The sequence below is a fragment of the Bos indicus genome, chromosome 17, assembly GCF_029378745.1.
Source record: "Bos indicus isolate NIAB-ARS_2022 breed Sahiwal x Tharparkar chromosome 17, NIAB-ARS_B.indTharparkar_mat_pri_1.0, whole genome shotgun sequence".
Classification (NCBI taxonomy): Eukaryota; Metazoa; Chordata; class Mammalia; order Artiodactyla; family Bovidae; genus Bos; species Bos indicus.
This window is the reverse complement of record NC_091776.1, coordinates 51621709-51765887: the sequence shown is the minus strand read 5'-3', so window position 1 is coordinate 51765887 and position 144179 is coordinate 51621709. Positions and strand designations below refer to the sequence as shown.

Here is a 144179-nt window from a genome sequence, read left to right as displayed (position 1 = left end):
AACAGGGTTCTGTGCTTGACATATGGTGGTATGAATTTGGTGGGGTGTGTGTGTGTGTGTGTGTCTGTCTGTCTGTCTGTCTATGTGTGTGTACGGTGGAGTGGGCTTGTGCATTATGTCTAGGTGACCATATGATATAGTGAAGAGGTTGCTGTTAATACTCAAACACGGACAACAAGCCTAAACTGGGACCATCCCAGCAAACCAGGATGTGAGGACGCCCTGGCCCAGGGGACAAGCAGTTGACCAAGGAGTCATGAGGTCTGTGGCAGACTGGAGAAAGCCCACCCTCCTGAGAAGATGGCCTGCTCAGCGGTAGCTGTTTGTTTCCATTGTGGAAACCAGGCCTCAGGGTCCCACGTGGTCTGCTCTTTTAAGGAAAAACCAACAATCCAGATTTTTACTTAAAATTTAATTATTTTTAAAGGTTAGCAATTCACGTTTCCTGTGTGACCCATTTTGATATTTGTATTAAAGAAATGGCAACCCACTCCAGTATTCTTGCCTGAGAACTCCCATGGCCAGAGGAGCCTGGTGGGCTATACATCCACAGGGTCGCAAAGAGTTGGACATGACTGAGCGACTAAACAGTTATCTGTATGCTGCCCATAGGCTTCTATTTCACTTTGCAAGCTCTGCTGTGGCCCTTGATGGCTGTCACCCACCTCTGCTGAGGCCTGACACCTCTCAGCTAAGCAATGGTGGCCCAGACCCGAGCTACAGTCTCCAATAGAAGGTCTGGCATCCATCTGCCTCTTGGGGCGAGTCTGCTCCACTTCTGGTTGAGGCAGAAGTAATCCAGACAACCCTTTCAGTGTGAGTGGGGTGGGGCAGAGAGGTCACAATTCCATTCACGTTCACCCATTAGGTCACTCCTGTGCCTGCTGGGGGTTCAGGTATGAGAGTGAGAAGTCACGGCTCACTTCCCAGTTTCCCGATGCCTTCCCAGGGGCCTTCCAACTCTTGGTTCAGTTATTCCCCCAAATTTAAATTATTAAGCAATGTTTTCTGTACAGCCTGCTGTTATCCTCAGCAATTTGAAAATAATAAGTGAAAGCAAATATCAGAAGATAGAAAAAATACTCAACGGTGAAATCAAACCCTGAAGAGGAGGTGAGAAAGAGGTTGATACCATCACAGGGCAGGAAGCAGATTATAAGTAGGATTGCCGAGTTGGTACGTGGATTGAGATGAAGAGGGGTGGGGAAGCTGAAGGTGATAGAGCCCTTACCCTGTGACCTTGAGCTTAACTTCTCTGAACCTCAGGTTTCTCATTTGTAAAATGGTATTGAAAATAACGTAACCTGGGAGACATTTGAGAAAATAAACACATATAAAGTACTTGGGTGCTGTTGCTTCAGTCGTGTCCAACTCTGCAACCCCATGGACTGTAGCCCACCAGGCTCCTCTGTCCCTGGGATTCTCCAGGCAAGAACACTGGAGTGGGTTGCCATTTCCTTCTCCAGTGCATGAAAGTGAAAAGTGAAAGTGAAGTCACTCAGTCGTGTCCGACTCTTCACGACCCCATGGACTGCAGCCCACCAGGCTCCTCCGTCCATGGGATTTTCCAGGCAAGAGTGCTGGAGTGGGGTGCCATTGCTTTCTCTGCCTGGTGTGCATAAGGTAGAGTAAATCTGAGGTCAGAAGGACACAAAGACATTTTAAATAAATCATTCTCACCTTATATTTTAAAATATTAAGAGGCACATGAGCAAATCTGGAGATTCCCGGGCCCTGTGTTTGTTACATGTGTCAGCGGAGGTCTTGGTGGGCTGTGCCCTGTTGAACCAAAGCGCTTTCATTGTTCAGATGCAGGTATAATGTTGGAGAAGGAAATGGCAGCCCCCTCCAGTATTCCTGCCTGGAAAATCTCATGGACAGAGGAGCCCGATGGGCTATAGTCTGCAGGGTCGCAGAGTCAGACACGACTTAGTGACTAAACAGCAAACAGTTATAATAGATGCAAATAAAATACACTTTTAGAATAAGATAATAGCACATGTATGTTGCTCTTCCTGATTTTCAGGTGAATTTACACAATTTATAGCCTGTTTTGCATGTACCCCTTTGGTCCTGCTCCCCCATACTGCTTCAGAAAGTGGGTTCACCCTGACCTGGCCTCCTCCTCTGTAAAGTTGGTCTTGGCCCAGGTCTTCTCTGCATCATGAATTAGAGTTGGAGTGTCATGTTGAGTTTTTAAACCCAGGATCTATAGATGGGTCTCAAAGAGATCCAGAACCTTCTTAAACTGTATGCAGAGTTTTGTGTACCTGTGGGTATATAGGCGTTTTTCGAGGAAGGCAGTCTTTTCAATTTAGCTCGTGACTCTAATGGATAAAGAACACTGATTGAGAAGAACTTTCTGATTGAGCCACACAGTTATTTGTTGTGCAGGGACCTTGGGAAAAGGGACACCTAAGAGGTCAGAACAGCAGTGGGTCACTGGGATGAACCGAAAGCCGGGTAATAGCAAAACAAAAAAACTAACTGTGTGCTGTGTTGGGAGGCAAGAAGACACTGTTGGCATAAGGTGAAAGGTCCGTGTGTACCTGTTACAGTGGGCTCAGTGCAAGCCTGTGTTACAATACAGTGTCCTGTGCTCAGGGGAGAAGTCCTGTGAACAATGTGAGAGAGTCTGTGTAGGTGAGAACAGCTGGGTCCTTCAGAAGGACTGGCTGGACACGCGAGGAGTCAGCTCCATGCACGGAAAATGCCGGAGCCACAACTGAGTCTGGCTCTTAGTTGCAGGAGAGGCAATTCCTGGTGTAAAATTGGAGCGAGGGCCCCAGTGCTGGGGCAGGCTGTACTTAGGTTCAGATAAACCTATTCACATCACTTGGTGTCGTGTCCTTCCATGTCTCATTTCTGTGTCCCCCTTCCCTTGCTTGGTATACCAAATTAAGGAAATATCTCCCTGTTCATGGTTAAAGCAATCACCTTGAGCCTTCAGCCTGTCTGTTCCCCAAAGTGTCCTTTCTACCCTGGTGCTCCTCTGCCCTTGCACATCCCCTCCCTTTCTGAAATAAGCTCAAGATGCACAGGGACTTAGTCCAGAGGGTGAGTCCTCCTAACATGCTGTGAGGAATTAGCTGGAGATGTCAACTAGCGACCAGCAGGCCACACAGCATCACTGCTGCCAACAGTGTTTGGAGAAGAATCAGTTTCCTACGTACTGTATGCCAAGACAGCTCACTCGATCCAGTACACATCAGGAGAAGAAATCAAAAGAAAGAGAAGCATAAAATAATATGGCAAGGGACTTCCCTGGTGGTCCAGTGGTCAAGACTTCACCTTCCAGTGCAGGGGTTGCAGGTGTGATCCCTGGCTGGGGAACTAAGATCCCACATCTCAGGGCCAAAAAGTCAAAACATAGAAGCGAAATTGTGACAGATTCAGTAAGGACTTTAAAAACGGCCCACACCAAAAATCTTAAAAAACATAAGAGAGCAGGAGTAGATGTCAGCATAGTACTCATCATAGTGAGGCCCTGGTGGCTCAGGCTGTAAAGAGTCAATCTGCAATGCAGGAGATCAGGGTTCAATCCCTGGGTCAGGAATATCCTCTGGAGAAGGGAATGGCAACTCACTACATATTCTTGCTCGGAGAGTTCCATGGACAGAGGAGCTTGGTGGGCTGTATAGTCCATAGCGTCACAAAGAGTTGACTGAGCGATGAGCACTTTCCGTTTGCATTCTAATAAATATGAATGGATTAAATTCTGCTGTTTCTGGACATTTTCAAGTTGAACGGTAAACTTCACCACAAATATGTGTACAGGTTGATTATAAGAGACCATGTACAAGAAAGAAGTGACACAAAAGGCCGAAAATAAGAAAGGGAAAAAACATACCAGGAAAATATTAACAGAAAGCCAGTGGTGGCAGCCTTGCCAATAAAATGCAAGGTAAAAAGCATCCATTTATGCAGGGAATAAGTTGTCAAGATAAATAGTTATGTACCTTTGTTCAACTAAAAACATAGCTTTGAAAGAGAGAGCTTATGTGTTTAGAGGTACAGTGAGAAATTAATTCCCAACCACAACAGAACATATTAATCCTCATATCTCAGAAATCTGCAAATCAATTAGACAAAAACCAACCATCATTGTTAACAAACTTGATCTATCAGCTGTCTCTGAACTTTGTGTCAACAAACCCTCTTGGAGCATTCATAAAACTGACCATGTTTTATCCCAGAAAGAAAATCTCATCAGATTCCAAAATGCATAAATCCCACAGGCCACATCCTCTGACTGTAAAACATCTTACAAATCAAAGGTGCTGAGAAGGAGACAAAAATCCTATCCACTTGGAGATTCACAAAAAACTAGCAAAACATCCCTTCCCCTTCAGGCTGACAGCTAGCCAGGAAGTCAGTGCGTGTGCCAACTATTTAGAGATGAATGGCAGTGACAATACCATGTAACGTATCTCAGGTGTGATGGAAATGAGTAAAAGTTTTTATAGCCCTAAATTCATCTATTAGTTGAAAGTAAACTGAGCCGGGGACTTCCCTGGGGATCCAGTGGCTAAGACATCATGCTCCCAATGCAGGGGGCCCAGGTTCGATCCCTGGTCAGGGAACTAGATCTCACGTGCTGCAGTGAAGATCAAAGATTCCGCATGCCATAGCTAAGACCTAGCACAGCCAAGTAAATACATACTAAAGAAAAACCGTAAACCAAGCCTTTGAATTTAATATGCTTGATCTTTATCAAGACCATTTTTTGTTCTTGTTCCTTTCACCTATCACTGTGCTGAGTCATTCTGAAAAAATAAGGATAACCCATAACATACAACACTGTTAGGACCCCAAGGAGTTGTTGGGGGGCAGAGGAGGGGCCCCCTGGATCCCGAGGAGCCACACATAGATAAGGTTGCCTAATGAAGTGCAGAATGCCTGGTTACATTTGATTTTCAGATATTTGACCTACTGATGCTAAAACGTACTCGTCGTTTATTCATCCATCTGAGATTCACATCTAACCAAGTGCCTTCTATTTTCATTTGCCAAACCTGGCACCCCTGCCTGAAGGAAGGAGGGGAAGGGGCTCTAGTGTTCAGGGAGGAGTGTCATAGGGGAGTGAAGGAGACCCTCAGTGGGGTGAGTGGATAGCCCATTGGGCCGGACCAGAAGCAGGGAGAGCTTTCTGGTCTCTGCAGTAAAGAGAGGCTGCACACCCTGGTGACAGGGATGCTTCCCAGGCAACGGGGAGAGGGAAGGTTCTGGGTTCACAAGAATAGTCCGATCCAGGACTCCTGGGCACCTGGACCCTGGGAAAAGCCTGTGTGGGCCCAAGGACTGAGGCCGGGGCTGTTGGGGGAGAAACCTCTGGTGACGATGAGGGCGGGGATTTGGAGCACAGTGTGGAGGCAGGGATCCAGGTGGGCACATCCTCATGGCCCCCGAGAGGGTCCAAGTGGAGCTGTCTAAAGCATGGACCCCCGGGCAGGGGCTCCTGACCAGATCCAAGGGTGGTCCAGACTGACAACATGCCTACAGAGACTGAGTTTGAGATGATATCAGGCCAGACCGCCCCAGTAGAAATTTCTTAAAAAAAAAAAAAAAATGTATATTTAAATACATATGGCTTTGATATGAACCGTTTTTAAAGTCTTTATCGAATCTGTTGCAACACTGCTTCTGTTTTGTGTTTTGTTTTTTTGGCCACGGGTACCTGGGATCTTAGCTTCCCAACCAGGGATGGAACCCACACCCCCTGCCTTGGAAGGCAAAGTCTTAACCACTGGACCACCAGGGAAGTCCCCCAAATGAAATTTCTGCCCCATGTGAATACACAAAAGTAATATTTACAGAACAGTCATTCTGAGGAAAGGAAGGACGAAAAGCCGGAGTCCGTGAACTCCAGCTGTCTTTAATCACACATCCAGGGTACTCGCCAGTTGGCCATCTCAAGTCGCTTCCTAATTTCCCCTGTGTTTTGATCTCATGTTCGGCAAGGTGCAGACCTGACTCAGACCAAGCGGCAGGGAGATGTGTGAATAACTCTCTTTCCAGCGTTAAGTGTTCATCTCAACAAAAGTGCTAATCAATATCCTCAAGAGATCCTTGTACTGCAAGAAGCCTGGGAGAAAGATTGCTGTCAACCTCAGTGCTCAGTGCGGGGCCTCCTCAAAGGCTTGAGAGGCCAGTGTTGTCAGGGACCCCTGCAGGGAAGTGGCTTGTGATCCCCATCAGCTCTGAAGCATCACCTGGGGTCTCTTCTCTCTTCTTTTCTTCACTCTCAGAGAACACGCACTACATCATGCGTGTTCAAGTTTCCCGAAGTCCTCGGGCCCCTCTAATCACTGCCTTGGAATATCGACACAATTTTAGTGCAATGATAGATGGTGTGTGTGTGTGGTTTTTGTTTAGTTGCTAAGTTGTGTTTGACTCTTTGAGACCCTATGGACTGTAGCCTGCCAGGCTCCTCTGTCCATGGGATTTCCCAGGCAAGAATACTAGAGTGGATTGCCATTTCCTTCTCCAGGGAATCTTCACAGCTCAGTGATTGAACCCGTGTCTCCTGCATTGGCAGGCAGATTCTTTTACCACGGAGCCACCTGGGAAGCCCCCAACACAAGTTTAATATGCACACCAATGGGGTGAAGCAATCACTCAATAACCCCCTTGAGTATGGAACAGGAAAATAGATACATTTGCTTTAGAATTAATTATATTTCATTTGCCTTCATGATTTAGTCTTGAATAATATAATCAAATTAGCTGACAGTACTTAAGCAAACTTGAGTTATGTGAGTAATTGGGAAAGAGCCAATTATTTGATGGAAAAAAGCCAAGCTGGGATTCTTTTTTTTTTTGTCTCCTGGGTAAAGAATAGTCATCTAGAAGTTGCTGACTCACTTATGTTGTTGTAGTCGTTCAGTCACTAAGTCGTGTCTGACTCTTCAAGACCCTTGGCCTTCACTATCTCCTGGAGTTTGCTCAAACTCATGTCCTTTGAGTCTGTGACACCATCCAACCACAGTTGAATATTAATCATACACTAAAGAGTTTTATGTTCTCTGGATAGTTTGGGGTATTTGTTAAGCCCATGAAGTAGTGAGGGATGTTCATTTTCCTTTTATAAAACAAAGAATGCTCTCAGGGAACCTCCCTGGCTGTCTAGTGGCCAAGACTTCACCTTCCAATGCAGGGGGTGCGGGTTCAATTCCTGGTCTGGGAGCTAAGATCCCACATTCTTTGCTGCCAAAAAGCCAAAACATAAAACAGTAGCTGTACTGTGAAAGTGAAGTCGCTCAGTCGTGTCCGACTCTTTGCAACCCCGTGGACTCCAGCTTACCAGGCTCCTCCGTCTATGGGATTCTCCAGGCAAGAATACTTGAGTGGGTTGCTGTTTCCTTCTCCGGGGGATCTTCCCAACCCAGGGATTGAAGCTGGGTTTCCTGCATTGCAGGCAGATGCTTTACCCTCTGAGCCACCAGGGAAGGCCAGCAATACTGTAACAAATTCAATGAAGACTTTAAAAATGGTCCCTGTCAAAAAGAAGGTATCCTCAGACTGAAGAACAATTTGCTTTATTATTTACTTTTTACTAGAAATAGTGTTGCTGTTGTCTTTATTAGAGTTGATACAGCCATCCATCTATTATTGAAGTATAATTTCCCTGCAGTGTTGTGTTCTAGCTGCACAACACAGAGATTTGATATTTCTTTGCATTACAAAATGATCACTAAGCTAAGTCTAGTTACCGTCTGTCACCATACACATCTTTTAAAAATGTTATTGGCTGTATTTCCCATGTTGTCCATTTCATTCCCCATGACTTATTTATTTTGTAACTGGAAGTTGGTACCTCTCAATTGCCCTCACCTATTTCTAGAGTAGATACATTTTAGAGCAAAGCTAAAGAAAACCACCCAGATCCATTTTATTAGCATGGCAGAGTCAAATGCCAAAGTTATTCTACCTAAGGAAATAAGAGCTGTTGAGCACTGAGAACTTGACCATTCTATGTCACATGGCTAGAGAGGTCAAAAATTAAGTCTTTGGTTATTTTGGATCAAGCAAGTTAAAAATCGAATCGTGTCACTTGGAAAAATGAAGTGATGTGGCTTTAAATGCATGGATAGCCCCCTCTAGTGGTCAAAGGGGTGGGTCGGGGCTATTATACAGGTTCTTTGTTATTACCCATCTGGGTTCCCTACCTCCCTGCATGTGTGCATGCTAAGTTGCTTCCATCGCGTATGACTCTTTGGGACCTTATGGACTTGTAGCCCACCAGGCTCCTCTGTCCATGGGCTTCTCCAGGCAAGCATACCATGCCCTTCTCCATCCCTACCTCCCTACAACTTTCCAAACATTTTTTTTTCTCTCTTGGAGAGGGGGAATGCAAAAACTTCCATTCTACATCTGTTCTATGGATTACTTTAAGAATATTTCTGTTGTCTGTAAAGCATCTTTCTGGGTCCACCCACCCCAAATGCTGTGAAAGCAACTACTGTGAATGTTACTAAACTTCACAATCCCAAGTTTTCGCGCATTCTCTGTTCAATTTATGCCTTTCTTATCTAAGTTCAATGTTGCCTCTCATGCCCCTTTGTGTCATATGTTTAAGTTCTTTGTTAATTCTAAGTTTTATTAATTATATCTAGGCTAGTCCTTCAATGATCACTCATTTAAAAGATAAAAAGATATAATTAATTGGGCTTCACTGGTGGTTCAGTGCTAAATAATCTGCCTGCCAATGCAGGAGACATGGGTTCGATCCCTGGTCCGAGAAGATCCCACATGCCGAGGAGTAACTAAGCTTGTGCACCACGACTGTTAAGCCTGTTCTCCACAACCCGGGAGCTGCAGCGACTGAGCCTGTGTGCTACGTCTACTGAAGCCCGAGTACCCGAGAGCCCGTGTCCGAAACAAGAGAAGCCACCGCCATGAGGAGCCCTTATTTTGAAACTAGAGAGTAGTCCCTGCTTTCTGCAACTAGAGAAGACTTGTGCAGCAACAAAGACCCACACAGCCAAAAGTAAATTTTAAAAATTATTTAAAGATACAATTAATAATGCTAAGAAGACTTTGTGGTTTTGTTTTGTGAGAGGTGCATGCCAAGTCACTTCAGTCATGTCTGACTCTTTGCCACCCCATGGGCTGTACCTCGCCAGGCTCTTCTGTCCATGGGATTCTCCCGGCAAGAATACTGTAGTGGGTTGCCATGCCCTCTCCAGGGGATCTTCTGGACCCAGGGATCAAACCCATGTCTCTTACATCTCCTGCATTGGCAGGCAGGTTCTTTGCCACTAATGCCACCACGGGTAGTATCGTAAGAAACAGAAGCAGGATGTGATTTCATCAGGCAATGTCTTTGGGATAATATAAAATGAAAATTAAGAGACTAGCTTATAAATCATTGAGTTACAAACCATTACTTCACTTGTGCTGTGGCTTGAAAAAGCAGGTTTCCTTCCAAGAGCTCAGACCATTGCCTGTAAATCATACCACGGATGATAATGTTTTTAAAAAAGACTCTTAAACAACTGCTTGGTGAAGTGTGCCAAGTGTTTCTGATAAGACAGCCTATTGATGAAGCAGTCCTTTTTGGCTGTACATATCCCAAGCCTGTGTGTCAGCAGATTAACATTATCTTCCCTTTTCCTTTTCCTGCGGGGCTCATCAATGACCACTATCTGACCAAAGAAAGTTCCGCTAAACGTGTAAGAGTGCTCAGAAGATGGCTGAACGGCACAGCAGCCCAGTAGGGCGTATTTTAGCTTAAAGACCAGAAAAGCTTATGCGCTTATGGGTGGTTAAAAGATATTCCTTCTGCTCTGCCTCCTTTTCTCCCTCTCCGGGCAACAATACGGGGAACTTATAAACCACCTTTATTATTTTTTTATAGCTACCCCTGGTACTTTAAGACCATCATTAACTCCATCTTCTTCTACTGTATTTTATTATATTATATATATATTAAAATATATATACATACTTTAATTTTGGCTGCATTGGGTCTTCATTGCAGTGATCAGGTTTAGTTGCTCCACAGCATGTGGGACCTTGGTTCCCCAACCAGGAATCAAACATGCGTCTCCTGCACTGCAAGGTGGATTCTTAACCACTGGACCACCAGGGAAGTTCCTATAAAGCCACCTTTGTAGTTTATGGTGGGCTGCCATCTATGGGGTCGCACAGAGTCAGACACGACTGAAGTGACTTAGCGGCAGTAGCCGTAGTTTATAGAAGCTGACATCTCCGTCTTAAGATACTTATCATTGTCATGGTTATAGTAATTCAAAGGGGAAAAGATTTCCTGTTTCCGTGTTATGCACAGGACACTGGAAAAGGTGGTGGGTGATTGCAAAACTGAGGGGGCAAAGCTAACCAAGAAACCCGGTCTCCTGGAATCACCATCGGATCATGCAGTCCCACTTCTGGGTACAAACCCCAAAGATTTGAAAGCAGGGACGCCAACAGATATTTGTCTGCTTGTGTTCATAGAAGCAGCATGATTCATACTTGCCAAAAGGTGGAAACAACTCAAGTGTCCATTGATGGATGAACAAATAAGCGCAGTGGGGTCTGTCCACACAATGGGATGGTACTCAGCCTTAAATAGATAGGAAATTCCTACACATGCTGTGAATACAACATGATTGAGTTTGAGGACATTATGTTGCGTATCATACAAATATTGTATGATTCCACTTATATGAGGTACCTAAAGTGGTCAAATTTATAGGCAGAAAGTAGACGAGTGGCTGCCAGGTACTGGAGGAGGAGGAATGGGGAGTTAGTGTTTAGTGGGGACAAAATTTGTTTTGGGGAAGATGAAAAAGCTGTGGTGACAGATGGTGGGGATGTTTGCATAACATTTGAATATACCTGATGCCACTGAACCGTATACTTAAAAACAGCTAAAATGGGGACGTCCCTGGCAGTCCAGTGATTAAGACTCTGTGCTTCCAGTGCAAGGGGTGCAGCTTCAATCTCTGGTCAGGGAACTAAGATCCAACATGCCGTGTGGCGTGGTCAAGAAGAAGGAGACTAAAATGATAAATGTTATATATATGTCAACACAATGAAAAAAAAGATCCCAAAAAGGGAATGACATTTTGGAGAAATATTTAGAATGCAGAGTCGGGAAAAAAATCATAGTGGAAGCAGATTTTGAAGGACTTTTCCTGGCTTTGATTTTGGTTCCTTATTTCTTAGCTGTGTGATTTTAAGCCAATTGCTTGACCTCTCTGTGCCTCAGATTCCTCATCTGTAAGACAGGAATAAGATTTGTACCTATGGCAATTGGCTCTTGTAAAGCTGAAAGGAGATGAATACAGAACCTTGCAGATGTGGATGAGCAGTCTCTCGGTCTTGACTTTGGAGGTGGATACAAGGTGATGCCAGTGACCAAGATAAGAAGTGTGGGGAAGGGGCACATTTGCAAATATTCTGTCCAGGATTCATGGGAGCAGGTAAATGTCCTCCTTCCCACACTTACCTGTCCTCTCCCCTTTCATTACGTGCTTTCTGGTTAATTTTGTCTTTTATCTTTTCATTCACTCATCCTCTTTATATTTCCCTTCTTCGTATGTGATGCTCATCACCAGATTACACCTTATTAACAAATTTTCTTCATCCTCATATAGAACTAATTTTTAGAACAAAGAACATAAGGATGCAACTAGACAAGGAAAAACGGACAGAACTTTCACTCGATGTTGAAGTCTAAGCGCCTTGAGAGAGCATGTCTTCTTTTTATTATGAAAAATTTTAAAGAGAGAAAACAGAATAATTGACACCCCTACGTCCATTACATGGATGTAACAATTATTAACAGTTTGCAATTTTACCTTCATTTCCCTTTCGAGAGCATTTTAACTTGTTTGAGACATTATGACACTTCACCTGTAAATACTTGAATATTTGTCTTTGAAAATAAGGACATTTTCCTATGAACCACAGCAGCACCATCATTCATAAAAGAGGAGCAGAATTTATTCAGTCATCTAATGCCCAGCCTCTATTCAAATATCCCCTCAAGATTTTCAAATGTGGAAAGAATTTTGGTGATCATCCATATACATATCCAACACCGCGAGTTTTTATAATTAACATCTTGCGTTTGGCTTTGTCATGTACCTATCCACCTGTGCGTCCATTCATCCCTCTTAGTTTTTCAATGCATTTCAAAGCAATGTGCAGATCTCAGCATTCTCCTTCCCCAAAACACTTGAGCATGGGCATCACGGATAAGCCTTGGGCATCACGGATAAGCCTTCAGTTTTGTTGTTGTTTTTCTTGTTGGGGTAAAATTTACCTGTGTAATGACACACTTGTTTTAAGTGTAACATCTGATGAGTTAAGACAAACGCGTACATCTGCGTAACCCAAATCCCTATCAAGTTACGCATTATCATCACCCGAGAAAGTGCCCCCAGACCCCTTTTGCAAGCCCAACTCCCAACCACAGGCTACCCCTGTTGTAATTTTTCCTACCATCATCTCTTCTGGAACTTCATTTAAATAGAAGCATACGATGTGTACTGTTGAGTGTGAGGTTTCTCTAACGCAGGACAATGTTTAATACTCACCCACGTTGTGTGCGTCGCAATAACTTCCTCCTTTTCCTTGCCGCTTATTATCCTGTTTCTGGTTGGTGGACAGTTGGGCAGTCTCCTTTTTTTCCGTTGCTAATGAATGAAGCTGCAATGAACATTTGTGTACGGGGTTTCTTGCTGTACCAATGACTGCTGGTTTGTTTTAACCATAGTCCAATCAAGGACCGCACGTTGTATTAGTCCTTGGGCTTTTTATGTTTCTTTTCATTTTCAGGGGGAGGGATCAAATTCCCTAATGTATCCACAGCTCCTGTTACCTGGTTGGCATGAGGAGAAGCTAAATCCTCTGAGTGAGCTACTGAGTCACCTATGTGTTGACCTTAGCTTTCTTACTGGAATGGTTTCATGTGCCCCTTGCCTGTGGTCAGGAGGGGAAAAAACCTCCAGGCAAGAGATCTCAGAACTCGGGCATCGGAACGCTTTTCTGTGATGTACTGTCATCTTGAGTCCACAAGAGGGCGCCCGCTCACTTTGAATGATTTAAATTCATCAGGCCCCGCAACCAGGGCTAAAATGTTCTTCCAGAAAACAAATCTTTTAAGATTTTCCCTCCGTGTTTTCAGGTCTGTTGAATTCAATAGTGACGTCTGTTCAGTTGCTCAATGAGTATTTACTGGATACCCACCATGTCTGATCCATTGAGCTGGCACCGTGGGTGGCAAAGAAATGAAACATTTTCCTGGCTGGTGGCTCTCCCACCTACCGCAGGAAGATAAGGCAGCCACAGAACATCTCAGTGTGAACTTGACGTCAGGAGCGTCAAGCTGAGACACGCAGGCGGGTGTGAGCTGGCACTGGGCTCGTCCCATGCAGTCACGATGTCAAGAGCAATGGTGGAGGGCCCGGAAGGTTCTGGAACATTGGGTATGTGTAGGAAGGTTGGAAAGCATTGGGTGGCCCAGAGCTAGGAGGTTTGGAAGACTATTCCGAATGCCACCGGGGGAGTTGAGTGTTGGGTGGTGGTAGATTGGAGAAGGGGGGTGGGGCAATGGGGAAAATTGGGCAGAAGGATTGGTTGGTCCAGTTGGAGGTGATGGCACCTGTGTTAATGATGACGTAGGGAGAATGGCTGAGAATCACCTCTGAATTCTGTAGGCATGAACAAGACCACTGGGAAGAGTAGAGGAAGAAGGCATGTTCTCTCTTTTTTTTTTTTTTTCAAATTATTTATTTGGCTGTGTTAGGTCATAGTTATATTATGCAGGGTCTTTTGTTGGGGTGAGAGGGCTTAGTTGCCCCGGGACAAGGGGTTTCTGAGTTCCCTGACCAGGGTTCGAACTCGCATCGCCTGCATTGGAAGGTGGATTCTTAGCTATTGGACCACCAGGGAAGTCCCAGAGCACTCTTGTTTTGAATATTGGTTTGTAAAATATGGGTTTTTAATATATTGCATTATATTAATAATACTCTTTAATATATGGGTTTTTAATATATTACATTATACTGATAATGCTTTTTCACCCAGATGGTTTCAAGCGGTGAAATGCTTTTTTGCCCCCCCTCCCTTTTTTTTTTTAAGTTACTCTGAGGAGTTCCCTGGCGGTCTAGTGGTGAGGAGTTTCCTGGTGGTCTAGTGGTGAGGAGTTCCCTGAGGGTCTAGTGGTTTAGGATTTGGTGCTTTCACTGCCATGTTCCGGATCAAGGAACTAAGATCCTGCAAGCCATGCAGTGCAGCCCAAAAGAAAAGTTATTCTGACACTTGTTATAATGGTGGTACAGAAGGCTTTATTTAGGACGGTAGGTGTCAGGACTCAAGATGCAGGAGAGATCAGGCTCAACTCTGAATACAGCAAAGCCAGCTGGAGATTTATAATCAATGGTGGGGCAGATTGGTGGATGGACAGTTACCAAGAGGATACATTGAGGGTAGGGAATCTTGCTAAACTGACTTGGCAGGATTCTTGCTGAAGACAGGACAAGTGATCAGATATCAAGGGTAGGGGATCCTTTCTAAAGGGACTTAGTCACAGCCGGACCAGCTGATGGAAGTCAGTGCCCAAGGATGAGGCCTGGGGAGAAGAGAGCTCAGAGGAGCCGGACTTGGGTTTGGACAAGGAGATACTTGGTATCCTGTCTCAGGCATTAACGGATCTCTCCTGAATGCAAATTTCAATATGTAAATTGGGAAGTATTTCTAAAGCAGAAAGCCTAAATATATATTGTTTAAAGTGGGAGGTATTCGTATTATTTAAATAGGAACATGATCATGGTGAATTGGAAAAATGCATGTATCTAAAGCAAGATGAAACCTGAAATCATTTTCATACAAATATCAAGATTTTTTTTGACATTCTAAGTCAGTAGGAGAAGTCTGTTTGATTTACAAAAGTAAATGAAGCGTCAGATAAAGAAAGGATTTGTGATCTTTTGTTCATACTTTAGAAAAAGATGGTGTTAGTGAGTTAAAATAGATGTATTAAATAAAATGAAAATAGAAAATGCTTTTGGTCCATTGAAATAAGGTGGTGTGTTAGGTCATGACTAGATCCCCCGTTAATAGGCTAATTTGTACACACACACTGATTTGCATAAATATCCATCCTTCCTCCTACACACTTTACTAAGTTTAAGGCACAAAGGTTTCCTTAGCAATTTATATTTTTCTTTTTCTCCCCTCATTCTCCCTTAAACTCCCCTTCTCATCACCAAGGGGCAGCTAGATGCATGGGTTCTCGAGTTGAATGTAGCACCGCCGTCTCACCCCGTCCACGTGGCTTTAGTTTGCCCGACTATGTAATGGGGTAATAACACTGCAGCCTCTTGGGAGAGAGGCGGGGCTGCCGCAGTTCCTGGCTTCCACCCAGGCACGATCCTTGTATCTGGTTGAGACGGTCTTGGACCCGAGTTTAATGTAAGGTGGAAGTCCAGCCAATTCTCTCTGCTCTGTGAATTAAAAGGGAAAGCGCTTTTCCAACTTGCCCGTGGAGTTAGATGCTTTCCTAAACTTCTTGTGTTACGTGGTTAAGGCTGAGTTAGCAACTTGCACTTGATCCAAGAAACTTCAGTAGACCCTGTTTGATGCTTCTTTTTTTATGGAATCATCCAACTTTAAAAATCCATTTCTCTCTTATATATAAGTTTCTGTCCATGGGATTTCCCAGGCAAGAATACTGGAGTGGGTTGCCATGCCCTCCTCTGGGAGATCTTCCCGACTTTGGGATCAAACCCATGTCCCTCGCATCTCCTGCATTGCATGTGGATTTTTTACCACTGAGCCACCAGGGAAGCCCCATATATAAGCCCATGGATATTAAAAATAGAACAAGGTGTATACACCTAGGATACAAGTTCCTTCTTCAACACAACACTTGCAGAGATCAGATGAACTCAGGAAGAGGCTGGGAACTTGGTCCCAGAGCCCAGAGTCGGAAGTGATCAGTTATGGTTTGTTTCTCTGCGATGCCCACTGAGCACCCCGGGAGCTGGCCCCAGGTGGGTATGCAGTAGGGCAGAATGACCTTACCCTCTGGAAAGTATCCTCACCCATGGACTGGTTTATCAGGGAGATTGAAGCTCGGAGAGAATGAAAAAGGAAAATGGATGAAACCAACCAGATTTTGTTTGCTCCTGGTAGGGCAGGAAAAAGAAATAATAACCAAAAGTTTGTACTGTTTTTTAAAAAATTTTTTCAAAGAATTTTTTTGATGTGGACCATTTTTTAAGGCTCTTTTATTTTTTAAAGCTTTTTATTCTGTGTTGGCGTATAGCTGATTAACAATGTTATGATAGTTTCAGATGGACAACAAGGGAACTCAGCCATGGATACACATGTGGACCATTTTTAAAGTCTTTATTGAATTTGTTACACTATTGCTTCTGTTTTATATTTTTGTTTTCTGGCCAGGAGGCATGTGGGATCTTAGCTCCCCAAGCAGGGATCGAACCCACACCCCCTGCATTGGAAGGTAAAATGCCCCTGGAGCACCAGGGAAGTCCCCAAAGTTTGCATCATTTTACCTGGGCGGGCAGTCCTCTGACACTGGGCTCTGTGTCTCACCTTCAGGGTTCAAGGTCCCAAGCAGGGGTGTCTGTATTAGTGTCTGCTGTATTTCCGATAAGGTCACACTCACAGGTTCACAGTGGACATGAGTTTACGGGGACACTGTTCGCCCCAGCACATTACCCAGGTGGTCATACCTTGGCCACGTGTCTGCGCCTGGGCTACCAGGGAGCAGGAATATGGGTGCCTCGACTTTTGCTGACAAAGTGAGCTGCCTCGAAGCAAGAGCCACACGATGGGGGTTCCCTCCAAAAAGAGGGGTGTCTGGAAACTTGACAGTCAAAAAGGGGAGGCTTTTCCCAACCATATGACCTGATGGCAGTAATGAGTACGGCAGCTCTATCGGCATAAACCTAAAGTCAGCAACATCCCTAATCCTCGCCTTCTGCTTCTACTTTCGTTATCTTTTCTCTCTCTCTCTTTAGATTATTTATTGGCCTCACTGGGGTCTTCATTGAGAAGCATGAGGGCTTTCTCTAGTTGCATCGAGCGGGGGGCTGCTCTTCCTTGCAGCGTGTGGCTTCTCATCGTGGTGGTTCTCATGTTGTGGAGTGCCGGCTCTAGGGCATGGGCTCAGCGGCTGTGGTACACGGACTTAGTTACTCTGAAGTCTGTGGGATCTTCCTGCATCAGGGATCAAACCTGTGTCCCTCGAATTGCAAGGTGGATTCTTAACCACTGGACCATCAGGGAAGCCCTTGTTATCTTTTCAATCATCAATGAATACAGAGTGAATGTACAGTTGATGGATTCAAACTGAGTTGGGTCTTTCCCTATTTTCGGGCACTCAAGGCAACCCAGATAAGTCTCACTTCTCTGGTGGGGGTTCTACAGTTGTCTGATGGATATGTTCTGTCTTTGCCCTCATCGGGGGCCAAGAACACTGCACACAGAAACAGTGGTTTCCATGATGATGAACACAGGAGATAGCCCTGAGTATCAGCTCGCAGGCATTTCTTCATCCCGGGCCCATAGATTGGCAGGGGTTTCCCAAGTCCCTGAGTGTGACTGCTGGATCTGCCAAGATACCAGTTCCCTTCCATTAGCACATCCTAAATTCTCAAAGAGCAGAGACCATCTAAGTCAAGGACAAGTCAGGGACTGCCCTCTGCCTGCCTCGCCGACCTCTGCCCCACACCCTGTGTAGCTGTTCAGAGGAGTAACACGTGTAGGGCTTCCCTGGTGGTCCAGGAGTCAAAAGTCCACCTTGCACTCACTCCTAAGGACACTGGCTTGGTCCCTGGTCCGGGAAGACCCCACATGCCTTGGAATGTGGGATCTGAGTTCCCTGACCGGAACTAAGCCAGTGTACCCAGGCCACTGGGCTTACATGGGCCCTAGAGCCCATGCTCCGCAGCAAGAGAAGCCACTGCAATGCAAAGCCCTCGCATCGCAACGAGAGAAAGCCCAAACACAGCAACCAAGACCCAGCACACTCCCAAAATAAAGTAAGTAAATCAGTAAATCTTAACAAAACATAAAATAAAAAAGGAAGAGGAAGCCCACTGTACCCTGAGCAGTGATCATGGCAGGTGCTCATCTGCTGCATCACCACTGTGTGTTACATACAAGGTCCTTGACATGAAGAGTGAAAAGCCTCTTGAAACACCAGCACCCCAGTCAACTTCTCTCCAAACTTGTAGCCAGGCTCCCAAGGGATCCAGGAGGCAGCCCAGATACCTCACTGAGAGGTCACCCCCAACTTCATCATTCTGCCACGGGCCACTGTCATCTTGAAATGCCGCGGGCATGAGGGCCAACCTAAAGGCTTCATCTTCCAGTGGATGTGAGTTTTGTTCTTTGCATCATTAAGCTGAAGAATGCGATAAGACAGAAAGATAAGATACTTCCATATATTGTATTACTGGAGGCCAGGGTTTCTTGGCCTCAGCACTATTGACATTTGAGACGCGTCATTCTTTGCTGTGGGGCCATCTTGGTCCCTGCAGGATGTTGAGTGGCATCCCTGACCTCCACCCACTAGAGGCCTGAAGCATCCTCCCAGTTGTGACAATCAAAAATGTCTCCAGACACTGCCGTACTTCCCCTGCAGGGAGGAGGGCGGGCAGAATGTCCCTGGCTGAGAACTGCTGCTCTGGGCTGTGATTAGGATTCAATCCTAAAAATAGGAGAGGACAGAGTATACGTGTGCATCCAGCATTTGGAAAACTTCGGTGCTTATTTGCACAAGTCGTGATTTCTCTCCGTCTCTGCTCCCAGCTCTTTATCAAGGGACAAGAGAGGCTGATCAAATCCATGACCAAGTTGCTGTGGACGACAGCCCTGCCCCAGAAACAAAGGAACCAGATGTTCTAAAGCACAAGAGAAGAAAGAAAAAAAAAAAGCAGCTCTCCACGTTGTTTAATTCATATTTTTATTGGAGATGCCTCAGCTCCTCCATGAAACTTAAGTATTAGGGGAAGAGCAGAATTAATTCAAGCAACATTTGAAGTCAGGTTCTGCTGCAGGTTCTTTGAAAATATGAATGAACAAAGGGACACAAAAATCTGCTCTTAGACGGGCTTGTCCCCCAGCCGTGATGAGCTCGGTGTTTTGTATGATATTATAAAATTACTATTCAGCTCGCCTTCCAAGCTCTTACATCTGCCTTCTCTTTTATCTCTTTTCCTTGGCTGCACATTCTAAGTTTGCAAAGAGCAGAGAGCACATAAGTAGAGCACAGTTTTGTGCCTGTCAAACACCTGGGGAGTGCCCTGACGGCTCCTTGGTCCTGGGAGCATCCACTCCTGATGAGAAGGGGGCACTGTGCTTCTCTGTAACCACCGGAACCGGAAGTTGTGTCTGGGCTTCACTTGGAGGCTGACTGCGTGACCTTTCCCATGCCCTCCTGGAATGGATCTTGCGTTGGGGATTTTTTTCAACATGGGCGAAGGAAATAATCATGGAGGCAGATTAGAGATAGTTTTGCCAGGTATCGGTTTCTCTGATCTGAAGGATCTTGTCTCCCAGTGACTCCTTTACTCCAGGGCTCACAGAAGGACAAGATCAGCATGTAGTGAAGTTTGGCACAGACTTTGTGAGTTTATGTCATAAAAAGCAAAGTGATGGGGTTTCGATGCTGTAGCTCGAATTTTTTTTTAATTAATTAATTTATTATTGGTTGCGCTGGGTCTTTGTTGCTGGACACGGGCTTTTCGGTGAGCCAGGGATACTCTCTAGTTGCAGTGCGAGGTGAGGGCTTCTCATTGCGGTGGCTTCTCTTCAGAGCACAGGCTCCAGGTGCAAAGGCTTCAGCAATTGCGGTGCCGGGCTCAGTAGTTGTGACTTGTGGACTCTGGAGCACAGGTTCAGTAGTTGTGGTGCGCGGGCTCAGTTGCCCGGTGGCAGGTGGGGTTTTCCCTCATCAGGTACCAAACCCGTGTCCCCTGCATTGGCAGGCAGATTTTTAACCACTGGACCCACAGGGAAGTCCACAGATCCAATTTTTAACAAGCAAATGCAAAGAAAAGATAAGCCCCTCTTCTGAACTGTGTCCCTTTTCCTGCCCCTGAAGCTCACAGGGTCTGAGAAATAATCAGCAGCTAGACACTCAGGCAGGGGGAGGGAGAGGGCTGTGTGCACAGGGCTGTCTGTTTCCTAGGGTGTCACACGTGCACACACATGCCTGCATGGCCACTGTGGCAGTGCATGCTCAGATCTCCCTCCAAGAAAGATCTTGTCCCGCTGCGGGAGTCGTGATCAGACAGCTCCAGCATCTAGTCTCCATCTCTGCTTTTCAGCAGAGGCAGCCCCCAGGCAGTGCCTGAGTGTGGCGGGGGCACAGGGTCAGCCATTTCTGTCCTGTGTGGAATCCTTCATATGGGCAGTCTTTGCTCTGGAGCTCGGGGCTGGGGGTTGGCTGAGACCCTCAGATCTGCCTGCCCCAGTCCTGCTTCCTCTCCTCTTTGTCTCGGGCATCACCCCCAGTGAGGCTCTCGTCCTCCTAACTCAGTGTCCACCTCCCAGAGGACCCGACACAGTGCTCATGTTGTTGCAGGAAGTGGGGACCCCTTCCAGGGCCTGAGAGTGGGCTGTTGTCTAACACTCAGAAATGAATTGTCCGAAGAGACACACGTGCTGACAAAGCAAGAGACTTTATTGGGAAGGGGCGCCCAGGTGGCGAGCAGGAGGGTGAGGGAACCCAGGAGAACTGCTCTGCAATGTGGCTCTCGGTCTTGGGTTTTATAGTGATGGTGATATTTTCTGGGCTGTCTCTGGCCAATTGCTCTGACTCAGGGTCCTTCATGGTGGCCCACACATTGCTCAGCCAAGATGGATTCCATCTAGAAGGGTTCTGGGAGGACATGTGGGCTGGCATCTCCTCTCTCCTTTTGACCTTCCTCGAATTCTAGACAGTGGTAGCTAATTAGTTCCTCATTCCTTGCCAGGACCTCCTGTTGCATGACAACTCATGCAAGTGGCTACTGTCTTGTCTGGCCAGGGCAGGTGGTTTCAGCCAGTGTTTCCCCTAACAATGTGGTTCCCTCCTAGGAACATATGATTAATAGTACATGGGCCTCTTGTTGGAGAGGGTGCTGTCCAGGGGTTTTGAGGGGATGGAGGGCATTGAAGGGCTCCCCTGGTAGCTCAGAGGGTAAAGAATCTGCCTGCAGTGTGGGAGACGCAGGTTTGATCCCTGGGTCAGGAAGATCCCCTGGAGAAAGGAATGGCTACCCACTCCAGTATTATTGCCTGGAGAATTACATGGACTGAGGGGCTTGTGGGCTGCAGTCCATGGGGTCGCAAAGGGTCGGACACAGCTGAGCAGCTAACACAGTCACAGTCACGGGGTTGAGACCAATCCCTGGCTCAGATGGGACCTCGCTTACTCACCTCCATGTACCAGGTAGGGAGGGAGGCGATGTATTCACTCCTTTCTGGATGAAAAATCAGAGCAAGGAGTTTTCACTAACTTGGCATTTTACAGCCCAAGAGGCAGTGAGCTCGCCTCCGTATCCATGCTTGGGGAATTGAGTGAGCACAAGAGTAGGCTGGCATGTTTACAAAATGGAATTTATTTATTTATTTATTTTTTTGGTAGACTAGGATCCCCAGAACCTCAGAAGGCAGAGGGGAAAGCCTCTCTTTGCCTTTTTTATTTCCCACTGGCGGCTCCCCCTTTTTGGAGCTGCTGTGAGAATGTAAAAAGCTACTGCAAAGACTCTGTGCTTTTGCAAAAATGTCTGTCCGAAGTGCCAGCTGCCTTGGAAAAAGCCCCTGAATTGCTCTTCCTTAAAAAAAAAATCTCTGCTCTTCATCTGTTTAAGAGGTTGATATGAGGCCAGTTAAAGGGGCAGTCACACCAGACTCCCAGTCTCTTCTTTCTCAAGTTTTTGCAGTAATGCAGGAATGCAGCCCCTTCATGCTATTTGTGAACCTCTCAGGCTTTATGAGCCCTTGACCTCATCTCCTTTCATCCATGTCAGTGACTGGCCTCCTCTGAAGAACTGGAAGGTTTAGTGAAGTATCACTGCCTGACCCTGGGATGCCAGTCTGAGTCGCCCAGAAAACTGGGGGAAAACTGTCCCTAGGGTTAGTTGCACTGACGCCTAACACCATATTGTCACCTAAAACATCCCCCCTCACCGCCTCCATCCAAATCACCTTCCTAACAGCCTTCCTTCCTTGCTATGCCCAAATCCTGATTTTGTTTCGGTGGCTAGTATCTAGGAGAGTTGACTCATTGGAAAAGACTCTGATGCTGGGAGGGATTGGGGGCAGGAGGAGAAGGGGACGACAGAGGATGAGATGGCTGGATGGCATCACTGACTCGATGGACGTGAGTCTCGGTGAACTCCAGAAGTTGGTGATGGACAGGGAGGCCTGGCGTGCTGCGATTCATGGGGTTGCAAAGAGTCGGCACGACTGAGCAACTGATCTGATCTGATCTAGGAGATACTTATGACTGAGATAAGTCAGTAAGTCCATGGTGCTCCCTTTGACAGTGATTGGTCACTGGGGTGGGTGTGTGACCCAGCCCTTAGCCAGTGAGACATAAGGAAAATTCTGATGGGAGCTTATGGGAATGGTTTCCCTTCAGGACACAAGGGGAGAACAGCATCATTCTCATAACTTCAGCTACCTCTGAAGCTCTAATGAATCCCCAAACTAGGCTGAACCATATGAAACTGCTCATTTCGAGCTATACAGAAACGACAGTTTTGTACAGTCTGCTTTTTTTGTCGTTTTAGTGGCTAAGTTGTGTTCTACTGTTTATAACCCCATGGACTATAGCCCACCAGGCTCCTCTGTCCATGGGATTTTCCAGGCAAGAATACTGGAGCAGGTAACCATTTCCTTCTCCAGGGGATCATCCAGACCCAGGGATCTGCACTGGCAGAGTCTTTACCACTGAGTCCCTAGGGAAGCCCTGAGCCCCAGTTATAGATTGGAGATTCCGGTGATCCCCTCCCTGGGTTCGGGTTAGTTTGTTACAGCAACTAGCAGAACTCAGAGAAACATTTTAGCTATTAGATTACCAGTTTATTGCAAAGGACAGAATTCAGGAACAGCCATGTAGAAGAGATTGCACACAGCAAGGGCTGGGGGAAGGGCAGGGCCCTTGCCCACCCTGGGGCATGCCACTCTCCTGGCGTCTCCACACACCCTGGGAGCTCTCAGAACCCTGAACTCTGTCCTTTTGGGTTTCTTTGGAGGCTTTGCTATGTAGGCATGATGGATTAAATTACCAGCTGCTGGTGACTGATTGAACTTGTGGCCGCTCTTTCTCTCAGGATGGATGTGGGAGGCGGGTAGGACCGAAAGTTCCAACCCTCCAATCACGTGCTTGGTTCCCCTGGCAACCAGCCGCCACCCTCAGGTGCTTTCCAAAAAGTCACCTTCTTAACATAACAGAAGACACCTTCCTGGCTCTTAACACTAGGAAATTCCAAGGGTTTTAGGAGCTTTGTGCCAAGAATGGGGCTGGAGACCAAGTTTGCTTGTGTGGAAAGCTGAATCCCAGTCCTGCACTAACATGATGGACAGACTTTGGCAAATTATTTCACCTCCCATGGATTCTGTTTTGTTTTGTTTTGTTTTTTTTATCCCAAGTGAAAAAAATATTTACCCTCTGTAAGGCAAGTGCAGAGGGAAAGAGAGCAAGCCAGGCAGTCAGGCAAGGAAAAGGAAATTTATTAGAGGGAAAAGACAGGGTGACTGGCTCTTAACGAGAACCAGCGTCCTCCCTTTCTGATGGAGTCCTTCTTACAGCCCACCAATGAAAAATTCTCTGCGGGGATGGTTACATAGCCAGAGGTCTGGAACCTGGTGGTCTCGCAGCTTTGAGAAGATGGGCGCCAGTGAGAAAGCAGCGTGCCATTTGGGCAATTTGGCCAGTCTCATGGGTCACTGTGATTTTATTCTTTGTGAGGTTGACATAATGAGCCATCTGATCAGTGAGACCCCATGTGGACCCTATCACCCTCCTTTATTGGTGGAGTTGGGGGAGATGAGATGTGCAAAGAGTGTGAAATGCGTGTGAGGGCCCCTTAAGTGTCATTTCCCAATGTCTGGAGCCCAGAAGGCACCTCACTACTCCAGCGGTGCCCTTGGTCATGTAAATATTGCCACAAGCTTAGGTAACAACCTCCACACTCAGAAGTCTGTCTCTCAGGGGCTCTGGTTGGGAGACTTCTCATGAATTAGATTCTGCAGTCCTGCGTTTTAGTTGAAAATCCTTAATGGAAGGTCTGAAATATAAGAGGAGAGGAATTACAAACTATTGATTAGTCTCCTCCCAGCTCAAAAAGTCGATGTCTCTGCAACTGTAGAAGCCAGGATGGAAACAAGTCTTTGCCTTAAAGGAGAGTCCAGGGAGAGCTTAAGGGGGAGAGAGTAGAAGTGAGCAAAAAAAGCCTTCTCTCAGGAAAACAAAGGCAGGTGTCAACTACAAATTGGCGCTTGCCACCCACCTCTACAAGGATTAAATCATGTGCTGCTGCAGCTGCTGACCTCCAAAGCTCCCTGAAGGAGTTCAGGGTGGAGAGCAGAAATGAAGCACTCTGCGCTCTGGGAAAACTGGCTGGGCAGGTCTTCAGATAGATATTTTCAGGAGCCGATCTTATGAGCCCAATTCTCATTATCTCCTCATATCTAGAAAAGCACTAAAATTCTTCATAGTGACGACTGCTCTTTGTGACTAGCAGAAAGCTTCAGAAAAAAATACGTGCTTGATTGCATGCATTCCCCCTTCACCAAAGCCACGTACATGCTGGCCTCCCCCTCGCCCCTGCCTCTTTGGAGCAGTTTCTCAGAGTTATCTGAGGTGCCGTCCTCATTTTGCCCCCAGTAAAACTTAACTCGAGACTCTCACACTGTGCAATTCTCCAAAGTTGACACAGGCTATGGAGGAAGGAGAGATGGCGGGGCACCCCCCTCCCACCCTGAACAAGGAAATTCGATGGAACACGTTCCCCATGTTGTGTCCGCTGAGAATAAACTGGATCCCTTCCAGATGTCTCTTTCCTCCTCCTCCCTTTGTACATATTTCCTGTGCAGACAGCTTCAGGAGGCATTTCCTGCGAAAGTTATTTCTTCAAAGCCACCCTCCCTCCCTCTCTCTCCCTCCCTCCCTGTCTCAGCTAGAATAGGAGGCTGGGGACATTGCTACAGAGTGCGTCAGCAAGGGGGCAGCCAAGTCCAACACATACGACACAAGGACCCCGTCCATCCTCAAGCTGGCAGGACAACCACACGATCCACTTCCTTTGAAGTGTCCCTCTCTCTCTCTCTCTCTTTTTTCTATGATCAAGATGTTTCCTGCAATACACAGGCCTATTTTTAAATCTACTTTCCATTGGCTGGGAGTAAAGAGTGGAAAAATACAATGAATTGTGGAAAGAAGTGGGACATAGGTCTGTGTCAACGATGAGCTTTCAGAGGCACACAGAAACCTCCCCTTGACAAGCTATCAAGATTATTTTTAGAATTAGAATGGGTCTCAGGGTTCTCAGGTGGCTCAGCAGTAAAGAATCTGCCTGCCAATGCAGAAGACGCAGGTTCAATCCCTGGCTTGGGAAGATCTCCTGGAGAAGGAAGTGGCAACCCACTCCAGTATTCTTGCCTGGAGAATTCCATGGACAGAGGAGCCTGGCAGGCTACAGTCCATGGGGTCACAAAGAGTTGGACACAATTGAGCGACTGAGCACGTGCACGTGGGCCATCGAGGGGTTACATCCCATTAGGCAGGAGCTGATAGCCCACAAATAAAGGAAAGTTAAGCCTGTCACAGTTACCAGGAAAGTGCACACCAAGTGTTAAGAAGAAGTGACATTCTGCAGGGCAGTCAGGAGGTGCTTCACGGAGTTGATTCCGGAATGGCACTTAGCACTCCTGCATGTATTTCTTTGGCCAAAGCAGTAACTCGTGTGACCAAGGCTATTATTCATGGGGCAAGAAAGTACAATTCTCCCTCAGGGAGGGACAACAGATATTTTGGGACAATAATATAGTTTGCCACCATTGGTAGGTAGAGAGTACTGATTGTGTGATTGGAGTTTAACCTGCTGTTGGGAGGACCAGCTGATTTCCTTAAGGGGCGCTTGGGGATGTCCTGAGCAAAAACTTTGTTCCTTCTCCACCAGGAGAAAAATCAGTTATTTACCAGGTAAGCAATGGGCAGACCTAGAGAGTAACAGTGGGAACAAGAAGACATAAATGGATAGAAAAGATGTTGAAACTGAGCGGGACCCTGTGGGGACTTCCTGAGGACAGACACCCCTCCATATCCCCCTGCCCCCCCAACCCCCACCTCTTGTTTGTAGAGGAACTTTAGCCTCCTTGGCCTTCTCCAGGTTTCAAAGGGTAGATTTAATCAGAGAAGTGAGAAAATGCAGAAGCAAAGGAAAGCAGTGAAGCACGACAAAATAATAATAGTTTAGTCATGAAACAAAGTCGAGGACCCCTAGTTCCTCCTCAAGGGCTATATCCTTGAGCTGTTTTGGAGAAACCGAAGCCCCAGCAGGTGGAGGAAGTTAAGTGCACGCTGACCACCAGCATGTCTCCCCAGATGGGTTGAAACCAAAAGGTTGATGACTGAGATTCCTGAATCATCACCCTGTTACCCCAACACCAAGGAGCCTGGTGAACTACATACAGTCCATGGGGTCACAAAGAGTTGGACACGGTTGGGCACTTGCTTCTTCTCAGTATCCACAGGAGATTGGTTCTAGGACCTCCCATGGATACCCAAATCCACAGATGCTCAAGTCCCTTATATAAAATGGCATAGTTTTTGCACATAACCTGTGCACAATCTTCCATATACTTTAAATCATCTCTAGATTACTTATCATGCCTACATGTGGCAAACTCGAGTTTGACTTTTTGGGACTTTGTGGATTAAAAAATTATATTTTTTCCATCCATGTGGTTGGTTGAATCCATGGGTGCAGAGTCCACAGATGCAGATGACCAACTATAGTAGCGAATGAACAATTGAACAAACTGTCAGCCTCGGCAATAACAAGAGATGCAAATGAACAGCATCAGACCACGTGTTTTAATTTATTAAATGAACAAAGATTGAAAACGGGCAAACCTGAGACACTGTGAGGGGGAAAGGACTGTCCGGGGTTTCTGTGTTAGCATGGTCTGCAGGGAATTTGGCAGCAGGGATGCAAAGCCTCTTTGACCCAGTAATTCATTTTTAGGAACCTGTCTAGTGGGTTTCAGACAGCTTTCAGCTACTTATTCTCAGAAAATAATCAGAGCTGTGGACAAAAACCTGAGCACGAAGAGGGTTTTATGACAGCCATCACAGTGTCAAAAAATTGGGAAACAGATAAAACATCTAACACCTTGGATTTGATTAAACACATGGGGTTCCAACCAAGAATAGAACAATATGTGACACATGAAAAACGATGTCGTTGAAAAGATCTCCTGGGGGCTTCTTGTGAAGGGCCGGGAGTATGGAATGGTACCACTTGCATAGGTCCAAGATGCAAAAGGTAGTAATTTTCTGCCATCCCAGGACAGCACAAAACCTTCCCTTTCCTGTCCCCAGCCCTCCAACCTTTTCCAGAGGCAACTGACACCTCCACGTTCTTACAATCCTTCCAGAGAAATTTTGTGCAGGACTGTTAGTTGGAACGGAGAAGGCAATGGCACCCCACTCCAGTACTCTTGCCTGGAAAATCCCGTGGACGGAGGAGCCTGGTGGGCTGCAGTCCATGGGGTCGCTAGGAGTCGGATGCGACTGAGTGACTGCACTTTCACTTTTCACTTTCATGCATTGGAGAAGGAAATGGCAACCCACTCCAGTGTTCTTGCCTGGAGAATCCCAGGGACGGGAGAGCCTGGTGGGCTGCCATCTATGGGGTCTCACAGAGTCGGACACGACTGAAGCGACTTAGCAGCAGCAGCAGCAGTTAGTTGGAAAGGACGTCTGGGTAAAGAGACATGATTTCTGGTTAGAGAAGATCCGAGGATGTTCTCAGGCTGAGGAAAGAAACCTGCAGGTCAGGAGAGACTGCAAAGTAGAGAGGGACTCTGTGTGGTACCCACAGGAGAAAGGAGAGAACTGTATGGTGGTGTTGCCTACACATAGTTGAGGAGGGGCGAAGGAGAGGAGGGGTGGAGGAGAGGAGGGGGAAGGAGAAGAGGGGCGGAGAAAGTTGTGGGGAGGGATGCCAACAGGAGGTGACCCCACGGTTCAACATGTGAGCGGTTGGACCCACGGTAATAAAAAGAAGTAAACACTAGTATTCCGTTGTAAATGTACGCCACACCTTCTTTATTCATCCATCTGTCAGTGGACACTTAGCTTGCTTCCACGTCTTGGCTGTTGTAAATAGTGCTGCTGTGAACACTGGGGTGCACGCATCGTTTTGAATTAGAGTTTTCATCTTTTCCAGATGCATGCCCAGCAGTGGGATTGCTGGATCATATGGTAATTCTGTTTTTAGTTTTTTAAAGGCGTGTTCATGTAATATTGCCATTTGTAGCAACATGGATGGGCCTAGACGTTATCATACTAAGTGGAGTAAGCCAGACAGAGGAAGACAAATACCATATGTTATCACTTATATGTGGAATCTAAAAAAAAAATCACACGTTGCACAGTCATTGTATGCATGAAGCCTTATTTTATATGCTCCATCAAAATCGTGGATCGTCTTTTCTCTGTATCTTAGTATCTTCATTCCAACAGAGGCTTAATTCCATGACTTTCCTCTCCATCCCATATCCTGTGCAATTTTATCTGATCTGTATCTCTTCGTCTCAAGATCTACATTATCAAATATTTTATCTGATAAACTGATGCAAATTAGACAAATGTTTCAAGTGAAAGCTTGAATCAAAGCTTTGATACACATCTGAATCAAAATACTTCATTATAACAACTCTTGAATAAAATAATCTTAATATTAAATGATGCAAATGGACTTATTTATGAAAGAGAAACAGACTCACAGACATAGAAAACAAACTTCATGGTGACCAAAGGGGAAAAAGGAGGCTAAATTAGGAGTTTGAGGTTAGTAGATACAAACTGCTATAAATAAAATATTAATATATAAACAACAAGGACCCACTGTGTAGCAGAGAGAACTAGAGTCAATATCTTGTAATAACCTATAATGGAAAAGAATCAGAAAAAGAATATATCTGTCTATCTGTTTATCTATCTGAATTGCTTTGCTGTTCACCTGAAACTAACACAGCATTGTAAATCAACTATACTTCAATTAAAAAAATTTTTAAATAAAGAAGCAAATACTGGTGTCTGAAACATCCTGGATGAACCTCCAGAGAACTGCACTTTGTGGGAAAAAAAACAGTCCCCAAGGTTTATATACTGTATGACTCCGTTTGTATGATGTAATGGAAGTGGAAGAAATACAGAATTTAGAAAAGGGATCAGTGGTTGCCAAGGGTTAAGGAGGGTTAGGATGGAAAGGAAGAGAGGATGGTTATAGAAGGGCGATGTGCAGCATCCTGGTGATGGGCAGATTCTATGTCTCAGCTGTATCAGTGTCAGTCTCATAGTTGTAACATGATTTTGTAGGGAATTACCATAGGAGAAACCAGGTTAAGGGTACTAGGAAATCTCTGCCTTATTTCTTCTGTGTGTGGATCTACAATTATCCAATTATCTCAAAATAGAAATGTTTAGTTTAAACATTTATATGTCAAAACGAATGCCAGTTCTTATGCCAGTTTTGAAGTTGGAAGTGCATTTATTCATTTATTTTTCATCACGAGGCTGTCTCCTCTCCTTGGTTGACATTTTTCAAAGGCCTAGATTTTTTTTATCCTTCAATAGCCATGGCCCTAGAGAGATGTATGTCTGTTATTTTCTTCCATTCGCAGCAATACAGAAGCCCTGACCGTCTTGAGCAAAGACAAATAGCTCAAAATAAATGAACTCCTGCTCAGAGAGAGACTCTTCTCCCCCCACCCACCCTCATCCCCACATCATTCATCTAGTTTTTTAAGGATATTTTTGATGTGGACCATTTTTATCTTTAAAGTCTTTATTGAATTTGTTACAATATTGCTTCTGTTGTTTATGTTTTGTTTTTTACCTTGGGGCATGGGGATCTTAGCTCCCCAACCAGGGATTGAACCCACACCCCCTGCATTGGAAGGTGAAGTCTTAACCACTGGACCAGGAGGGAAGTCCCTCATCTGTTATTTTTAAACATGGATGTTGAAACGATGTAGCAGAAATAGAACATGAACTTTGGAGTCTGAGTATCTGGGTTTGATGCTGACTTGACAGGCTGAACTGTATCAACCTTGCCAAGACTTGGTTTCCTCATCTGTAAAAATGGGGATAAAAATAGCACCTCTCCATCACTGAGTGTTTAACTTAGGGGCTGACTGACGATGGTCCTGGGGCCCAAGCCTGCTCCCAGTTTTGTGAAAGCAGTTTTATTGACACACAGCCATTCATTTCAGCGTCCATTCATTTACCCAGTGTCTGCAGCACTATCACCGTCCTAGGACAGAACCGAACAATTGTGACAGAGACTGTCTGACTCACAGAACACTTACTGTCTGTCCCTCTACAGAAAGAGTTTGCCAACCCGTGACCTAAATGATATAATGTATGTATGTGAAAATGCTTAAAAATACCAAGCGTTGGTCAAAGTTTTCATTATACATCTTTAACAGATCTTCTCTTTCCCTTAAAAAGAAGTCCAGTAGGCTGACTTTTTTCATACAGGGTCAGTTTGAGCAGGCAGATTTAGAAGAGCTTGGATAACATGACTGCTGATAAGAGTCTGATGTACTCAGTTCCTCAGTCGCGTCTGACTCTTTTCAACCCTTTCAACGGTAATCCTCCAGGCTCCTTTGGCCATGGGATATTTTAGGCAAGAATACTGGAGTGGGTTGCCATTTCCTTCTTCAGGGAGTCTTCCCAACCCAGGGATCAAACTTGCGGCTTCGAAGCCCCAAGAGTCTCATAGTAGATGTTATCAATAGTTTTCCTAGCTGGAAACAGAATCTCACAAACACATACATTATCTATCTAAATATGTATGTATATATGCGTGTAAATGTTTGTGTCTACATACACAGATGTAGACACATGCATAGTTATGTATATATGTGTGTGTATGACCCTCTTATCAGGGGTCATGTTATCCAAGCCCTTCTGAAATCTGCCTGCTCAGACTGATCCTGTGTGAAAAAAGTCAGCCTATTTGACTTTTCTTAAGGGAAAGAGAAGATCTGTTGTTAAAGATGTGTGCACACACATATGCATATATATATACACATATCTATTTATCTGTGTGCTTTTAAAATTATTTTTCAGCAAGGAAAACTATTCATATATGTATACACTTACATGCATTGACATATATATATCAAATATGTATATGCACATATAAACATACAAGTATATCTAATATACATGGATATATGTGTATATACATACATACACACTGACCTGGGTTTCCCTAGTGGCTCAGCGGTAAAGAATCTGCCTGCCAGTGCAGGAGGGGCAACTCCTGGGTCAGGAAGATTCCCTGGAGAAGGAAATGGCTGACCCCTGGGGTCAGGAAGATTCCCCTGGAGAAGGAAATGGCAACTCACTCCAGTTTTCTTATCTGGAGAATTCCATGGACAGAGGAGCCTGGTGGGCTACAGTCCGTGGGGTCGCAAAAGAGTCAGTTGCAACTTCGCAGCTAAACAACAGCAACAGCAGCACACCGACCCCGGGAAATGCCTCCTGCTGCTCTAGGCCCCGCCCCCATCCATATTCTTTTTCATCCCCTAGTGTTCTGAGTTAGAAATTCATTATCATTTTTAGGATGAGGGTTTCTGTCTCCCTCCTCACTTTTGGAGGGTTTGGAGATAAATGAACTTGGGTCTGTTTGGAAAGAGAAGATACCAGGACAGGAGAGTTCGGGACTTTGCTATCTCAGCTCTCACTTCTTTTCTATCACCTGTCTGCCTTTGGTCATTGCGTTTTCTCCATTGGAAGACTCTTTGGATTCTTTTTCTATATTAATTAGGACATTCCAAGAAACCTGGAAATGCCTTCATGACATTTGTGGGTCTTGAGTGTCTAGACCCTCTGGCACATCTGTGGGTCTAGTCAACAATGGGGACCATCCAGCATTGTTTACTTGGAACCTTATAATGCATAGAATTAACATTGGGTGTTTTGAAGAAAACCTTACGATCAGATCTCTGCCCAGCATTTTGAGCACTGAGGAAAGCCGAACTTTTGACTTGATGCACTGAGCTGAAAGCCCTTGCCTTTCCTCACAGCCAATAGTAAATCTTTCCTGGTAGTCCCAGTGTGAGCTGGTTTCCAGCCATTGGAGCAATCTTAAAACAAATTGACAGGTATAACATAGAAGTAAAACGCTGCGTTTCTGGGAATGTGGGAATCACAAGGGAATGCTGCGTTGGCTGAAACAATTAAAGGGGGATGGAGAGAAAACAGAGCAGAGCTTGGACGGTGGGTCAGGCTAAGGCTGCATCTCCTTGGGAGTATTTCATTTGTCTTTATGTGAGATCACACACAGCTCAGAGAAAAAGCCGGATGAGGATGATGACGGTGACGATGGTGATGACAATGATGGTGATGATGATGGTGACGATGATGGTGACAATTGTGATGGTGATGATGATGATGGTGACAATGGTGACGACAATGATGGTGATGATGATGGTGACAATGGTGATGGTGATGATGACGGTGACGATGGTGATGACAATGATGATGGTGACGATGATGGTGACAATTGTGATGGTGATGATGATGACGGTGACAATGGTGACGACAATGATGGTGATGATGATGGTGACGATGATGGTGACAATTGTGATGGTGATGATGATGATGGTGACAATGGTGATGACAATGATGGTGACGATGATGGTGACAATGGTGATGGTGATGATGATGACGGTGACGATGGTGATGACAATGGTGATGGTGATGATGATGACGGTGATGATGGTGATGACAATGGTGATGACAATGGTGATGGTGATGATGGTGATAGTGGTGATAATAATTCTTGAGCATGCCTAGCGGTCTAAGAATCTGAAGCACTTTTACAGATTTTGTAGCAAAACCCATGTTTCTGTAACTGGTAACAAGAGACTATTCTTTATTTAAAAAAAAAAAACACCTGATTTTCTGGCATGGGCTTTCACCTCTGATGCTTCTTGATCTGTCTCCCCTTCTTAACATCTCTTAACTCAGTATCCCCTTTTCACGGTGGCCTTGCTCTACCCCATAGATTAGTGCAATTCGATCGATGACCGCTCTCAAAGCCCGCACAACCTGTGACAGGTTACAGTGAACTTTGATTCATTTCTCCCATCTGGAAGCTCTTAGGGGCACAGACACCCTGTGTCTCCATCCACCCCTGGGGCCTCCCACTCCACCTGGCAAAGAACAGGTGTGCTCCCATCAGGAATGTTTCAGTCAACGTGCAAATGCAGGAAAAGAGAAATGCACCAAGGTCTCTGTATATAAGCGAGCCAAGAGTATGGACAAGTAATTGACAAACAGAAACCATAGAAAATATGGAAAACACCTTTCATAAGGTCAATCTTCCCAGGTGGCACTCGTGGTAAAGAAACTGCCTGCCAGTGCAGGAGACATGGGAGACGTGGGTTTGATCCCTGGGTTGGGAAGATCCCCTGGAGGAGGGTGTGGCAACCCACTCCAGTATTCTTGCCTGAAAATTCCATGGACAGAGGAGCCTGGAGGGTTATGGTCCATAGGGTCACAAAGAGTAGGACAGGACTAAAGGGACTTAGAATGCAAGCACACTCACAAAGAGTAGGACAGGACTAAAGGGACTTAGAATGCAAGCACACAAATTCTATTCAAAGAAATTACATTTCCCCTGATTGAATCAGTAGAGAAGAAAATAAAATACAATGTAATACTGTTGTAGTGAATGAGATTCTAATGAAAGTGTGTTCTTTTTGATCTAAACTTTAGAAACAATCTAGCAATAAGTATCAGATCAGAGAGGAGGATAATAGTAAAAAAAGTAACAATCCCAGTCATAAGAGCTCACATTTGTTGAGGCCTACCCTGGGTGTTCTTTGGAAGGAATGATGCTGAAGCTGAAACTCCAGTACTTTGACCACCTCACGCGAAGAGTTGACTCATTGGAAAAGACTCTGATGCTGGGAGGGGTTGGGGGCAGGAGGAGAAGGGGACAACAGAGGATGAGATGGCTGGATGGCATCACTGACTCAATGGTCATGAGTCTGAGTGAATTCGGGAGTTGGTGATGGACAGGGAAGCCTGGCGTGCTGCAATTCATGGGGTCGCAAAGAGTCAGACACGACTGAGTGACTGAACTGAACTGAACTGACTCTGCTGTTTGTAGCATCTTGTGTGTATATATCATCTCATTTCATTCTCACAAGGTAACAATCCTATGGGTGGGCCTGTTACTGTCACTCCATTTTATAGCTGAGGAAATAGAGGCAGAGAGAAGTAATTTGCAAGATCACACAGCAGCTAAGGTGGGATTTGAACCCAGGCAGTAGTGCAAAATCTATATACTTCATAGGCTACCTAAAAGGTTTATCCCCTTTGGGCTTCAAATTTCACTTCTGGGAGTCTAGTTCAAGGAATTATCTTAAAGATGATTATGCACACACATGTTTGTAGAAACAATATTTATCAAGATATCTGTTCCATGGGTTACTCTGTTGTCATTTAAAAAGGTGTTTGGGACTTCCCTGGTGGGGTCCAGTGGTTGAGAATCCTCCTTCTAATGCAGGGAACATGGGTTCTAACCCTAGTCTAGGAGCTAAGATTCCACATGCCTCGGGGCAGCTAGACCCTTGTGCCACAACGAGAGAGCCCTCATGAAGCAACGAAGACCTAATGTAGCTAAATAAATAAATAAAATAAGCTGAATGCATTAAACGGTGTTTATGATGGATAGATATTATATATCACAAACATATTTCTGAAGAATTTTATGTAGGAAGAAATGCAGACTTGTGCCTTTTATGACCTCAGACTGCACACTAGCCACCCTAACCATAAAACTTAACCTCAAAGATATAATATTAAGGGACAAGAGCTGGATCCTCATAGCATGATCGTATCCATTAAAAAAAATTCCACACAGGGATCCCTACAAGAGACTGGGAGGAAATCCACCAACCTCAGAACTAACAATGATTGGACTTCAATGCTGACTAAACATGCAAGTTTCATTTCTTCTTTGCACCTTCCTGTAAGTCTCTATATTTTCTTTCATAAACACTGTGACTTCTTTAACTTAAAAAATGTCTTCAAGGGACTTCCCTCGTGGTCCAGTGGTTGAGAGCCACCTCTCGGTGTGGTTCAATCTCTGGTGAGAGAAATGGGAACCTCACACTGCTGGGAAAGATCTGCATGCTGCAACTAAGACCCGCCCGACACAGCCAAATAAATTAATTAATTAAAAAAAAAAAAAGACTCAAAGTCAAGAAGGATAAGGACTGTGGGAGGAGACAGTTGGGGGAGGCAGAAAGTAAGAATTAGATTAAACCTTAGAGGAAATGGATTTATGGATATTTCAAGGTAAGCTGAAATCAAAGAGGTTGAGGAGATGTAGATCTTGCTGGATATATGGCTCTGGGTGAGGAATGTTTGGGTCACGTCACCTGAAAGGCATTGTGTGTTGAGTGTTTCAGTTTCTGGTTGACTGATCACTGAGACGTCCCATAGGGTTACCCTTAGGAGAAATATCCTAGCTGTGAGAAATGCCAAGAAAATGCCCCACCGCTGAACAGGCGAAAAAAAGCAAACAGATCATTTTAGAAGGTGAGTCTGTTGGACACCTGCTAACCCTGTAAAAGACGGGTGCCTCCTCTGTCCCACGTGCAATTCACGACACGGCAGGGGAGACAGATAGATACAGCAAGTCCCCTACACACAGACCTTCAGGTTCTGAACTTTCAAAGATGCAAATGTGTGTTCGCATGTCCAATCACATCAGGCCTGAGTGACATTGCAGCTTCTCCTCCATCTCCTGTTGCTGACGATCTTCAGCTCTACCATCTCCCACCTCCTCTCCCTCCTCCATTAGTAACTCTTCTTGCCTCTTCATTCGATGCCAGCCCCTGTACACTGGCTGTTGTACTATACTGCTGTATTTTTCGAGGTCCTGTACTGTAAGATCAAAAATGTTTATTTTTTGCTTTGTTTTTCAATCTATTGTTTGTGTGGAAAGCATTATAAACCTGTTACAGTACAGTACTGTGTAGTCAACTGTGTTAGTTGAGTTACGTAGACTAACTTTGTTGGACTTATGAACAAAATTGGACGTAGGAATGTACTCTGGGAACAGGACTCATTTGTAGTTAGTGGACTTACTGTATTTAGAAAATTGTCATCCAGCACAGTGAGGGCCATCACAGAGATGGCACATGTAAGATGATTTTTTTTTTTTTTAATATGCAGGGTAGGGTGTTGTCATTGCCATCTTTGAGTGGTCTTAACAGATAATTGGCTCCTCTCTGTAATTTTTTCCAGAACAAACCAGGGTAGAGTTTCAACTTTTTTTTTAAGCCCATGTTATTAACTTTGGTGGGTGTTTTCTAACTGATCTGTGTGTGGATGAGGATGCAGAGTTATTTATTTATTTATTAGTTTTTTGTTTTTTTTTTAATGTGAGTGGACCATTTTTAAAGTCCTTGTGGAATTTGTTACCATATTGTTTCTCTTTCATGTTTTGGTTCTCTGGCTTGAGGCATGTGAGATCTTAGCTCCCCGAACCAGGGACCGAAACTTCACCCCCGCACTGGAAGGCAGTCTTAACCACTGGGCCACCAGGGAAGTTCCCAGAGTTATTTTCAAAGATCAACTTGGCTGTTCTCCTCTCTCATGGCTGAACTGGAATATATTGGTTCCTAGGCAGGTACCTGTCCCTGTTAAGATTCTCAAGGTCAGCCCACAATGTTGGCTCAGGCATGTGGTACATTTATAACTGTCAGCATTGAGCAGTGCAAGCCAGGTTGCTGCCAGGAGATATGGTGTTGAACTCAGGACTGCTCCATGTCTGTTGGGAACTTCACTGAGCACAGACCTTCTGGAGGACTGACTTGAAGACCATGTGGCCCTTCCATTTCCTCTAGAGCAGGGGTTGCATGGTTTTCTGTAAAGGGCCAGATGGTAATATTGTGTTTTTTGAGCCAAATGGTCTGTTGGCAACTACTCACCTCTGAAGCAGTCACAAACAATATACTAAGGAATGGGCGTGACTGTGTGACAATAAAACTTTATTTACAAAACAAGGCTGTGAGCTGGATTTGGCCCAAAGGCTGTAGTTTGCAGACTCCTGCTCTAGATAATCTGAAATCTGGGTGGATTAAGGGAACCAGCACAGGGTGCTTTCTGGGGACCGAGGGGTGCCAGCCGCTATAGAATCAATTATCTCAGATGACTGAGTGTAGGGGGTTGTTGTTCTTTAGTCACTAAGTCGTGTCCAACTCTTTTGCAACCACATGGACTGTAGCCCACCAGGCTCCTCTGTCCATGGGATTTCCCAGGCAAGAATACTGAAGTAGGTTGCCATTTCCTTTTTGAGGGAATTTTTCTAGCCCAGGGATCAAACTCTAATCCCCTGTATTGGCAGGTGGATTCTCTAACACTAAGTGACCAGGGAAACCTCTAGGGGGTTGCTGTGTATTAACCTGTGATTATTGCCTTGGCTGAATTGCAGGGAATGGCTTGCACTGAAGACAAGAGGGCTTGACTAAAAAGCTATCCAGACTTGGGATATTTGGGGGATGTCAGCCCTGATATTTTGAGTCATTTTCTTTGAGAACACCTGAGAGTACTGAGCAAAATCACCCATTCTTTTGTTAGGGACACTGAATTAGGCTGTATAATCAGATTTTTGCTTTTACTGCAGCTTCTAGAAAACTCCAGTCAAATTCATGCATCTGCTAGTTCAAGTTGGGAGGGTAATTTGGGCTACAGTCTTGAAGGAGCCTCATTCTCAGACCAGTTCTCTTTTTCATCTTCTCATAATCCACCATGATGAATTGTACAATTGCCTCGTAATCTGCCTCAAATCCCCTTTGAAACAAGCAGGAAAGAAAACAAGAGAAGGGAGTGGAGGCGGGAGGGATGTGCCTGAGCATACAGCATATGAATAGTGTATTTCTCTTTCATGCCTAGTGACCAGCTACCCAGGTGGCACTAATGGTAAAGAACCCGCCTGCCAATGCTGAAGACATAAGAGACTAGGGTTTGATCCCTGGGTGGGAAAGATCCCCTGCAGGAGGGCATGGCAACCCACTCCAGTATTCTTGCCTGGAGAATCCCATGGACAGTGGAGCCTGGTGGGTTATAGTCCATAGCGTGGAAAAGAGTCAGACACGACTGAAGCAGCTTAGCACAGCACAATCAGCTTGAGTTCCTATTCACTTCACTCAGGAAATCTGGTCTTATACTAGTTCTGCATTCTGTTTCAGGGAATTCCCAAGGAACATTAGCAGGTACCACAAATTTTCCCCTGCACACCCCGAGAGTTCTCTCCAAACTGGGACTTTGTTCTTTAACAGATTCAGTTCAGTTCTATTCAATCACTCAGCCATGTCCGACTCTGCGACCCCATGGACTACAGCATGCCAGGCCTCCCTGTCCATCACCAACTCCTGGAGTTTACCCAAATTCCAGGTGAGTTGTATAATGCCATCCAACCATCTCAGCCTCTGTCATCCCCTTCTCCTCCTGCCTTCAATCTTTCCTAGCATCAGGGTCTTTTCCAGTGAGTCAGTTCTTCACATCAGTTGGCCAGAGTATTGGAGTTTCAGCTTTAGCATCAGTCCTTCCAATGAATATTCAGGACTGATTTCCTTTAGGATTGACTGGTTTGATCTCCTTGCAATCCAAGGGACTCTCGAGAGACTTCTCCAACACCACAGTTCAAAAGCATCAATTCTTAAGTGCTCAGCTTTCTTTATAGTCCAACTCTTACATCCAGACATGACTACTGAAAAACCATAGCTTTGACTAGATGGACCTTTGTTGGCAAAGTACTGTCTCTGCTTTTTAATATGCTGTCTAGGTTGGTCATAGCTTTTCTTCCAAGAAGCAAGCATCTTTTAATGTCAAGGCTGTAGTCACCATCTGCAGTGACTTTGGAGCCCCCCAAAATAAAGTCTCTCACTGTTTCCATTGTTTCCCCATCTATTTGCCATGAAGTGATGGGGCTGAATGCCATTTATCTTAGTTTTCTGAATGTTGAGTTTTAAGCCAGCTTTTTCACTCTCTTCTTTCACTTTCAAGAGGCTTTTAGTTCTTTGCTTTCTGCCATAAGGGTGGTATCATCTGAGTATCTGAGGTTATGGATATTTCTCCCAGCAATCTTAATTCCAGCTTGTGCTTCATCCAACCCAGCATTTTGCATGATGTGCTCTGCATATAAGTTAAATAAGCAGGGTGACAATATACAGCCTTGACGTACTCCTTTTCCTATTTGGAACCAGTCTGTTGTTCTGTGTCCAGTTCTAACTGTTGCTTCTTGACCTGCCTACAGATTTCTCAGAGGGCAAGTCAGGTGGTCTGGTACTCCCATCTCTTGAATAATTTTCCACAGTTTGTTGTGAGCCACAAGTCAAAGGCTTTGGCGTAGTCAGTAAAGCAGAAGTAGATGTTTTTCTGGAACTCTCTTGCTTTTTGATGATCCAGTGGATGTTGGCAATTTGATCTCTGGTTCCTCTGCCTTTTCTAAATCCAGCTTGAACATCTGGAAGTTCATGGTTCACATACTGTTGAAGCCTGGCTTAGAGAATTTTGAGCATTACTTTACTAATGAGTGCAATCGTGCAGTAGTTTAAACATTATTTGGCATTGCCTTTCTTTGGGATTGGAATGAAGACTGACCTTTTCCAGTCCTGTGGCCACTGCTGAATTTTCCAAATTTGCTGGCATATTGAGTGTAGCACTTTCACAGCATCATGTTTTAGGATTTGAAATAGCTCAACTGGAATTCCATCACCTCCACTAGCTTTGTTTATAGCGATGCTTCCTAAGGCCCACTTGACTTTGCATTCCAGGATGTCTGGCTCTAGGTCGGTGATCACACCATAGTGGTTATCTGGGTCATGAAAATCTTTTTTGTACAGTTCTTCTGTGTATTCTTGCCACCTCTTCTTAATATCTTCTGCTTCTGTTAGGGCCATACCATTTTGTCCTTTATCGCTCTCATCTTTCCATGAAATGTTGCCTTGGGATCTCTAATTTTCTTAAAGAGATCTCTAGTCTTTCCCATTCTGTTGTTTTCCTCTATTTCTTTACATAGATCACTGAGGAAGGCTTTCTTATCTTGCTTGCTATTCTTTGGAACTCTGCATTCAGATGGGTATACCTTTCCTTTTCTCCTTTACCTTTTGCTTCTCTTGTCAGCTATTTGTGAGGCCTCCTCAGACAACCATTTTACCTGTTTGCATTTCTTTTTCTTGGGGATGGTCTTGATCACTGCCTCCTATACAATTTAACAGATTGCTTCTCACCAACTCACTCCTTGGTTGGGGTGGCTGAGTGGGGCTTATGTGGCCCCCTAGAATTCCCTAATGGTAACCTGCTTGGAAACACTTTCTGAACTGCCCTCTCTTCTCTGTCTCACTTTCTGCTCCCCATCTGATACTTTCTGGGGTTACCTCCCAAATAAACCACTTACATTCACCTTTTAGCCTCAGTGTCTCCTTCTAGGGGAGCCCACGCCAAGAGGGAGATTTTGCAGATGGTGGATGGACAAGGCTCATTGGATGGAGTGAGGGCACAGGAGAGGCTGAGGGAGGCTTGGGGTCAAGGGCACAGGTAGGCCAGTTGCTTTTGAGGAAGAACGCTTGGGTTAGAGAAAGGAATGCAAAGGTGGTTACAGGGGTAGGTAACTTGAACACCAAGAAAACAGAGATAAGAACTTCAAGGGAAAGAAATCCAGTGGAATCAATTTTTTTAAATTATTTTCTGAAAAATCTCTATCAAAGTAATATATGCACATAATTTAAAAAGTCAGAAAGTCTAGAAGACTGTTCAAGTGGTGAGTGACAGCTTCTTGCCCTGCCCCTCGCTTGGCCCTGGAACCAACCTCAACTGAACAGTTTTGGGTTTTAGTTCTAGTGGGTACCCCACGCCTCTAAATGACAGGCTTCTGTGGTTTATTTTGGGTTTATCGACTTTAGGCATTGTCTATTGACTTCCTGTTGTGCTGGATGATGTAAGATGATGGAGCAGGCAAAATTGTAAGATGGCCCCAGAATTCTGGCCCCAAGTGTACACATACCTTCTCTTAATTGTTCAAAAACTACTCTGGATGCAACTGTATAATTAAGATCCTTGATCAATTGACTTTACCATAGGGAGATAGACAGATGGGCCTGACCTAATCATAGGAGCTCTTTACCTCTGGTCTAGAAGTCAGAGTAAGTCAAAGGTTCAAAAGCTGAGGGAGATTTGATGTTGGAGAAGTACGCCTTTGCTAGAGATGGCAAAGAACTTTGAGTGGCCTCTAAGAGCTGTCACTCAGCCCTACGAGCCCAAGGCACTGAATTCTGACACAGCCACATGACCTTGGTAGAGAACCCCAAGCTTCAGATAACAGTGCAGTTTATTTTTTAAAAATGTTTATTTTATTTACTTTTGGCTGTGCTGGCTCTCAGTTGCTTCACACAGGCTTTCTCTAGTTGCAGTGAGTGGAGGCTGCTCTCTAGTTGCTGTGTGAGGGCTTTTCATTGCAATGGCTTCTCCTGTTGTGGAGCTCAGCCTCTGGGTCCCTCGGGCTTCAGCACTTGTGGCTTGTGGGCTCTAATGTGCAGACTCAGTAATTGTGGCACATGGGCTTAGTCGCTTAGCATGTGGGATCTTCCCGAACCAGGGGTTGAACCAATGTCCCTTGCACTGCAAGGCAGATTCTTAACCACTGGACCACCAGGCAAGCCGGGTAGTGCAGTTTTAAGCCAAGCAAGATGCTGAACAGAAACTCCAGACTGCCTAGCTACAGAGCTGTGGGTTGATAAACTTTGTTTGAAGCCACTGAGCTTGTGATACTTTGTTACTCAGCATAGATAGCAAATACAACCAGTTTAAGATGGTGTGAGGCTTGAGCTCTGTCCCACCACTCCTCGTCATCCCTGTGACTTTTCCCAGCCTGGCTATTGCTGCCTTAGTCCCTCTACTGGTTACTCTGCCATGTCAAACCATGACCTTCCTTGTCATTTTCTTATTCCAGCCACCACAGGGACTGTCATTTCAGCACCCCATTTTGTAAGCTGCAGACATCTTCAGTTTCACAGGCTATGTGTTTTCTGGGACACCTAAACTATGCCTGAAGAACGAGAAAGCAGGCATAGACAGTATATGAAGGAACAAGCCTGGGACTGCCCTGGTGGTCCAGTGGCCTGGACTGTGAGCTCCCGTTGCAGGGAGCCTGGGTTTGATCCCTGGTCAGGGAACTAGATCCCACATGTCACAACTAAAAAATATCCCAAGTGCCACAATGAAAATTGAAGTTCCCACGAGCTGCACTAAGACCTGATGCAGCCAAATGAAATTTTTTAAAAAAAGGAACAAGCATGAGAGCATGCATGCATGCACTGGATGCCAATAAAACTTCATTTACAAGAACAAGCTGTGGGCCATGCTGCCCTCAGACCCTGTTTCCCCTCTGGTCCTCTGTCTAATGAACTATATTACTCTGACCAGATCAAGGCTGCTGACTTTGGCATTCTTTCTGCTCCATCCTTAGGAGTCTATTTCCAACTTATAAAAAGCAGGTTTGGGGTTGATGTATCATTACAGAATGCCCTGGGAATATCGAGGCTTATCTCTGCCTGTCAGGGACTTTTGAAATGCTTTGCTTCTATTTGATTCCATTCATGTGAAAGGTAGAGGCCCCTTGGAGCGTGAAGATGGAGACACAACTCCATCCTTTATAAACAAACTCAGGTCTTGTTCAGTCTGTGCATCGCAAGGTAGGGGTCACAGCTGGAAGCATTTTTCCCAGGAAATTCAGGGTTGTCAAAGGCATTTATCCAGTATTTTATTGTAATTGGTTAATTTATGCTTTATTTACCTTGTGAATATGATCTGAAAGTTAGCACTGGGGGAAGGCTGCCTTTTTATGCTCTACATTGTCAGAAAAATATATGTCTCTTTGGCAAAAAAAAAATTTTTTTTTAAGCGAGAAACGGAGCTTTGGAATAAATTTTCCACTGCTTAGGCTGAGGCCCACTCCTACCCCCAGGCCCCCCCAGCCCCATCTCCCTGCCCCCCGTCACCATGATCTGTGTTCCTTTAAGTCAAACAAAACTAGTTTTTGCCGAGCACATTCAAATGTTTCACCTTAGACGGCAGAACTTGGAACTAACCTTCCGGGATCAGCGTTGCTGCAAATCAGGCCAAGAGCCATTGGAATAACCCACCTCGTGGTTGGAAAACGCTGATTCCTCCGAGGAAAATAACACACAGACCCAGTAGCCCGCTTGCTTTGTTGACGCAGCGAGTCTAGGCCTGCGCCTCGTCCTTCCCACACGTGGGCCCACAGATTGGAAATGCATCTCTCCCGCCTCCGTCGGGGGGCTGCCAAGGAGAATTTGCATGTTAGGCCTCTCATCATTTCCAATTGTTCTCCAAATAAAACAGGCCCTGGAGCTGAGGCGAATGCCTTCCAAGGCACTTTTCCACTGGGTATGGGTCCAGAATAAATACTAAAGAGAAATCTGCCCCTCCAAGCACTTCTCGGAGATAGTTTTTCATTCAGACCAGTCAGAAGCCAAAGAGAGCAGGGCGCGTCCAAACCAAAGGCAGCATGCTGCCCCTCCACTTCTCCCCTGGCCAGACCCCATCATCTGTTACCTGGTGATACTGGGCTGGGGCTCTCTCTGTCTTCCTACTCTTATCTCTCTCTTCCCCTCCCTTCTCTCTCCAGCCTTGCCCTCTCTCCCACCCACCCACCTTTCCTTCTCTTTCAGTGACAAGCCCATCCCCTTTTGTAAAAAAAAAAAAAAAAAAAAACCACACAAACTTTTTATCTTGCCATAATGATAGACTCTGCAGAAAGCTGCAAAAATATTAATAGTATAGACCATCCTGGGTACCTTGTATTTGGCTTTCCCCTACAGTTTCATCGTCCTTGACAGTAGTGTGAAAGTGAAAGTTGCTGTTGTGTCTGATCCTGTGCAACCTCATGGACTGTGGCCCGTTAGGCTTCTCTGTCCATGGAATTCTCCAGGCAAGAACACTGGAGTGGGTAGCCATTCCCTTCTCCAGGGCATCTTCTTGATCCAAGGAGCAAACCCGGGTCTCCTGCATTGCATGCAGATTCTTTACCATCTGAACCACCAGGGAAACCCATGACAATAGCACATTATCAAAACCAGGACATCACAGCAGCACAATGTCTACGTCTAATTCCATGTCTAAGACCTTCATTTTTTTCTTTTTTTAAAATTTTTTGGTCGACCCACATGGCATGTGGGTCTTAGTTCCCTGACCAGGAATCAAACAGGCACTCCCCTGCAGTAGAAGCATGGACTCTTAGCCACTGGACCACTGGGGAAGTCCCTAAGCCTTTCATCTTTGAATGCTCACTTTCCTGTAAGTTTGTTCCATTTTTAGGTTTTTTAAAATTATTGTTTTATTTTGCTTGCACGGGCTCAGCAGCATATAGCTTTAGTTGCTCCAAGTCATGTGAGATCTTAGTTCCCTGAACAAGGATGGAATCTGAATCCCTTACATTAGAAGGCAGATTCTTTACCACGGGCCCACCAGGGATGTCCCATTTTCAGGATTTTTAATTTACTCAAAGAACACGCATCTAATGTTTATATTCTCCTTGAGGTGGGGTGCTGTCTTTTCTCATCTGTTCACTTCCGGGGCATCCCAAGGGGCCTGGGCCCTCCTGCAAGGCAAACCCCCCAGGGGAAGAATTTGTAGCCCGAGTTCCAGATCTTGCTGGGCAGCCTTGGAAGTCCTCTCACACACTTTGTCTCTTGGTCCTCCATTTATTTTCATTTAATAAGTGAAAGGAGATGAAATTGAAACAGGTGCATGTTACTCCTGGGGAAGAGCTCTGATTGCAGATTTGATGAGAAAGCTGTTCAAACTGCGGCCTGAAATGAGTTTTGTGACCCATCTGCACGCGTCTGTCAGATGTGCAACCTCCCGTGATATGGGCGATGGTAGGCGAGCTGCACGCAAATAGGCAGAGGCTCCTGCAGGTGCTAAGGGAGAGCTCAGCCTGATCTTGGGGCCAGAAGTGGACTCCCAGTCTCCACACTCCTATGACCTGGTGTGGATGGGGCTCCCCCAACAAGGAATTCTCCAGCTCCCTGACACCAGCTAGGCATCCTGCAATTGAGCTCACCTTCCCACTCTGTCTATCAGAATACAGTGGTGGATCCCACAGGTGAAGGACGTAGTCCCATAAGACTGCCCCCACCCCAGCTTCAGATGCCAGTCACAAGTCCAGGTTGTCACCTGTGTTACCAAGTCCAAGCTAGCTCTGCTTTCCACCTGGCAGGCCAATAAATCTGAGACAAGGTGTTGAGGCAAGGAATAACGACTTTATTCAGAAAGGTGGCAGACCAAGAAAATGGCAGACTAATGTCTCAGAATAACCATCTTGTTGGGGTCTGGATGCCAGGTTCTTTTATAGAATAGGAAAGAGGAGGAGGAAAGGAAGTAAAGTAAAAAGGTCATGCTGCTAAGCTGCTAAGTCACTTCAGTCATGTCCCACTCTGTGCGACCCCAAAGACGGCAGCCCACCAGGCTCCCCCGTCCCTGATTCTCCAGGTAAGAACACTGGAGTGGGTTGCCATTTCCTTCTCCAATGCATGAAAGTGAAAAGTGAAAGTGAAGTCACTCAGTCGTGTGCGACCCTCAGCGACCCCATGGACTGCAGCCTTCCAGGCTTCTCTGTCCACGGGATTTTCCAGGCAAGACTACTGGAGTGGGGTGCCATTGCCTTCTCCTAAAAAGGTCATAAGTTTTGCAAATATCTCCTGGAATGGCCAGCCTCAGGGAGGGCATGTGTTAATTTCTTCCTTCCTATAGCCATTCACAGGTGGACAGGGTCCGGTTGACTCTGAAACAAAGGCACTTTGGTTTAATATTCAGCAGAGGGGCAGGGTTCCCTGAGGCAGGCCATTATGTACAGATAGTATCCTTTTAGTGAACACAAGCAACGTAAGGAAAGGTTAAAGTCAAAGAAACAGACCCAACATGGAGTCAGATTTTGTTCTTCCCTGTAACACCTGTGCTTCTGATTGGCTCTTTTTTTTAAAGGATTGGCTGTGCTGAGTCTTTGTTGCTGCGTGCAGGCTTTTCTCTGGAGCGGGGGCTACTCTTCGTGGCAGTGCTTGGGCTTTTCATTGCAGTAGCTTCTCACTGCTGTGGAGCACAGGCTCTAGGTTGCACGGGCTTCAGTAGTTGCAGCTTGTGGGCTCAGTAGTTTTGATTTCTGGGCTCTAGAGCATAGGTTCAGTAGTTGTGGCACGCAGGCTTAGTTGCTCCGAGGCATGTGGGATCCTCCCAGACCAGGGATCGAACCTGTGCCTCCTGCATTTGCAGGTGGATTCTTTACCACTGAGCCACGAGAGAAGCCCTCTGATTGGCTCTAAATAGAAGGTTTCTACAAACCCCTGTTGAAGTTTGATGATTGCTAGAATGACTCACAAAACTCGGAGAACTTTGTGCTTACTAGATTACTGGTTATTATAAAAGGATACAACTCGGGAACAGCTAGATGGACGGAGGCACGGGGTAAGGTCTGTGGGAGGGGACCTGGGGGCTTCCACGCCCTCCTTGGTGTGTCATCCTTCCAGTATCACCAAACCCAGAAGTTCTCTGAACCCCATCCTTTGGGGTTTTTACTGAGCCTCCATTACACAGTTATGATGGATGAAATCACTGGCCATTGGTGATATGTTCAACCTCCAGCCCTTTCCTCTCCTTGGAGGCGGGAGTTCAGGAGGTGGGGCTGAGTGGTCCAAGCCTCTAAGCACGTGGTTGGTTCCCCTGGCAACCAGCCCACATCCTGAGGGGCTTCCCAAAGTCTTCTCATTAACATAAACCATGGTCAGAAGGGGCTTGTTAAGAATAGCAAGCATAACTTTATCTCTCTTATCACTGAGGAAATTCCAAAGGTTTTAGGAGCTCTGTGCCAGGAACAGGGACAAAGATCAAATACATATTTCTTACTATAAATCACAATATCATGAGATGGAATCTAGTTTTTTTTACATTCTAGTGAATATAAAGTGGGTCTGTGAATTCTCAGGAATTTAAGCAGCTGTAGCTTCTGGCTCCTTCAATATTTAAGAGTGACCGTTATTTTTTCCCAAGTATTTCTTTTAAAAAATTATTTTATTATTCTTATTGTTATTTTATCTATTTTTATTTTTTGGCTGTGCCACTGGGCATGTAGGATCTTAGTTCCCCAACCAGGGATTGAACCCATACCCCTGCAGTGGAAGCACAGAGTCCCAACCACTGGATGGCCAGGGAAGTCCTGTGACCTTTATTTCTGAGTTAAATTTGGGGCAGTATGTAAGGAGACAGGACCAAGGACCTGACCTGACCAGTTGGGTGGATTCAGGACTGGCGCTGCGGCCACTCTTGGCTCTCTTTCCACGGGTCTCTGTGTCCTTCACCAGGAATTAGCCAGAGGCGCCTGGAGTGGGGTGTGGGGGAGCAGGGTGCATCATTCATCCATCTCTATGGGGCTCAGGGGGCTTCCGAACCTGGGGGGTAGCTGCAGAGGCCGGAGAAGCCTGCGGGTGATTTGTCCCAAATTCACCTTTCCGGAACGTTCAGCTGCAGCGGGTGAATGGATTTGAGGTTTTCTCTCTCCTCCTGAACAGTCTGTATACAAAAGCAAAGGAAACCAGGCTACTGGGGAGACAGTGCTTAATGATCTGGAAACAAGCACCGGTGTTTTTCTTGGCTAGGTGAGAATGGTTACCTTGATTGGAACTAGCCTTTCCGAAGCAAATTTCAATCAAGGCTGCCTTTGTCTGGGTGGTGTGAGGGTGAGGTGATGGACTGGATCGCCCCCTGTGTGCGCTTCGAGCACCCTGACCCGCTGTGTGCGCAGCCCATGAAGGGCATGATGTTGAATCTGAATTTTTGCGAAAGGCTCTATTTCAATGGGATAATACTTCACAGAATCCATCTTTCTTTACACTTTCTGATTTAATCCATTGGTGGGCTTCCCTGGTGGCTCAGACAGTAAAGAATCTACCTGAAATGTGGGGAACCAGGGTTCAGTCTCCGGGTCAGGAAGATCCCCTGGAGAAAGGAATAGCAACCCACTCCAGGATTCTTGCCTGGAGAATCCCATGGACAGAGGAGTCTGGTGGGCTACAGTCCATGGGGTCGCAAAGAGTTGAACATGACTGAGTGACTAACACTTTCTTTTGACTTTTCTTTTAAGTAATACAGCATAAGGCACCCAGGAAACAACAGCTATAAACAAGCCTGGGATTCAGAAGGAAAGGCTTTGGTGGTGGTGCCTCCTGAAGTCTGAGGTCACTGATTCCTCAAGAGGATGCCAGCAGTGGGAATGATGGGAGGTCAGGGTCTGAAAGATGTCAAAGCTTCAGAGTCAGGGGGAGAGTGACAGCTGTGTGACCTTGTACAAGTTACTTAACTTCTCTCTTTCCTCATCTGTAAAATGGAGTGTGAGAGGCAGAATAACGCCCCTCCCTCAAAGATGCATGCGGGCAAGCTAAGTCGCTTCAGTCGTGTGTGACTCTTTGCAACTCCATGGACTATAGCCCACAAGGTTCCTCTGTCCATGGGATTCTCCAGGCAAGAAAACTGGGGTGGGTTGTCATACCTTCCTCCGGGGGCTCTTCCCAAGCCAGGAATTGAACCTGCGTCTCCTGCGGCTCCTATACTGCAGTCAGATTCTTTACTGCTGAGCCACTGGGGAAACCCCCCTCTCCTAATATGTGGGACCCGTGATGATGTTAGATTACAAGGCAAAGGGGAATTAAGATGGCAGCTGACTTGAACATGGTGAGGTTATCCTAGATTTTCCAGGTGGAACCAACCAAAAGGGAGACAGGAGAGGAGCTTGAAGTGATGCGCTGGAGAGAAGAACCAGCTCGCCGTGGCTGGCTGGCTTTGAAGGCAGAACAAGAGGAAACATAAGCAAGCTAATGCAGGTGGCCCCTAGGAGCTGGAAAAAGCAAAGCTATGAATTCTCTCCCAGAGGCTCCCAGAAGGAAGACACCCTGCTGACACTGTTATTTCAGCCCAGTGAGACTGGGTTAAACTTCCAACTACAGAACTACAAGATAATACATTCGGCCGCTTTAAGCCACTGAGTCTGTGATCATTTGTTACAGCAGCAAAAGGAAACTCCTTTTGTTACAGCAGCAAACGGAAATTATCCCTTGATTATTATGGGGGATAACCGTAGTACTCCTCTTGGAGTAGCTATACTGGGTGAATTATTACATGGAAAGCACTTGGAACAGTGCATGGGTCAGTATCACATTGATGATGATGATGATGATGGAGAAGATTGTTACTGGCCTAAATATACTTATCTTTTTTTTTTTTTTTTAATTTATTTGGCCACGTTGGGTCTTAGTTGCAGCATTTGGGATCTTCATCCCGTCATGTGGGATCTTCTGTTGAGAGTCATGGCCCCTCTAATTGTGGTGCTCAGGCTCTGGAGCACATGGGCTCAATAGTTGTGGCTCACAGGCTTAGTTGCCCCACAGCACGTGGTTCCCTCACTGGGGATTGAACCCACACCCCTTGCGTTGCAAGGTAGATTCTTAACCCACTGGACCACCAGGGAAGTCCCTAAATATATTTATCTTGAGGGATGCCCACATTTGGAGTGTGAAGAGGAAGGGAGAGCCACAGCGGAAAGAGGGATACAAAGGAAAACCAGAAGGGTACAATGTCAGGGACATCTCAGGTGTGAGCAGGAGGTGGTGACGCCCAGTCTCGAAGTGTGGGAGGCGTGACAGCAGAGACCCCAGGGGCCTCGCCTAGCTGGGTGTGGTGGAGAAAGCACTGGACAGGACCCTGTCTGTGGAACTCTATAGCTGGGCCTTTCAATCTGGCAGGTACCCACCACATGTGGCCCCAGAGTGCCAAGGAGGGGGTTCGTCTGAATCTAGATGGGCTGCAAGTGTAAAAGGCGTACTGGATTTCAAACACCCAGGATGCGAAAAAGCATGTAGGCAATCTCATTAATAATCTATGTTGAGGGACTTCCCTGGTGGTCGGGTGGCTAAGACTCCACCCTCCCAGTGCAGGGGACCCAGGGTTCAATCCTGGTCAGGGAACTAGATCCCAGACACCGCAACTAGGAGTTCGCACACCGCAACTAAAGATCCTGCACGCGGCAACAAGGATCAAACATCCTGTGAGCCACCACCAAGACCGGGCGCAACCAAGTAAATAAAATAAATTAAAAAAAAAAATGTTGACTACATGTTGAGATGGTAAGATTTTGGAAATGTTGAGTTAGATAACACCTAGTTTTTAAATTAGTCTCACTTTGAAAAAAATGTAGCTGCTAGAAAATTAAAAACTGCCTCTGTGGTTCGCACTAACACAGGGCTAGGATAACTATGTCACCAACTAGGGGTGTAAGCTCAGGCAAGGTTTCTCTACCCTGTGGGTTCTGTCCCTTTGTTTGTAAGACCAGGTGACTCTAAGTTCTGTTTTGGGTGTCCTGGGGTTTGGTGGCCGGAAGGTCTCTGAGAAGCATAGATGGAATCACTTTGCAGAAAGGTACATTGCAAGGGATGAGGGTCAAGGAGAGGCAAAGGGAAACCGAGGCCAGGACTGCATTTCTGTGGAGGCGGATGATGTGGGCTAGGAGAGAGACAAGCTGAGAATCATCGCTCATGCTCTCGCAGAGACCTGGGTAATTTATATCCGAGGAGCGGGAACAAATGTAGGGGGAGAGATTAGATCGACAGGAGAGAGGGTGAATTGATGGAGGAGCCTCATCGAGGGATACGAGAAGAAGATTTAAGAGCTGGGCAGGAGGTAACCTTGGAGGGGGCCAGGAGAGAATAAGCGGGTGAGAAATAAATTAAACAATTAGCACGCTCATCCAAACTGTGCCTCAAAGGGCGAATGAAATAGAATTGGGTGTCTCACAGGACGAGGCAGCTAACAGGTGCTGGAGGGAGTCAGGAAGGGGAGAAAGTGCTGCGAGAAGGAAAATTAGAGTCGCCTGAGGAAAATGAATGCAGTGGAGCAGAAGGCAGACAGAGGAGTGGAGCCCGGGCTCCCGCAGAGAAGACACAGGCCTCCTGAGGCAGCATTTTGAAAGGCCCCACATGCCAAGATAAAGGTAACTGCAACCCAGACTCCAAAGGAAGGCAAAAATCGAGGACAAAAATAAGCATGTTTCACTCTCTGACCCTCATCAACCTATTTTTCCAGTGTTTGTTCCTCCTGAACCAGAAAGGACTCACAGTCTCTTAAAGTGAAGTCACTCAGTCGTGTCTGACTCTTTGAGACCCCGTGAACTGTAGCCCACCAGGCTCCTCCGTCCATGGGATTCTCCAGGCAAGAATACTGGAGTGGGTTGCCATTTCCTTCTCTTAATTCCTTAATTCCACAGTCTCTTAATTCCTCCCAAATCTTTTTGAGGCCAGAGCGTCCTTTGCAAATCATCAATTCCCGTATCAGGGCTGAGAGGTACCTCCAGAACACCATCTCCAGCCAATACTGGATTGGATTTGAAATCTTACTTCCTGCCTCATTTCTTCTTTTTTTTAAAGAATTAACTGATATTTATCTGGGCTGGGTCTTCGTTGCTGCACAGGCTCTTCTCGAGTTGCGGTGAGCGAGTCACTGCTCTTTAGTGCTTCTAACCTCGCTCCTTCCTCTTGTTGCGGAGCGCAGGCTGTAGGCCACTCGGGCTTCAGTAACTGCTGCGCCCAGGCTCAGTAGTGGCAGATCCCGGGCTCAAGAGCGCAGGCCCAATAGTTGTGCGCTCAGGCACACAGCCTTAGTTGCTCCGCAGCATGTGGGATCTTCCCAGATCAGGGATCAAACCTGTGTCTCCTGCACTGGCAGGCAGACCCTTTACCACTGAGCCACCATGGAAGCCCCTTGCCTCCGTTCTTAAGCTCGCTGTGAGAAATCATCATTTTTTTTCTCATGTTATTCTAGCTTTGGACACGAGGCTTAGTAAAATCACCACCATTGCTTTTTTTCTTTTTTGAGGGGAGGGGGTGGCCGTGCGGCAAGGCGTGTGGGATTTAGTTCCTTGACTAGGGATTGAACCTGGGCCCCCTGCATTGGAAGCGCAGAGTCAACCTCTGAACCACCAGGGAAGTCCCATTGCTTTCTTATTTTTGACCCTTCTGCTCATTCTTGGACACCCCTTGGGGAAGCACTTCATCTTTGTCTCACTTGGAAGAGAGGAGGCGCATGGTTGGTTCCACATCCTTGGGGTTATCTGGTGGGATAAATCAGAGACTGCACAACTTCCTGTGGGCATCTGTTCCATTCTATGGCTTTGGTGTGGAATCCTCTTATACTTTATTTATTTGGGGTCTAGGTCTTCCTTGCTGCGAGTGGCTTTCTGTAGTTGCAGTGAGCGAGGGCTACTGTCTAGAGGTGGTGCTTGGGCTTCTCATGGAGGTGGCTTCTCCTGGTGCAGTGATCGGGCTCTAGAGCTCAGGCTCTTTCTTGTGCTGCATGGGCTGAGTTGCCCAGTGGCATGTGGAATATTCCTAGACTAGGGATCCAGCCTGTGTCCCCTGCATTGGCAGGTGGATTCTCAACCACTGGACCACCAAGGAAGCCCCCCTTACATTTTCTTAACCAGCCATTAACACCATATAACAGTTTTCCCCAGCTGGGAACCTTTTCTTCCATCTCCAAGAAAGACAGGGAAGCCTCAGCCCTATTTCCTTTTCTCTGTACCTCAAAATCTAAACCCCATCTTTCTCCTGTTGCCACCACAGTAAGGACAGATGGTCAGTGTTTCTTTTGCTGGCTTCTGACCCATCCCTCTGGCCAAATAAGATCTTGGCATTTGGGGGCCAAACTTGGGAGGTTTCTCTTCTCCAGCCCCACACCCTGACCACTCTCTGAAGTGTTGATTTTCCTGCTATTTTTAAGTTCAATCAGATTGGATTTCGTTTCAGGAAATACCTCACTGCTTCTGTCCCTCTTTCTCCCCACTGCCCTTTCTGGTGTCACTCCCTCTGCTTTGGCTAAGGAGACCAGCTGAGGACTGAAACAATGTATCACTTGGAGCCAGGCTTGTAAAATGAGGACGCTTTTCTTTCCCAAAAAACCTTGGTGCCCCCAAATGGAAAAATCTAGCTCTCAAAACATGAGCCTGTTGGCTGCTCTGGCTGAAAGATGCTGCCCGTGAGGAAGGAATGTGCGTTATTTTGCAAAGGCCAGAGGTTCTTTCAGAGGTTTCTTCTGTCCTCTGAGGTGGGAACTGGATGCTAAAAGCCAGTGACCGTTCATAACGGCAGCACCTGCATTTGGCTCCTTGCCAAATCAGGAGAGTCTCTGACGTGTTGTTCATGGAAACACTGAGGAAACTGGACCACAGAGGGTTAAATGCCCAGTGTCACATGGCAGCTTGCCACAGTGATGGCACCAGCAGCCGGGGCTTCCGGCACCTGGGCCCACTGGCCTGGGCTCTCTGGACTCTTCCGCTGGGAGGTGGGGGAAAAGGAAGAAAGAGCTGGCTCATGGAATCTGGTCCCGATTTGCCTGGATCCCCCTGGTTTTCCACTTCTCATATTTTGGTGCTGCCTTTTTTAGAGTCAGCCCAAAAGGCAGAGGTCTCCCCAACTGGCCTTTATTCTTCTTTCTTTTTTATGGCCATGCTATGGAGCATGCGGGATCTTAGTTCCCCAACCAGGGATTGAACCCATGTCCCCTGCTTTGGAAGCATGGAATCTTAACCCCTAGACCGTCTGGGAAGTCTGATGGCCTTTCTGATGTTTGCATTACCTGCCTCTGTTGCTGGCTCTGTGAATGGGAAGGCCATCCATCTTAGATCTTGACCCTGGCTCTCTGATGTGAGGATAAATCTGGGGTCTTTGTCGCTTACCAGCCTTCCAGGACTTCACGTAGGGGTAAAGCCCTTGGAGTGTCCCATCAACTCCCTGCAATGTGCAAGTTTCTGCCCCAGGGTCCTCTGTAAGAGATGGACATGGTTCCACTCAGCCATCTGACCCACTGCTCCAAGGTCCTCATTTCTCATAAGACTGAGGCCCTTCTGCCACTTGCTTGGTTCTTGACTCAGGTGTTGTTCTTGCTGACAAGACCAGTTGTCTCATATTCTTTGGGTACCTCCCTCTCTTGGATGCTGGTCCTGGATGGATCTGGCACATGGGCTCTGCTGGTGCTCAGCCTCCTTCTGACTCACTGTCCCCCTCCTCCACCCCCAGGACCAGGACGTCTGCCCAAGACGCTGCCTGCTCTTGGCCACATGGCATTGCCTTCAGGATAAACATCTCTGGCTGACACAAGATTGATGCCTCCTTAAAAGACTTCCCGTAGCTCGCACAATGCCCCCTTTGTAGGAATTCCTGTTTTACTGCAGGGCGACGGCTTGCTGAGACTGAGCTGCTCCTTACCAAGACTGTGGCCCCTCCCTCACCCCAAAGATTTCAAGAATCTGGAATTTGGAGCAGCCATGGTGCCTGCTTCTCAGTTGGGTTTCTGCTCTGAGTCTGGACAGAGTCCAGATTGGATCCCTGAGCTGGGGTGTTCAGACCCCTTACAAAGGACTCTCCCCCAGGAAAGCCATCCAAGACACGGCTCCCAATCTCTTACTTTGGAGCTGGGAGCTCCCACCCCCATTAGCCTCAACTCTGCTCAAACCTCCAATGACACAGGCAGCTTGGACAATCCACATAAAGCAGCCTGGGCATCAATATCCAGGCAAGGAGGGGGGTCATTGCTTTTGCATTTTGCCCGGAAAGTATCTGAAAGGTACATTTCACCTTATTCTCTGGTGGCCTCCGTGAGGCAGAAGGTTGCTATGGGCAAGGGCAGGAATCTGTCACCCAGTGCTGTGACGGGTGGCAGGGAGCACATACATAAGACACAGGAGAGCAGAAAACACTCACTACATTCATCTCCTTTGTGCCCAGAGCTCCCTCGGGAGCTGGGTCGCACAGGAAAGCTGGCTCTGCTTCTACCCTCTCAAACTCCCGAATGTCTCTGCTAAAGATCAATTGCTTAGTTATCTCATAATTATAAAGCTAATGTGTGCTCACTGCAGGAAATGCAAAGGGGGTAATGGAAGGGAAGGATGACAAAAACCATCAGTCGACATCGTCTCTCTCGTATCATCTCTCCCCTTGGACATGGCCATCATTTAAATTTTTTTTTTAATGGAAGTGAAATTCACATGATGTAAAATTAACCATTTTAACGTGAGCAATTCAGGGACTTCCCTGGTGGCCCCGTGGCTAAGACTCTGAGTTCCCAGTGCAGGGGGCCCGGGTTCAATCCCTGGTCAGGGAACTAGATCTCGAATGCCCCAACGTAGATTGAAGAATCTGCATACCACAACCAAGACCAGGTGAAGCCAAACAAATAAATAGTGAGTAATTTCAGTGGCATTTACTACATCCATAATGTTTTGCGACCAACACCTCTGCTGCTGCTGCTGCTAAGTCACTGTCCCAGAGACGGCAGCCCACCAGGCTCCGCCATCCCTGGGATTCTCCAGGCAAGAACACTGGAGTGGGTTGCCATTTCCTTCTCCAAAGCATGAAAGTGAAAAGTGAAAGTGAAGTCGCTCAGTCGTGTCCGACCCTCAGCGACCCCATGGACTGCAGCCTTCCAGGCTCCTCCGTCCATGGGATTGTCCAGGCAAGAGTACTGGAGTGGGGTGCCATTGCCTTCTCCACAAACACCTCTATCTAGTTCCAAAACCTTTCTATCACCCCATGAATCATAGCCCACCAGGCTCCTTTGTCCATGGAATTTTCCAGGCAAGAATACTGGAATGGTTGCCATTTCCTTCTCCAGGGGATCTTCTTGATCCAGGGGTCAGACCTGCTTCTCCTGCATTGGCAGGAGAATGTTTTACCACTGAGCCACCTGGGAAGCCTCTAGGGGGTTACAGAATATTAACCTGTAACCGTGGGCTTCCCAGGGGCACTAGTGGTAAAGAACCCACCTGCTAATGCAGGAGATGTAGGAGACACAGGTTCAGTCCCTGAGTCGGGAAGATCTGTAATCCTCAAGAACCAAGGAGCCGGGTGGGCTACCGTCCATAGGGTTGCAGAGTCAGACATGGCTGAAGTGACTTTGCATGTACGCACAACCTGTATATTGCCTGGACTGAATTTCGGGCATATAGTATACTCCAATAAAAATTAATTTTAAAATGTATACATTAATACACATTTACATTAATTTTTTTAAAAAATGTATGTTACAAATATAACCACCTGTGTAACCTCTATCACAGTCAAGCTCTAGACTCTTTCCAGCACTCCAGAAAGGTCCTTTGAACACTTTTCCAGTTAGCCTCCCCTTTGTCCAATCCAAACAACCACTCTTCCGATTCCCACATCTTTTCTTATCTGTTCTGAAGTTGCAGTAAATGGAATTGCCCAGTGTATTTTCTTCTTTGTTTATCCATCTTGCACTCTGCACTATCTTTTTTTTGATTCGTCTATGCTGCTTCATGAATCAGCAAAGTTTTTCTTTGTTGTTGCTGAGGAAGTACAATTCAATGGTATGAATAAAAAATAGCAGCATGAATATAAAATTCTATGAGTAGATAATTTATTCATTTGTTCTCCTATTGATGGATGTCTTACTGAGTTCTATTACAAACTATCTCCGACCTCACAAGCAATTGTGAAATATGTGCAATCTAGAAAAATGGTAGAGATCAACTTACATGCAAAGCAGAAACAGAGTCACAGATGTAGAGAACATAACCTCACAAGCCATTTTCAATGTCTGCCTCATGTCACTGGTTGGTCCTAACAGTTTGCATGTGTGGGTGCTCAGTTGCTCCAGTCATGCCCAACTCTTTGTGACCCCATGGACGGTAGCCCACCAGGCTCCTCTGTTCATGGGATTCTCCAGGCAAGAATACTGGCGTGGGTTGCCATGCCCTCCTCCAGGGGATATTTCAGACCCAGGTATCAAACCTGCTTCTCCTGCATCTTCTGCATTGCAGGTGGGTTCTTTTCCACTGAGCCACCAGGGAAACTGTGTTTTATTATTTGTGGGCATTCATGTTCTTCTATTGGAATGAACATCCTTAAACACAAAGTTCTGTCCAGGATAGGTCCTTGCCACATTGAAGTTGAGAACATTTTAAAAGCCTTTGACACTTCTGTCTCAGCACCTATATCTGTTTAAAGAACCCATGTCCTAGGTGGTCACATGACTCAGTTCTGGCTAATGAGCTCCAAGGGGAAATCCAATGGAGACTTCTGAGATTGTGTTGCTTTTCTTATTAAGTACCACTCCTCTTCCTCATTATTCTTTTCACCTTGCTTCCACCAGGGACTTGAGGCTGGAGGTGGAGTAACCACTTTGAGGCCTTGAAGAAATGTTCCCCAGTAAAGAGAAGGAAACAGAAGAACATTCTATCTGAGAGGCTGGGCATCTTCCACTGGCTTCAGAGGCTGAATCTGGGACCAATAAATGGAAACTTCAATAAAGAAGGTATCATTTGTAGAAAGAAGTTATTCCAATTAGGAAGTCAGTGAGCTCCTTCCTTATCAACAGAGATATTTCCACAGGAATGGAACACCCATTTGGGGGATGGGGGAAGGGGCTTGTTGTTGTTTAGTCACTAACTCATGTCCGACTCTTTGCAACCCCATGGACCACCAGGCTCCTCTGTCCATGGGATTTTCCAGGCAAGAATACTGGAGTGGGTTGCCATTTCCTTCTCCAGGGGAACTTCCCAACCCAGGGATCAAACCCGGGTCTCCTGCGTTGGCAGGCAGATTCTTTACCAGGAAAAGGGGTACAAGCAGAAAATAGTGTGACCTCTGATGCTCCTCTTACTCTGAATTTGATGACCCAATTCTAATGGGTACATTTTCTGCCTTTGAGTCTGTCAAAGCAAAGTGGCCATAGAATGCCTCCCTTCCCTCTTTATCTTAAAAAGGACATTAGAATTCATCTTATTTCTTATAAGACTCCAGAAAGTTGATTTATCCTTTAAAATTAAGCCCAGATCCCTCTACCTCCCCCAAGTACACACTCATCAATCTCTCTTCTGTGAGGTTTTATTAGAAGGTCTTTTGTGTGTATTAAAAATGCAAAATATCTACCCAATGCCAAATTCCAGAAATGCACAAACATGAAAAGGTTTAGTTTGTAAAGGTTTCTTATGACAGCTGCCACAGTGGTCATTAGTATGTAAATTCCATTGGCTGAGAAGGTTGACTTTCGGTCATAAATCGCCTCTTTCCTCCTGATAATTCTGTCTGACAGCTACAGCTGTCTAGACAATGGAAAAATTAACACCATGAAACAGAATAGTTTAGAAACCTTTGGAGCCAAATACTTAAAAACAAATTTTAAATCCAGGGTAAGAAATATGAGACCAATTAGTTAATTATTCAAGGAATCCCTCCAGAGTACCAACTTGGACTAGTAAGACCTTATGCTTGAGAAGCATTTTAATACTTTGACAAAGTACTTTTCCATCCGTTATCCTCTTTGATCCCTTGGAATGTGTGACTTTATTTCTGAGACCTTCCTCCATGGTTGTAAAGACCACCAAAATGTGACACCCCAGCTCCCTAGCATCACCATCACTTTTTCTTCTTTAACAAATTAGCTCTTTGGGAGAAAAATGGAACCTCAGCTCATTCAGATATGTCAATATGGGACCTACTTGAGAGAAAAGGAAATTATGTGTAACTATTTTTTTTTCTCCTTAACTCTTAAAATCCTTCTTTGGTTTTCCATTGCTTTGAGATCAAAGATCTTCCAGTTTTAACATGATTACCAAGACCTGCATGATTTGGCCGCTGTCAACATCTTCCCAGTCTCATTTCTTGCTAATTTCCCTTGATCCATTTTCCCTCTGTCCAAACTGGCCTTTTTAAACTTCTTCCAATGACACCTCCTCTTTGACCTGTCCCCACCATCTTTTTGTACATCCCTTCACCTGGTAAACACCTCTTTATTAATAAAGGCACTTCCTCAGGGAAAGACCCTTCTCTCTTCTTCCCATACCATAGTAGATCAAGTCCTTCCAGATTAGAGGTAAATAAACCGCAGCTTTTGGGCCAAACCTGGCCCTTCATCTGCTTTTGCAAATAAAGTTTTGTGTGCACACCACCACGTTCATTGGTTTATGTATTGTCCATGTATTGTCTATGGATGGTTTCTTTTCCCTTTAACAAAAAAAATGTTCCCCAGAGTTACTGAAGTATGACTGACAAAACTGTATATATTTGGGTTGTATATATTAGCAAAACAGTATAATGTTTTGCTATCTGTAGGCACTGTGAAATGAGCACCACAATCAAGCTAAAGAATCTATCCATCCTGAAATAGTTACTCTTTGTATGTGTGTGGTGAGAACACACGAGATCTACTCTTTTAGCAAATTTCAAGTATACAGTATGTTATTATTAACTATAGTCACTATGCTGTGCATTCGAGCTCCAGAACCACTCTCTGACCAGCATCTTCACTTGCTCCTAACCCCTGGTCCCTGGCAAGCATCATTCTACTCTCTGTTACTGTGACTTCGACTATTGTTTTAGATCCCTCATATACTTGGGTTCATGCTGTCTTTGTCTTTCTGTGCCTGACTTATTTCACTTAGTATCATGTCCTCCAGGTCCATCTCTGCTGTTGCATATGGTGGGATTTCCTTCTTTTGAAAGTCTGAGTAATATTCCATTGTTTTATATATATATGCTGCTGCTAAGTCGCTTCAGTTGTGTCCAACTTTGTGCGACCCCATAGATGGCAGCCCATGAGGCTCGCCCATCCCTGGGATTCTCCAGGCGAGAACACTGGAGTGGGTTGCCATTTCCTTCTCCAATGCATGAAAGTGAAAAGTGAAAGTGAAGTCGCTCAGTCATGTCTGACTCTTAGTGACCCCATGGACAGCAACCCACCAGGCTCCTCCATCCACGGGATTTTCCAGGCAAGAGTGGGTTGCCACTGCCTTCTCCGATATATATATATATATATATATATATATATATATATATTTTTTTTTTTTTCCATTGATGCACGCTTAGGCTGTTTCCATGTCTTGGCTCCTGTGAATAATGTTTGTGGCTGTTTTCTTGATACCATGGCAGAGTTGAGTAGTCGCAACAGAAACCATGTGGCCTACACAGCCTACAGGACTTACTATCTGGCCCTTTATGCAGACGTTTGCAGACCCAGACCCCTGCTTTAGAGCATTGATCTCAGTTTGCAATGATATACTTGTTATTAAGATCATGTGGCAAATAGACTCAAGGGATTAGATTTAATAGAGTGCCTGAAGAACTACGGACAGAGGTTCATGACATTGTACAGGAGGCAGTGGTCAAGACCATCCCCAAGAAAAAGAAATGCAAAAAGGCAAAATGGTTGTCTGAGGAGGTCTTACAAATAGCTGAGAAAAGCAGAAAAGCAAAAGGCAAAGGAGAAAAGGAAAGATATACCCATTTGAATGCAGGGTTCCAAAGAATAGCAAGGAGAGATGAGAAAGCCTTCCTCAGTAATCAATGCAAAGAAATAGAGGAAAACAACAGAATGGGAAAGACTAGAGATCTCTTCAAGAAAATTAGAGATACCAAAGGAACATTTCACGCAAAGATGGGCACAATGAAGGACAGAAATGGTATGGACATAACAGAAGCAGAAGATATCAAAAAGAGGTGACAAGAATACACAGAAGAACTATACAAAAAAGATTTTCATGACCCAGATAATCATGATGGTGAGATCACCCACCTAGAGTCAGACATCCTGGAATGTGAAGTCAGGTGGGCCTTAGGAAACATCACTATGAACAAAGCTAGTGGAGGTGATGGAATTCCAGTTGAGCTATTTCAAATCCTAGAAGATAATGCTGTGAAAGTGCTGCATTCAATATGCCAGGAAATTTGGCAGTGGCCACAGGACTGGAAAAGGTCAGTTTTCATTCCAATCCCAAAGAATCCCAAAGAAAGGCAATGCCAAAGAATGTTCAAACTACTGCACAATTGCACTCATCTCACATACTAGCAAAAGAATGCTCAAAATTCTCCAAGCCAGGGTTCAACAGTATGTGAACCATGAACGGCCAGATGTTCAAGCTGGTTTTAGAAAAGGCAGAGGAACCAGAGATCAAATTGCCAACATCTACTGGGTCATCAAAAAGCAAGAGTTCCAGAAAAACACCTACTTCTGCTTTATTGACTACACCAAAGCCTTTGACTGTGTGGATCACAATAAACTGTGGAAAATTCCCCAAGAGATGGGAATACCAGACCAGCTGACCTGCCCCCTGAGAAATCTGTATGCAGGTCAAGAAGCAACAGTTAGAACTGGACATGGAACAACAGACTGGTTCCAAATCAGGAAAGGAGTACGTCGAGGCTGTATATTGTCACCCTGCTTATTTAACTTATATGCAGAGCACATCATGCAAAATGCTGGGCTGGATGAAGCACAAGCTGGAATCAAGATTTCCAGGAGAAATATCAATAACCTCAGATACTCAGATGACACCACCCTTATGGCAGAAAGCGAAGAAGAACTAAAGAGCCTCTTGATCAAAGTGAAAGAGGAGAGTGAAAGAGTTGGCTTAAAACTCAACATTCAGAAAACTAAGATCATGGCATCTGGTCCCATCACTTCATGGCAAATAGATGGGGAAACAATGGAAACAGTGAGAGAGTTTATTTTTGGGGGCTCCAAAATCACTGCAGATTGTGACTGCAGCCATGAAATTGAAAGACACTTGCTCCTTGGAAGAAAAGTCATAACCAACCTAGACAGCATATTAAAAAGCAGAGACATTACTTTGCCAACAAAGGTCCATCTAGTCAAAGCTATGGTTTTTCCAATAATCATGCATGGATGCGAGAGTTGGACTATAAAGAAAGCTGAGCACTGAAGAATTGATGCTTTTGAACTTTGGTGTTAGAGAAGACTCTTGAGAGTCCCTTGGACTGCAAGGAGATCCAACCAGTGCATCCTAAAGGAAATCAGTCCTGAAAATTCATTGAAAGGACTGATGCTGAAGCTGGAACTCCCATACTTTGACCACCTGATGCGAAGAGCCAAGTCATTGGAAAAGACCCTGATGCTGGGAAAGATTGAAGGTGGGAGGAGAAGGGGATGACGGAGGATGAGATGGTTGGATGGCATCATTGACTCAATGGACATGAGTCTGAGCAGGCTCCGGGAGTTGGTGAAGGACAGGGAAGCCTGGTGTGCTGCAGTCCATGGGGTCGCAAAGAGTCAGACACGACTGAGAAACTGAACTGAACTGAAGATTATGTGATTATCTCTTACTTCTTCTAGACTTTGGCCTAGAATTGGACAGTTACTCAATTACATATTGTTGAATGAAAGGAAAAAAAATAACTGGAGAAAAATAGAGGAATTTAAAGAGGAGAATGAAAGTAAGAGAGAAAGAGAAAAAAGGAACAGTAGTTGGGCATATTATGAACATCTGTGATGCTACAGATCAGCTCTTTTGAGTAGTCATGCTCTGTCTTCAGAAATTCTCATTCAGTGGTTCTGGCTCTTTAAAAAAAATTATTTATTTGGCCACATAGGATCTTAGTTGTGACACGTGGCATCTTCACTGTGGCATGTGGGATCTTCTGTTGGGGCACACAGGCTCTAGCGTGCAGGCTCAGTAGTTATGGCACTCGGGACTAATTGCCCCACAGCATGTGAGATCTTAGTTCCCAGCCAGGGATTGAACCCAAGCCTTTTGCAGTGAAAGTTGTGTTCCTAACCACTGGACTGCCAGGGTACGCCCCAGATGGTTCTATTAAGTGCCTTTGTTTTGGACCTGCTTACTATGCAGCAGTAACTCACTGGAGAACACCGTGACTGAGCTAAGTGACAAAAAAGGTATCTCATGAAGGTTGGCTATTTATGGAAAGTCATTGAAATGGCCTCTTTGCTTCTCATGCATTTCTGCTTTGGCAGGGCAAACACTTTTATGCTCATTTTTCCAGATGAGGAAATTCAGTTCAGTTCAGTTCAGTCGCTCAGTCGTATCCGACTATTTGCAACCCCATGGACTGCAGCTCGCCAGGCTTCCCTGTCCATCACCAACTCCTGGAGCCTAGTAAAACTCATGTCCATTCAGTTGTGATGCCATCCAACCATCTCATCCTCTGTTGTCCCCTTCTCCTCCCGCCTGAGGAAATTAACACACGTTAAATTACTTCGATGAATGTATCGGGGACCTAACATATGCATTGTTTTGACACCGTACAGACTACAGAGCTACTTTGTTTTATAGCTGGCGGCGACACATGCGAATCTTTTATAATACAAGTCTTAAAATAGTGGGATGATAAGAATCTTTTAAAATCTCTCTCTGTTTCCAGGCCGGGGAAGCTGTGACTTTCTAACATTTAAGTAGGACATGGAGAGTGTTTTAAAGTAAGTTTCCAAAGGGACAGGACTGTATTCCTGGTGGTGGCTGCCAGGGAACATGCGTTGTGGAGAAGGATGACTTTGACAAATATATGGAACAGTATGAAGGGGCCAAGTTTCTGTTCCAGAAAATAGCAATTGTTGGCAGTATGGGTTTAGATTCTACCTTGACTTTCCCCATCTCCACCTCTTTCCCTCCCTCCAAAAAGATTCTTTTCCTATTTTATATTTTTACAAGGAAATGAAAAGAATTGGCATGAAATGAATTATGTCTTTCCCAGCATACACTTGTTTCCTGCTTGACGGTGGCCAGGATTCATCCCAGGTGGAGCAGTGGTAAAGAATCCCCCTGCCAATGCAGGAGATGCAAGAGACTTCGGTTCGATCTCTGGGTTAGGAAGATCCCCTGGAGTAGGAAATAGCAGCCCACTCCAGTATGCTTGCCTGGAGAATTCCACAGACAGAAGAACCTGGTGGGCTGCAGTCCATGGAGCTGCAAAGAGTTGGACAGAACTGAGCGACTAAGCACAGGACTCGTCACAGCCATGCTTCCTTGTGGAGATGTCCTGTGTTGATGGGTGATGGGGGACCATGTGGGCCAGTGATTGGCAGTCTGTGAGTTTCCATGAGGGTCTGTGTTTGGAGGTTGATGGAGGGTTGTCTACGGTCTCAGGGTTTGAAGTGTGTGCTGATCTGAAGCAAATGTAATAACCCACCATGGGGCAGTCATATATCCTGTTCCTCCCCTAAAACACAGCATCCTTGACTTGAGTCCGAGGAACAACTAACTGGGGGACAAATGTGTATATAGACACTGGTACCCTGGACATCTCAATAAGAATTGATGCCCTGTAAGTCCATAAATAGCAACAGAGGTCTAGAAACAATGGTTGTTTTTTAACATTGTTAAAAACAATGTTTTTTTTTTTTTTTTTTTGGCTGTGCGGCATGTGGAATCTTAGTTCCCTGACCAGGGTTTGAACTTGCACCGTCCTGCATTGGAAGCATGGCATCTTAACCCCTGGACTGCCAGGGAAGTCCACAACAGTTAGTTTTTTACAGTCGAAGTATCTGATGGAAGACCTTCAAAGGGTAGAGGTATCGTAAATTCCCAACAGAAGGATAATTTTGCAACAATAGTTTGGAGCCCGAAGGGGGAAAGATCTGGAGCTAAATGCACAGGGAGTTGGCAGAAATGCAGGCATAAAAATTCAACCTGCAAAGGCCACAGGAGTTTTCCAACTGAAGAGTGATTCTGAGCTGAAGTGAATGAACCAGAACTGAAAGTCTCAATTTCCTTCCTGCGTTGTAGGAAAATTGGGACTCTCAGTCCTCTCTGGGTTCCAGTGGAAATAATTGTCTGCTCGCTTTCAAATGGTGAAACCAAGAGTGGGACCATTTCGTGCCCGAGGCTTTCTCTTGTGTCTCCTCCCATATCTTCTCATCACAGCCTTTTTCCAAGCCAAGCATCACCCAGCCACCCCTGCCCCCATCACTCCATGGTCACAGGACAATTTTAAGTTCCGTGAAAGTGACTTTGGTATTTGGTTTAGAAAAAAAAAATGGCTTATTTAACTCAATTTGAGCCTTCCCCAGGACAGTCCATGAAAAAATGCCAGAGGAAGGTGGGTCTCTGCCTTGACACCCAAGCAATGCAGCCTTGCCCCCTCAGATATGACAGTGCACCAGACCCATGGGACTTGAGATTTGGGGTCTGCTTCCAGTCTGCTGTTAAAAATGTCTTATCCTGGGGCTTCCCTGGTGGCTCACTAGTAAAGAATCTGCCTGCCAATGCAGGGGACCCGGGTTCGAGTCCTGATCTGGGAAGATCCTACATGCAGCAGGACAACTAAACCCGTGTGCCACAGCTACTGAGCCAGTGCTCTAGAGCCTGGGAGCTGCAGCTGCTGAGTGCATGTGCCTAGAGCCTGTGCTCCGCAACAAGAGAAGCCAGCTACTACAGTGAGGAGCTTGTGCCCTGCAATGAAGAGTAGCCTTGCTTGCATCCACTAGAGAAAGCTCGAGCACAGCAATGAAGACTCAGCACAGCCATAAATAAATTAATTAAAAACACAAGTGATTCCTTTTAAAATATTGCCTTGTTCCCTCATCTGACAGATATGCCAGTAGATGAGGTTAACAGAGAAGTAAGCTCCGTGTTCCTGGGAAGAATAGAACTTTACAAACCCCAGGTGCCACGATTAGTTGCATTAAGGTGGGAGCCATGCATGGCAGGCGTCCCTCAGACCCCCATCCCCTCCTCCTGAAACCTCAGTTCATGTCAGCGCAAAGCGGCAGAGGGCTCCTTTCCAGCCTCTGAGAAGGGTCAGAGGTGCCCCGAGAAACAGATCTCTGAAAATAGAATCAGATAGAGGAGATTCAAGTGCTTCTCTGGGACAATTAAGGAAGTCCTGGAAAAATCAATTTGTCCCCATGCCTTTGAAGCTGGCTGTGGCAGAGGAAACTGAAATTCTGTTCTTCCAAATGGTAGGAAACCTCTGTGCTCTGGATGTCTGGTCCTGAAAGAGGCTGTATCTGGGGGAAGTACAGGGGAGGGGGGTGCCTCTGCTCAGGGAACCAATAATAGGGCTCCCAGAGGGGGTGTTTTGGGGATGCTTGGGGGCCAAGGGTTGACATATATACTTTAGGGCTGTGGGCTTTTTTTTTTTTTCTTTTTTACTTTTTAAAGTCTTTTATTGAATTTGTTACAATGTTGCTTCTGTGGTTTTTTGGCCACAAGGCATGTGGTATCTTAGCTCCCAGATCATGGATGGAACCCTTATTCCCTGCATTAGAAGGTGAAGTCTTAACCGCTGGAGCACCAGGGAAGTCCTAGGGTTCTGGTTTTTAAATGATGTTCTATGATGGTCCTGCGGGGGAGGATGGGGGTGCCCAGGGGCCAGTAATGCCCTTGAACTTGGCGGTGGGCTGTAGGGGGACTGCCCTGGGTCTGGGACTTAGGGAGCTGACTCTGTCCAGGCTCTCCCCTCAGAGGACACGAGTCCAAGGGTGGGTGTGAGAAGAAGCCCCTCCCCTGCCCCACCCTCATCCCAGCCCTGGCTCCAGACAACTCCTGATACCCGGGACCCCAGATTTCCTGGTACCTGGAACCCCAGAATCCCTGACCAAATATCCTGGGCCTGGGATAGACCACCTTGCTGGTGTGTGGGTCTCCAGATGTGAGGGGTGGCCCACAAGCAGCTTCCAGGGGATGTGAGTGGGGCTGGGTGTGCAGAAGGCTCTTCGTGGTGCAGAATATATGATGTATACCTGCCATCCAGTACAGGTACATGCTGTGTGTGTGTGTGTGTGTGTGTGTGTGTGTGTGTGTGTGTATGAGTGTGAGTGTGTGTGTATGTGGATATGTGTGGGTGGGTATGTAGTTGAGAGTATATCCTATTTCCACTTCCCTCTGTTAAACATTTTTTTGAAACTTTCTGTATTTTTTGGAGTATACTTGATTAATCATATTGTGTTAGTTTCATGTGTATAGCAAAGGGATTCAGTTTCCATTAAAATTTATTTAAACTGGAAGTTGGGTTTTTCTAACGCCCCGTTGGCACCTTTGGAGGTCATTCTATGCATCTCAGTGATTTAAAACTGAGCAGGTGTTAGAATTAGAGTTGGTTCTACAAACATGACCAGGGGTAGAAACACCAGAAAACACTTGGAGAGACGCTGGGCATCACCCAGAGGCAGCATGCTGTGGTCACTGCAGTGATTCCCTTGCTCATGAAGGAGGACTCTTTTTTTTTTTTTTTTGGTTCTTTAAATTTCCACAGGGGCATCCCAGGAATTCAAGTGTGGAATGCTGTATACGCACCTTTTCTGTTCCTCCCATGGGCATTCTAAGATGGGGTTGAGGGGTTTGTGTGAGTTAAGCAAGTGCTGCCTCAGCTTTTGTGCCCCACTTTCTCTGTGCCACTGTGGGGTCCAGGGGGCACCCGGTCTTTAGGCTCCAGAGAGAAGTGACTCCTACAAAGGAAGACTGAGTAGTTTGTGGAATAAGGGGTGTGTTGGGGGAGAGACTTGTGTGTATGTATTTATATTTATGTGTGTGTATGTGTGTGTGTATCTATGTATATGTGTGCATGAGTATGTGAGTATATATGTGTGTGTGCATGCACATGTGTAGTATCAGGAGATTTGTGATCTCTCATCACAGTCTCTAAAATCACAGATCGGACCATTCTGGAGGTGGCATTTTATTTCATTTTAATGTAATTTTTATTTAGTTTTTAAAATTTTAGACCCAGAGCAGCCAAAAATAAATAAATATACAGCTTTATGGTTTTTTAGTTTTTGCTTTAAAATATATTATTTTATTCAAACAAGTGTGTGGATAACACAGTATATTGCTTTATTATTTTTTTTTTTTTAATATTGATTTGGCTGCACTGGGTCCTAGGTGCGGCACACAGAATCTTCTTCACTCTTCATTCAGCATGCAGGATCTTTAGCTGTGGCTTGTAAACTCTTAGGTGCAGCATGTGGGGTCTAGTTCCCTGACTAGGGATAGAACCTGCGCTCCCTGTGTTGGGAGCATGGAGTCTTAGCCACTGGACCACCAGGGAAGTTCCTTTTAAAAAAATATTTGTGGAGGTGGCATTTGAAAGACTACCTTATCCACTTCCTCTCTTAGGAACTAAGTACCAGACTGAGGAAGTGACTGTCCAAAGTTACCCGTGAATCAGAGCCCAGAGCCCTTCAGTTCAATTCAGTTCAGTCGCTCAGTCGTGTCTGACTCTGCAACCCCATGAATCGCAGCACGCCAGGCCTCCCTGTCCATCACCAACTCCCGGAGTTCACTCAGACTCATGTCCATTGAGTCAGTGATGCCATCCAGCCATCTCATCCTCTGTTGTCCCCTCCTCCTCCTGCCCCCAATCCCTCCCAGCATCAGAGTCTTTTCCAATGAGTCAACTCTTTGCATGAGGTGGCCAAAGTACTGGATTTTCAGCTTTAGCATCATTCCTTCCAAAGAAATCCCAGGGCCGATCTCCTTCCCTCCCCAACCCTGAGAGAAGCCTCATGATCCTTCAGGCAACATCAATGGTTGAAGAGAGGAGCTGACATAGTACATCTCAGGAGTAATTTTTAACTTACTAGGGCTCTGCTTTGTTAATTTCCCAGACAAACTGGCTTCTGTCTGTTTCGGTTGCAAATGACAGAAACCCCAACTGGGTTAAGCACTAAAAATAATTTCTTGTCTCATCTCTCTGCAACTGCTGACTTTGAGCATAACTGGAAATAGGGGTCTAAACTATATAAGTAGGATGCTCTTTTTCCCCCTCTCTTTTTCTTCCTAATTCTTGGCCCCATCTTTTCCTCATTGAGTCCATCCTTGAGCTTTTCCTGGTGGCCCCTGGCACTTTCACCCCTGGTGGTCACAAGATGGCAGCACCAGATCTAGTGCTTCAGAAAAACAAAACAAAACAAACAGAGGAAGTTCCTTGGTCCCAGCATTCCGATCCACAATCCCAGTGACTTCTCATTGGCTCCTATTCAGTCACATGACCATCCCCTGAACCAATCACTGTGGCCTTGGGTCCCTGGATCCCTGCATGAAACCCCATCTGTATCCTTTATTATTGGTGTTACTCAGGGACTGACACCATAGAAGGAAATTGAGAGCCTTTCCAAAAGAAAATGCATGAAAGTTGGGCAGCAAAAGCATCAGCTCTCTGCTTGATCAAATCCTATTATGATAAAATAAGGATATTTAAAGGCTCTCAAATTTGCCTAAACCAGGGGGTAGCCCAGGCCTTTGTTCACTGATCTACCTGCATGAGCGATGACCTTGATTTCCTAGGTCCATAACATTGACCCCATGTCTCCATGTTCTTTGAAATTTATAAAGCCTTTTCACATCCAGGGTGGGGCCTGAGGGCAAAAAATAAAATTGCGTGTTTAATTAAATCAATTACTTAATATTCTAAAGCTTTATGATGATGTAAAGCACAAGTTTTATATACAGGGCACAAGAGGTTTTAATAGACTTGACTTGTGTTCCAAATTAAAACAATGTTAAATTCTTGAGTAACCCTAGCAGGGAGAAAGAAAGAAAAAAAAAAAAAAAGAAAGAAAAGAAAAACCCTCTTATTTCCAAATCACTACCAGTGGAATTTTAAAAATTATTTACACACTTAGCCATGAGTCCCTTTATACATGATGGGTTTGGCAGGAAGGTCTGAGGCAATAATTTAAAACAGAGGTTGGGAATGTATATAAGGAACTCTCCCTCTTTTCCAAAATAAATGTACCGTCAGATCCACAAAGAGGTGACTTTTCCTAAGAAAAGACCATAACTCTGAGAGCCGGGGGCCTGTGGGTGCTGTCTGAATTAAGCTGACAGCACAATGTGCTTACTTTCTGTGGATTCTAGAATGAAGGGAACGATGATTCCTTGAGGTGCAGTGGAAAGAAAGACCTATCCCTTGTCACAGATTATTTCGTTTGAATTTAGTCCGGACTTACATGCTTTGATGGAATTGTGAATACATGGTGGTGTTTTGTGGTTTGTTTGCTTAATTCACCACTAATTATCTTTTGAACTTTTTTAGAAAATGGCTTAAGGTATGTGGAAGCATTTTTTAAAATATTTATTTTATTATGTATTTGGCTGTGTTGAGCCTTTGGCAAGTGGCATCTTCATTGCAAAGAGTCAGGCACGACTTAGAGACTGAACAACAACGTCTCTTCATTGCAGTGCAGGCTCTGTGTTGCGGCGTATAGATTCTGTATCTGTGGCACTTGGGCTCTAGAGTGCACAGACTCAGTAGCTGCAGACCATGGACTTAGTTGCCCTGAGGTATATGGGATCTTAGTTCCCCGACCAGGGATCGAACCTGAGTCCCCTGCTTTGGAAGGTGGATTCGTAACCACTGGACCACCAGGAAAGTTCCTCTACTGAACTTTATATTGAGTTTTGTTCTAAAATAACAAGAAGACTCCATCCTCTGCCCAAGGATGTAGACATCCCAAAGACAAAAGACTGTGTCACGGATGAAGGGGCTAGGTCACCAGGTCCTTTCCAGTAAGGGAAGGGGTCAGTGTTGAATGGCTATTTGGTTATACAGAAATGGATTGGAAAGACTGCCAGCAGGGAAGGAAGAGATAGATAGTCTCAAAGCCCCTAAACTGTTCTTGTTGCCTCTCAGAGTGAGCGTCTGGAGGGGATGCTGCCCAGGGCCCCACCTGTGTCTCTCAGTTGGCCATTGACTCGCTCACCTTCTAGCTGCCACTGCCTGAAACCTCTTCTCTGAAACCTGGTAGGTCGCTTTGCCCAGCCAGCAAGCTGGAAGTGCTGGGGGATCTCCACCCAGTCAGAAGCCCTCAATCAATGTCTCTGGGCAATTGATGTATAAATCCTTAGTTCCTTCCCTCCTCGGGTAGCCTAACCCTTCTTTCAAAAAAAAAAAGAACTTTTCTATTTTAGAATAACTTCTTTAGACTTACAGAAAATTTGCAAAATAGCACAGAGAGTTCTCATATACTCTTCACCCAGCTTCCCCTGATATTGAAATCTTACACATTTATTCAAAGATCAAAACTAGGAAATTGATGTTAATAGGATGCGATTAACTGAACAACAAACCTTACCCGATTTTCACAAGTTTTTCCACTAATGTCTTTTTACTGTTCCAAGATCCCTCCTGGGATCTCACAGTGCAGTGAGCTGGGGGGGTCTCTTTGGTTTCTTCTAACCTTGTGACAGTGTCTGTCTTTTCTGGTCTGGCCTGACCTTGACATTTTTGAAGAGTGCAGGTCAGTGATTTTTGAGAATGGCCCTCGGTTTGTGTTGTCTGATGTTTTCCCATGTTTAAAACAGAGATACATTCACGTTTAAGTGTATTTAAGATGTGTCTCAATTTAAATTTAGAGATTTAAAATGAGATACATTTAATTTTTTATTTATTTATTTTATTGGCTGCACCGTGTGGCTTGGGCGATCTCAGTGGTCAGACCAGGGATCAAACTGGTGCCCCCTGCAGTGGAAGCATGGAGTCCTCACCACTGGACTGACAGGGAATTCCCTAACATGAGATTCACTTTATTTTCATTTATTTATTTTGTAAAGAGTATGTATTTATGTGGCTGCTCTGGGTCTTAGTTGCGGCCCACAGGACCTTTGGCTGTGGCATGCGAGCTCTCAGCCGTGGTATGTATGATGTAGTTCCCTGCCCAGGGATCGAACCCCAGTCCCCTGCATTGGCAGGTCAGTGTCTCAGCCAGTGGACCACCAGAGAAGTCCCGAGATACATTTTAAAATGAGATACGTTTTTGGCAAGAAAGCCAGAGGGACAGTGTTGAGCTGTTCTCTGTGGCATCATAGCCGAGGCCAATGTGGTCCATAAGTCTTCCTGCTAGTGATGTTAACCTTGATCCCTTGGTTAAAGTAGCAACTTTCTCCTTTGTAACATCACTGTTTTCCCTTTGTAATGAATAATGCTACTGGGGGAGACCCTTGGAGACCTTGCAAATATCCTGTTTCTCCTCAAACTTTGGCCCAATGATTGTAGCATCCACTGGTGGGTCTTGCCTGTGGCAGTCAGGATTTGGGGAAGAACTCTGTAATAATAGCACATTGTTTTCTGCAGTAAGTTGTAGGAATAGTCACCCTGTGCTGTGCTGTGCTTAGTTGCTCAGTCATGTCAGACTCTTTGTGACTCCATGGACTGGAGTCTGCCAGGCTCCTCTGTCCATGGGATTTCCCAGGCAAGAATATTGGAGTGAGTTGCCATGCCCTACTCCAGGGGATCTTCCCAACCTAGGGATGGAACCCAGGTCTCCCGCATTGCAGGCAGATTCTTTACCATCTGAGCCACCAGAGAAGCCCAAGAATACTGGAATGGGTAGCCTATCCCTTCTCCAGGGGAACTTTGTGACCCAGGAATATAACTGAAGTCTCCTGCATTGCAGGTGGATTCTTTCCCAGCAGAGCTACTTGAGAAGCCATCACACTAAGCTGGATAAATAAAAACCATGTCACATTACAGTGACCTGGCTCAGGTTTTGATGCAGATGAGTGATGAGGAAACTTTTAGTGTTCAGACCTGTTTGGACTTCAGATTTGTGGGTAAGGGGTTGTGGATTTGTATCTTCTTTCCTGACATTAGAAGTGAGTCTGATCTGGGAAACTGGTAGTATGATTCCTGCTTTGCTGAAGAGTGTGCATCTGATCTTTGACCAAATCGAGCAGAATCTGGTACAAAATGTTGCTTCTCTGTTTCTTGGAAGCCAAGTTGTGCTTTTGGAGCGGGGAAGAGGAATGCCTTTGTGGTAGGGGATGTGGGTGAGCTGGAGAGATACAGAACCAAAAGTTGAAAGTCATTGCGGGTTTGTCTTCCCTCCTCCCAGGGTCAGGCCAGATTCCCTGGAGCTGGTACAACCTCCCCTCCCCCAACCACCACCACCTTTATCATCCCTCTGGATTTAAGGCATCCAAGGTACCCTCCTAGAATGGCCCTGTTTCCTTGGAGGGTGTCTCAGAAATGGAGAAGCGGTTTGGCAAAGAAAGGGCTACTTCACTGCAAGGAACATACACACCCACTGTCCGTTTCTTTTCATTTAACCCCACAGTCCTCCAAAGGGTGTGCGCTGGGGACTACAATTCATTCAGCACCATTTAGAGAAGAACGGACTTGAAACATATAAATGGAACTTTGGAAACATAATGGAACACAGACCCTTCTCTTGCAGAAACGACGTTTTAAATAAGAGGTCTTTCAGGTTCCCCCCTCCTGCCTCCATCTGATTTATAGGTTTGTGATTAACCATGACACTGACCAGTCAGACCCAAAGTGGACGCTGCTGGAGGTTCACTGGGGCCAGGCGGGCAATCTTGTCACAGAATCAGCTAGTCAGCGTTTGTACTCGTCCCCTGCCTCAGCTGTAACGAATTGCCGTGACTTAGAGGCTTAAACCAACATGCATTTATTATCTTGCGGTTCTGGAAGTCCGAAGTCTGGAAATGGGTCTCACTGAGCTAAAGTGGAGGTGTCAGCAGGGTTGGCTCCAAAATTCTAGGGGAGAATCTGTCTCTTGACTCTTCCTGCTTCTAGAGCCTGTCCTGTCCTTTGGCTTGTGGCCCCTTCATCTTCAAAGCCAGCAATGGCCATTTGAGTCTTTTCTCATGCCACGTCCCTCTGTCCTTCTCTTCTTCCCTTTTCCATCTTTTAAGAACTCTTATGATTATAAGGGCCGCAACTGGACAGTCCAAAATTATGTTGTTATTGTAAGGTCAGTTGATTAGCCACCTTAATTCCACATGTAAACTTAATTCCTCTTTGCCCTGTAACCTAACAGATTGACAGGCTTGGGGAGTACTCCATGGACATCTTTGGAAGGCTGCTATTCTGCCTCCCCAAGGTGGAATGAACGAGTCACACGAGAGGACAGAAAGCCTCCGGCAAGGAGGTGAGAGACTACTATGTATCCAGGAAAATTCACCAGAATAATAGCTAACATTTATTAAATGCTTACCATGAACTTGACCCTTTTCAGACTTTATCTCATTTAATTCTGTGAAGTGGATACTATTCTACCCAGGTTACAGAGGAGGAAAAGCAGAGGCTTATGAAATCAAATAAATTAACTAATTCAATTTTAATAGTCACATGTGGCCCATCGACAGATGAATGGATAATGATGTGGTACATATATGCGTGGGCTTCCCTGATAGCTCAGTTGGTAAAGAATCCACCTGCAATGCAGGAGATCCCAGTTCGATTCCTGTATTCCATATACATGATGGAATACTACTCGGTCATAAGAAAGAACAAAATAATGCCATTTGCAGCAACATGGATGGATCTAGAGGTTATCGTGCTGAGTGAAGTAAGTCAGACAGAGAAAGACGAATATCAAATGATATCACTCATATATGGAATCTAAAAGAGTGATACAAATGAACTTACTTAAAACAGAAATGTACTCACAGACATAGAAAACAAACTTATGGTTACCAAAGGGGAAAGGAGGGAGGGATAAATTAAGAGTCTGGGATTAACAGATACATACTGCTATGCATAAAATAGGTAAACCACAGGGACCTCTGGATAGCACAGGGAACTATCCCCAATATCGTCCAATAACCTATAATGGGAAAGAGTGTGAAAAAGAATGTATATAAACTGTAAGCCAACTATGTCGTTAGGTTGCTAAGTCCTGTCTGACCCTTTGAGGCTCCACGCACTGCAGCACACCAGGCTCCTCTGTCCTCCACTATCTCCTGGAGTTTGCTCAAATTCATGCCCACTGAGTCGGTGTTGCTATCTAACCATCTCATCCTCTGCCGACCCCTTCTTTTGCTTTCAATCTCTCCCAGGATCAGGGTCTTTTCCAGTGAGTCGGCTTTTTGCATCAGGTGGCCAAAGTATCGGAGCTTCAGCTTCAGCAACAGTCCTTCCAATGAATATTCAGGTTTGATTTCCTTTAGGGTTGAGTGGTTTGATCTCCTTGCATTCCAAGGGACTCTCAAGAGTCTTCTCCAACACCACAGTTCAAATGCTTCAATAAAAAAAAGTTACATATGGCTAGAGGTTACTGTAAAGAGCAGTGCAGCTGATAAATTAAAATTAATTAAATCAAAACTAAGCATAAATTAATTAAAGTGTGGGCTAGCCAATGTCTCAAGTGCTCCACACACGGCCCAGCCTGGATGCAAACCATTTCCTCGCCTGCAGAAAGTTCTGCCAGGCAGCACTGCTGGAGAGAGTAAACATCTTTCCCAACATCACACAATTAGATAGTGGGAGAGTCGGGGTTTGAACACAGTGCTTTTGGATCAAGAACGTGAGCTTGGAACCACTGCGTTAGACGGACACTGGGCGTCCACTTCTGTAATGGGGCGTTGAAATGCCTCGTACGCTGGGTACAGGTTTTTTACATCTTTGTCCATCTGCATTGAGCCCCTTCTTATGAATACATGGTTTCTGGTTCAAATGCATCTTGGCATTTTCATTCAGCCTTTGAATACTTGCACCTGCTCGAGTTCACTGCAGAAACCAAACGGGTCACCAAGGCTGTGCGGCACCCCCACTAGCTGCCTGGCACAAACTGGGCACCACCATCTTTCCCTTGCCCTTTTTCTTCGTGTGTGTGTGTTCCAGTGCTGGATATTGTCACATATTTTTATTTTTATTTATTTTGCTGCATTGTCCAGCTTACAGGGTCTTAGTTCCCGGACTAGGGATCAAACCCAGGCCCCAGGCAGACCACCAGGGAACTCTCCTCCCCTGCTCTTTGATTAGCCTTCCAAGGGTGGATGGAAGCCTTCCAAGGGGAAGGACATAGAGAGCCGAGGAGGATCACATCCAAGGAAAGAACAAGTTTTTATCAAGCTCCTTGCCCTGCAGTGTTGGCTACGTCAGAGGTGCTGGTCTGCTGATCTCTGTGTGGACACTCATCCAGTTTTTCTCCAACTTTTTCAGTGGAAATTTGCCAAAGAAGATGACCTGTTTGACTGTAAGAATAGCAACAACTTGTACTCAGGACACCTGGAATGTACCATGGCTCTAAGTGTGCCCATGAATGAAACTGTCACCCCCTGAGGCAGAAGTTCCATCTCCAGTTTCCAGATGGAGACGTTGAGCTTTTCAGCCCCTCCCTGGGGTCACAGCTAGGAGTGATGGTGTAGGATTCAAACCCAGACTGCCTAGCTTCAAGTTCTGGGCCCTTCACCCTGTGCAATTTTTCCCCTACATCTTTTTAAAAAATTAATCAGCTAATTCATTTGTCATTATCATGTTTTGGTTGTGCTAGGTCTTCATTGTGGTGGCTTGTCTGGTTGCAGATCACGGGCGCTGGAACTCAAGCTTCAGTAGTTGTGGCACACGGGCTCAGTAGTTGTGGCACACGGGCTCAGTAGTTGTGTTGCACACAGGCTCAGTAGTTGTGGCACACAGGCTTAGTTGCTCCACGGCATGTGTACTCTTCCCAGACCAGGGATTGAACCCTTGTCCCCTGCATTGGCGGGTGGATTCCTATCCAGTATACACCAGGGAAGTCTCCCACTGTGTCTTGAATGTCACCCAGAGGTCATTTTGTTTCCTTTCTCAAGTGCCTGGCACTTGTGGATGGAACCAGAGGACCAGTCTGCCTGGTGTTAGCGAGGATGCTCCCCTCTGCAAGTGAGCTGGGCTACAGAAGGCATGGTAGGTGAGCCCAGGCCTGTCCACTGTCTCAAGGTGCCCTCTACCCTTCCCTCCTGGCTCTCTGCTCTGGGCCCCTGGAGGTCTCTGGGCAGGAGCAGCCTTGCCTGTGCCAAGCTCCAGGTTCCAGGGAGTGGAGTTGATGTGTTTCCTGAATCAAGGAGGAAAACCAGAGCTGGAAGGAATGAGAGGAACTGTGTCCCACCTAGCCCTTCATGCTCCTAGCCTTGAACAAGTGGGGACCAGATAAAGGCAGACTTCATCAGGATGCTCTCACACTGGGCCACCCAACCCCAGGGCTCCCAAGGATGCAACCCAAATGACATGCATATTTTGGGTACCTCATGCTTCCTGGCTGGCTCGGTGGTAAAGAACCCATCTGCCAATGCAGGAGATGCAGATTCGATCCCTGGGTGGGGAAGATCCCCTGGAGGAGGAAATGGCAACCCACTCCAGTATTCTTGCCTGGAAAATCCCATGGACAGAGGAGCCTGGCGGGCTACAGTCCACGGGGTAGCAAAGAGTTGAGCACAGCTAAGTGACTGAGCGCGCATGCACGCACGCATGCACGCATGCACACACACACACACACACACACACACACACACACACGCCGCTTTAGCCACTGGCTTCATTACCACCCCCTGTTATCCAGGCCTCTGGGATATTTCTCTTCACTCCAAGAAAGCTCCTTTTGTGCTGCTGTGAATTCCCAACCACAAGGGCCAGTGTACAGAACAAACAAAGCAGCCTGAGGCAGACAGAACTTTCCAGAATTCCTGGCCTGGCCAGACCAGCTCCTTCCTGAGCAGTGCAGTACATGCCACATTTCACAGTTTACAAAATGACTTTTTTTTTTTTTTGGGGTTTTCACAAGGAAATTTTTCCAAGAAAGTTTTGAGAAAGATAAATGATGCTCCTACAGGATTTCATGGAAAATGTTCACCCGATTTTCTGAATTGCCTCTGGGAGTCCAATTGGGGCTGGCAGGTCCCTGTGAGCTGAAGGACAATTGTCCAGCCTCCAGGGGAAAGTTTCCGGCTGCCTGACTGAAATGCTGTCCAGAAGGACAGAGAAAAATATTTATTTTCAGCCTCGGGCGAAAATCTTAAATTCATAAATGTGTGAATTCCAGAGTCACGGAAGCAAAGTGTAAATTATTCAGGATTGTCTGTATTCTGCGGATAGATTGTGCAATGAGAGTGTTGAAACCAGAATGATAGGAATGAGAGAGATGCAGTTTATCTTATAAGAGTCACGCTTAAATAAATACTGGGGAGCGTTCAGGGCTATTTAAAATAAGACGTGGAGGTCTACCATGCAGCCACCTGACGCTGACTTCCCACTGCTGTTTCTACTTCCACTCTTGCCGTGTTTTGGCTCTGCTTCCATCTCTGGTATTTTCTTTCAGTTCATTTACTGTTCAAACAGCCCTTGATTTTCAGGTCACTTTCCATATTTAACCTTAACCCTTTCTTCCCCCATCTGTTAATCCAGAAAGCGCTTCATTATTGCTCTTTTTTCCTACTTACACTGAGCTGAATTTTTTTTTAAATCTTAAAAGATGTCTTTAACCATTCAGAAATGCACAAAAATGACAAAGAATTAAGAGGAAAACAAATCCACAGGAATGGTTCAGGTCTCATATAATTCCTGCTCACATTAAAAAAGTCCTAAATTTTATAAACACTTGAAAACGCGAACAGTACAAAGAAGTGCAACGTGGAAGATGAACATCTCCCCTCTTTCGTGCAGACCCTCCTTTCTTGGCCTGCTTGATTTAGCAAAATAAGGCACAGGATATCCAGTTCAATGTGAATTGCAGATAAAGAGTATTTTTTTTAAATGTATTTGTTTGATAGTTGTGTCACGTGAACTCTGAGTCGTGGCCTATGGGATCTAGTTCATGATCAGGGACAGAACCCGTGCCCCCTTGCATTGGGAGCACAAAATCTTAGCCACCGGACCACCAGGGAAGTTCCATAAACAACATTTTTTTTTTTTTAGTATAAGTATATCCTGCATATTGCCTGGGACACACTTATGCTAAAAATTCTTTTGTTGATCTGAAATTCAGTTTTAACTTGGCACCCTATCTTGTGCCTGGCAATCCTCTCCCTTCCCCACCTAGACCCTCGCCCCAGTGCACATCTGTGGGGTACATCCTAGCAGTAGGATTGAGGGTCAGAGGAATCTAGAATTGAGACGGGGTTGGAGAAATTTACTGGAGTAAATTGAGCACTGCAGTGAGCTTCATCCTGCTCATCTTCCTGGGAAACATTTTTTTCAAGTGCTGGCAACAGCTGGATCCTTACAACAAAGGAAATGGTCAGCACACTGAAAAAACAACCTATGGAGTAGGAGAAAGTATTTGCAAATCATCTATCTGATAAAGGGTTAATATCTAAAATAGCTAAAGAACTCCTACAGCTCAATAGCAAAAAATCAAATAACCTAATTTAAAAATGGGTGAAGGTCTCAAGTAGATATTTTTCCAAGGAATATATACAGATGGTCAATAGGTACATGAAAAGATTTTTGCTCAGCATCACTAATCATCAAGAAAAGACAAATTAAAACCATAATGAAGTAGCACCTCACACCTGTTAGGATGTGGATAAAAGGGAACCTTTGTGCATGGCTTCCCTCATAGCTCAGTTGGTAAAGAATCTGCCTGCAATGAAGGAGACCCCAGTTTGATTCCTGGGTCGGGAAGAACCACTGGAGAAGGAAAAGGTTACCCACTCCAGTATTCTTGGGCTTCCCTTGTGGCTCAGCTGGTAAAGAATCTGCCTGCAATGCGGAAGACCTGGGTTTGATCCCTGGATTTGGAAGATCCCCTGGAGAAGGGAAAGGCTACCCACTCCAGTATTCTGGCCTGGAGAATTCCATGGACTGTATAGTCCATGGGGTTGCGAAGAGTCAGACAGGACTGAGCAACTCTCACATTCACTTTGTGCATTGTAGGTGGGAATGTAAATTGGTGCAGCCACTATGGAAAACAGTGTGGAGGTGCCTCAAAATATTTAAAATAGAACTACCATACGATCCAGCAACCCCACTTCCAGCCAAAGGAGTTGAAATCAATATCTCAAAGCTGCAGCATTATTCTTATTATATGCTCGTGGCAGCATTATCCACAGTAGCCAAGACATGGAAGCGACCTAAATGTCCACTGACGAAAGAATGAATAAAGAAGCTGTGGCTTGTAATTCGATGAAAGGGTATTCAGCCATGAAAAAGGAGGAAATCCTGCCATTTGTGACAATGTGGATGAACTTGGAGGCTGTTACCCTAAATGAAACAAGCCAGGTATAGAAGGGCAAATACTGCATGATACCACTTATGTGATGAATCTAAAAGAATTGAACTCAGAAGCAGATGGTAGAATAGGGGTGGCCAGGGGCTGAGGGGAGGAGGACACAGCAAAGATTTGTCAAACGGCACAAAGTTTCAATTATACAAAAGGAATATTAATTCCTGGAGACTTCCTGTACACCACAGTACCTGCAGTTAACAATACTGATTTGTAGGTTTAAAACTTGGTTAAGAGGATAAGTTTAATAAGTGTTGTTATCACGCCCCAAAATAAAAGAGCAGGAAGACACTTTTGTAAGTGATGGATATGTTTATGGCATCTAATTGTGGAGATGGTTTCAAGGGTGTATACTTATTTCCAAACTCATCGAGAGTCGATGTGAAGATCAACAGTTTTTTTTTTTTTTTTTTTTAAGGGGGTGGGGACTTCCCTGGTGGTCCAGGGGTTAAGAATCCTCCTTCCAGTGCAGGAGACTTGGGTTGAACTCTGGATGGGGAACTAAGATCCTCATGCTGAGGGGCAACTAAACATGTGCTCGGCAACTAGAGATCCTGCATACCGCAGCAGAGATTCTGCGTGCTGCAACTGAGACCTGACACAGCCAATAAGTAAATAAACATTAAAAAAGTTAAAAAGGCGGTGGATCATATTTAAGTGAGTGAGTGGAACAGGAAGACAATGAGTCACAAGATGGCAGTGTTTTAGGAAATGGATTTTATTTGGATCTAAGGTTTGAATGATATTGTGCATGTGTGTGTGCTAAGTCTCTTCAGTGGTCTGACTCTTTGCAACCCCATGGGAGTGTAACCTGCCAGGCTCCTCTGTCCACGGGATTCCTCCAGGCAAGAATACTGGAGTGGGTTGCCATGCCCTACCCCAGGGGGTCTTCCTGACCCAGGGATCAAAACTGCGTCTCCTGTGGCTCCTGCATTGCAGGCAGACTCTTTACCACTGAGCCACCAGAGAAGCCCTTGAATGATATTGGCCACACTGAATTCGTGAAATGAGAGGCTCTTACTGAATTTCATCTCAAAACATAAGATTTATTAGCATTTGAAGAACTGATGTATTTAAAATTCTCATCAGTCCCAGGATCTGATCTTGCTTGTTTAGTGGACCCAGGAAGCAGCATCTCTTTTCCATCTTCTCGGTTTCCTCCCAACATCTGGATAATCTCTGGATCCTCTCTGGACGTTGGGCAGAAACCGCATGTCATTATCATCCCATTCGATCTGGTGTTCTCACCACCTGCTCCTCCAGTGGCAGGTCTGGTGAGTGTATTTACACACCTTCCACTGTTTGTTTTCAGATCAAATATGTGCGAAGGAAGCAAAGGCCTTTCCTTGTTTGCTTTGCCTTGTGAAGCCCAGTCAGGTGATGGGCTGGACACAGCACCTGAATGCACTCAGTGCCCCCACCCTCTCTCCCTTCCCCAGGACCCACCGAGAACCCTTGGCCCCTTAACCATGCTTTTCAAACTTTCTCAATAATCACAGTCCATTTCAATATTCCAATCCATTACATTCACACACATGTACGGAGGTGAGAGTCAAAATATTTAACATCTGGTGGGGCCAAGAGGCTGACCCATCAGAATTTGGTCTTAAAACGGAGCCAGGCCTGGAAACCCCCTGCTGTGCCAGAAGTTAACCCTTTTGTTGCTGAATCTGAAAGGGGTTGTGGGGAGAGGGTATCCCAGGGCAGCAGGAGGAGGACATGGTCAGGCAAGAGTTGTCCCCCAACCAGTAGAAATGCATTTGAGTATTTTAACAATGGATATAGTTGTAATGCCGAATGCCAGCTGAATCTCAGCTTTGTATATATATACATACCTGAAACAAAAGTTCGTAAAGCAATACTTAGCTTTTCTGCTGTGACACTCTCTGATGTTGTTCTGTTTCATTCTGTTTTGTTCCACTTCACCCCAGCCCATTCTTTTGCTTAAAAAAGTGCTGACCCAAAGCTTCTAAACTGATTTCACAACCCACTGATTGCTCAGGACCCACAGTTTGGAACACTTCTCTTTTCTGGTAGCTCTCAAACTTCTTCATGCCTAAGAAGTAGCTGGGAAAAAAAAAAAAAAAGAAGAAGTAGCTGGGAAGTGTGTTACAGATGTAGATAACCCACTCAAACCCTGCTGGGCTGCAGCCTTCATTTCAGAAGTCCTCCAAGGCCCCTAAGTGATGCTGATGAGGATGGTGTAAGAACCACTCTTGCAGAAACACATGTCCACCCTGGGATGTGAAACACAGACACACACACACACACATGCACACACACACACACACACACACACACACACACACATCCTTTTCTGGATTCTCTGTGTTTTTCTATTTATCTATGTATCCAATCTGTGTTGAAGGAGGGAAGATATTTTTAGTTGCAAACAAGGAAAACTCAATTGAAAGTGATTAAAACAATGCAATGGATTTATTGACTTATACTTGAGAAGTCTGGGGCTTCAGGCAAGGCAGGATCTCACAGCCCAGATGACACAGTAAGGACCAACTTTCTCTCTGCATTTGTCAGCTCTGCTTTCTTTGTCTTGGTGCTACCTTGGTCTGAATCCAGGAGCTCCAAGATTACATGCTTCCTTGGTCATATCCAACAGGGAAACGAGAGTCTACGTAAACAGGCCCTCTGGAATTAGGCTAAGTTATCCTCATTTTTGATCTGATTTAAACACAGCATCAGGGTAGGAGAATGGAACATGGCTTATGCCAGTCAGACTTCATCCTAGAGCTGAGGATGAAGTCGGTCCCACATAGACCCTGGCTATTCGGGGTGCTCTTTGGGAAAGGGAGGTTAGATGCTCTGGATTGCAAAGAATCAACAGTTGCTGAGAATCTCCATTTGTTGAGACCATACCTCTTTTAAAGAAAACTTTTTATTTTGTATTGGGGTGTAGCCAATTAACATGTTGTGATAGATTCAGGCGAACAGTGAAGGAACTTAGCCATACACATGCATGTATCCATTCTCCCCCAAACGCCCCTCCCATCCAGGCTGCCACATAACACGGGGCAGAGTTTTGTGTGCTGTATACAGTGGGTCCTTTTTGGTATCCATTTTAAACATAGCAGTATGTACATGAGACCACACCTTTTTGATGATTACAGCTTTGTAGTGTGTTTTACCATCTTGTCACCGTCTTTTACACAATTTCATGGTTTTTAATTTTAGATGAATTTTAGCATCAGCCTTTTATTTATATTAGGAGGTTGCTTGGAATTGCATTGAAGTGCTAGATTAAAGTGGGGGTGAAATCAACATCTTTATAATGTTGAGCCTTTTTACCCAAAGAATAAGATAAGACTTTCCATTATTCAGGTCTACGCATATTCTCCAGTGAAGTTTTATAAGTGTTCTCACATTGGTCTTGGGCATTTCTTCTAACTTTATGCCTCAGTACTCTCTGATTTTGTTTTCTTACATAGATGGATCTTTTGGCCCCCTGATATTGTGTCACTGGTTGAGGCTGTCATAAAGGAAAGTTGTTGACGTTTGTGTATTTATCTTGTATCTGGCCACCCTATCAATGCTTCTTAGTTATAACACTTTTCCAGCTGGTTCTCCTCATGGGAATCTTTGCCCCCTTTCTCTCCTCAGATGTGCTACAGTTTGGCTTCCTCTCTTCTCCCAGGAGTCACAAGTAGTTTCTATTATTTTTAAGGCAATGTTAAAAAAAATTTAAATTTAGTGGCTGTGCTGGGTCTTCATTGCTGCACTCCTGCTTTCCCCAGCTGCAGTGAGCGGGGGCGCCTCTCTAGCTGCAGTGCACAGTCTTCTCATTGCAGTGGCTTCTCTTGCTGCAGAGCACAGGCCGTAGAGCACAGGCTCAGTAGTTGTGGTGCACGGGCTTAGTTGCCCTGCAGCAAGTGGAATCTTCCTGGACCAGGGATCGAACCCGTATCCCCTGCATTGGTAGGCTAATTCCTAACTGCTGGACCACCAGGGAAGTCCCACACATGGTTTCTTGATCTTTAATTCCCTCCACATCTTCTTAGAGCTTGTTCCACTTTACTTTCCCTGTTTCATCCCACACCATCCACTCCCTACCAGAACCCCTCTATTCCACGAGTCAAAAACATATTCAGCATCTTCAGATTTCATGGGTAGTGTGAAGTGGACATTTTCCCCTAAACCTCTCTTAATATATAAAATTCTTTGTGGGATACCACTGAGGGCTATTATTTACAAGCTGCCAAACTTTGGGTAATAATTGTTCTCATACTTGGCATCCAGTTTAACTGCCTAATGGGGCCAGTGGAAATACCACTGTGTGTCGGGAGAGAGGAACTCTTTCAGAGGTTGGGGGAGGTTGTAATTTGGCCCTCCTCTTTAAAGCTCCAATAAATATTTTCCTGCCTCTGCTTTTAGAGATAGAGAAGCAAGTATTTCATCCCCAAACTATTAGATTTTTTTTAATTGCATATTTTACCCTCTGCAACAGGTCAAATAGCATAAAAACAGGTAGGTAGTTGCAGAAGTTCAAGTAATGTAAAGGTGTTAATAATTCCCTCTTACGGATAATGTGAGATGTAATAATAGCCACCCAGGTAACAGGCAGTAACAGTTTAGCGTGAGTTCTTCTATGCCATGTTTGTACTTATGAGCTTGTTTAGCTGTTTTTTTTTTTTTTTAATCAAAGTATAGTTGGTTTACAATATTGTGTTAATTTCAGGTGTACAGCACACTTATTCAGTTATACATATGTGTGGAGATCCATATAATTTTTTCAGTTCTTTTTCCCTTATAGTTTATTGCAAGACATTGAGTATAATTCCTTGTGCTATACAGGAAATCCTTGTTGTTTATCTGTTTTATATATGGTAATGTATATCTGTTAATCCCATATTCCCAATTTAGTCCTTTCCTCCTTCCCCTTTGGTAAATATAAGTTTGTTTGCTATGTCTGTGAGTCTATTTTTGTTTTGTAAAGAATTTCATTTGACCTATTTTTTAGATTCTGCATATGTGATATCATAAAATTTCTTTCTCTCTCTAACTTACTTCACTTATTACAATCATCTCCAGCTCCATCCATTATTGGTTTCAATTTTAAAAAACAAATTTGTTGTTGTTCAGTTGCTCAATCACATCTGACTCTTTGTGACCCCATGACTGCAGACTTCTCTGTTCTTCACCATCTCCTGGAGCTGGCTCAAACTCATGTCCATTGAGTCAGTGATGCCATCCAACCATCTCATCCTCTGTCATCCCCTTCTCCTCCTGCCTTCAATCTTTCCCAGCATCAGGGTCTTTTCTAATGAGTCAGTTCTTTGCATCAGGTGACCAAAGTATTGGAGCTTCAGCTTAAGCTTCAGCATCAGTCCTTCCAATGCATATTCAGGACTGATTTCCTTTAGGATTGACTGGTTGGATCTCCTGGCTGTCCAAGGGACTCTCAAATCTTCTCCAACACCACAGTTCATAAGCATCAATTCTTTGGCACTCAGCTTTCTTTACGGTCCAACTCTCACATCTATACATGATTATTGGAAAAACCATGGCTTTGACTAGACAGACCTTTGTCACCAAAGTGATGTCTCTACTTTTTAGTATGCTGTCTAGGTATGTCATAGCTTTTCTTCCAAGGAGCAAGCATCTTTTAATGTCAAAGCTGCAGTCACCATCTGCAGTGATTTTGGAGCCCAAGAAAATAAAGTCTGTCACTGTTTCCATTGTTTCCCCATCTATTTGCCATGAAGTGATGGGACCAGATGCCATGATCTTAGTTTTTTTGACTACTGAGTTTTAATCCAGCTTTTTCATTCTCTTCTTTCACCTTCATCAAGAGACTCTTTAATTCTTCTTTGCTTTCTGCCATAAGGGTGGTGTCATCTACATATCTGAGGTTATTGATATTTCTCCTGGGAATCTTGATTCCAGCTTGTGCTTCATCCAGCCAGGCATTTCACATGATGTACTCTGCATATAAGTTAAATAAGCAGGGTAACAATTTACAGCCTTGACGTACTCCTTTTCCAATTTTGAACCAGTCTATTGTTCCATGTCCCATTCTAACTGTTGCTTCCTGACCTGCATACAGGTTTCTCAGGAGGGAGGTAAAGTGGTCTCGTATTCCCATCTCTTTAAGAATTTTCCACAGTTTGCTGTGATCCACACAGTCAGTATTCTAGTCACATTACAACTTGTTATTGTTTTTAACGCTTTCACTTTTGGAATAGTTTTAGATTTGTAGGCAATTTGCAGAGCTTTCATATAGCCCTCACCCAGTCTCTCCCATGGTACATTTGCCAAAACCAAGACACCAGCTCCAACACATTACTATTAACTAAGTGAAGTGAAGTGAAGTTTCTCAGTCATGTCTGACTCTTTGCGACCCCATGGAGTATTGCCCTCCTCCATCCATGGAGTTTTCCAGGCAAGAGTACTGGAGTGGATTGCCATTTCCTTCTCCTGGGGATCTTCCTGATCCAGGGATTGGTCCCAGGTCTCCCTCATTGCAGGCAGATGCTTTACTGTCTGAGCCACCAAGGAAGCCCCATTTAACTATAGCCCCATTTTACTGTTAACCAAACTTCACCCTTTATTCATATGTCACCAGTTTCCCCCCTAAATCCCCTCCAGGACACTACACTGCATTCAGTCATCATGCCTGCTTAGCCTCCTCCAATCTGGTTCGTTAGTCCTTTTGTGTCTTTCATGACCTTGACACTTTTGAAGAATACTGGCCGATTATTTTGTAGAATGCCCCTATATGTGTCTTTGATTTATTTCTCTTGCTTAGACTGTGAATGGTTTTGAGGGAGGAAGAACACAGAGACAAATTCTTATCACATCATGTCAGCAGTGCATATGATCAGCCTATCACTGATGAGGTTAACCTTGATTGCATGCTGATTTTTTAAACTTAATTTTTAATGTAATTTTAAAAAATTGACTGTACCAGGTCTTCGCTGCAACACACAGGTTCTTTAGTTTGCAACATGCAAGATCCAGTTCCCTGACCAGGGATTGAACCCAGGCCCCCTGCACTGGGGGTGAGGAGACGCAACAATTAGGGAAGACCTTTTTTTTTTTTTTAACTGCCTCTTCGAGAGTCCCTTGGACTGCAAGGAGATCCAAACAGTCCATTCTGAAGGAGATCAGCCCTGGGATTTCTTTGGAAGGAATGATGCTAAAGCTGAAACTCCAGTACTTTGGCCACCTCATGCAAAGAGTTGACTCATTGGAAAAGACTCTGATGCTGGGAGGGATTAGCGGCAAGAGGAGAAGGGGACGACAGAGGATGAGATGGCTGGATGGCATCACTGACTCGATGGACGTGAGTCTGAGTGAACTCCAGGAGTTGGTGATGGACAGGGAGGCCTGGCGTGCTGCAATTTTTGGGGTCGCAAAGAGTCGGACACGACTGAGCGACTGATCTGATCTGATCAGATCAACACATGTGCCTTGTGCATTCATTTTAACAGCTGCATAATATTCCACAGCATTGATGAAACATGGGTCATTCAGATCTTCCAAAGTTCTCATATAAATGTGAAAACTCTCAATACCTGGGTAAATGATTCTCAGTAAGTGTGCTGAACTGGAAAGATACCCGTATGTTTACTGTGGGTGAGATTTAAAACTTGATGATGTTTTAATGGGGTGGGGTGGTCCCAGTGCAGGGGGGGAAGTGCTAGACAGTAGCAGATGTCCCCAAGGAGGGGAAGATGAGTCCACAGAGGTCAATGGAACCAAGAGGGGGAACCTCCAAGAAGTACATAAATAACTGTGAGAATGGTTGGGTCATAATGATGTCTTGAGCCCAGACAAGGAAAGAAAATTATTATAATTGGTGGAAGGCAGAGAGGGTCCAGTGGGGCAAAGATGCACCATGGGGAAGACTTTGAAAGGACCAGGAGAAAGCCTAGCTTGATCCAGGCACTGGAGGTAAGGCAGCGACAGAAGAAGGAACCTAAGGAGGTCAGGGCTCTGCCTTTTGTCACATCATCGTGTACCACCTCCAAGGGGACAAGCCAGCCTGTTGGAACATCCTCTTGGAAAACACGCATGCTACTCCTGGTGGGTGGGGGGTAGGTCCTGCAGAAGCAATGGATCCATATAGTTTGTAGATGTTCTTTGTTTCATGTGTAGGGCTGGGATTCCCCCTTCCCTTCCACTAGATGGAGGCCATCTATCCTCCCTCTTAGGAAATCTGGAGCCTATGTTCCGTCATGACTTTGTCACTGAGATGTGTTTTCATGCGCAGTTGACAGTTATCCAGCTTTGGAAAATGAAAAGTTGAGGGTCACTGCAATTTCCTCTTTCTCAACCAAAGAGGTGCTTGGACGTTTGTGGCAGGGAACTCCCTCTGCCAGCCCCTTAGCTACTGCCTGACTCCTTTTCTTCTCCACCTGGCCCCACCACTCCCATCCCAAGCAGACAGAAACCAGATCCCGACCCCCCAATACCCCACCCCCATCACCCCCACACAATGACATTTCAAATCAGGAACACATGAGACTTTGTCTAAAAAGTAACTGATGTCAGAGGAAGCACGGTGCCAATTCAGTGATCTCCATCCCTCCTGGAGGACAAAGCTGATTGCAGACCTAGCGACTGCTTTTTTCTCTAACATGCGTATATCATAGGTGTTTCCCGAAGGCAAATCCACCGTCAGCCAGTCTTTCTGATATGCGGTCAAATCTCTCAGTGGTGGTGCTTTGCTGCTTCTCCGATCTGGTCCTGTGGACCTTCTGCCAACAGAAACATATCCTGGTTTCTTAAAATGTTCTTACATGGTTCCATGGGGCTACTCTGCACATCGCCATTGGACTTTATCAAGCAGCCTTGTGCCTGAGTGGTTACTAGCTGCAGCATCAGCGGTTCTTGGACTATCAGCTCTCACCCTACCTGTTGGAAGGAGAGTGTCTGTGTCCCTTTCCGATGTTTTGATGAGAATGTGTTAGTCACTCAGTCATGTCCGACTCTGTGATCCCATGGACTGTAGCCCACCAGGCTGCTCTGTTCATGGGATTCTCTAGGCAAGAATCCTGGAGTGGGTAGCCATGCTGTCTTCCAGGGGATCTTCCCGACCCACGGATCAAACCCTGCATTGCAGGTTCTCCTGCATTGCAGGCAGATTCTTTACTGTCTGAGCCACCAGGGACTAGCTTATTAGGCAGATGGGCTTAGGATAAACTGGTTCTACCACTTCCTAGCTAGGGAGCCTCAGGTGGCTTCCTGAGAAGCCTCACCAAGTTGTTAGTATATAATGGGCACCTGAAAAGCCAGCATTAGAAATAACACCCAGCTTCCATCATTCTTGGGAAGATCAGAGGAGGTGAGGAAGACGAAACACCGAGGACAGTCCTTGGCACATGCTGAAGGCTTAACACACTTTTTTTTTTCTTTTCTTATTTTGTAACAGTGCCAGGTTTGCGGGTGGGATCTAAGCATACCCAGTTCTGTTCGGGGCCAGCTGTGAGATTTTGTGCAAGTGGTCCTGTGGTCTAGGATTTAGGACTGATTATGGGATGATATGGTGACATTATTTGGGATTCTATGAGATGTTCTGCGTCTTAAGGGCTCAGATGTCTGTTTCTTTGGAGCAGTGTTTCCATATCACTACATGGGAAGGAGATGAGAGAAACCTACTACAAGCTCTCTCCCTGTCTGTCTGTATCTTTGTATGTTGTCCATATGTCCATCTCAATCTCTCCTGTCTCTGGCTCCCTCTTTCAGACCCACTACTGAATCAGCCTAAACTTTCCCTGGCCCCGTGCATCTTCTGTGTGACACCAGTCTTTTCTAAGCCCAGGCAGAGCTCAGAGTTTGTTGCAGAAACACCTCAAACGTCTGCACGTGCTTGTCTCTGAATCAAGGCAAGCCAGGAACTTGCACCCATTTTTGTTTTACTGTATCATTATTGATGTTTGATCAGTTACAGACTGGCAAGGCAAAGCTCTGTGTGGCAAGGCGAAAGAATTGGTAAAAGATGAAGTTCACGTATTTTGCATTTAGAGCAGGTAGTTTACCTAGGCTCCTCTCTCCATGGAATTTCCCAGGCAAGGATACTGGAATGGGTTGCCATTTCCTTCTCTAAGGGATCTTCCCAACCCAGGGATTGAACCTGTGTCTCTTACATTGCAAGCGTATTTACCGCTGAGCCACCATGGAAGAGCACCTAGCCTGCAAAGAAGCTGAATATTGAACTCATCGGCTTGAAAGTTTGTAAGGGTAGGGTAGATGGAACGTGTCAGTAAGGAAGATGCCTGAGGCAGAATATACTAATTTTCCGCCTAATAGCTGTGTGCCTCTTCCATGCCCACCCCTCCCCCCACCCAGGGTGGGTAAATCCTGATCCACTGATGCAAACATGTGGCTCCATCCCTTTTGCCCGTTTCTGGTTTATACATGGACATGTGACCAGTTCCAGCCAATGGGGTGTGAGAAGTCTCCTGGGGGTTCCGGGAAAGGATTTTTTGCTCCTATAAAGAGACACAAGGAGGAAGCAGCCCTCTTTCCACGTCTGGATGTTGTGTGTGGATGTTGGCCTGGAGCTGTGACAGCCACCTTGAGGGGTGACTTTGAAGATGACAGTCAGAAAGAGAAAGAATCTGAGTCCTTGATGCCATCAATGAGCTGCTGAATTAATCTACCCTGGGACCACTCTGCCTCTGGATGTCTCCCTCAGGGAGATGTTCAGTGTCTCCAACATTGAAACACTTTTGTTTGGGCTTCCTGCTACTTCCAAAGACATGCATGCTGACTGATTCAATAACTCCAAATCACGTGGGGCAGAAGTAAGAGGTGTGACAACTGGTTAGCTGGTTGCGACCAAGTAGAATCCCATACTGTTTGCCACTCATTATCACCTGCTGCATCAGCCTGTGCCCGTAGAAGAAGTCTGCTGCCTTTAAAATTAACATTTACTTGGCTGTGCCTCATCTTAGTTGTGGCATGGGGGGTCTTTAGTTGTAGCCTGTGGGATCCAGTTCCCTGACCAGGGATTGAACCTGGGCCCCCTGCATTGAGAGCACAGAGTCTTAACTGCGGAACCACCAGGGAAGTCCCATCCCCTGCCTTTCTTTATAGCCTGATCATAAGCACACGTCTTCCTCAGCCTCCGTGAAGGAAATGAACTTCACAAGGACCCCATGGGGGAGTTTCAAGAGGAGCTCCCCACAGAAGCAGCAGAACAGGAAGAAATCATTCAATATCTTTCCTCAGACCTTCTAATCTGAAGGCCACCTTCTCTATTCGATGGAGGAAACATAAATACCAGCAACGTGAGATTGTCTTGGGGAACCAATGAGCTAACGATTGTTAAGTGCTGAGGACAGTGTCTGGCACATAATAAGCAATCAGTAAGGGATTTCCCTGGTGATCCAGGGGTTAAGACTCCACGCTGCCAATGCAGGGTGCACGGGTTTGATCCCTGGTGGGGGAACTAAGATCCTACAAGCTACACAGAGCAGCCAAAAAAGAAAAAAAAAAGAACTCATAAGCAATCAGTAAACATAGCTATTGTTACGACTAATCCTTCTCTTTGACATGTGATGTCTTAGGCAGGAACGCATTTAGCCCTTCATGACGCTCAGGCAACCTGTAATGCTTGAGGCCAGGATCACTGGGGCCATACTGGAGGCTGGCTGCCACACAGGGACTCTATTGGCCACTTATATATGTTGTTTCTAAACCTCATTCTCAAGTATTAGAGGGATGTCTTCTAATCCTGGAATCCTTCAAGGGAGCCAACTTGAGAGATGTCTCCTAAGAGGACTCAAGACCTTGACAAGGAAGGGGGAAAGGGTAACGGGACAGGGAAAAGAAAAAGTAAGAAGAGGTGGACAGAGAGCAGAGGGGAAGGAAGGAGGGGAGAAAGAAAAAGCAGCCCACGTCCAGGAGAGGGGAGCAGCGGGTCCACGGGGGCCATCCTTGCTCTGGTTTGCAGAGAACATTCCCTGGGGTGGGGTTGGGGGCTGGGTTCAGATGTGGTCATCACTGGTCTTTAATTCCTGGCAGGCTTCCTGCCCTAGAAACAATGGGGTGTCCTAATTGAGAGCAACCAAGACGCAAAGGCTTTTGCCACATATATTGTTTCCAGGGTCTCCTTCTTCCTGTGGCTTCTGTTTTTCTTATTAAACACTGCTTCTAAATTGGTAGCGGAAAGAAAGACAGTGAGACGGCCCAGGGAAAGCATGAGTCTTCCCAGTCCTGGGCTCATACCCCGCGAAGGAGAGCCACAGGTCTCCGCATCCAGAGATGCTTTCTGGCCGTGTGGCTTAGAAATGGCCTGGCACGCAGAGCTGGGCCTTTCATCCAAGTGTCCAGATTAATGTTACCTCTGAGTGTTCGAAGGAGCCATGAGGTCTGACTTACTCACAGCCCTTTCTTTCTGGCTGAACCCCCCATAGGTCTCTCTGTTGTTCTATCCAGGGAGCTTCTCAGCAGGAAGAGAGAAGCCTGTTGTAAAAAATTTCGTGAATTGATGTCAGCTCAGCCGCCACGAGGAATACTGGGCTACATGAGGCATGTCCTGGGACCCTAACATCTTTTCCACCAATTCCTGAGCAGGAAAGTAAAGGGAAGAGGTAGGAATTTACATTCTCTGACAAAGTACAGAGGCTGCAATGAGATAAAACACACCAGCCAAGGCAGTGGGAGCTGGCCCAGAGGCTTGGACTTGCTGCTTGCCTCCTGGGAATAAGTCCCCGGAAAATCTAGGACCACCCCCCCCCACCCCGCCCACCTCGGGCATCCCAGGGTTAATGCTACAAGGCCCAGGTCTTGCACGTGACTTTGGGGTGCCCTGGGGAGCTGGCAGCTGGTCTGTGAGGGTCATCACATTCCCAACAGTAGCTGTGTCTCCACCCACACGGAGCTGTCACATTTAAATGTGAATTCTCTGTCCTTTCCAAGCTCAAGGTCAAGGCTCTCCCCATTCTGCACCCCCTCTCTCCCCTGGGGTTGGTCTGAGGTTAACCTCGGTATTGGTGATGAGGCATCATTTGAATGACTCTGGGAAAAACTCTCTGAGTCAGTGACATCTAGTTGCCTACCTAAATAGCCATTCTTTCCTTGTTCCTCAGAAGGAGTCCGGATACTGTGCCCAACCACAAACTGCATTTCTTGGCTTTCCTTGTGGCTGAGTCTGCCCTTGAGACTGAGTTCTGAACCAGTGGAAGTGGAAGTGTGGCATGGCACTTCCAAGCAGTCTTCTTAAAGAAAGCTGACTCAGCTGGGAGGAGAGTCCTTTCTGGTCTTTCTTCCTATTGCCTGGAAGGTAGGCTTGATGGCTAGAGCTCCAGCAGCCACCTTGGACCATGAGTTTGAGAGAGTCAGTTCCTAGGCAGGTTGATAGGGAGTCTAGGGGTCCCCAAGGAGAAAGGGGTCTGGAATTCTCAAGGAGGAAGAAAGGACAAACTTTTTTTCTTTCTCCACATTCCTTAGGATTATATACCAATAATGTATCCTGCCTAAGGACAGTCTTTGGATTCAACCTTCTGTTATCTTAAAATGTTAATTATGGGAGTAGACCTGGTCTTTACAAGGATGTATCTTGCCTGAAGACAGTGTTATCTTAAAATGTAAATTATGGGAGTAGGTCTGATGAGGTCTTTACAACCTCCAGATATTCTTTGGATTATATAACTTCATTGTTAACACTAGCAAGCGGGTACTCTTTCTGCCCCCTTCTGATGCCTGTGTCAGAAGCTTTCTCTATCTCCTTTATATTTTGATAAAACTTTATTACACAAAAGCTCTGAGCGATCAAGCCTCGTCTCTGGCCCTGGATTGAATTCTTCTCCTCCGGGGGCCAAGAATCCCAGTGTATTTGCGTGATTCAACAACAACCTTTCAAGATGACCTTGAGGATGGAAGCTTCATGTTGGGAGAATGAAACAGAAATATAGAAGGTGGCATCATATTGCCACCATGCCAGTCTTTGGCTGCCTATTTACGGGCTTCTTTTAAGTAAGGAAGAAATAAACTTGTATGCTGTTCAGTCTACTAATAGTTTGGATTTTCTGTTATTTACAGCCAAAACTATTCCTAGCTGATATACCTATCAAATTTCCCCTCTCTTATCCAGATGCCACTGTGCATGGAATTCACATATGAGAGAAGCATCCTTTTCTGTTATGTTTTCCCTTTCTGGGAACATCATCTCAGATTAAAGTAGAAGCAGGGGAACCAATGAAGTTCATCTTTGAACCTGTTGAGTTTATCTCTCTCCTCCCAGGCTTTTCCTCACACACTAGTTTGCTTTTAGTTTGCTGTCAAGGAATTTCTCCCTAGCTGGTAAGTCACTACATCTTATGGGATATTTGGTTTCAATCAATTTGTCATTTCCTACTAAGTTACTCGTATTAGTGACAAGCTTGTCATTATAAATCCTATCTTGAAAGAAATTCTTCCTTGATTCCACATACACTTATAACTATTGCCCGATTTCTCTGTTGCCCTTTATAGCAACACTTCCAGAAAGATCCATCTGTACCAGGACTGCCCATCTGGGAACTCCAAGAAGCAGCATTCATACCATGGCCTACATCAGGGGCACCTCTGTGTTGTGCAGTGTATGACTTGTAGATCTATAAGGGGAGGCTTGGGCAATTCTCGGTGATTCCACTGCCTTAATTACCAGGCTCTCTTGAACCTAATCCTATCATGTATTTCTTTCACTACTCCAGATAAACAGCTCTTGTCAAGGTTCTCAGTGACATCCATCTTACCAAATCCCAAGGTAAATTCTCAGTCTTCCCCTTGCCCTGTTTAGCGGCCGGCAGCGTTTGTCAATCACACCTCCTTCCTTTTTGTTCTAATATTTATTGATTGTGTCTTTGGCTGCACCGGGGCTTCGTTGCTGCCCACAGGCTTTCTCTGGCCGTGGCAAGCGGGGGCTGCTCCTTGCTGTCGTGTGCAGGCTTCTCATTGTGGCGGCTTCTCGTGCTGTGGAGCAGGGTCTCTAGGCACACGAGCTTAGTATGCGGCCTGAAGGCTCTGCAGCCAGGCCTCGGTTGTGGTGGTGCACGGGCTCGGTTGCTCTGTAGCACGTGGAATCTTCCCTGACCAGGGGTCAAACCCGTGTCCCCTGCATTTGCAGCTGCATTGTTATCCACTGCACCACCAGGGAAGTCCATACCTCCTTCTTAAAACACGTTCTTTCCCTGGCTTCCGAGGCTCTATTCTCCTACTGCACTAGTTATGAATTTTCGGCCTCATTGTCTTCCCCAAACATCACTGTTTTGTTTATTGCTAAATTCTCAGCATAAAGAATAGTGTCTGGCACACGGCAAGCTTTCAATCAACATGGCAGGCATTGAATGAATGGAGGCATAGGGGATTGTATCTAAAGGAGTGAATGTCAAATAGTGGAATTTCAGGCACTGTGATAAGAGTGATGGTATTTTGGGGCAGTATAGTTATTTTTACTAACTTCTAAAATACCATGTGGGGGGCACAAGAAGCTATATTTTTTTCTTTACCTCAGAATAATAGGTCAGTTCTTGTGTCTAGGTGCTGGGTTGAAGACACAGGAAATATATTTTTCACAATAGCCCAGATATGGAAGCAACCTAAATGTCCATCAAGGGATGAATGGATAGAGAAGATGCATTATATACGCAATGGAATATTATTCAGACATAGAAAAAAAGGAAGTCCTGCCCTTTGTGACATCATGAATGGACCTTGAGGGCATTAGGCTGAGATAAGTCAGACAGAGAGAGAGAAAAACTGTATAATCTCATTTATATGTGGAATCGAGAAAAGTCACAGTGTCATGAGTTTTATGAAGCAGAGGATAGAATGGTGGTTACCAGGGGCTGCGGGGTTGGCAGAATTAGGAGGATGTTGGCCAAAGGGTACAAACTCCCAATTATAAGACAAATATGGGGAATTCCCTGGTGGTCGTGTGGCTAAGACTCTATGCTCCCAATGCAGGGGGCCTGGGTTCAGTCCCAGGTCAGGGAACTAGATCCCATATGCCGCAACTAAGAGTTCATATGCCTTGACTGAAAGATCCTGCGTGTCACAACTAGTACCTGGCACAACCCAGTAAAGAAAGAAATACATTTTTAAAAAAGAGACAAATTGGTTTTTCTGGAAATCTAATGTACACCATGGTGATCACATTATATACTTGAAGTTGCTAAGATAGTAGAGCTTTAATGTTCTCACCGTGAAAACAAAATGGTGGGACTGCCCTGGTGGTCCAGCGGTTAGGACTCCTTGCTGTCACTGTTGAGGGCCCAGCTTGCATCCCTGGTCAGAGAACTGAGATCCCATAAGCCTCGTGGTGTGACCAAGAAGAAAAGAAAAGAAGAGAAAAAATTAAAAAAAGGAAATGGCAATTATGGGATGGAATGAAGGTGTTGGCTAATGCTTTGGGGGTGATCATTTTGCAACATACAAGTGTAACAGATCAACACATTGTACTCTTCCCATGACATTGGGCTCACCCAGATAATTTTCCCATCCCAAGATCCTTAACTGAATCACACCTGCAAAAGCCCTTTTGCCACCTAAGGTCTGTGTGCTGTGCTTAGTCTCTCAGTTGAATCTGACTTTTTGTGACCCCATGGACTGTAGCCCACCAGGCTCCTCTGTCCATGGGGATTCTCCAGGCAAGCATACTGGAGTGGGTTGCCATGCCCTCCTCCAGGAGATCTTCCCAACCTAAGGATTGAGCCCAGGTCTCCTGCATTGCAGGCAGATTCTTTATCAGCTGAGCCACCAGGGAAGCAAAGGGTCAGAAACAGTTGCTGAAACCCAGGATTGAACCAGGGACCTTTAGATCTTTAGTCTAACACTCTCCCAACTGAACTATTTTGGCCACCCATTCATAGGTCCATACACAATGCCATTTACAGGTTTGGGGATTGGGATGTGGACATCTTTGGGGAATTATATTATCTGCCACACTTCCTGATCCTGAATCTTAATAAAAAATATTCATTTATTTGACTGTACCGGGTCTTAGTTATGGCGTGCAGGATCTTTGATCTGCATGTGGCATGTGGGATCTAGCTCCCAGACTGGGGACTAAACCCAGGCCCCCTGCCCTGGGAATTTGGAGTCTTAGCCACCCGGGAAGTCCCCTGATCCTGGATATTTACTCCAGTGTCACTTTCTCAGTGAGGCTTATGCTGACCACGCAGGCCTCCTGCTCTATCTTTTCTTCTAGCAAAGTATGCAATTGACTAATATCTGGTGAATATTCCCTGTTTCCCTCACTACACTGTCAGCTCCAGAAAGGCAGGAACTTGATCATTTTCTTCACTGCTTCCTCTCCAGAACCTGACATATAGATGATGCTCAGTAAATATTGTTTAAATAAATGATAGAAAGAAAAAAATAAAAAACAACAACAGCCAACCCTTTTTTAACCTCAGTTTGAGCCCCTAAATGGAGAGTTCTCTCACATTCATTAAACTGGGTCAGGGAATTGATGCAACTGACCAGTCCTTTAAACCTTGTGTTGGGAGACTGAGAACCTCACCCAGGGTGTCCCAGGCTGCCACAGAGGCACAGAGGAGTCACGATAGCACAGTCGACAGAGGCCCAGAGGAGCTGAACAAGGACGCTCTTCATTGAAAGAGACTACGAGAGCGATTAGCCAGTGTTACCTACAAGTGCACCTAGCTCAGTCCCTCGACGGACGATTCCCGAGCTGGCCACCCTGAGCAGCTCTGGGATGCACGCTAACCTTGGGAGCAGTAGGCTGGGTGGCCCCGAGCAGCTGGCCCCGGGTCCCTGGCTTTCTCTGGTTCTGTTCTTTCTAACTTTCAACTTGTGGCTTGGGACCTTTTTTCCACTTTTCCAATGATAGTACCAGGAAATTCCTTGAACTTGAGCAATGATGTGTTACTTTCTTTCAAGAGGTAACTCTCAAAATCTCTGTTCTCTCCATTTCTGCCATCTCGGGAGCATTTGGCCATTTTTTAAGATGGAATCCGTTTTATTAGCCTTAATCGTGTGCAGTTGTTTCTTCCAGCTCAGTGCTAGACTGTCAGGGCATCCTACAAAGGTTTGGCGGGACTTCTAGGGGAAACGCCTGCTGATGATAGAATAACACAGTGCCTTGGCCAACTGGATTCCAAAAATGCACCCTCTGACAGGGCTTCCCAGCCACTGAGGAGCAGCTGCTGGGGGCTCAGCCTGCAGCTGACCCTGGAAAAAGAGAAGAGAGAAAATGGGAGGAGTGAGGTGCACAGTTCCTGGAAGCTAGGTTTGGGTGTATCTGAATGAGATGGTTCATGTTCAAATCAGGGGAAGAAAAAGAACTCAAAATACAGAACAGCCGCAATGGAAAAGCAATGAAAAGAAACAGTGAACCCTTCTAATGAGAAACCCACAAACACCCTGAGAATTCATTTCACTCTCCCCACCCCCTGGTTCATCATTTTGCTGGCTTTCAAATAGTTTTTTTATTGGTCAAGGTTTTATTTTGACCCATAAATTCTTCTTTTTGGCTACACATATATTTTGTGAAATGATTATTACAATCAGGTTAATTAACACATGCATATATCTCCTCCCTCTTGAGCATCCTACTTGAGCTTCCCACCCACTGCTCCTACTTTCCGCCCCTTCTAAGTCATCACAGAACACCAGCTGGCTTTCAAGTTTTGGGAGCAGTGAAAACTATATCACAGGATTGGGAGGCAGGACACTCAGGATCTAACCCAACTTTGCTCCAAAGATGAGCCACGTGACTTTGGGGAAATCACTTACCCTTTCCATCGTCATCTATACAACTAAGGACAAATAATTATTCTGGCTTCTGAGGTTAAGGGGAAACTCAAATGAGATAATATACATCATCATCATCACTATTGTGATTCCAGTATCAGAGATGGGGAAATGGGGCTGACTGGGGAAAGAGCCTGCGAACTTCATATCTTGGGTCTTTATTCTAACTTCCAGAAGCCTTGCTGCTTTCTTCCTTTAAAGTGTCTCATCGAAGTTAAACTTAATACATTTTAGGCAGTTGTTTAGAATTTGGAAGAGATTCACCAATGTAGCAGAAACTTTCATACCTGAATCAAATAATGCCTTCTTTATAAAAGTTTAACTCCTCCAGGAGCACAACCTCTAACTGCAGGAGGTTCATGTCTTTATAAAAGACGAAGATTTAGATATAAGAAAAGGATTCTTAACTAGGGAGATGTTTAGAATAAGTATTTAAAGGTGTTCAAGTACATGGCTGGTACATTTTTTTCCAATGAATGAGGAAACAGTTTGGCAGAGGGGAAAGCGGTATTTCACCACTGAGGGGTCCAACTAGGACATCCCAAGTCCATGCCTTTGTCATGTGGCTTTGGAGTCCTTCCTATAAAGGTGCCCTTTATCATTTGGAACTTTCTGCTCTAGGGTAAGATGCTTCACTACTTTGATTAAAAAAATTTTTTTAATATAGAATATTTATTTATTGGCTGTGCTGGGTCTTTATTGTTGCACTTGGGCTTTCTCTAGTTGAGGCAAGCAGGAGCTACTCTCTAGCTGCAGAACACGAACTTCTCATTGTGGTGGCTTCTCTCATTTTGGAGCATGAGCTCTAGGCATGTGGGCTTCCATAGTTGTAGAGCATGGTTTTAGTTGCCCCTTGGCATGTGGAATCCTCCCGGACCAGGGACCGAATCCATGTCCTCTGCATTTGGCAGGCGGATTCGGAAGTCCCAAGACACTTAATTGCTTTGGTTTTTTTTTTTTTTTTTTTAAATCCAATCAGTGAGGACAAAAAACCCAACCCATAGCAGTGTCGTGAGGGTTAGAAGCAATATATACAAATGGCCAGTAGAGTCCCTGTGTGGCAGCCAGCCTCCAGTATGGCTCCAGCGATCCTGGCCTCCTGGTGTTCCCCTCTGACACACACCAGTGCAGAAACGTCGCTGCATGACTTCCAAAGCCAGGTCACAAAAGACACTGCTGCTTCCATCTTGTTCTCTCTTGGATCCTTTTCTCTGGGAAAAGCAGCTGCCCTGTCAGGAGGACACTCAAGCAGCCCTCTGGGCAGGTCTACAAGGCGAGGAGCTGAGGTCTCCTGCCAACAGCCAGCACTATTTGGCTAGTCGCATGGAAGAGCCAACTTGAAAATGGACCCTCCAGCCCTGGTCAAGCCTTCAGATGTCCACAGCCCTGGCCAACCTCTTGGCTGCAATCACGTAGGAGACACTGAGCTAGAACCACCCAGTTAAGCCACTCCCAAATTCCTGACCCTCCCAAACTGGGTGAGACTGTATACGTGTTGTTATTTTAAGCTGCTAAGTTTTAGGGTAATTTGTAACACGGCAATAGGTAACTAATATGCACTGGCACATGGTTTATATAATAAATGATTGGTGATACCAACCATTTGTTGAGTTTCCATTATGTGCCTCACATTCAGCTTGAGGCTCTAGAAATGAACCGTATATATTGGGTTGGCCAAAAAGTTCATTCGTGTTTTTCTATAAGATGTAATGGAAAAACCCAGACAAACTTTTTGGCCAACCCATTACATCATCCCTTCCTTTAAGATACTTAGATTAGCCAAGGGAAGAGTAATGGGCTCCAAAGTGGACACAGGTACCCTCAGTACTGAAACCTGCCCCCTGGAAATACTGTTGAAGGAAAGTCCTCTGGAAATCCCAAGTAGGGGAACTATAATACCCGAATTGATTTTAATGTCTTTATGTAATGGCAACCTGTCTGCTTCTCTTACAGAAGAAAATTAGGAACAGAATTCCTTTTATTAAGCAAATTCTGATATCCTGCAATCTGACCAGAACAACACCCACCCACAGAATTTGCTGGGGTGTTGTTAGAGCCAGTGAGGCGCATTTAAATGACGCACTTGAGTTTGAATTATAAGTAAGAGCTGTGCATAGCTATGTGCTTAGGTATAACCTCTGTCACCACCAGGTGGTGCCGTGGAGGCCTTGGCTTCCTCTTGGGGCTGTTGCCATTCTCAGTGGCTCTCTGGGTGTGGACATTTTTGGTAGTTTTTGGTTGTCTTGCGGGATCTTTGTTCCCCTACCAGGGATGGAACCCGGGCTCTCGGCAGTGAAAGTGCAGAGTCCTGACCACTAGACCACCAGGGAATGCCTATGACTTGGATTAGCTTTGGGGGCAGGGGGGTCTCCAGACTGTTTCCCTGAAGTTGGCTTTACTGGCCTCTGGAGGTTCTACTTCCAGTGGTTTCAATAATAATAACAACAACACAATGAGAAGGCAGCCCTTTGTAGACCAGACACTAATATACATAATACATACTATATATGTACATAAAATATAACACAGTTGACCCTGGAACAACATGGGTTTGAACTGCATGGATTTCTTTCAATGATAAATACTGCAGTACTGCATGGGCTCATGGTTGCTTAAATCTGCTAATGTGGAATGGCAGATATGACAGCCCAATATAAGTCATGTGTGAATTTTCAACTTCATGGAGGTTTCTGGCATTCCTAAGCTCTGCTGTGGTTCAATTTATATGATATATAATATTTGGCATGAAAGTGAAAGTGAAGTCGCTCAGTTGTGTCCGACTCTTTGCGACCCCGTGGACTGTAGCCCACCAGGCTCCTCCGTCCATGGGATTCTCCAGGCAAGAATACTGGAGTGGGTTGCCATTTCCTTCTCCAGGAATATTTGGCATAGCATACTATATAATTGGGCTTCCCAGGTGGCGCTAGTGGTAAAAACCTGCCTGCCAATGCAGGAGACACAAGAGATGCGGGTTCAATCCCTCGTTCAGGAAAATCCCCTGGAGGAGGGCATGGCAACCCACTCCAGTATTCTTGCGTGGAGAATCCCATGGACAGGGGAGCCTGGTGGGCTATAGTCCATAGGGTCATGGAGTCAGACACAACTGAAATGACTTAGCATGTGTGCACTCTATAGTTGTGTATAGTAAGTATACTGTATATAATTTTATGTATACTGTATGTGGTATGTAATATATAATCTGTGCAATAAGTGATTTCTGAATCATATGAAATATTTATTATTTTCAGTTTTTTCACATAGTATTATTTTATTAAGGCTTATCCATGTCCTTAAATACTCTTTGGAAACTTGATTTTAATTGCTATTTAATATTCAAGCACATGGATATACCACATCTTATTTGTTTACTATTCTTTTTTGGGATACTGAATTATTTCTCCTTTTTTAACATTACTATGTTGCAGTATAATTCACCTGTGTGAACCTTTGCTTACGTCTCTGATTATGTCCTGACAGTAGATTTCTAGAACTGGAATTACTGGACCAAAGTGTGAGGACATTTTCAGGGCTTCTTCTGTTACCACATTTTTTCTAGTGGAAAAGCCAAATTATAACCCCACCAGTGTGAGTACCCATTTTTCTGTATCCTCACTAACACTGTTTTTTAAAAATTATTATGAAATTTTTTATTAGTTTGGTGAGCTTTTAAAATATATTGTCTTACTTATATATTTTTGCATATCTTTAATTATGCAGGTGAACTTTTTTCATTCATCTATTAAACATGTGCTTCCCTTCTTCTACAAAGGTCTTTTGTTCTCTGTTAGAATGATTGCCTATTTTCTTATTGTATGTGTGTATGTGTGCTTTATTTATTTTTAATTGGAGGATAATTGCTTTACAATATTATGTTGGTTCTTATTTGTTTTTAAGGACTTTTTATATATAAAGGATATTGATCGTTGATCCATCATCAGTATATGATTTTAAATTTTATTTGTAACATTCTCCGGTGTTCTGAGGTTTTGCTTTAATATACCAAATCTATCAATCACAGATTTCTTTCACTGGTGCTAAAAAAGCACTGTCTTATCCAGAAATCAAATAAGTATTCACCTTTATTTTCTCCCTGCTTGTTTTGGAGATTTATCATTATTATTATTTTGAATTTGCTTCTTGTATCCATCTGGATTTTATTTTGGTTTATGATGTTGAGGAGTCAACATTATTTTTTTCCCTAAGTACCTAACCAGTCGTCCCAGCACCAGTGACTAATCCCTTCTTTCTGCATTGATTTGTAATGCTACATTTATGGTATATTAAACTTTTATACAAGCTGGATCCTAGTACATATAAAATCTACATTTTTTGTACTGTTTATTCCTCCAGAGAGATGTTTTTAATATACAGAATGGTCCATGCCATTTTCCTTCCACGACACGCCCAGCTCACCTCCTTTAGTATAAAATCCAGGCTGCCTGCCCCCACCCCGCCCACCAGTCTCCCCTGCTCTGTAGCTCTTGTCACACCAGGGGGGCCCAGTGACTCCACGATCCACCCACCTCATCAGACCTGGTCCTTTTTTCCTCCCACACCCCTGGCACCCTACATCCAACCACTCCACCATCCCTGGTGTGACCACTGGGCTTCTGCCTTGGAAATGGCAGCTTCCCAGTCACCACCCGCCCCCCCGCCCAAGCTCCCTACTCCCTACTTTTCCTTCCCTCTAGTCCATCCACAGGCAGCCATATCCATCTTTGTGTAAGCAAGCATCACGTGTGTGCATCCCCTAAACACATCCCTTGAACAGAGCCTGGCAACCGTGAACTACTCACAGAAGAAAGCACACAGCCCCGAGCAATACCCTGCCCACGTTGCAATGCCCAGTGAACATGCACGAACACACACTGGCAGGACCAGCATGGCGGGACCCGAGTTTTCTCCAGGTGCCAGGTATTCCAGCACCCCACCCCAGCCCATGTTCAAGTGTCTTCCTCTCCCGGGAACGCCCCCACCTCTCTTCCTGACATACTCACCCTTCCAGATGCAACCCTGGCTCTCACCTCTCCAGAGGCGTCCCTGGAGTAACCCGTGCCCTTTCTGTGCCTCCGAGGCCCCCGTGAGCTTTGGTGTCACAGTCACCTCTGTTCATTGCTCTCATGCTTGGATGTAAGAGGAGCCTGTGTTTTCCCAGCCATAAAGCGCATCATCCCAGGACAAACCATAGCTCCACCATCTGGAGCTCTGTGGCCCAGGGCAGGTTACTCAACCTCTCTATGCTCCACTCTGTAAAAGGACAAGGGTAACTTTGAGTGGTTATCGTGAGGATTAAATGAACTAATATCAGCAAAAGGCTTTGAACACTGCCTGGATTGCTAAGTGCCTTGTACTCAGGGTATTATTCTTTTTTTTTATAATTAGTTTTCTTCTTCCCACATCTTCAGGGCAGGTACACAGCACGTGGGTGTTAAATAAGGGAAACAAGGAGAGCAGAGGGGAAAAAGGAGGACAGAAGAGAGGCAGGCAGGATGGGGGTGTTGGCCTTCCCTGACCACCACCCCCCTCCTGGCTACTCCTGGACATCCCTTCCCTGGCTGGTCATCCATGCCGCCCTGTACTATTAACTCTTTTTTTAATTTGAGATGTAAAGTTGCTGCTAAGTTGCTTCAGTGGTGTCCAACTCTGTGCAACCCCATAGACGGCAGCCCATCAGGCTCCCCCGTCCCTGGGACTCTCCAGGCAAGAACACTGGAGTGGGTTGCCATTTCCTTCTCCAATGTATGAAAGTGAAAAGTGAAAGTGAAGTCGCGCAGTCGTGTCCGACTCTTAGCGACCCCGTGGACTGCAGCCTACCATGCTCCTCTGCCCATGGGATTTTCCAGGCAAGAGTACTGGAGTGGGTTGCCATTGCCTTCTCCGGAGATTTAAAGTAATTAATTAATAATTTTTTGGCTGCATTGGGTCTTAGTCGCGGCCCGAGAACTCTGTCATTGTGGCGCTCGGGTTTTGTTGTCCCGCGCTATGTGGGATCTTAGTTCCCCGACCAAGGATCGAACCCCCACCCTCTGCACTGGAAGGAAGATTCTTAACCACTGGACCACCAGGGGAAGTCCCCTGTACTATTTATTCTTGGCACCTTATCCCCTGGTGAGAGGCGTCTTCCACCTGTATCATCAGTCTGGCTGCCATGGGCACTCCAGAATGTTTGCTGAATTAAATCAAAACCAAGAACGGAGGGGCCATATGTCCAGTAGGGGGCGCTCACTGCTGGGGATGCCCAGTTTGGGTCTACTCTCGGCGTGGGACCGGAGAGCTGACGACAGTAACAGCTAAGGAGCTTTGGTGTCGCGGCTACCTCCGTTCACTGCACTTACGCTTTGATGTAGGAGGGGCCCGTGGTTTTCCCGCCGTAGAGAGCAGCGTTTGAGCCCTCACTGTGTCACACCCTGGGTTAGTCCCTCACCTGCTCTCAATCCTCACAGCAAGCCCAGGAGCTGGTTATAGGCACAACCTCCTTGTACAGATGAGGCGACAGAGGCACAGACAGGCGGAGTAACTTGCCCAAAACACACAGCTAGCATGTGTCAGAGCTGGCATTCCCAAACTTTTCCTTTCCTAACGGTGCGGGACACCTCAGTTGCGTAGACCTACCTACCCGGGCAGAAAGAGAGCTGCCTCCCTCTCCCAGGGCTTCAGAATTCAATCCCGAGGTGGGCTTTGAAACCACTGCAGCCTGAAGCTTTGAGGGCCCCACACCAATGCCCTGTGGCTATGTGGAGATCATAACAGTGCCTGGGGTCCAGTCTCAACAAACACTCAGTTGTATTTATAATATATAATACAGTAAGTCCCCCACATATGAATGAGTTCCATTCCAAGAGCACGTTCATAAGTCCAATTTGTAAATCCATCGAAGTTAGCCTGGGTACCCAACTAACACAATCAGCTATATAGTACTGTACTGTAATAGGTTTATAATACTTTTCACACAAATAGATCATTAAAAAAACAAAACATAAAAATAAAACATTTTTAATCTTAGAGTGCAGGACCTTGAAAAGTGCAGTAGCACAGTACAACAGCTGGCATACAGGAGCTGGCCCTAAGTGAACAAGCAAGAAGAATTACTGACTGAAGGGGGAAGCGAGGTGGATGATGGCAGAGCTGACGGATCGTCTGCAACAGCAGATGGAGTTCAGTTCAGTCACTGAATCAAGTCCGACTCCTTGCGACCCCGTGAACCGCAGCACGCCAGGCCTCCCTGTCCATCACCAACTCCCGGAGTTCACCCAAACCCTTTTCCTTATAGGGGACTGGAATGCAAAAGTAGAAGTCAAGAAACACCTGGGGTAAGAGGCATATTTTGCCTTGGAGTACAGAATGAAGCAGGGCAAAGGCTGAAAGAGTTCTGCCAAGAGAACGCACTGGTCATAGCAAACACCCTCTTCCAACAACACAAGAGAAGACTCTACACATGGACATCACCAAATGGTCGACACCGAAATCAGATTGATTATATTCTTTGCAGCCAAAGATGGAGAAGCTCTATACAGTCAGCAAAAACAAGACCGGGAGCTGACTGTGGCTCAGATCATGAACTCCTTATTGCCAAATTCGGACTGAAATTGAAGAAAGTGGAGAAAACCATTACCTGAAGGTCATCCATTCAGGTATGACCTAAATCAAATCCCTTATGACTATACAGTGGAAGTGAGAAATAGATTTAAGGGACTAGATCTGATAGACAGAATGCCTGATGAACTACGGACAGAGGTTTGAGACATTGTACAGGAAACAGGAATCAAGACTGTCCCCAAGAAAAAGAAATACAAAAAAGCAAAATGGCTGTCTGAGGAGGCCTTACAGTTCAGTTCAGTTCAGTCTCTCAGTCATGTCCAACTCTTTGCGACCCCATGAATCGCAGCACGCCAGGCCTCCCTGTCCATCACCTACTCCTGTAGTTCCCTCAGACTCACATCCATCGAGTCAGTAATGCCATCCAGCCATCTCATCCTCTGTCGTCCCCTTCTCCTCCTGCCCCCAACCCCTCCCAGCATCAGAGTCTTTTCCAATGAGTCAACTCTTTGCATGAGGTGGCCAAAGTACTGGATTTTCAGCTTTAGCATCATTCCTTCCAAAGAAGTCCCAGGGCTGATCTCCTTCAGAATGGACTGGTTGGATCTCCCTGCAGTCCAAGGGACTCTCAAGAGTCTTCTCCAACACCACAGTTCAAAAGCATCAATTCTTCGGTGCTCAGCTTTCTTCACAGTCCAACTCTCACATCCATACATGACCACTAGGAAAACTATAGCCTTGACTAGATGGACCTTTGTTGGCAAAGTAGTGTCTCTGCTTTTGAATATGCTATCTAGGTTGGTCATAACTTTTCTTCCAAGGAGTAAGTGTCTTTTAATTTCATGGCTGCAGTCACCATCTACAGATAGCTGTGAAAAGAAGGGACTCGAAAAGCAAAGGAGAAAAGGAAAGATATAAGCATCTGAATGCAGAGTTCCAAAGAATAGCAAGGAGAGATAAGAAAGACTTTCTCAGTGATCTATGCAAAGAAATAGAGGAAAACAATAGAATGGGAAAGACTAGAGATCTCTTCAAGAAAATTAGAGATACCAAGAACATTTCATGCAAAGATGGGCTCAATAAAGGACAGAAATGGTAGGGACCTAACAGAAGCAGAAGATATTAAGAAGAGGTGGCAAGAATACACAGAAGAACTATACAAAAAAGATCTTCATGACCCAGATAATCATGATGGTGTGATCACTCACCTAGAGCCAGACATCCTGGAATGTGAAGTCAAGTGGGCCTTAGGAAGCATCACTATGAACAAAGTTAGTGGAGGTGATGGAATTCCAGTGGAGCTATTTCAAATCCTGAAAGATGATGCTGTGAAAGTGCTGCACTCAATATGCCAGCAAATTTGGAAAACTCAGCAGTGGCCACAGGACTGGAAAAGGTCAGTTTTCATTCCAATCCCAAAGAAAGGCAATGCCAAAGAATGCTCAAACTACCACACAATTGCACTCATCTCACACGCTAGTAAAGTAAGGCTCAAAATTCTCCAAGCCAGGTTTCAGCAATACATGAACCGTGAACTTCCAGATGTTCAAGCTGGTTTTAGAAAAGGCAGAGGAACCAGAGATCAAATTGCCAACATCTGCTGGATCATCGAAAAAGGAAGAGAGTTCCAGAAAAACATCTACTTCTTCCTATTGACTAAGCCAAAGCCTTTGACTGTGTGGATCACAATAAACTGTGGAAAATTCTGAAAGAGATGGGAATACCAGACCACCTGACCTGTCTCTTGAGAAACCTGTATGCAGGTCAGGAAGCAATAGTTAGAACTAGACATGGAACAACAGACTGGTTCCAAATAGGAAAAAGAATACATCAAGGCTGTATATTGTCACCCTGTTTATTTAACTTATATGCAGAGTACATCATGAGAAACGCTGGGCTGGAAGAAGCACAAGCTGGAATCAAGATTGCCGGGAGAAATATCAATCACCTCAGATATGCAGATGACACCACCCTTATGGCAGAAAGTGAGGAAGAACTAAAGAGCCTGTTGATGAAAGTGAAAGAGGAGAGTGAAAAAGTTGGCTTAAAGCTCAACATTCAAAAAACTAGGATCATGGCATCCGGTCCCATTGCTTCATGGGAAATAGATGGGGAAACAGTGGAAACAGTGTCAGACTTTATTTTTCTGGGCTCCAGAATCACCGCAGATGGTGATTGCAGCCATGAAATTAAAAGCCGCTTACTCCTTGGAAGGAAAGTTATGACCAACCTAGATAGCATATTCAAAAGCAGAGACATTACTTTGCCAACAAATGTCCATCTAGTCAAAGCTATGGTTTTTCCAGTGGTCATGTATGGATGTGAGAGTTGGACTGTGAAGAAAGCTGAGTGCTGAAGAATTGATGCTTTTGAACTGTGGTGTTGGAGAAGACTCTTGAGAGTCCTTTGGACTGCAAGGAGATCCAACCAGTCCATCCTAAAGGGGATCAGTCCTGGGTGTTCATTGGTAGGAGATGGAGGGCAAGCTGCAATTTTAGTCATTGCTGACATGATTGGATGTGCGAAAGCATGTTCGCATCTTGGAAAGTTTGCAACCGGAAGGTTCGTATGTAGGGGACTTACTGTAGTGACTAAATGTTGGCTACTACTGGCATGATTTTTGTGAGGTTAAAGTGTTCTCTGGAGAGACCCTTCACTCTCCGGAGACACTCTTGAGTTGATCATTCTGTCTTTACAAATAAAATGAACCTGTGGTGATGTTCTTTCCAGAGAGAAACTCCCAGCTCTAGCCTTCAAACGCCTCTTCTCAGCAAGCTTCTGGGTGAAAGCGTTCTGTTTTCTTTACTTTGCACGTCGCAAATGAGCAATACCACTTCCCTCGCTGCCTAATTTATGCCCCGTTTCAAATTGCCCAGGTTCCATATACCAAGCAGTATTTCCTGATACTCATTTCATCCCATGGGGTCTGTCTAGACCCCAGGATTACTGAGAATCAAGAGACAACCCTGAATTTTTTTTTTTTTTTAGCCTTCCCTTGAAAACCGCACGGTCTTCCCACATTCTCCTGTGGTCCCTTCAATTCTGGCTCCTTTCTGTAAGTGAAGGGAGAACCTTCTAAAGAAAAGTCATTGGATTTTGGGTTTTTTTTTTTTTTTTTTGGTTTGATTGTCGTTCCCTTCTCAGAAAGCATTTGAAATTGACTCTAACTCTCAAGTGTGTTTTGAGTTGAGTTCAACTTTTAACGTTCCGTGAAAATTTGGATTTAATTAGTTTCTCTTGAGTTCTGAAATCGTGTGATACTTTTATTTTCTGTTTCCTGGACTGCAGCCTTGCCACATTCGTGGAAAAACTGAAGGGGGGAATATTTTCTCGTAAGAATGAATGTGAAATGGATTGAAATTGTTACTTGAGGGGAAATGACTGATTTCTGGCCTCCAGGCCAGGCCCGCAAGACAGGGCGCTCTGACTCCACGGCACGCTGCCGGTGAATTGGACTGGAAACATTTGGACCCTAAAGTGGAACTTGTCACATGGTCTGATGGAGCCGACACTGGCAGTCCCTTCCATGGGTTTGTTGCCGTGGAGACGCAGCCTGTGAGCTTGGGAGAATGTGGCTAGGTTCCACCTGGGATGCCAGGGGTGTGTTTGCTATTGTTGTTCAGTTGCTATGTCGTGTCTGACTTCTCCTGACCCCATGGACTGCAGCACACCAGGCTTCCCTGTCCTGCTATCTCCCAGAGTTTGCTCTAATTTGTATCCGTTGAGTCAGTGATACTATCTAACTGTCTCATCCTCTGCTGCCGGCTTCTTCTTTTGCCTTCAATCTTTCCCAGCATCAGGGTCTTTTCTGATGAGTCAGCTCTCCGCATCAGGCGGTCAAAGTGTTGGAGCTTCAGCTTCAGCATCAGTCCATCCAGTGAATATTCAGAGTTGACTTCCTTTCGGTTTGACTGGTTGGAAGCCCTTGCATTGTTTTTGCTATTGTTTCTGTACAAATTACCACAAACCGAATGGCTTAAAACAACATGAATTTATCATCTTACATTTCTGGAGGTCAGAAGATCAAAACTGGGTCTCATGGGGCTAAAATCAAGGTGTCAGCAGGGCTGTGTCCCTTCTGGAGGCACTAGGGGAGAACCCATCCCTGACGCTTTGGCATTTGGCGGCTGCCCACATTCCCCGGCTCGTGGCCACATCACTTCAAATTCCGCTTCTGTCCACACAGCTCCTTCTGTGACTCTGGGCCCTCCTTTCCTCTTATAAAAAGTCTTGCGATTACATGGGCCCATCCAGATAATCCAAGGGCTTCCCTGGTAATTCAGTTGGTAATGAATCCGCCTGCAATGCAGGAGACCCTGGTCCAATTCCTGGGTCAGGAAGATCCGCTGGAGACAGGATAGGCTACCCACTCCAGTATTCTGGCCTAGAGAATTCCATGGACTGTATAGTCCATGGGGTCACAAAGAGTCAGACATGACTGAGCGACTTTCACTTTCACTTTTCCCTTTCATCCAGATAATCCAGGAACGTCTCGCCGTCTCAGGGTTCTTAACTGAATCACAATCAAATCACATCTTTGCTGTGTAAGGTTACATATTCTCAGGTTCTGGGTATTAGGTTGCAGACATCTTCGGGGTCCATTAGTCAGCCTTCCCCACGATGCTTGTCACTGCCTAGGGTTGAGACATCCCAGGAAGTGCTATCAGCATTAGGAAATGGGCCTTTCCTGGTCCCAAATCCAATTCACAGCCTCATTTTTTAAAAAGTATTTCTTTATTTTATTTGGTTGTGCTGAGTCTTAGCTGCAGCTGTGGGATCTTTGATTTTCATTGTGGCAGGTGGGATCTTTAGTCATGGCATGTGAGATATAGTTCCCTGAGCAGGAATCAAACCCAGACCCTCTCCATTGGGAGTGTGGAGTCTTAGCCACTGGATTGCTAGGGAAGTCCCTGCAGTCTTATTTCTAGGGTGAGTATAAGAGCTATCTGTTGGGACAGCAGTGATCCTTGAGGACATTTCCATAGCATTCCTGGAAGAGAGGAAGCTGGCTATGCCCAGATCCCGGAGCATTTCCTGGAGAAAGCCCCCAGGGTCTTTGGAGGTTTAGAGACCACAAATTGAATCCCCACTTTAGTCAATTCGCCAGAATGGCTTTGAACTTCAGCTTCTTCAAGACCTGGGTGAAAAGCTCTGTCTCTCAGAGTCCTTGTGTGGATTAATGGAGATGAGTGTGAACATAATAAAGCACTCTGCATATGGAACATGGTCGTGATATCACTATCGAAGAATGATTATAATTGAAAAATGGAAAAAATTGGTCTGTATTACACCCTTCATTATGAAATGCAGAAATAATCAACCTTTTAGATTCTAGTTAAAAAACAAAAGCAAGCAAATCTCCTTAAGAGCCAGTTAGCCTGGTGGGAAAACCCAAGGATTCTCTACTTCTTTTAGGCCCTAATGGTGTTGACCACCTTTGTACAACTTTGCTTGTATAGGATAGATTTTCAGTGCCTGTGGGGTCAGTTTGAAAATGGTATGGAAAATTGGGTGGGACATTTCCCCTTGACTCTGTGGCAGTCATGACATCTCAACTCCAGGCAAAGATCTGAACCTCAATGATTGGTTTATTTGGCCTGCCTACTTTTCTATTCACTACTTTTATCTCCTTTCTCCAAAATCTATCTACCTGGAGACCAGGTGGCTTAGGAAGAAAGCATTGTATGGTTTAGACATCCCTGTGGTCAAATCCCGTCCCTATTATTTGCTGTGTGATTTTGGGCCAGTTTCTTAACGTTTCTGATCTTCTGAGTTCTAACTTATAGAAAATGAGAACCAGCAGGAAAGTGCTAATTGGTGCTCCTAAGATATGGAAGGTGGCCAGTGAGCGCTAGTTTCCCTCTGTCCTGTTGGGTGGTATTCCCTTACTCAGCATAATCTCACCAGATTTGAGTCGTAGTGGTCTGAGAAACTGAGTCCTGTTTTAAATCCTGGGGGTATATGTTTCTATCCTGGCTTTAATCCCAAATGGTTACATATTCTTGGACGAGCCATTAGCCTCTCTAGGCTTCAGTCTTCCTATCTGTAGAATGAGAACCAAACTGCCATTCTGCCTGTCTTATTCAGCTCAGGCTGCTATAACAAAATACCACAGATTTAAACAATAGACATTTGCCTCTCACAGTTCTGGAGGCTATAAGTTCAAGATCAAGGGGCTGGCAGATTCCATGTCTGGTGAGGACCTGATTCTTGGCTTGTAGACAACTGCTTTCTCGCTGTGTGCTCATGTGGTCTGCACTTGAGGGCTTGAGGAAGAGAGGGTAAGAACAAGGGAGAAAAAGGAGAATGGGAAAGAGAGAGAATGATTTTGTTTCCTTTTTATAAGGCCACTAATCCCCTCATGAGGGCCCCACCCTCATCTAACCCTAATGGTCTTCCAGAGGCCCCACCTCCAAATACCATCACATCGATTTTGGGTGAACCCATTCAACCCATACTATTCATTTCATAAGGGGCCACAAGAAAATATTCATTGGAAGAACTGATGCTGAAGCTCCAATACTTTGGCTACCTTATATGAAGAGCCAACTCATTGGAAAAGACTGATGCTGGGAAAGATTGAGGGCAAAAGGAGAAGGGGGTGACAGGATGAGATGGTTGGATGGCATCATTGACTAAACGGACATTAGTTTGAACAAACTCTGGGGGATAGTGAAGGACAGGGAAACCTGGCTTACTGAAGCCCATGGAGTCAAAGAGTCAGACATGGCTTAAGCAACTGAACAACTATACTAACTACAAGAAAATAAGGCATGGCTTTTGGAAAATAAAGTATAATGGAAAACCCACTGTTGAAGCAAAGAAAAGGATCAGTTTCCTAAAGCATTCAGGATACCCACGCATTATACATTTTCTAACAGCATTCATTTTTGCTGGAATGGAAATGAAATATATTGCTTTTAATTATCAACTCAAATATCCATCGTCCATCCATCGGTGATGCACACCTATCAAGCAGCCTGGGGAGTGTGCCAGCTCCTCAGGGAGTGTGAAGACCCTAACCATTCACACCCCCAGCCTCCACTTCTGCGGCCAGGCTCCCTTCTGCAGAGACAAGTGATCATCAGGGTGTTCTGGGCTGGGAGCCTGACCAAGGAGGAGAAAAGGTGGCCGGTCAGCTGGTTCACCTCACTTGGCTCCAAGAAGCAGGCACCAGAGTGACCAGCTTCTGTGGGACGATCCATCCCCAAGGTCACCGAGTGGATCCACACTGACTGCGTGGTCCTGGAGCGTCTTCTAACAGATCAAGAACGGGGAAGAGGAAACTGGACACAGTGATGGGCTGAGCCAAGAGCATGCTGACTTGGGAGGGTACCACCAAGGGGTACAGAACAAACTAGAAGCTGGCAGCTGCCACGATGCTGCCATGGCTGCAAGCAGGCTGTCCTGGTGACATACCCTTGGGATCCGACACAGATGGATTGTGGATGTCCTGGGAATGGGGGGCAGTTTGGGGCTTCTGTTTGAGTTTTTTAAAAATAGAACAAAAAAGTACACTAGCTTTGCTTGCGGAATCATCACAAGTTGGTTATGCTGACAGGCATGGGATCCCAGAATAGGAACCAGCTGGAGATTCATATGGAGAAAAACAAAGATCCGGATGATTTTTTTTTTTTTTTGCCTGCTGGCACGTTAGCAAAACAAACAAGCAAACAAAGGGGGGGTGGTGGGAAATGCTTCAGTGCGCTATTGAGGAATAGAAACTACAATGCATGTGGAGTCAAAGGGACCAGCTTTGCCCTTCCTGATTAGAAAGAACTGCAAGAGTCCTGACAACTAGGAATATGGGCTTCCGTCTGTCAAACCCAAGGGAAAAAGCATCTGTGACGCCATCAAATGGCAGGGTGGTGGGGCCAAGCAGAAAGGCGGTAAGTGGGTTCCATCATGGCGGGCATCATTTCAGTGACTTAGGGCTATTTCTGACCACAGAGAGGGTAGCCACCCCTGGCTGCACAGAGGCTGTATTCTGGGGGTTCCCGTAGACACTTTACACCTCTCTCCTCCATTGGAACCTCCCTTTCCTGCCCAGTCCAGCGCTTGAATTCACAGCAGTGAACCTGGCCTGAGGCAGAAGTGGGTGGGTGGTGGTCCTTGATCTCTGGGATGTCAAGTTAGAAGAAAGAAAGGTGAAGACAGGAACAGTGGTGGGAGTGCTACCCTTGGGGGCTTGTAGGTTTTTTTATGCACTCTCTCTGGCATTGGAAGGACTTCAGACTGTTTCAAATTATCTATGAATATATTTCCCTTTGGATTGTCAGGCAGCCAGGCAGAGAAGTGGAAGATGCCTCCTCAGCCAGCACAGCCCCTCCAGGAAAATCGTTGCCAGACACAGGGAACTTGGCTCCAGGTTGGGTCTTAACAGCCAAGGCTCGGGCTTAAGCATCTGAAATGAGGGTTCTAATAGCAACCAGGTGGACTGGGAGGGGGACCAAAAAAGCCAGCACCCACCAAACACCAAACCTGAGCAGACATCTGGTCCCAGGAAGGCCCCAGAAAAGAAACCCTAGTATTTGATGAAATCATCCTACCATAGGAAAGATGGGGAACTTTACCTTCAAGAAGGAAAACACTTTTGAAAAAAAGACTTACTGCAGGAATAGGAAATGAATTGTAGAAAGCCTCTGTCTTGGGTTGACAACAGTGGCTTGCAGGATCTTAGTTCCCTGACCAGGGATCACACCTGTGCCCCCTGCAGTGGAAGAGCAGAATCCTAACCACTGGACCACAGGGAATTCTGAAGGACGTATGATCCTAAAATAAGGTCAACATGATGTGGCACTGGATTGTAATGAAATGGAGTGGGCAGAAACAGTAAAGGAACTGGATGTGTCTGAAAAGATCATGAGGGAATTAACAATACACCCAAAGGATGGACTCTGACTCTGGAAGCATTGGGAAACAATGGAAACAGTAGAAAACTGAGTCAGTGATGTTCAGGAAAAGGGAGGAAGCTGGTGGTTGTTGGCCAAGATCCATGCTCCCCACCTCTTCCATGGGAACAAACAAAACCTTTATTACTCTCTCTTCCTGGGTCCCTGTGCACTTTTTGGGGGGCAGGCACTGGCCCCTCCAAGACCCAAAGAGGTGGATCTTGGTTGATGTAAGTCAACCACAGGTGTGTCATCCCCCTTTGTCGATGATTGTCTTAAGCCTGGTCCTGGGTGCCCCGCTGGCCAGTGACTCATGAGGTGGTCTCCGCAGGGGAATGGTGGACAAGCTGGAGGCACATGGAAAGGCTCGCCCCTCTCTTCTACTGGACGTCACCTTGTCTGCATGTGATGCTGGTAACCATGCCCTCCAACTAGCCACCAAAGACGGTGGAGAAGAGAGGGAAGAACTTGGCTCCAGGCACTGTGTCACCAATTAAGCAAACCTGGGACTATCTACCTCCCACCTTCTTATTAGGAGACCACAGAGGTTCTGATTGTTTAAGTCTCTGGTAGGGGGATTTCCTGCTCCCTGTTGCTAAAGACACCCATCTAGATAAGTTTGAGGAGCTCCCCTAAGTGCAGAAGGAAAGAACACATGCAGAAAAGGTGATGAAATATGAATGACAGAAAAGTGACTCAGGCAGGGAGTGATGGCTGGTCCTGAGGGAGAAACCAGAGTAAAACCCAGGAAGACTCAATACAAACTGAGAAAAGACACCAGTCTGCAAACTGATGATGACATTCTGTTGTAGGTCAAGGTCTTGGACAGATCCACAGTCAGAGGACAGCAACACACTGGGAAAAGGACAGAGGACATGGACAGAAGCCACAGAAAAATGCTGTTCAGATGGCCCGTGTGCTTGTGAAAAGATTCCCAGCCTCCTTCAAAGTAAGAGAAAGGCAAAAATGGAACCAAGATTGTGATGTCATTTCCATCAAGTTGGTAGGGACTGGAAGTAAGAAAGCATCCTTTTGGCTGGCTGGCTGGGATGCTCCTATATTACTGGTGGGAATGCAATGGGTCTTCAACCACACATGGGGGCGGGCAGATTGTTATCATTTGTCAACACGATAAAAGCACATATCCCTCCTGGGAATTTATCCCACAGAGACATGCACCAGTGGGAAATGGTGCTTAAACAGATAAATGATAGATAAAGCTGCACAGGGCAGTTTACCTCTAATACCTAGTAGCAGGATACTGGCAACAACTTCAAGTCCATTCATAAAGGACCGGTTGCATAAATTACACTCCATTAAAAACTAGACAACTGTCTGTTATACTAGTGTGGGTAGGTCTCCCAGATAGATATTTAGAAAGCAAGATGTGAATGGCACACTGCCATTTGTGAAAAAGGGTTTCCTTGGTAGCTCAGATGGTAAAGATACTGGCTGCAATGCAGGAAACTCAGGTTCAATCCCTGGGTCAGGAAGATCCCCTGGAGAAGGGAATGGCAACCCACTCCAGTACTCTTGCCTGGAGAATCCCATGGACAGACCCCGGGGTCACAAAAAGTTGGACATGACTGAGCAACTAACACTTTCACTCTATCTGTGGAAAAGGTGGGGAAAAGGAACACACACACACACACACACACGTATTCATATTTGTTTGTTGTTGTGGACTCCAAATTCGTATGTTGAAGTCTAACCCCCAGTGTGACTGTATTTGGAGAAAGGACCTTTAAGGAGATAATTTAAGTGAAAGCAGATCCTGAGAGTGGGGCTCAATCCAATATGGCTGATGTCCTTATAAGAAGAGGAAGACGCCAGGGGTGCACGTGCATAGAGAGGGGCCATGAGTGGGCACAGGAGAAGAAGGCTGTCTTCAAGCCAAGGAGAAGGACTTCAGGAGAAACCAACCCTGCCCGCACCTTGGTCTCAGACTTTAGCCTCCAGAATTGTGAGGGAACACATTTTTGATATTTAAGGCACCCATTCTGTGACGTTTTATTATGACCCTTTGAAGACACTTGTATGAGCATGGAAAAGCTTTAGAAAGATGCCAAAGAAGCTACTAACAGAGGGTACCTTGTGAGGAGGGGGACTGGGGGGTTAAGAAAAGAGGAGTAATTTCTCACTGTATATCCTTCTATGCTCCCTTTCATATTAAAAACAGTTACAAGTAAAAAAATACCCACTAGGAACCAATTAAATTTTTCTTAATATGATAAAGATGATTTATCATAAGCTTGACAACTAGTATCATATTAAATGGTGAAGCCATAAAGGCATTCCCATTAAAAATCAGGAGCAAGACAGGAATGCCTGGTAGCACAGCATTATTGAAAGTTCTGGATGGGCCAAGTAAGCCAATGCAATAAGACATGAATATTAGAAAGGGGATCCAGTGATGGAAAGGAAGACACATGTATCATTATTTGCAGATGATAGTCTTTATTCCTATTATCATTTTTCAATATGGTGGCTGCAATGCATCTTTTATATATTTTTGTGATTTAGAACAATTTTAAAGGGGATCTTCTGTCATTCATTAATAAGCACAGACATAGGGAGGTGAATATAGGCAACATTTAAACTTAGGCAGCTATGAATCATATTTTTATATGTTAACTGCAATAATCCTTATTTGGGGGAATTTTAGACAGTGATTTAAGGAGACCATATTTATTTAAAAAGAATGTTGGCGTTAAAGGGCAAATTCACAGGAGGCTGGGCCGTGAGATTAGTGGGAGGAGGCCTTTACTTGACAGCTTGCCCATGAATTTCTCCCACCTCTAAGAGGCTTTCAACAAGCTGGAACCTGAGTATTATATGCTAGGTAATTGGCTGTAATTAATTCCACAACCTTGGGCCCCTCACAGGATTGCCTTGCCAAATGAAAGCAAAACACGCTGAAGCAAACTCTTCCCTCCACCTAACTCCACTGAGTGGGACTAGAGCCCTCTGACAGTGGGGCTCCCACTGCCAAAAACCCACTGCAGACTGTGTAATAAAATGCCCTCACTAGGGAAGCCCTGGCCCAGGAAGGGAGGCTGACACTGCTGTTCACGATTGCTGTGTTCTTGATCCCACGGGCCCAGCCACAGCCATGTAAGCCCCACTGGGGCCCAGTTGGCCAAACCATTTTCATACTGTCTTTACTTTGCTCCCAGTAGAACAAAGCAGTAGCCTGAGGGCTTTGTTCCAGGTACGGATTCTCATGAGCTGCGAGGAGAGTGTGGCAGTGGAGGTCGGGTAAGGAGTGAGGTTGGGTGGATGTCTCAGTTCTAGTTGCTCAACTCCTGTGTCCCAGCCTTACCTGATCAGCCTCCCAAGATGCTGATCTCAAAAGATGGCAGTCAAGTTCCCCTATAGAGACTTCCCTCGTGGTCCAGTGGTTAAGAATCTGCCTTGCAATGCAGTGGACACGGTCAGAGAACAAAGATCCCATATGCCTCGGAGCAACTAAGTCTGTGTGCTGCAAGTACTGAGCCCTCACACTTTGGAGTCTGTGCAACACAACTAGAGGGTCTGGGCAGCTCAATGAAAGATCTTACATGCCACAACTAGACCCAGTGCAGCTAAATGCATAAATATAAAAAAGTTGCCCCATAATCTGTTCTACTCACTGTAGTCAGAATAATCTTTCAGAAACATAAATGGCATCATCCTCTGTTTAAAATCTCCCACTGGCTTTCCTTTGCTTTTAGTATCATGTCCATGGTCTTCTCTATGGTCTCCAAAGCTCTCCCTGATCTGCCCTTGTCTGTCTCTTCAAGTTTATCTTGCATCACTCACTTCAGCCCACTGACCCTGCTATTCCGTAAGTGCAGAATGCTTGTCCCTTCATGTTCTCTTCCCTTCATCCAGAAGTTCTCCTAGGGTTCTACAGAGCTTTCTGTTTCTCATCAGAAAATCTCATCTCTGACCTTCTCCACTAACTTCTCCATCTGAGTTCTCCACTAACGACAGACCTCTCCGCACTTCTGTATAATTTATTGGTTTGCATGTTTATTTCCTGTCTCCCAACCCCATCCCAAGAAGGCCTCTCCCATGAGAGCAGGGTCTTTGTCTTGATCACTGCTATGCTTCACACAGAGTAGGAAATAAAAAGACATGCTTAATTATTTTAACTGATTAAGAAAGAAATAGATGGACAAGGACTTCGTTTATGTATCAGTATAAGATCCAAACCCATGGGTTTACTAGGCAGGTAATTGAACTTCAGGTTTCTCATGCAAATATGCCCTTACCCCAAGGAGTAACTGACTTCAGGCTTCTCCTGCAAACATCCCCTTACCCCAAGGAGATCTAATTTTTAATTTGCAATTTTGGTTTTTTCTTTGAAAGAAGTCCTCGCTAACATCCTTCGGTCACCCCCAAGGCAATACTCGTGACATTTTCTCAGTCATTGGCAGACAGAGCTGTGGGGTGTGCTTGTTCTAGCTGAGGGCAAACAGGGCCATTCTGTCTTCTTGTCTCACCTCATGCTGTAAATAAGTATCCTTTTTGCAGTCTCTCTCTCTTTTTTGTTGCATTCTTGTGCTTTTTATAGGCAACTGCTATTTAAAATGGCCCCGTGTGTAGTCCTAACGCATTATTTAGTGTTCCTGAGTGCAAGAGGCTGTGATGCACCTTAAGCAGAAAATACCTGTCTTATGTAAACTTCATTCAGAGGTGAGTGACAGCGCTGTCGGCTGTGCGTCCAGTGGTAATGAATCCGTAATATATAGTAATCAAATCATCTTTAAACAGAAACAAAAATCGATGCTTCCTCATTGTGGTGTTGCAAAAAGACTCTCAGGAGTCCCTTACAGCAAGGAGATCAAACCAGTCCATCCTAAAGGAAATCAACCCTGAATATTCTTTGGATATGATGCTGAAGCTGAAGCTCCAATACTTTGACCATCTGATGCAAAGAATTGACTCTTTGGAAAAGACCCTGATGCTGGGAAAGACTGAAGGCAAAAGGAGAAGGAGGCAGAGGATGAGATGGTTAGATAGCATCACCAACTCAATGGACATGAATCTGAGCAAACTCTGGGAGACAGTGGAGGACAGGGGAGGCCGGCCTGTGGCAGTCCGTGGGGTTGCAGAGTTGGACGGCTTAGCGACTGAACAACAGCAACATATAAAACCAGTTTATGCTTCGACTGGTTGATGAAAATGTTGTGACCAGAGGCTTGCAGGAACCCAACCCCAGATCCTCCCATAGGCGCAGTAGTTTGGTACTTGCTAATTCTGTGTTTGTGATGACTTGATAGAACAGAACTTCCAGGAATAATGACAATCAACTGTTTTTCTTTCATGCCCCAATTGAATTACAGGTTCTCTGTGAGCCCGAACTGCAGTTTCTTCGGCTTCAGGATGCCCAAGTGCAGGGTCAAGTTCAAGGGTCTAGTGCTCAGTAAGCACCGTTACTGACTGTGGGGTAGCGCCTTGGGCCGCACGGGTGCCCACAATCTCTGGGCAAACCTGTCAGAGTTGAGACTCCAAGGCTGTGTGTGGTTTGGTTTCTGGAATGGACTGGAACATTCCATGTCTGCGAGTGGCCCTTCTTCCTGCAGCAATCTTGCGTCATTCTCCCCCCTGAGAGGGAAGTGATTACACAGCATACCTGTGGCTGATGCTGGGCTGTTAAGAGCCCCGTAAAACTAAGGTAAAACTAAGGCATAACTTGCCTGTTAGGCCACGCGCCTGAATGACTCTTTGCAAACATTTGCTGCGGGCTGATTAAGAGAAATATCCTTACTGTTTTGAATCAAATTCCTGTTAAAAGCAGAGGCTCAAGTTTCTTTCCCTTGGTTTCTCCCTGCCCCTGGCCCCTGGTCGCTTGTTAAACACTCCTCCCCACTCCCCTCCCCCACACAGCCTGCCTGGGGGCCACATCCTTTTTTACAGGACTTCAGGACTTCAGTGGCTCCTAAGGGCTTACATTCTCTCTCTTGCTTGCTGTAGGCTGCTGGGGGAGGGGGTCTGGGAGGGAACAGAGGCCCAGAGGACTCACTGGGGCCACGAAACCAGTGAACACAGGCTTGGCTTCTCTGTTGTCCACCCAGCTGGGGATGCCAGGTCAGCTTGTTTACAAGCGGAGGTTGACTGACTCCAACCTTCTTTCTAGTGGGAGGGAGCCAGGGGGCTTAACAAAAGCTAGGGGGAGACTTGGAGGCGGTGGAGTTGGAGGAGGAGGAGGGAGGTGGGGAAGGCTCATTCTGGGAGCTGGAGTTTCCCCTGGATCTTGGGGGGAAGGACCTGTGCTTTCCACTTGTGTGTAGGTATGTGCGTGTACACACGTGAGTATGTATGCCCCTATGTGCATAGATGTGCACGTGAGTGTGTGCATTCAGTGTGTGATTGTGTGTGTGCCCTGCTTAAGTGAATGTGGGCATGCCTGTATCTGGGTGTGTGCACGAGTGCATCCACACTCTATGCATGTGTGCGTGCCTGTGCACTCCAGGGTGTGCGTGTGTGTGTATGTGCATCGACATGCATGTTGATGTTATGTGTGTGCTTATGAGTGCAGAGGTGTGCAATGGGCACATGTGTATCTTCAGTGTGCGTGCCTGTATGGTGTGCACTCCTGTGTGTGGGTATGCATGTCCATACATGCGTGTGTGTGTGTGTGTGTGTCTGCGTTTTGAGCATGTTGCTGGGGGTGAGCTGGCTTGGGCAGCAGCTCTTTGGCACTGTGGGAGAGAAAGGGTGTGGTGGATCCAGGAGTTCAGCCACAGAAAAGAAAGTTGATAACCAAAGAATTTTGTTTGGATTCTTACGGGCAGGGAGGAAAAGCGCCCCTTACTGTAGACTCTACCTTCCTAATATAAAACAGAGACCAGGGGGTCCAGTTTCGTAAAAAGTGGGCTGGCCAAGGCCTATGCAAGAGACCATTTTCCCAGTAACTAAAGTCATAAAGAAACATAGAATGAGTTCCAGGCCTTTTTCTCCCAAGACTCCCCTTTCCCTCCAGAGGCTCCGAGCCCTGTGCTGTGGTGCGGCCGGTCATTCGTTTGCAAAGTCAACTCTGATGGACAGCTGCTGGCCACTCAGACTAATGTCAGACCCAGTGAGCCTCTGTGAGTGATAAGCCTTATTTGCTATGTCTGTTTGTCTAGACTCCACTTAAGAATCCTTTGGGAAGATAATTTGTGAGAGACTGGGGAAATTTGAATATGGACTGGGTATTAGATGCTCTTAGGGAATTTAAAAAAATATTTATATATTTATTTATTTGGCTGCATTGAGTCTTAGTTGCGGCCTGAGAACTCTTAGTTGTGACATGTGGGATCTAGTTCCCTGACTAGGGATGGAACCTGGGCTGAGTTCATTGGGAATGCTGAGTCTTAGCCCCTGGGCCTCTAGGGAAATCACCGTATTGGGGAATTATTATTAATTTAGTTATATATGATAAAGGAACTTCAGATATGTGGGAGAATCCTCTTATTCTTCTTGGAGATACATGGCACAGTATTTACTTGAAGTGCCATGTAATTTATCTATAATTTACTTTTTTTTAAATTTTATTTTATTTTTAAACTTTACAATATTGTATTAGTTTTGCCAAATATCGAAATGAATCCGCCACAGGTATACCTGTGTTCCCCATCCTGAACCCTCCTCCCTCCTCCCTCCCCATACCCTCCCTCTGGGTCGTCCCAGTGCATCAGCCCCAAGCATCCAGTATCGTGCATCGAACCTGGAGGAAACCAGACACCGAAGAGACCAGCAAACGGAAGAAGCTATAATTTACTTTTAAATGGTTTAGCGAGATAGAGAGAGGGCAAAATGTTAACAATTGTTAACTTTGGGTAATAGATGTATTTCTGTTTCTCTTTGTGCTTGAGAATGTCAACAGTAAAAGAAAAAAATTAATGCTTTTGGAGAACACTACTTAAAAAATAAATCTAACATGTTGCATGAAAAAAAAATTCTTTGATGTTTTCTAAAGCAGAGCCTTAGGATCAGAGAAGCTTCTTGTCTTTCCTGGTGCCAACCTGGAGTTGAGGCAGGTGGCAGGAATCAGCTTTGAGAACTGGATTGGTCCTGTGGGGACAGTGTGGGCAGCAGGCACTGCCTGGCTTCCTGATCTCTTCTACCCAAACACATCCCAAATGTTGAGTTAGGAGAGTAGTTGACCTTGACATTCAACACAGGCTATGGCCTCTTCCGTATGTCTGGAAACCATTTCTCCGTAGAGTACAATATCACTCTGCTTCAGAAGTTTCATCTTCCCCAGGAAGCCGGATCCCAGATGGAATTCACTAGGAGTAGAGACTGCTTTTATCAGTCTTGACCTGTCCAAGTCCAAGCGTGGCAATGAACTGGCTGTGGGCCAGGGAGACAAGCATTATCACATTCAAGCTCACCCCAACCCTGTGAGATCGACACCATTCTAACTCCCCCTTTACAGATTGGAAAACTAAGACCTGAGAGATCATTTACTATGTGAAATCACCTGGACAGGTGGAGCTGGCATTCACCCATGGGATCTGGTCTGTGGAATCCAGAACCAGCCTTCTTACTGCCAAACATGTATGGTGGCTGTAGTGGCAGAGTCCATGCAGGGCCTGTGGCTTAATTCATGGAATACATGCGTCATTTTTCATTGGACTTTCTTATAATACAATTTCTTGAGAGCTGGAACAGCATCATCTCCACGAAACAGTCCACACCCTTAGGCTCCCGTCTGCCCTATTTGGTGCCCCTCCTTTTCCCCTGGACACAGGAAAATAAAGTCTCCAACAAGTTCAAGAAACTCCCCTTTATAAAACACACAACTTCCTCTATAAAGGCAAATGGTCTCTTTGCTCTTTTGTGACTTTTCCTCCATTTTAAGGCTTCCATGGTTATTTCTTTGATTTTGCTTAGATAAAAATGTTCCAAAGGTGTGCACATGTAGTGGAGTGGCAGGCATGGAGCCTTGTTTGGGGCCCCAAGCCCCCAGAATGCCACAGGATCTCCCCTACAATTTTGTTGGCTCCCATGTGCCCCAGAACATAACACATGTGCCATCAACACATTTTGATACATCTCCCAGGACCTAGTACTTTGCATACAAGCGGGCTTTCAAAAAACATTTGTTGAAGCAACACATACTGGTTAAAATGCCCGACAGTAGAAAGAATCATCAAGACGATGTCTCAGATGCCACCCTGGAGACAGTGTGAAAATCTGAGACCATCTGTCGGGTTTCTGGAAGGCCCAGAAAAAAAAAAAGCCATCAATTTTCCTGAAATAGTACAAACAGGATTTCCTGGAGGGAGCCAAACCGAGGAGCAGGCTGCATTCTGGAAATGGAAAATGCAACCTTTGCTTGCCATTTGGGGCCGACTGGGTGGATTTCTGCTGGCAGCTGTGGAGGCTTCCTATGTCCAGTGGGGCCCCCGGTCACTCAGCAATGACCTCTGAGCAGGTGGGCACAGGAGAACTGAGAGACAATTCATCCACATGTAAAGACCTGGATGTGAATATCAGTAAAATTGCCCTTTACCACAGGGGAGCCAGGGTTTGCCTGCCTCTGCCTTGGTGCCCTCTCCCTCTCTGCAGAAATGAGGTTACACAGTTGGGGTTCAAATCCAGGCTTCTCCAGTTACCAGATGTGTGACCTTGTGCAGGGTATGCTTTTTTAAAAAATTTATTTATTTGGCTGAGCTGGGACTTAATTGTGGCACGTGGCATCTAGTTCCCTGACCAGGGGTCAAACCTACGCCCCCTGCTCTGTGAGTGTGGAGTCTTAGCCATGGGACCACCAGGGAAGTCTCTGACATACCCTTCCTGTGCCTCAGTATTATCATCTATACAATGACCATTAGATTAGCATCTGCCTCATGACGCTGTTTGGGGATGAACGGAGCTCATAAAAGGAAGGCATTTGAAACTGCCTGGCGCACTCCCTTGTTTGCCAAACATTAGCTGTTTGTGTTTCCACAGTCATGCTGCCCCTTCACTCCTGCCTGGAACCTCTCCGCCCCCATGATTCCTCGTCTAGCCCCAGTGTCCCCCTCTTGCCCACCTATCCACCCTGAAGCCCAGGGGTCTGCTGACCACCCGGATCTAAGAGCCCAGTGTCTGAGTTTCCCAGGAGCTGCTGTAACAAATTACCACAGATCTGGAGGCTCCAAACAACAGAAGTGTCTTCCCTCACAGTTCTGAAGGCCAGCAGTCCAAAATCAAGGTGTTCACAGGGCTGTGTCCCCTCTGAAGGCCCCAGGGAAGCATCCGCCATGGCCTCTTTCAGCTTCTACGGACCCAGGTGTTCCTTGGCCTGGGGCTGCGTCACCCTGTCTCTGCCTTTGTCTGCGCAGGACCTTCCCCTCCCCTCTCTTTGTCTTCCTTGGTGCCTCCTTTCTCTCCTTCTTATAAAGATGGTTGTCATTTCATTTACTTTTGTATTTTGCCATGCCAAGGCACATATGGGATCTTAGTTCCTTGACCAGGAATTGAACCCGAGCCCCCTGCAGTGAAAATGTGGAGTCTTGACCCCTGGACCGCCAGGGAAGTTCCTTGTCATTGGATTTAGGGCCCATTTGGATAATCCAGGATCCTCACATTTCTAGATCCTTAACTTAATCACATCTGCAAAGACTCTTTTTCCAAATAAGGTCACGTTCACAGCATCTCCTTGGGCACACCTTCTGCGGAGGCTGTTGTTCATCCCACTGCAGCCGTCAACTTCCAGCTCAGGAATGTCATTGGAATCTGTCACTTTCTCTGCATCCCAGCAGTCTCCAGTTCAGACCTGATCATTTCTGTCTGAGCCTCTCAGAACTCCCCACTTTTTCATCCTGCCTTTGGTCTCTTTCTTCCCAAGCCATCGTCCCACTTTTGGAAGTTGTGTTTCCAATACGGCAGCCACCAGTCACATGTGACAACTGAGCACTTGAAATGTATCTAGCTGGACTTGAGTTGTGCTATAAGTGTAAAGTATACATCCATTTCTTAAAATCAGTATAAAAAATAACGTAAAATACCCAGAAAAATTTTTAAATGGATCATGTATTGAAAATGATATTTTAGATATATTGGGGTAAATAAGATATATTGATATAATTAAAATGAGTTGCACCAGTTTTGTTTTACCTTTACCATTTTCTTCTTATTTTTGCAATTTTTATTTCTTTATTTGGCAGTACCGTGTCTTAGTTGTGGCATGTGGGATCTTGAGTTGTGGCAAGTGAACTCTTAGTTACAGCTTGTGGGATCCAGTTCCCATACCAGAGCCCAGACAGGGAAGTCCCTCATTTTACCTTTTTTAACACGATGATTAGAACATTTACAAAGACAAATATGGCTCACCCTACATATCTATTGGACTGTGCTGGTCTGAAGTGTATCAGTCTCTGATTGTCTATCCATCTGTGTCCCTTGTCTAGACCTGTGTAGTAGGCCACTCCCCAAACTTAGTGGCTTAAAAATAACACATTTCTCGTGCTTTGGGAGGTTGGCTCAGAGGTCCCTGTTGGTGTCACTTGGATTCACTGTAGTGCATTCTGTTGGATGATCTACTGGGCTGGAGACTCAAGATGGCCTTGGGTCATCGCAAGTAGCTGGCACTTGGCCTTGGGTCTCCATCCCGTGGCCTCCCGTCTTGCAGTTGGCTAGCCTGACTTTCTTGAATGGCACTCTTAGGGTAGCATTCCAAGAAGACGGAAGCTGCAAAGACTCTTTGGACTTAGTTTCCAATATGGCATCACCTCTGCCAGATCCTATTGGTTAAAGCAAGTCCCATGTCCAGCTCAGATTCAAGAGCGGGGAGAGGCAGACTCTACCTATGGGAAAGAGGAGGGACAAAATCACATTGCAAATATTGAAAAGGTGCGTGTGTACTGGGAGGGGAAGAGCTACATCTACTGAAGCCTGCACATCCTAGAACCTGTGCTTCGAAACACAAGGAGTCACCGCAATGAGAAGCCCGCGCACTGCAATGAAGAGAAGCTCACAACTGGAGAAAGCCCGTGCTCAGCAAAGAAGACCCAGTGCAGCCAAAAGTAAATAAGTAAAATTAAATTAAAAAGTAAAAAGAGTAGAGTGTCTCTCTCCATCTCTCCTGCACCCCCTCCACCACCCCGCGGGGTCCAGAGAGTCCGGCATCCTGTCCCCATGATTGAGGCATATTCATGGAATTGTCTTTCTGAATTGCTTTACCCACATAAGGGCTTCCCAGGTGGCGCTGGTGGTAAAGAAACTGCCTGCTAATACAGGAGGCATAAGAGACGCGGGTTCAGCCCCTGGGTGGGGAAGATCCCCTGGAGAAGGGCCTGGCAACCCTCTCCAGTATTCCTGCCAGGAGAATCCCATGGACAGAGGAGCCTGGCGGGCTACAGTCCATGGGGTCGCAAAGAGTCAGACACAACTAAAGCGGCTTGGTACACAAGCAGACACATAAATGCATAGCACACCCTGCTCCCTTCCCTGGCTGCAGGGTTAGCCCAGTCTCTTTCAGGGAGACGCAGAGATGTTTGATAAATGCCCACATTTGCAAATTTTCAGACAACAGTCCCTTCAGATTCGCTTTAGAATAAACACAGCGGCGGACTGGGTTTTCTCCGGCTGAGCGAAACTGGAGAGACATTTCTGTTTGAAGCTTTTGAGTTGGCTGAGGGCTGAAAAGAAACACAAAGCGTCCAAAGTTCTGTCCCCAGGTTTGAGGCACATTCGTGGTTTCCCCCCACCCCACTTCGGATCACTTTATCAACATGCCGCAGGCACTGTTCCTGCTTTATTTTCTCAGGTGTCATGTAAACCCATCAGACTTCTAATAAGAAGGAAGCTGGCAGCCTTGCCTTAAAAAAGCACCCCCAACCCACCTTCACATACAGGGCTTTTCATAAGAGTATGAGGGTTATTGATGCAGCGTCCAGACAGACCAGCCGGCGAAGGCTTCCAACCTCAAAACATTCACAAAAATCACTTCTTTTTCTTGGATCAAAGGAGGGGGCTGAGTCGAGCTTTCAAGAAGATTTTAAGAAGGAGCTGGCAGGATGTGGTGGTTTATTCTTTCAGACAGGAGGACACACAGGAGAAGTAGTGTGAAATGACCAAGAGAAGGGGCGAGGGGCGAAATCTGGGTTTCAGAGTGAGGGCAGGGGAGGAGCCTGGCAGCTGAGGGTGGGCACAAGGCATCGAGGTGGCACCAGGGAGACGAAACAGGATCCGGAATCAGGCAGATTCATTCGTTCATTCATCCAGACCGGGGATCAGTGTTCCGATCACCTCTTTTTCATCCCATTGGTGAAGGTGGGATTCCCAGCCACAAATGGTATGAGGTGGCCGAACACGGCATCTGCCAACCCCGGACAGAGGAAGTTGGCAGGAGTTTCTGAACCACCCACACTCACAGCCTTGGGGAGGACACCACCTAACACCCAGGGGCAATGGGAACCAGCCAGGGCTGCGGGTGGCAGGTTTCGTGGTAACGAGAGGATGAGATGCGCCACGGCTTCCACGGCAGGATGTGATGGCTCCTCTGAATCATGTCAGAGATTGAGGGGGGTGAGATCCATTAGAGGACCAGATGGCTGGGTGAGGAGCATGTCTGATAAGGGGAGGGACAGGCAGGCCTTCGAGGCTCTCAGGCTCAAAGCTATCAAGGCAGCACTTGAAAATGTAGGTCTTACGAACACTGTCAGCAAACTTTCTTTGGTAAAGGGGCAGCTAATAAATATTTTCAACTTTGAGAGCTAAGGGGCACCATCTACGATGCAGGTTCTTATGCAATAAGAGATAGAACACATTTCCACAAAATTTTTATTGATAAAATTAAGAAAATAATCACCACAATTGAGTGCATTGTTTTATTTTTTCATACTATTTGGCTGTGTCGGGTCTTAGTTGCGGCATGAGAATCTTCATTGCATCACGTGAGTTCTTCCATTGGGGCACACGGAATCTCTAGTTGCGGGTTGAGGGCTCAGTAATTGTGACTCGAGGGCTTAGTTGCTCCGTGGCATATGGGAACCTAGTTTCCCGACCAGGGATCGAATCCATGTCCTCTGCATTGCAAGATGGGTTCTTAACCACTAGCCCACTGAGGAAGACCCCTTGAGTACAGTGTTTTACGATGTAAATCTAAAAATGAGAACGGAGTTCTTTTTTGGGGAAGGACAACATTTTTGCCCAACTGGAGTATAAAGTTAGTGTTCCTTGTCACCAAATGGCTGGTACACATTCGTCTGTAAAATCCATTCTTAGCTCATAGGCCTCACAAAAACAGGCTGGATTTGTCCTGTGGGCTGTGCTTTGCTGATCTCTCACTTAGACAAATCTTTACCCTATTTTGGATACTGCATTAGGCTATGGATGGATGAGGCAGTATCTCTGACTTCAGGAGGCTCGCAGTCTGATTAATGGGATGGACTCACAAAGAGCAGAGACAATATGATCAGTTCTGTGATACAGATACATTGGCAACTCTGCTTAGGGGATCCTAACGCTTCCTGGGAAGAAAGCTTCCCAGGAGAGGTGACTTTTGATGAGGTGAAGGCATGCATCCCAAGGCAAAGTGGGGGAAGGGAATCTAGGTAAGAGGCTGCCTTGTGCGAATATGAGAACCAGTGGGAGAGCCTGACCCACTTGGGGACCTCTGGGTCTTCAGAGGAATCTCAGCCCTCAGGAAGTGGGATAAGGGGGTGGGAACAATAGGAAGGACCTTTTATGGGGGACCTTAGGGCTGTACTGGTGTTTGTACCCCCTCAGAGGTTCACATTTGGGCCTTAGGGAGTGCACACTCACAGCTGTGAAAAAGCCAAATGGAAAGGATCAGAGATAGAGGTATGTTGCTGCAATAACCCCGGGAGAAATGAGGAAGACGTCCTAAGTCGGGGTGATGTGAGTGGAAAAAGGAATGAGATCAAAGAAGGTTTATAAAATGCGACCAACAAGAGTAGTGTTACTAAGGTTCTGAGGGCCTTGGAAGGGGCAGGTGCAAGGTCCACAAAAGAAGAAACTGAAGGGACTTCCCTGGTAGTCCAGCGGTTAAGACTTCACCTTCCAATGCAGAGGGTGTGGGTTCGATCCCTAGTTGGGGAGCTAAGATCTCACACATCTTGTGGCCCAAAAATCAAAACATAAAACAGAAGCAATATTGTAACAAAGTCAGTAAAGACTTTTAAATGGTCCACAACAGAAAAAAAAAAATCTTAAAAAACCGAAGCAATGAAGGGACAGGGAGACAGGGGTGATGGCCATCAAGCAGACACTCCAGAGGTAGAACAGATCTGGATCCCACCACAGTCAGGTATGTGGTCTCAGGAAGGAGATGCTGCAGCAGGTTGGAAGAGAGGACCCTCAACGTGAAAGAAGTCAAGGAAATTTGACCCGAGGATATTAGACGTTTGCTTATATGCAACAGAAAGCTGACGTAGCCCAGCACAGTGGAAGGAGTTGAGTGGGAGGCAGATTCTGGACTAGGTGCTGAACTCACTTTAACTTTCCTATTATCTACTTCTGTGTAACGAGCATCCCCAAGCTTGGTGGCTAAAAACAACCATTGGCTATTATCTCCACAGTTCTGTAGGTCCCCTGGGCTCACTTGGGACACTCTTCCCCAGATGTTCATCTGGCTCCATCCCTGGACTCTGGGCTCAGATGTCGCCCAGCAGGGCTTGCTCTGACCAGCCCCTCCCTGCCCTGCCTTGTTCTGCCCCCGCCCTTAGACTTGGTATTGCAGTCTCATTTCTCTTGCCCCATGTTTTCTTGTTCCATTTCATCACCTTCTAACATTTAGTATAATTTATTCATGAAGTAGTTGTTCTTTCCTTAATTTTCCTCATTCCCAGAACAGCTCCATGAGGACAGGAATCTTTGTCATTTCATTCATTGCTATATTCCAATACCTGGTGCCTGGGCAGTGCCCAGTAGACATGGGTTGAATGAATGCATAAATCCTCTAGGTTGCAGCCCACCTGTCACCCAATCAGAGAGGCTGTCTGTGGCCATCCCACCAAAACTCTTTTGCATTCAAATCTTTCTCATGAGGTAATCAGTTCAGTTCTCACTCAGTTGTGTCTGACTCTTTGCAACCCCATGGACTGCAGCATGCCAGGTTTCCCTGTCTATCACCAACTCCCGGAGCTTGCTCAAACCCATTGAGTTGGTGAAGCCTCATTTCATTGTCTCCTAAGTGGTACTTACTATGCTCCAATAATAATCCTGTGTATTTTTTAGATTACTTTATTCATTTAGATTTTTATAATTTTATTTACATTTATTTATTTTTGGCTGGACTGGATCTTTGTGCTGCTCAGGCTTTTCTCTAGTAGTGGCAAGAGGGGTCTACTCTCTAGTCGCGGTGTGAGAGCTTCTCGTTGCCGTGGCTTCTCTTATTGTGGAGCACAGGCTCTAGGCACACAGGCTCAACAGCTGTGGCTCCCCGGCTCTAGAGCACAGGCTCAATAGTTGTGGTGCATGGGCTTAGTTGCTCCACGCCATGTGGGATCTTCCCAGATAAGGGATCAAACCCATGCATTGGCAGACAGATTTCTTCCCACTGAGCCACCAGGTAAATGTGGCAGTTTATTGATTTACTGGTTTGCTGTCCATCCCCCTTGCTGGAAAGTGAGCACCGTGATGCCAGGAAGCTTCTGGGTCGGTTCAACACCAGACGTCTACTACAGCACCTGGCACAGAGCAGATACACAATAACTATTTTCTGGAAGTTACTATTGAATGCCCTGAACTATCCCCTGTCTCCCAATAAACCTTGAGACTATGCTCTCAGCCACACCTAATACAGGGCCTTGTGTACACAGGCCCTTGGTCAATATTTGCTGAATGAATGGTATTTCCGTTTACCTGCCTGGAGACAGAGCTGGGGTGGAAGGGTGTCAGTCAGACTCTGTTTCAGCCCAGTGGGTCTTTTGGATCAAGAAAGGACGAAGGCAGGGACCTGAGGTGCCCAAAGCCCCTCCTGCCCGGCCCGTCCACAATGTTGCTTTTCACATCTTTCGGATGCAGCCGTGTGCCAGCCCTTAGGAGCGGCGGGGCTGGGCCTTCCCACATGGTGAGACCCACAGTGGAGCCTTGTTCTCCTCCGTCCTCTGCCTGAACCCTGCCGGCTGAGCCAAGCCTTCCCTGGGGCCAGCTCAGCTCTGTTGCAGGCATTTAGTTGCCTGAGCCTGCTTTCTGTCTCATGGTAGTTTCATGGGAAGTGATGTGAGGCCGGGAGCACTTGGTTCATCACAGTTCCCCAGGAGAATAAGTCATGTGTCCCTGAAGATGCTGCTGCAGTCTGCTCCCCTCACTCCATGCACCAGTTATTCCCAATTCCCTGTAGAACCTGCTCATGTGCTCCAAACACATCCCTTTTCATCCTGGAAAAGTGTGACTCAGTGCTTAACATTCAGCTAAGAAGCCACCTCCTCCAGGAAGTTGTCCCTGAATGCTTCCCCCACATCCAGTGCCTCTTTTGTGACTTCTCAGGGCTTGCGCCTGTCTATTTGTTTATGTTTCACTGGATTATGAGTTCCCCTAGACAGGGCCTGGCATCTCCAGCCCCTAGTACAGTGATCCCCACACAGCAGGAAGCCAGTGTTTGCTTGTGAATGCAAGAATGAGTGTATGATGCTCTTGTGGCTGCCATTTTGGCATATTCTTTGGGGGCCTTGGTTTGCTAGTTTGTTCTATGAGAGCTGGTCTTATGGTTTTTCTGGAATCCTTTAGCCCAGTGGTTTTTAGCTGGGGGTGATATTTTTACTTCCGAGGGGATATTTGTCAATGTGTGGAAGTGTGTTTCGTTGTCACAAGTTGGGAGATAAAAAGTTAAAAAAAAAAAAAAGTGAAGTCGCTCAGTTGTGTCCGACCCTTTGCGACCCCACGGACTGTAGGCCACTGTAGGCTCCTCTGTCCATGGGATTCTCCAGGCAAGAATACTGGAGTGGGTTGCCATTTCCTTCTCCAGGAGATCTTCCCAACACAGGAATTGAACCTGGGTCTCCTGCATTGTGGGCAGATGCTTTACCGTCTGAACCACCAGGGAAGCCCCAAGTTGGGAGGGAGGCATGTTACTGGCATCTAGTGCGTAGAGGCTGGGATACTGCTGAACATCCAGCAATGCACAGAATGGCCCCCACACAAAGAGTCACCTGGCTTAAAGTGTCAGTGCTTCAGGTGCTGAGGTTCAGAACCCAGCCATTTGTCTTTTCACTTCAGAGGTTCCCAGCTGAGACTGGCGCCACGAAATAGATGGTATCACCAAGGTCCTGGGAGTGTGAAGAAAGGTGGCAGCAAAGGATGACTAGTGTTTGTGCACATGGCTGACTTATTCTTTTGGGTATAATGTCCCCAAGTAAACAAGCTGTATAGTACAGGACGACCCCACCCCAGCTTATTTCCCAGAGGGTTTGTATCAGTCACACAGGCTGTGTAACAAAACATTCCCAAACATCATGGTTGGAAACAATAGTCATTTGTTATGACTCATGAGTCTGTTGGTCAGCTGGGCAGTTCTGCTGATTTGGGTTGGGCTTAGCTGACCTCTGCCTATCTGTGGGCAGCTGATACCTCAGCTGGGGGATGACTGGTTGAACTTGGCTCAGCTGGGATGACTTGGCTCAGTTCCATGGATCCTTCCTCCTCCAGCAGACTAATAACCATCACTTCCACCACATCCTGTTGGCCAACACAAGTCACATGGCTGAGCTCAAATCAAAGGAAAAGGAAATAGATTCATTTCTTGAGGGGAGAGGCCACAAAGTGCTTTTGCCAAGGTGTGTGGATAGAAAGTGTGGCTAGGAAGAGCTGTTAATCAACTACAGCCTGTTTCGTTTATGCCCATCCCAACTCCTAACTTCCTTAACTCTACTAACAGCCTAGGGATGCACTGAGTCACCTTTGAAAGTGGCACTTATATTTCTTCAAGTCTTTGATATATTTATTCTATTAAATGATGACCAGTATGATCCAGGCCATCTTCTTGACATCTAACCCCCTCCCTACCCAGATGAAGAATCCCACTGAAACACACATACACACATATATTACACATCTCCACCTGGCTGGCTGGATATAATTCAACATATATCCAAAAAAAAGTCATCAGCTTTCCTAAATGTCAATTTCAGTTCATGGCATCACCAGCCAGAAATATCAGAATTATCCAGAATGCCTCACTCTTCTCTAACCCCCACTGCCAATCCAGCTTGTGTCCCAACTCTGCTAATTTTACCTCCTGTTTTTCAAACCTCTTTTCTAGCACTGCCTACATTTGAAAGCTCTTCAGTCTCTCTGCTGGACATTGCAACAGCCTCGTTTTTAAAAAATTATTTATTTATTTTTGGTTATGCTGGGTCTTCGTTGCTGCGCTTGGACTTTCTCTAGTTGTAGCGAGCAGGGGCTACTCTCTAGTTGCGGTGCGCAGGCTTATCACTGCAGTGACTTGTTGCAGAGCACAGGCTGTAGGGTGTGCAGGCTCAGGAGTTGTGGTGCACAGGCTTAGTTGCTTCAAGGCATGTGGGATCTTCCCAGACCAGGCTTCAAACCTGTGTCCCCTGCATTGACAGGAAGATGCTTAACCACTGGACCACCGGGGAAGCCCCTGCAGCAGCCTCTTAATTGTGGCTCCACCTCCAGTCTTGTACCCTTCCTCCCATACCCCGCATTAAATCAGTAAATCCATCCTTTACACCAGAGAGACATGCATGTAAGACACACCCTGACAACAGCACTTGATGAGACGTAAGACTTTTATGACCTTAAATGGACTTATAACCAAGAATGTCTGGATCATGTCCTGGGAGTCACTTCTCCTATTGAGGGGTCGTGCCCCAGGGCTGCTCTACATATAGGATATGCTATCAGAGAAGGAACTAACATCAGCTTTGTTGTTAGCGGAGTCAGTGCTTGTGATCAGATCAGCAGCTCCTTCTCCCTTGGAAAGGAGGATGGGGGTGGGCCTGGTGTTGGGAGAGAGGCTGCAGTTGTCTCCTTCCCTATTTTTGTCCTCACTGTGCCACTTACAGAACAATGGCTAAACTCTGTAGCCCTCTGTGCCAGTTACTTTTGCTGCATAACACACCACCCCAGGGAATTCCCTTGTAGTGCAGTGGTTTGAACTCGATGCCTTCACTCCTGGGTTCAATCCCTGCCCAGGGACCTAAGGTCTCGCAAGCTGCTCATTACCACCACCAAAAACAAACAAACACAACAACAACAATAACAAAACAAAAACGGCTCAAACCACTCCAAAGGTTCAAGGAATTAAAGAGGAGATAGCTTACCTCTTCTCCATGGTGTCTGGGGCCCAAGCTGGGAGGACCTGAAGGTTGGCGGGGACTTGATGACTCAGGTCTGAAATAACCTGAAGTCTTGCTCCCTCACACCTCTGTGAGCCGCTGCTGCTGCTTGGCTGGAACCTCGGTGGGGACTGTGAGCTGGGACACTTTTATGTGGCCTTTCCTTGTGGCTGCTTGGGCTTCCTTACAGCATGACAGCTGGTTCCCAAGAGCAAGCATCCAAAGAAAGCCAAGTAGAAGGTGCATCCTTTCATGACAGAGCCTTGAAAGTGTTAGGTAGTTAGAATAGGGGAAAGGAGTCCAAAATGGCGGTGGCTAAGCCTTACAAACAGCTGTGAAAAGAAGAGAAGTGAAAAGCAAAGGAGCAAAGGAAAGATATAAGCATCTGAATGCAGAGTTCCAAAGAATAGCAAGGAGAGATAAGAAAGACTTCCTGAGCAATCAATGCAAAGAAATAGAGGAAAACAACAGAATGGGAAAGACTAGAGATCTCTTCAAGAAAATTAGAGATACCAAGGGAACATTTCATGCAAAGATGGGCACAATAAAGGACAGAAATGGTATGGACCTAACAGAAGCAGAAGATATTAAGAAGAGGTGGCAAGAATACACAGAAGAACTGTACAAAAAAGATCTTCACGACCCAGATAATCACAATGGTGTGATCACTCACCTAGAGCCAGACATCCTGGAATGTGAAGTCAAGGGGGCCTTAGAAAGCATCACTACGAACAAAGCTAGTGGAGGTGATGGAATTCCAGTGGAGCTATTTCAAATCCTGAAAGATGATGCTGTGAAAGTGCTGCACTCAATATGCCAGCAAATTTGGAAAACTCAGCAGTAGCCACAGGACTGGAAAAGGTCATTTTTCATTCCAATCCCAAAGAAAGGCAATGCCAAAGAATGCTCAAATTACCGCACAATTGCACTCATCTCACATGCTAGTAAAGTGATGCTCAAAATTCTGCAAGCCAGGTTTCAGCAGTATGTGAACCATGAACTTCCAGATGTTCAAGCTGGTTTTAGAAAAGGCAGAGGAACCAGAGATCAAATTGCCAATATCCACTGGATCATGGAAAAAAGAAGAGAGTTCCAGAAAAACATCTATTTCTGCTTTATTGACTATGCCAAAGCCTTTAACTGTGTGGATCACAATAAACTGTGGAAAATTCTAAAAGAGATAGGAATACCAGACCACCTGACCTGCCTCTTGAGAAACCTATATGCAGGTCAGGAAGCAATAGTTAGAACTGGACATGGAACAACAGACTGGTTCCAAGTAGGAAAAGGAGTATGTCAAGGCTGTATATTGTCACCCTGCTTATTTAACTTCTATGCAGAGTACATCATGAGAAACGCTAGGCTGGAAGAAGCACAAGCTGGAATCAAGATTGCCAGGAGAAATATCAATCACCTCAGATATGCAGGTGACACCACCCTTATAGCAGAAAGTGAAGAGGAACTAGAGAGCTTCTTGATGAAAGTGAAAGAGGGGGGTGAAAAAGTTGGCTTAAAGCTCAACATTCAGAAAAGTAAGATCATGGCATCTGGTCCCATCACTTCATGGGAAATAGATGGGGAAACAGTGGAAACAGTGTCAGACTTTATTTTGGGGGGCTCCAAAATCACCGCAGATGGTGATTGCAGCCATGAAATTAAAAGATGCTTATTCCTTGGAAGGAAAGTTATGACCAACCTAGATAGCATATTCAAAAGCAGAGACATTACTTTGCCAACAAAGGTCCATCTAGTCAAGGCTATGGTTTTTCCTGTGGTCATGTATGGATGTGAGAGTTGGACTGTGAAGAAAGCTGAGTGCCGAAGAATTGATGCTTTTGAACTGTGGTGTTGGAGAAGACTCTTGCAAGTCCCTTGGACTGCAAGGAGATCCAACCAGTCCATCCTAAAGGAGATCAGTCCTGGGTGTTCTTTGGAAGGACTGATGCTAAAGCTGAAACTCCAATACTCTGGCCACCTCATGTAAAGAGTTGACTCATTGGAAAAGACTCTGATGCTGGGAGGGGTTGGGGGCAGGAGGAGAAGGGGACAACAGAGGATGAGATGGCTGGATGGCATTACTGACTCGATGGACATGAGTCTGAGTGAACTCCGGGAGTTGGTGATGGACAGGGAGGCCTGGCGTGCTGCAATTCATGGGGTCGCAAAGAGTCAGACAGGACTGAGCAACTGAACTAAACTGAAAGGACAAGGAAGAGAAAAGCCTGTGAAAATATAACAGAGGAAGGTCAAAGGAAGGTCTGAGGACCAGAGTGAGGACTTCAGGTAGAACAGCACTCCTGACTAAGCCCAATTTGCATAGGGCAGACCCAGGGGGCAGAAAACATATAAAAGGAGGAGCCAAGGGCTCTTTCACACTCTCTCTCTACCCCCTACCCCCTCCACCCCCACCGCCGCAGTCCTCCACTCTCTTCTCTTCTTCGAGGATGGATTCTCCTGCTATCTTCTAAATAAAATAGAGCTGTAACATTGATTTGTCTAAGAGCTATGACATGGTTTGTTCAAGACCCGAGAGCTGTGACGCGCCGAGGGCTTTAATGTCTGTCACTCCAAATCATTGTTGTGACAAGACAAGAACCGAGAAGCACACACTCGCCTGACAAAAGTAACAAAGCATCACTTCTCCCAGTATAAGAACTCCTAATTTTCAGCTAGGCATATGGACATCTGAAATAGAGACTACATTTCCCAGCCTCCCTTGCAGTGGGCAAGGGATTAAATTCTAGCCAGTGATTCAAGTGGAAGACGTATATGTAATTTTCCGGAAGTATCTTTCAAAGGAGAGGACACTCTGATATTTGTTCCTTCCTTCTTGCTGACTGGAATGAGGATATGATGGCTGGAGCTTTCATCGCCATTTTGTTTCTTGAGGAAGAAGTCCATGCAAAGAATGGAAGAGACACAAGATAGAAGGATTAAGATCCTTGGTGCTGCTGCTAAGTCACCTCAGTTGTGTCCAACTCTGTGCAACCCCATAGATGGCAGCCCACTGGGCTCCCGAGTCCCTGGGATTCTCCAAGCAAGAACACTGGAGTGGGATGCCATTTCCTTCTCCAGTGCAGGAAAGTGAAAAGTGAAAGTGAAGTCGCTCAGTCGTGTCCGACTCTTAGCGGCCCCATGGACTGCAGCCTACCAGGCTCCTCCGTCCATGGGATTTTCCAGGCAAGAGTACTGGAGTGGGGTGCCATTGCCTTCTCCTGACTTAATCCTAAATTGCCTGACTGCAGATTTCTATTATATATTTATGTTATTTAAGGCACTCTTGTTTAGAATTTCTCAAAATGAGTATCTTAGGATGTGAATTTTGCAAGTTACCAATGTAAGTCCTCTTTAATTAATCTTACTGCTATAAACCTGGCATAGAGATATATGGTTTAGCAGTTGCACTTGGTGATGCTGCTTCTGTGGGAAAAAAAACACCGTCTATCTCTGAGTCTCCTTATCAGGCCCCCAGGGAGTTACCCAAAGCAGGTAGGGTGGGTTCTTGAGCCCTGCAGAGGTTACCGCCCGAGTTGCTCTGAGCTGGGCTGGAAACAGAACAGCAATGTCCTTAACTGGAGCCCTGTGTCCCTGGGGCTTTGCCCAGGCTACACTGAAGCCGTCAGCCTCCGCCCTGCAAACACAGACTGTCACCTGGTGTGCCACGGCCCGGTGCAGAGGACACACTGCCCAGTGGAGAGTCCTCAGAAGTGGCCCCAGAAATCTATTGACCGCAGTAACTTCCAAACCCAAGCCAGTCAGCTATTCCCAGTTCATTTCCATTCCCCACACCAATAAAGCTTTCGCCAGTCTCGCTCCTATGTACAACCACCCAGCGATTCAGATCAATACCCCAGTTTGCCTCTCAGGCCCCGAGAGAACACACAGAAAGTGGAAAGTCATATTCTCAGATTTGACTCCAAGTGATTCTCTTGTCTACTTCACATGACTCTTCTGACTTTCTTAATTTTTTCCATCTTCAGAGGACAGTGAGGCTGTTGAGACCAACCACAGGTATCAGGGAAGTTAAAAGGCTCTGAGAACAGCAGGTCTGCACTTAAGCTCAGTACACTTTCAACCAAACTGTGTGCGTTTTCTGAGGTGTTTCTTCCAGCCCAAGAACCGGGGACCCATCTCACTTTTCCCCTTTGCTCCATCACTACCCATGTTCCCTCAATCCACAAAGAAATGTTGTAGGTGACCATAGTTCTACGCTGAAACTTGGGGTCCGAGCTTCGTTTCTTTTGGCTTTGAATTCCTGATTAACTCGTCCACCCAAACCCAGGAAAGGAGGTCCACTTAAGGAAAGATGGGGCTTTGTTCTTCCTCTAAGCATTGTTCTCCTGAAAGGCAACCTCCATAATGAAAATCAGAAAGATTCATGCAAAACAAGAATTTAACTCCATCAGTATTCGGCTTTAGATGTCATCCTTGTTGCTTGGATATTGTCAATTGTCTGTTTGAACTGAAGCTGGCATGCATTTTAGAAACATTTAAAGCTCTTGTTTTGTTTTGTTTCCTGTTTCTCAGTGGCTTTAAACTTTTTAAGCACTAATGAGTCCAACTTGGGGAACCCAGTATTTATGAAGTCCAAATGAGCATCCTCTATAACAGTAGCTCTAAGTAAAAATCTTCTTGATCTTTCAAAACTGTGGGAAGGGAACTTAAAGGGACATTTTCAGAGTTAAATGACTTGAAAGGGGAAGCACCTCCAGCAGGAAAGCAAATTCCCAGGTTAATAATTTTCCAACATTCCTCTTTGCTATCTCTGGCCTGGATATTTCCAAGCATGCGTGTGTGCTGAGTCACTTCAGTCGTGTCCAACTCTTTGTGACCTTATGGACCGTAGCCCACCAGGCTCCTCTGGGAAGCCCGGGTATTTGCATAGAGCTGTGCTCATATGTAACCACTAGGCACATGTGATTCTCTACATTTAAATTAAATAAAATTTAAAATTCAGTTCCTTAGTTCCACTGGCCACAAGTGGCTACCATATTGGACAGCACAGAAGTAGAACATTTCCATCACTGCAGAAAGTTCTGTGGGTCTGGGACTCACCTGGTGGTCCAGTGATTAGACTTCGCCTTCCAATGCAGGGGGTGTGGGTTTGATCCCTGGTCAGGGAGCTAAGATCTCTCATGCCTTGTGGCCAAAAAAACAAAACGTGAAACAAAACAGTGTTGTAACAAATTCAATCAAGAGTTTAAAAATGGCCCATATAGGGCTTCCCTGGTGGTTCAGTGGTTAAGAATCTGCCTTGCAATGCAAAGGACACTGGTTTGATCCCCGGTTCAGGAAGATCCCACATGCCATGGAGCAACTAAGCCTGCGTGCCACAACTACTGAGGCAGTGTGCTGCAACTGCTGAAGCCTGTGTACCTAGAGCCTGTGCTCTGCAACAAGAGGAACCCATGCACCGCAACAAGAGAAAACCTACATTCAGCAGCAAAGACCCAGAATATCCGAGAAATAAAATTAAAATAAATGAATCTTTAAATAATGGTCCACATTAAAAAAAAAAATCTTAAAAAAAAATTCCATTGGTCAACACTGGTAGATAGACACTCTTCCCTTAACCAGTTTTCCTTCCCAATTATTTAGTGCTAATTACATTTTTCTAGAACCTTCTATGCAGGATTTTTTTGAAAACTATATTTGTTTTTATTTATTTGGCTGTGCCAGGTCTTAGTTATGGCATGTGAGATCTAGTTCCATGCTCAGGGGTTGAACCTGGGCCCCCTGCCTTGGAGCACAAGTCATAGCCGCTGGAGCACCAGTGGAGTCCCTCCATTTAGGATTAATTAAAGTCATTACCATGTAGACTTGGGGTCCTCACGTAATTTGAGGCACTTAAGGTGGCCTTGGAGGAATCTTATGTCATCCCACTGATAGATGGATCAAGATGAAGAAAGTGTGGCTTCCCCGGCTGTCTAAATTCTTTTCTGTGAACCCTTCAGGGAGATCACCTAGCCAAACCCTCCAACTAACCCTTCTCCTCCATGTGGTTAGCAGAAATCTGTGGAAATAGAGTTTCTTCTAAGATCTACCTCCCCATAAAATGTCTATAAGTGAAAAAAAAGTGACGTGATTCATACCAGCAACTTAACAATGAATATCTCTGGAGGATAATATGAGAATCTTACTTTCTTCTTCAAGCTCTTGTGTGTTTTTCAATGTATGATTTCCGTGTACTGCTTTTAAAATTAGAGAAAAACCAACAGCATTTTTTTTTATGTTTTAAAAGGATGAAATAACCTATAAAATAATAAATCCACATTTTTGAACAAATATATGGAGTCTTTTAACTCAAACAAGTGTTTTCCTTCAAAGGAATGACCTTGGGTTGTTTTATGCTTATTCTAGCAATGGCTATGCTATTAATATTACCTTTATAAATTCCTTTTCAAGGCAGCCTGTAAATTACACATGAAAATCAATCTTATTGAGGTATACCTGCTTTAATAATGACATCATTAACAAGATAAATTACCACACTTATTCACTACACTGAGCTCTGAATTACTTTAGGCAGTCTAAAAAAACCAAGCCCACCTCTGCTGAAGGTTGAAGATTTGTCAGAATCACAGATTTTTCACAAGAATAGACAAAGGGTTTTAAACGTTGTTCCAAAAAACAGTGGCTGCCAGACATGTGTTTCTTTTCTTCCTCTTACCCCCTTCACCTCTTTACTGTCTGCAGCGAACATAACCTTGTAAGCAATGTCAAAATAGCCACACATTCCCTTTTTCCAGAAGTAACATACATTTTTCATTGTCTTTTCATTGGAAAGTTGTAATCTCTTCCCAATGGGTCAACAGTTCCAGGGAACCTTCTCTGTCTGCATCACACTCTGGTCTGCCAAGTGGAATCCAAAATGAGCTTCTTAGGTGGGGATTGAAGAAGAGACTTCAACCAGGGGGTGTGGATACAAAGAAACAGAGATTCTTTCCTGTCTGTGCCCATGGGTGCACACACACACACACACACACACACACACACACACACGCACGCACGCACACAATGCGATGCAGGAGAGCAGGCTGAGAATATTAACTTGGCTTAGTCACTAAGTCATGTCCGACTCTTGCAACCCCATAGGCTGTAGTCTGCCAGGCTCCTCTGTCCATGGGATTTTCCAGGCAAGAATACTGAAGTGGGTTGCCATTTCCTTCTCCAGGGGATCTTCCTGACCCAAGGATTGAACCCCAGTTGCACTGCTGGCAGATTCTTCACTGACTGAGCTACCAAGGAACTGGAAGGGTCCTCAAACTACTTGGGTCCCTAGATTGGAGGGAATGGATATTCCTCTCTTTGCACCTCTTGGTTTGGGATCTACTAAATCATTTAATTTCTGTTCCAAAGGAGTATTTATCAGCAAGTTTTGACCCTATCCAAATGATAAAAAAAAAAAAAATTCAGATTATCCCTTGTGCCGATACCTTATCCACTCAGCTGTTTTATAAAATATTCAAAAACTTACTAGAAAGCCCAGAGATAAATCCACACACATATGGACACCTTATCTTTGACAAAGGAGGCAAGAATATACAATGGATTAAAGACAATCTCTTTAACAAGGGGTGCTGGGAAAACTGGTCAACCACTTGTAAAAGAATGAAACTAGAACACTTTCTAACACCATACACAAAAATAAACTCAAAATGGATTAAAGATCTAAACATAAGACCAGAAACTGTAAAACTCCTAGAGGAGAACATAGGCAAAACACTCTCTGACATACATCACAGCAGGATCCTCTATGACCCACCTCCCAGAATATCGGAAATAAAAGCAAAAATAAACAAATGGGACCTAATTAACCTTAAAAGCTTCTGCACATCAAAGGAAACTATCAGCAAGGTGAAAAGACAGCCTTCAGAATGGGAGAAAATAATAGCAAATGAAGCAACTGACAAACAACTAATCTCAAAAATATACAAGCAACTCCTACAGCTCAACTCCAGAAAAATAAATGACCCAATCAAAAAATGGGCCAAAGAACTAAATAGACATTTCTCCAAAGAAGACATACAGATGGCTAATAAACACATGAAAAGATGCTCAACATCACTCATTATCAGAGAAATGCAAATCAAGACCACTATGAGGTACCATTTCACACCAGTCAGAATGGCTGCGATCCAAAAGTCTACAAATAATAAATGCTGGAGAGGGTGTGGAGAAAAGGGAACCCTCTTACACTGTTGGTGGGAATGCAAACTAGTACAGCCACTATGGAGAACAGTGTGGAGATTCCTTAAAAAAATTGGAAATAGAACTGCCTTATGATCCAGCAATCCCACTGCTGGGCATACACACTGAGGAAACCAGAAGGGAAAGAGACATGTGTACCCCAATGTTCATCGCAGCACTGTTTATAATAGCCAGGACATGGAAGCAACCTAGATGTCCATCAGCAGATGAATGGATAAGAAAGCTGTGGTACATATACACAATGGAGTATTACTCAGCCATTAAAAAGAATTCATTTGAATCAGTTCTAATGAGGTGGATGAAACTGGAGCCTATTATACAGAATGAAGTAAGCCAGAAGGAAAAACACCAATACAGTATACTAACGCATATATACGGAATTTAGAAAGATGATAACAATAACCCTGTGTACGAGACAGCAAAAGAGACACTGATGTATGGAACAGTCTTATGGACTCTGTGGGAGAGGGAGAGGGTGGGAAGATTTGGGAGAATGACATTGAAACATGTAAAATATCATGT

At 45.5% G+C, this 144179-nt stretch overlaps 1 protein-coding gene, 3 long non-coding RNA genes and 1 other non-coding gene across 6 annotated transcripts in view; 3 read left to right on the top strand and 2 right to left on the bottom strand.

Moving 5' to 3' along the window:
* Window positions 1–6, top strand: part of ZNF664 (zinc finger protein 664) — a 3752-nt gene extending 3746 nt beyond the window's left edge. The window contains exon 1 of the mRNA XM_019977585.2: window positions 1–6. This exon is cut by the window's left edge and continues 3746 nt beyond it. The gene's annotated coding sequence lies outside the window, so the exon portion shown is untranslated.
* The window catches only part of LOC139176728 (uncharacterized), a 9570-nt gene extending 8772 nt beyond the window's left edge, over window positions 1–798 (bottom strand). Inside the window, exon 1 of the long non-coding RNA XR_011561147.1 lies at window positions 666–798. This is a non-coding gene — a long non-coding RNA (uncharacterized lncRNA). The remainder of the gene's footprint in view (window positions 1–665) is intronic.
* Window positions 799–57531: 56733 nt separating this feature from the next.
* Window positions 57532–123184, top strand: LOC139176726 (uncharacterized). Of its 2 annotated transcripts, XR_011561146.1 has the most exons (4): window positions 57532–57691; window positions 116031–116167; window positions 120549–120628; window positions 122189–123184. It is a non-coding gene; the product is annotated as an uncharacterized lncRNA (long non-coding RNA). The 2 variants fall into 2 exon arrangements; XR_011561145.1 differs by lacking the exon at window positions 122189–123184 and having other exon boundaries at window positions 120549–121353.
* On the top strand, window positions 69623–74228 carry LOC139176852 (uncharacterized). The gene is made up of 3 exons (XR_011561330.1): window positions 69623–70177; window positions 70762–70872; window positions 73910–74228. It is a non-coding gene; the product is annotated as an uncharacterized lncRNA (long non-coding RNA).
* Window positions 96800–96872, bottom strand: TRNAF-AAA (transfer RNA phenylalanine (anticodon AAA)). The gene has a single exon. It is a non-coding gene; the product is annotated as a tRNA-Phe (tRNA).
* Window positions 123185–144179: the final 20995 nt, after the last annotated feature.